The sequence below is a fragment of the Antennarius striatus genome, chromosome 19, assembly GCF_040054535.1.
Source record: "Antennarius striatus isolate MH-2024 chromosome 19, ASM4005453v1, whole genome shotgun sequence".
Lineage (NCBI taxonomy): Eukaryota > Metazoa > Chordata > Actinopteri > Lophiiformes > Antennariidae > Antennarius > Antennarius striatus.
This window is the reverse complement of record NC_090794.1, coordinates 10,925,473-11,055,000: the sequence shown is the minus strand read 5'-3', so window position 1 is coordinate 11,055,000 and position 129,528 is coordinate 10,925,473. Positions and strand designations below refer to the sequence as shown.

General features: G+C 39.8%; 7 protein-coding genes and 1 pseudogene across 10 annotated transcripts; 6 read left to right on the top strand and 2 right to left on the bottom strand.

Annotated features, from left to right (window-relative positions):
* Positions 1 to 21,040: 21,040 nt before the first annotated feature.
* tmem200a (transmembrane protein 200A) lies at positions 21,041 to 39,186 on the bottom strand. Of its 2 annotated transcripts, XM_068342350.1 has the most exons (6): positions 39,054 to 39,178; positions 36,561 to 36,771; positions 26,465 to 26,602; positions 25,996 to 26,294; positions 25,762 to 25,925; positions 21,041 to 25,172 (listed from the first exon to the last, which is right to left on the bottom strand). In XM_068342350.1, the coding sequence occupies exons 3-6, from the start codon at positions 26,593 to 26,595 to the stop codon at positions 24,072 to 24,074; spliced, it is 1,695 nt and encodes a 564-aa protein (XP_068198451.1). In that variant the 5' UTR covers positions 26,596 to 26,602; positions 36,561 to 36,771; positions 39,054 to 39,178; the 3' UTR covers positions 21,041 to 24,071. The 2 variants fall into 2 exon arrangements, with proteins under 2 accessions (XP_068198451.1, XP_068198452.1); XM_068342351.1 differs by lacking the exon at positions 36,561 to 36,771 and having other exon boundaries at positions 39,054 to 39,186.
* A 4,207-nt stretch (positions 39,187 to 43,393) lies between these two features.
* tmem244 (transmembrane protein 244) lies at positions 43,394 to 47,508 on the top strand. The gene is made up of 6 exons (XM_068343174.1): positions 43,394 to 43,513; positions 45,889 to 45,974; positions 46,072 to 46,148; positions 46,571 to 46,696; positions 46,845 to 46,889; positions 47,083 to 47,508. Exons 1-6 carry the CDS (start codon positions 43,421 to 43,423, stop codon positions 47,178 to 47,180), a joined length of 525 nt encoding a protein of 174 aa, XP_068199275.1. The 5' UTR covers positions 43,394 to 43,420; the 3' UTR covers positions 47,181 to 47,508.
* A 4,020-nt stretch (positions 47,509 to 51,528) lies between these two features.
* On the top strand, positions 51,529 to 53,387 carry LOC137613862 (inactive peptidyl-prolyl cis-trans isomerase FKBP6-like). Its single transcript, XM_068343318.1, has 7 exons — positions 51,529 to 51,619; positions 51,721 to 51,810; positions 51,910 to 52,112; positions 52,290 to 52,409; positions 52,559 to 52,756; positions 53,037 to 53,146; positions 53,315 to 53,387. The coding sequence occupies exons 1-7, from the start codon at positions 51,529 to 51,531 to the stop codon at positions 53,385 to 53,387; spliced, it is 885 nt and encodes a 294-aa protein (XP_068199419.1).
* A 3,107-nt stretch (positions 53,388 to 56,494) lies between these two features.
* arhgap18 (Rho GTPase activating protein 18) lies at positions 56,495 to 74,185 on the top strand. Of its 2 annotated transcripts, none has more exons than XM_068343208.1 (18): positions 56,495 to 56,778; positions 63,598 to 63,835; positions 64,920 to 65,058; positions 65,712 to 65,794; positions 65,965 to 66,117; positions 67,257 to 67,317; positions 68,357 to 68,472; positions 69,245 to 69,316; positions 69,426 to 69,519; positions 70,034 to 70,125; positions 70,314 to 70,394; positions 70,536 to 70,695; positions 70,804 to 70,886; positions 70,966 to 71,172; positions 71,285 to 71,419; positions 72,330 to 72,451; positions 72,576 to 72,631; positions 72,761 to 74,185. In XM_068343208.1, the coding sequence occupies exons 1-18, from the start codon at positions 56,645 to 56,647 to the stop codon at positions 72,850 to 72,852; spliced, it is 2,118 nt and encodes a 705-aa protein (XP_068199309.1). In that variant the 5' UTR covers positions 56,495 to 56,644; the 3' UTR covers positions 72,853 to 74,185. The 2 variants fall into 2 exon arrangements, with proteins under 2 accessions (XP_068199309.1, XP_068199308.1); XM_068343207.1 differs by having other exon boundaries at positions 72,327 to 72,451.
* Positions 74,186 to 75,500: 1,315 nt separating this feature from the next.
* On the top strand, positions 75,501 to 84,952 carry sel1l (SEL1L adaptor subunit of SYVN1 ubiquitin ligase). The gene is made up of 21 exons (XM_068342088.1): positions 75,501 to 76,039; positions 76,178 to 76,215; positions 76,964 to 77,147; positions 78,148 to 78,315; positions 78,787 to 78,892; positions 79,354 to 79,516; positions 79,653 to 79,706; positions 79,828 to 79,887; positions 79,979 to 80,060; positions 80,167 to 80,321; positions 80,636 to 80,692; positions 80,778 to 80,846; positions 81,030 to 81,107; positions 81,255 to 81,317; positions 81,572 to 81,659; positions 81,799 to 81,947; positions 82,075 to 82,240; positions 82,359 to 82,433; positions 82,595 to 82,767; positions 82,841 to 82,969; positions 83,088 to 84,952. Exons 1-21 carry the CDS (start codon positions 75,952 to 75,954, stop codon positions 83,358 to 83,360), a joined length of 2,418 nt encoding a protein of 805 aa, XP_068198189.1. The 5' UTR covers positions 75,501 to 75,951; the 3' UTR covers positions 83,361 to 84,952.
* A 9,145-nt stretch (positions 84,953 to 94,097) lies between these two features.
* LOC137613937 (U2 spliceosomal RNA) lies at positions 94,098 to 94,307 on the top strand (annotated as a pseudogene).
* A 570-nt stretch (positions 94,308 to 94,877) lies between these two features.
* On the top strand, positions 94,878 to 101,586 carry LOC137613451 (chromogranin-A-like). Of its 2 annotated transcripts, none has more exons than XM_068342685.1 (8): positions 94,878 to 95,130; positions 95,406 to 95,455; positions 96,204 to 96,297; positions 97,397 to 97,465; positions 97,588 to 97,662; positions 98,743 to 99,060; positions 99,639 to 100,057; positions 100,876 to 101,586. In XM_068342685.1, the coding sequence occupies exons 1-8, from the start codon at positions 95,085 to 95,087 to the stop codon at positions 100,957 to 100,959; spliced, it is 1,155 nt and encodes a 384-aa protein (XP_068198786.1). In that variant the 5' UTR covers positions 94,878 to 95,084; the 3' UTR covers positions 100,960 to 101,586. The 2 variants fall into 2 exon arrangements, with proteins under 2 accessions (XP_068198786.1, XP_068198785.1); XM_068342684.1 differs by having other exon boundaries at positions 97,588 to 97,674.
* A 1,427-nt stretch (positions 101,587 to 103,013) lies between these two features.
* Positions 103,014 to 105,756, bottom strand: ccn2a (cellular communication network factor 2a). The gene is made up of 5 exons (XM_068343032.1): positions 105,480 to 105,756; positions 105,095 to 105,311; positions 104,736 to 104,987; positions 104,431 to 104,642; positions 103,014 to 104,317 (listed from the first exon to the last, which is right to left on the bottom strand). Exons 1-5 carry the CDS (start codon positions 105,540 to 105,542, stop codon positions 104,021 to 104,023), a joined length of 1,041 nt encoding a protein of 346 aa, XP_068199133.1. The 5' UTR covers positions 105,543 to 105,756; the 3' UTR covers positions 103,014 to 104,020.
* Between the last annotated feature and the right edge of the window lie 23,772 nt (positions 105,757 to 129,528).

Genomic DNA, 129,528 nt, shown 5'->3' with positions numbered 1-129,528 from the left:
GTTCAGACGCTGACTATGCCGACATCACTGATGTTCACCTTCAATGTAAAGTAAAACAAATTTCCATAGATTCCATAGATTTTAAAGATTAAGTATCTTTGATTTTCAGAAATGTATGTAAGTGAAATTTATGAATTCATTATAAAAACAGAAATCAATGATTTACATGTATGAAACACAGTATCAGCTTTTAGTTAAATATAATTAATATACTATGTCTACGTTGTGACATCCTTGATGATTGTGAATGGTGTGCAGACCATATAGTTCAAACAACTGGATTCATAGTTTGGTCTTAAGTCATATATTTTACGGATTGTCATCAATTTTTTGATATTGGCCATAATGTGGCGAAACCTCTCATTATACAAGTTGACATATGTCGATTCAATCATTTTATTTAGTTACTAATACACAAACTAAATTTATATTTTTATTAAATAACAATACAATTCAAATGAAGGCTATCATTTTGGACAAGCACACAATGGAATATTAGTAATGAAAACTAGTTTTAAGATCATGTTTTTAAATGTATGGCTGTCCTGCAGGTATATATTTCAGACATGTCTGAAACTGACTGTGGCCTCACTCAGACTATGACTTTGGTGTGACTCATTTTTCCTCGAAACACTATTGTCAGTAAAAATGTAAACCTGAAGGCTGGAACAACAAACCACTTCAAGATCCAGATCAGTGACTGACAGAGTGCTTTTTATACAGTAGACTCTTCAGAGAATAGAGAACTCACCATTACATATGTGCTACTTGAAATGTTGCTTTTGACAGGTCTGGAAATGTCACTTCCTCACTATTGATAAAGGTGCTTCTATTTATTTTTAGAGCTTTAACCTGCTTAAATAAGCAAGAAGCAGAGGAGATAGGTGTGATTACCTGGCTTGAAAAAAGAACATTTGAAATGAGGAGACAGCAATGAGAGGAAGGTGACAGGAAGAAGAACATCAGTACACAGTATTCATTAATGCTCTGTTGCTCTTTCTCTGACAGACATCCACATCCTGAAGCCTGAAGGCAAAGCTGCCATAAAGTGAAGAATTAAATTGAATTGTAATTAGTCTGCTTGTGGTGATTTAAGATACTGACAGGTCTGAGGGTGAGGAGCAGGAAGGAGAATGAAAATGATCTCTAATATATTCATCTGTCCATGATGGATCTTTTGGTAATCTAAACCGAGAAAGAGTGATCGACAAATTAGCGTTGCAGAGAGACTAATAGTGAGACCAAAAAAAAACCCACAAAGGATGGTGGGTGGATGTGTGAGACAGAGGGAGAGAGAGTGGAAAACAGTCAGAAAAACATTTAACAATTTATTCACATTGTCACTCAGAGAGATTGAGTGAGAGATTAACAGGAAGAGTGGACAAAGGGGGAGGGAGGAAGACATGCAGAAACAGATATAAGTAATTGATTCATTAGCTTAAGTTAAAATAGAGATGGAGTGACGAGGTTGAAGAAGAATGAGGACATGACTGAAAGAGGAGACGGGGAGCAGGAGTGGCAGAGAGACCTGGTGGGTGAATAAGTGAGAGAGAAAGAAATGTGATAAAAGAGATATGAGGGAATGAGGCATGGAGGAGGGACAGAGGTGAGATTTGGAAGTCAGGAAAGTAGACCGGAGGGGAGGAGAACAGCTGCATTTTTTAGTACAGCGTATCCCATTTATACTGAAATAAAGCCACAAGAGAAGGAGGACAAGGTTGAATGTGAGGAGAGAGAGAGAGATAGATGGGGGGGGGGTATTGCGTTCACACAAATATGTACACACTAATCAGCCAATCAGAAGTGGCTGGTGGGGATTTAACTCTGACAGGAACCGATACCTCGTCAAGGTTCTCCTACTTTATTCTCCTACTTTATTTCTCCTACTTTATTCAACACAGAGTCTGACCATGACCTGGATGACAGAGAGTCTACATGCACGCACACACACACACACACACACACACACACACACACACACACACGCACACACACACACGCACACACACATGCTCAGTTCCTGACGTCAGAGGGGAAGGTGAAATTTCACAACACAGATTTCATCCTTTAATCTCCACCCCCTACATAGATACAGGTCTACTCCTGTAATCTGTGTGATTCATTACATGTGTGGCGGGGTAAACAGTAATAAGACTGCGGCTGGAAATAGATTTGAAATAGACAATATTGTCCTCAGCAGGCATGTGGATGGCCCAGCATTCAAAGTGGATCAATATGGGCTCGCAGGAATCAAAATTTGATTAAAAATGGCTTCTGATGACCCGATGCAGGATGGGAAGCATTTCCCACATCCATGACATTTATTCACTGGCTTGTTATCAGGTGGACTGTTCATATGAATTCAGAAAAGTTCACATTATGTAATTACAGGTATTGATTAATATTTCCATTTGCAATGGACCTGGATATCTAGCAGTAAAAAAAAAGTCTTTCAACAAAATATTGACATAAACTGCAATTTTTAATTTTGATTTGAATGTATAGTGCATTTAAACTTTATAGATGAAATTACTAGATGGGAATGTTTATCCCTCAAGTGGATAATCCACTGGATTATATGTGACCTCATGGCATTGATGCAGTAATCCTGTCAATTCAAATACTGCTATAAAGACACATCAAAGTAACGTAACCTTAGTGCAAAAGGTAAAGACACGTCCTCTTGTGAGATATAATAGGGTTAGGGTTAGCAATTCCACTGTGGCTCAATGTCCAATGTCTTTAAAGACTATTTCTAGAAATATGTTTTCTCAGTCGTGTGATGATCTTGTCATGGATTAAAGATGGAATATGCCGTAACACACCAAAGTATTTTATTTGCTCTTTTTCTTTGCCACATTTCATTCATTCATTTATTGTCTACCGCTTCATCCGCTGTGGCTGGTCACGAGTGGGGCTGGAGACTATTTCATCTGTAAATAATTTATACTACAGGTCAACTTGGTCAAAACTGAATGAAAAAAAACACAAAGTGGATCAAAAACATCCCGAACAAGAAAATCCTTACACATAGCTGGACCTGACTCAAGCAAATCCTATTTGTTTAGGAAAATAAACAGAATAAACGTAAACTGCTGAGCAACATATTCTACACACCCCTAGGAATTTAACCTTCAACTGACTGACTGTAAAGTGAGACTGTATTTCTGCATAGTGTCACACATTTTGTTCCTTACCATTTTGTTGAGCGAACCAACAGGCAAACATTCATTGGGGGAAAACTGCCCAGTTTCGGTCCCAAAACAACAGCATGTAAACATGCTAATGCCACTTTGTTCCAGTCAGATACCGGTATGGTGATGCTTTTCCTCCAGCTTCAAAAGTTCCAGTGAGTTTGTCTCATTTCAGTTCCTGGAGCTTTGCAGCCGCTGTCAATTACAAACAGACACACTATTCCCATCATTCCATTATTTATTCCCCTAATCCTGTAAGAAACAAACAAAACAAAAGACGCCTGTGAAAACATAGCTGAGATATGTTTTGGAAAATATGTTGACACTAATTTTTACCACGAGGCCGTAGGATTAAATATGACTTCATTTGTTGGGTTATCGGTTTTTGAGTCTGATGATATAAAGCCTGATCCTGTCAAATCACCAAGAAACCCTCTGAAAAAAGACAACATGCTGCCTCCCTCATGTTTCCCCTCTGTTATGCTTCCTCCATTCATGCATGTCGACTTGTATTAGACCCTGTGATGAAGAGTTGCTGTCACCAGGGAGTAGATGTAAGAGAAAAGACTGCTGCAGGTCCGTGTCTGTTCTGCAGCAGATGAAGGGAACACATGACACTGAATCACACCGGGGAGCTGAACCAACAGTCCAGCAGCCCAACCACGATCTTGTACTGCTGCCCAGAGACAAGTAGATGATGAGCTCCAGCAACGGCAGCAGTAATAAAGTATTTTTTCTCACACAAGCACTTTGTCGAGGTACCTGCACTGACTCTGGGAGGCAGAGGGAAAACACAATGAGGAGGTGAAGAAGAAAAGCTTTTCACATGTTTAATGCAATATTCACGAACATTAATTTGTCCCAGAGAGAGAGAGAGGGGAGGGTGGGGGAGATGAAAGTGGTGCTCATAATTGAAGACTCTTCATTACTTTGACATTTGAGTCGGCAGCACACGGACACACTTTCAGGCACCGGAGAGATTGATAGAGGAGAGAAGGAGAAGTGTGCGGACAAAAGGAGGACATATGTGAGAAAGATTAAAAGCATGGAATCAAGGGTTATCTCTTCCCCAGATGAGGCTGTTGTACTTTACTGGGGTCATTGAAACACAGACACAATGGAGGGGGAGAGCTGGGAGATGTGGGGAGCGTTCGGTGCTCAGGCGGAAGAGGTCACAATGAAAGAGAGCTGAGATAAAGGGACTGAGGAAGGAAAATGGGATTAGTTACTGCTTTTCTCAGATTCACTATCTCATTGTTTCCTCTCCTATTGGCATTCTGAGCCGTCTCCAAGCTGTAAGCTGCAATATTGGAATAAAATGCATTTTATTATGGAAGCTGTGATATGAACTTAGAGCAGAGAGGATTGTAACAAGACCTTACAGCCTGCAGACATTTGAGGTATACTGTACATGCTGACATGAGAGGAAAATGACTGTTCATATTTCAAACAGAGGAACACTTCAGAACACAAACAACATTTATCAGCTGGTGATGTGACACTTTAATTTTATTATTCTAATACAAGCAATAGACTGTAACACACACCCAAATGATTCCTGTCCATTATGTGCTTCCTCAGTGACTTTCATACAGATCAGGTCGGTGAGCTTTCAGTTATGTAGTTTGTAATTTTGTAGTGAAGAGAACAAACTGCACTAGTGGATGATTAATGTGGAACACAATCATCACAGTTGTTACCAAGGAGGTCAAAACCCTTCATCCTGTAGATTTTGAGAACTCTTACTCATAGCTGAACAATTATAGCAAATGTTTGTAGAAATTCATCAAGCAGTTGTGGAACTGTTTTACCTCATATGTATGATAAAAGGTTGTTGGTTTGATCCTGGTGACTTATTCTAAACAGCCTTTTACTGTGAACACAATGAAAATAAATCTTGATTGTTGCAGAAATATTAGGGCAAGAATTCCCCAGTGCTGACAGTATTTAAAGAAACAGCAGTTTACTTGTGAAGTGTGTGTATGTGTGTGTGTGTTTATTATCTTGTGTCTTGACTGTAACACTAAATCTTTTGCCTCTCTCATCCCTTCGGTATCTTAAAGTCATCATAGACCAGGCGGTTCTCCAAGTTATTTTCTTCTTGCTATTTTTGGAGCTGTTTTTATGAATAGTAGCTTTAGTACTAACAGTTGTCTGGCTAAGGATGAAAGTAAGTCAGATTTACTTTGAATTCCAGTCTTAACTCTTTCTAAACACATACATGCAAACACACCGAAACAAATTTACACCTGCTATGGGATTTTTTTCTTTGGAAAAATACATTCTTCGTCTCCAGTTGTTTTATGAAATATATGAAGGTTACTCCTTCATTAAAGGGATTCATTCTGCAAGAACTGTGGTGTCCCTTTGAGAGTGAAGGATTAAAAAGAGGATCACAGGGTCTCTAATCCTCTGTTTCATTTAATACTAATTTTGGAGAAGACTTACAGAAAAGGGATTTTTAGGAAAGAGATAAGAGTGGGAGACCAAGTGGAAAGGACTTTAAGTGAAAAGTAGACGCAAAAGAGAAAGACGTTCTTGGAAGGGGACTTATTGGGACACACAGTAAATATTTAAGGTAGTATATGGAACAAGTTGCATGGCAGGATGTGATTTTGTACTGACGGCTTGTGAAAGAATGTTTCTGAAAAATAATTTTCAGGAAGGTCTGAAAATGTTGTTCCATTCATACCGTAGGTGCTCTGGCCTTCTGTCGTTTTTTTTATCACACTGTTAAAAACCACTGCAGCTGTGTCGGATCCTCAGGTCCCTGAGATTACTAAGAGGGAAGGTTAGAAGGCAAGTCTCCATTTTCGATTTCTAAGTACAAAGTCGTACCAGGGACAGATTAATGAGATTTTATTGTCCAAAATTTTCTAGTCACACAAAGGTCTCTACATCATGTTGTCCTTGTTTTCAATCAACCATGTTTACTGTAAGATTGTAGCCTACAGCTCATCTATGGTTTGCCACTTCCAACTAAAAGGGAATGTCCTTTGTCTGCTGACATGGATAAGAGGCAGACAATAATTAAAAGAGCCATTAGGGGAGTGCTTTTAGAAAAATAAAACATTTCTTGGTAACCTTCAACTCAAGTGTTTGATTTCATACATAGATGTACTGTAATCATCATTTATCACAATTTTGTGGAAATAAAAACTAGCCGATAAAAATGACAACACTTGTCTTCTTTTCGTGTAAAGCAGCAAAGTACATGCACCATGATGCATTTTAGGTCATTGGCCTTATTTGATGTTTCATAGTTATTGCACAATATTTTGTTCAGCCCTAATCCTGACTTCTACAACATTACAACTAGCAGCTTCTTACTGTTTGTTTTGCCCCGTTTTTCATATCTTTTTTATTGCCTCCCGTCTTTATTCCCTAAACTTCTTCAACCCACATTTCATCCTGATGGTTAATAATACCAGTCCTGGAGAAATTCTGTATGTACTCGATACACATTAGATATTATTGAGAGACATTTTGCTCATGGGTGCCTCATGCACAATTAAAGGGTGATCGGAGTGCAGTAGTTCATTATTATCATGGAGCTAGCTTAGCGTTTGGTTATTGCTTCCCAACAAAGAGGCCAGCTGTGGCAAGGAGCACTCATCGCTCTTCTACGAAATTTTTTATTTTAATTTTAGTTTTGTAATATATAATATATAATAAATAAATAAATATATGAAGGGAAGAGAGGCTCTAAAATCCCTGTGTACGTGCCTCTCACTCCGTCTATAAAAGGCTCCAGCTACCTCATGATGCTGCAAACAATGCGCAGTTATAGCTTTAGCTTTCATACACCTTAAATTAGATTTGCAATTATTGTCATGGAAACATGATTCATTTGAACACTTCCACAGTTGTCCTGTAGTGTGATTCGTCCCATATTTTAAAATGTTTACGTGGCCTTTCAGAAGTCATTCCTTTTTATGTTGTGGTTCTCGGTTTGTGCATCTTCATATCCCAGGAGAGAGTTCCCTCCTTTTGCTCCTCCTGACGGTTCTTACATTTTACTGCTCCTAGCAGGGTTTTTTAGATCAGTTTATCCTCTACTGAATGACACGTGTAAGTATGGACTGTTTTGTGTCCTGTACAGGCATTGATGTTCCTTGGGTTGTACCAATAAAATGATTATGGATGACTTGAATGCAGATATTGTATGTATCTTTTTTTATCTGAACTTGCTGAGCTTATAGGACATACTAAAGACTGTGTACACACACACACACGCATACACACACACACACACACACACACACACACACACACACGCACACACACGCACACACACAGAGAGAGAGAGCTGGAGCAGCTTTTAGGTTCTGTGTAGGCTGCTCTCTGTATAATTCATAAATCTGACTTCAGATAAAATATGCATTATTTTACCAGTGAAAGTGGATGTGTGTCTGCATGTGTGAGCTATATATATACGTACGCATGTGTGCAAGCATGCATGAATGTTGACATACTTTAATACAATTATATTTTTTGTTGTGTTGTGTTTTTGTTGTTGTGGGGTTTTTTTGTTGTTCACAGTACTACAATTTGAAGTGTGATTCAACTGAACCTGTCCTCGAATTTGATCCATGAGAATTAACAAATGTGAGATGCATCATTTGTTGTACAGTGGATTTGTTCTGAACAGATGTCATTAGTCATTCAAGCACATGACTCACACTGATCAACATCTCTTTATAGCTGGGTATGGAGAGATTCCAAGTGTGATAAATGCACTGCACCACATGGATATATTCATGTTTTATTTACAATAAAGCAGCTTGAAATAAAAAATAGTGAGGAACAGGCTCAGATCACGATCACTTTTAGGGCCAGGGTGTGTTTATCACTCATTCTTTGTGCTGTACTCATTTGTACACACTACAACAAACATTATATAATTACTGATTTGAAGTATGATGAAGGAGAGCGTTGACACATGCTCCCTTCAAATAAGGTGTTGGCATGCTTGTCATTTCCTGTATTTATACTGGAACTGATTCAGTGAAAAATGCACGAGGCATTGTGTGTGTGTGTGTGTGTGTGTGTGTGTGTGTGTGTGTGTGTGTGTGTGTGTGTGTGTGTGTGTGTGTGTGTATGTTAGAAGTTTAAACAACCCCCTGCTGAGTTTCCTGTGTCTGGAGGCATCATCAACTTACTCAACCAATCAACAGGAAGGATCACACAACTTTCTTAAGGAGCCAATTAAATTAGTGCCGCTGAAAGGAGCGACCCGCGGGCTCTCAGTCTGTCGTCAGTCCCTCTATGTATCTTAAAATATTATTCTCTCTCTCTCTCTCTCCCTCTCCTTTCCATCTGTGGCTTCCTGGCTGTTTCTTTCTACCATTCATCCTCTTCCCCTCACGCTCCTTTGCTGACCTGTCTCGCCAGATATTTCTCTTATTTCCATTTGATTCTGCTGCTGTGTTTCTCGTCCATTCTTCCCACTTTAATTGGGCTCATCCGTCATTTATCTCCTCTAAGGCCTGTATTGACAGTTGGAAATGGAAACACACACACTCAAACAAACAAATCTTATTAAGTACTCCATTTCCTTTGTCGTTGGTAGAATGAGTTGTACATGTCAGCTTGACACAAGAGTGAGTGCAGACACCCCCCTCATACCTTCTTATCTGCTATTACAGTTCGTATCATCAAAGCTGTGATTTAAATATTGTCTCATTGTTAGTGTGATGCTCAGAAGTACAAGATGAGACCTTTGTCAAAATGAGACGAGGATTACCAAAAGCAGCTTCACTGGTCTCTGAAATAGAAAATCCCTGACAATCACGTCTCACACGTGATTGTCAGGGACCAAGACAGTGATGTTCATAACATTAGTTTGTGATCATGTGGATTTTTAAAATCACTACACCATCCTTTATCCATGGTTCAAAGGTGTCTCATCCCGGTTATTCTTAAGTGTGTCAAATGTAGAACTTCTGCGTTGTTGGTTGAATTCATCACTGACCATCATGACTTGTGTTTGTGCCTCAACACCATAAAGAGTGATGCTGCTCCGAGGATCAGACAACATGAACATCTTAGCATGTTGGAATGGAGGTACAGACCAAGCCTGTCAGATATAAATAAGATACACAAAAGTGCTATCATTAGTACCAAAAGGCAGAAGGTCCCCACTGACGAATGAATCCTGGCTTCTGTCCTAACATGCTGAAAGTGGGTTGAGAATTTGAAATAAATAACATGGATCCACATCACCACGGTGACAAATGCAAGTGTGCCAAATGATGGCAGAGACAAAGTAATAGTACGGGGAAATGACACTCAGTGAACAATAATTTGCTTTCCTTCATGGACAATTTCTGACACCCCCAACACAACATCCTCTATTCCAGGGGTATCCAGTTAAAAGTCACTGAGGTTCAGTTACTACATTTTCCTTCAAGTAAAACACCCCAACAGCACCGATTCTCAGTAGTTCTTCTGCTGCTCATTAAGTCAGTCCATCCATCCATCCATCCATCCATCCATCCATCCATCCATCCATTTTCTCATGGTGAATTTTCGTCTTCTTAGGGTAAACGAAGGAGCGCTAATCCTGGACCTGTGACAATCACCCGTTCTGTTTGTACATTCAGACTCCAGACATCCCAGAGATGAAGATCTCTGAGAGCTGGCAGTACACAATGGAATTTGTTGGAATGTTGTAAACGATACTCGCATGAATTATTGCGGTAATTGAAAGTCTCTCACTCTTTTTCTATGATGTAATGTGTGTCTTTTCTCTGTGAAGGAATGGAGAACCAGATTCCCTCAGGTCTTAACTAACCCTGTTGTTTCTGCTCCTCCAAGGAACTCCTCCATACACTAGTAGAAAAAGTAAGACGCGCTGGACAGTTTCATCCTTAAGAAACTTTTCTCTCTAGACTCCTCATTTAATCATGATCCTCTATTCCTTAATTTACATCTTTTTCTAAAAGTCATCTTATTTAGTCTATTCAATGCAGCGTTGTGGCCTCTGAGCTGTTCCACAGAATGAAGATGTTGTTTACACACAACAAGGCTAGATGGTTTCACCTTAGTAACTGATGTATAAAAGCTCATTCGCAGACACACAAATTCACTGTGGGCTCCTCTCTGTGGTTAATTAAACTGCACTTCATTTGCACTGTTCACTTCACTCTTTACACCTACCTCACACTGCTGAAATGACAGTTACAGGTAACATTACCAATTACAGGACTGTTATTTTTGTTCATGTTTTTTTTTTAAAGTTGACTGAGTAACATGTTACCTTAGCCCCATGTTGTTTTATTTTTTTATTCAGTTGTGACTGAAGTCAAAGAAGAAAGTATGTTTTTAAGAACATCTGAAATCTTAACTACATTCAAAAATCACAGATCATGATTACAATTTATGTATAACAAATTGTTCTGCAAGTAAATTGCTTTGAATTCTATATGTATGATATGTAAGGCGTAATCTGGGTATCCAGATTACAACTCATTCACATCATTATTTCAGATCATATTTAAGTGAAGTAATCATGTCTCTCCTCCTCTGGATCTGCTCTTTCTCTCTTATATTATAAATAAATTTAGCGTCATAAATCACATTCTTTTTCTGCAATGTGACTCTAGATATTTTGAACACTAATAAATGGATTGATAAAAGATTCTTGAACGAGTGACAAGACATCTGCAACAGGCTGACAGGGAAAAACTGAATACAGAGGGAGATGACAACAAAAAATGAAACAGGTGGCACAGGAAAGGCCAGACAAGGAGGGGCAGGTGGACACGATTAGACACACACTGGAGGGACACTTAAGGGTCCCAAACTAACATGAGACGGGGAATAAACGGGAGCAGAGGCAGCTGGAACAAACCAAACGCGACAACAGAATGACAGAAGACTGAAATACTGAAACAGACACGGGGGAACCAAAACAGCCACACTGAGATGTTAACAGAGATGTCTTTAGGTTGAGAGCAGCACTTAGCTTTCTGCTACGTGTCTCACTAAACACAGTACATCTGTCTGTATGTAAAACAGGCAGTATCAGTTACCGCAGCTGCAATCCTGTCTCATCTACAGGGAAGAACTTGAACATTTCATTCCAAGGACAAAATGGGAGGTAATCATGACAACTCAACAACACAAGGTATTTGCAAATCGTACATTACAGGTGTAACAAAGCAGAAAAGGATGGACACAGTTGTACAGACTGGCATACAGTGATAAAAAGGACTAATCATTATGTTTCTTTTTACAAGGAAGGACAAAGTTTTACAGAAAAAATATTTCTGAAGGTCCCCTATTATTGTAAACATGGTTACAAGTAAGGAAGATTTTCTGCAGAAACACAGTGAGGTGCAGACATGAATTTTTGTAATTGTCACATTCATTCCTAAAACATGAGTCAAAAATGTGACAGAATTATGTTTGTGCTGATTTATTGTTTTATTTCAGCAATTTAAAACCCATATTTAAAATATTGTAATCAGTATTTGACCATGATCAGTAGGGCACATGACAGTGTATGAGGGTGTGTGAAAAGGGACAGTTGTAGTGAAGAACCCATAAACACTTATCTCACAGATTTTCAGCAAACGGATTTGGTTTAAGAGGTGCTGTTTGGTTTTATTTACCTTCATTTCTCTTCCTAGCATAATTTCTAACCATGACTTGTCAGCATTAAACGAAAAATACAGCAACCAGGTTTCCAGCTGAGAATGACACACACACTGTGATGAAGTGAGTGAGACCTGTCACATAAGTTATTTCTACCATAATACACCGGCGTAACATTGCCACACTTGCTCTGCAGGGTTTATAGGTGCTGAACATATGAACCTACAGTTTAGCTCATTCACCATTTAATTATCAACAGTGAGTGGGTTATTTTTAAAGTCTCAGAGCAGAATTATTTACACGCACAAACTGTAACACACAAATAAGCACAATTGAATAAAAAATACGTTGTTTGATTCGCATCTTTGATTTGGCAAAAGTTTTACGCCGGATGCCCTTCCTGATGCAAATTATTGAACTACAACGTATGCCTGAAAAATTGTCATAAACAAAACTTTCTAATTTTTTTCTTTTTCTTTTAATTTTAATGATCAAACTAGGTTGTTTTTTTTTCAATTAATAATTTTTACCACCTAATGTTCTTGCCATTTTTACTTTAAGAGTACAGTACTGTATTCTTAAACTAATCTCAAAGATTAGTTTCAGAAATCGGTACTGTATTCCATATTTTTTCTTTGTCTTGCTGGATATTGTTCGTACAAACTACTGTAAATAAATTCACCTCTTGGAATTCAACATGCCTCTTGAATCTGCTTTGCTCTCACCCTCTCTGACACCAAATTACCACACACACACACACACACACACACACACACACACACACACACACACACACACACACACACACACACACACACACACACACACACACACACACACACACACACACACACACACACACACACCAGGTGATTCACCAGGGGGAATTGCGTCTGCACCACATTAATTTCTAAATACATTCTCTTTTTTCTTTCACCCATTGGTTGCTTTTCCAAGGAGGCTTCTTAGTTCCACCTTTATTCACTTCTTCTTGTTTATCTCCTCTCTCTTCTTCATGCCACCCTGTCGCTCCTCTGCTCATACATTTCCTGTATTTCTTCTCCTCTAGTTTTTCTCTCATGGGCACCACTGATCCCTCCTTTTTCCATGTCCCGCTCCTTTGTAGAAACATCACAGTGGAAACTGGCAGAGTCCTCCGACAGGAACCGTGAGCCAGGAGGCTGAATGTGTTAATATTAAACATCCATTTCACTGCTCAGACTAGCAGGTGGAGGGAGTTGCTAATGAGAGAAGATCCATTCCATTTATAACATTGAGATTTATAACTCCTTGTTGTTGTTCTGCTACTGTTGTTTCTCCTTTCTGGAAAATTATATCATCAATTTTAACCAACAAATTTAAAGGTTCCATTTAGACACGTTACATCTGTGAGTATCATGTCTGGAAATAAAGTGATGAGTGTCAAATGGTTACAGTGATTTAGAAATGCATGTCCATAATATTTAGGGGAGCTGTGTTTTCCCTGCTAGGGCTTTAGAGGAGCAGCCTCCCACCCCTCTCTAACAGATAATTAAAATTCATTCAGTTATCAGTATGTCTTCAGGCCCCTCCTGAATAAATGCTTGATCTTTACAATAGAATCCCTTTGCTTTCTAGCATATTTAGAATTGAAGATAGGAATCAGTTTCTTTGTACTGTACAATATGTACAATACATAATGTATTGTACATAATGTACATTGTGTAAATAATGCACAATACATAATGTACATAATGTATGTACTTGTACATTATATAAGATGCAACTACCAGCAAATGATCGAGCTTCCCATGTGGACTGTAAATGGAGGAAACTTAACTGGTTCGGTCAAAATCCACCATCATCTCAAAAACTAACAAAGTAATGAGTTAAAACTTGTTTGTTACATATTAAAATTTTAAAAAAAAATCCCATTCCCATGGAGTTTATGCACGGTACTGGTCTCTGACTCTGTTATTCCTGGTGAATGTTGAAGGTATCTGGGATGACTCCTCTTCAATGGCTTTGTGAGTATGTTGGCAGGAACTGGAGCATGTTATCCATTACAGAGCATCTCCAACAAGGTCAGACGGTGTGCAGTGAATGTGCAGGAAATGCCGGAACCTGGGTGTTTTCAGCTTCTGTGTCGATTCTTGAACATCGGTTATAATAAAGCAGCATTCTGATGACATCAGCAAACCGCTCAACTGCTCAACGACATGCACACTGCAATCTGCCCGCTAGAGTTTAACCTGGAATTCATCCCAGCAAAGAACACTGGGTGTTTGGCTGCTGAAGTCAGTTACAACAACCAGCTGTAGGAGGCTGGTTGAGAATAACAAGCACTCAGAAGAGCTTCCAAGAGACGAGATCTCAAAATCGCAGACAGCTCTGCAGCACATTCCTGCGATCACTGGGCCAACAGCTCAGCTCTTTGCATGGACAACATATGGTGTTCAAACACGTACATTTTAGAACGGCCTTTTACTGTCAGCAGTTCAAACGCCCGAGAAAGATCTTTAACGTGTAGGAAAAGGTGTTGCACTTTATAGGCACACGTGGGAATAAAAGGAGTTAGTGGGTGAGGAAATACCGACACACTCCCATTGAATGAGGTTTCAATGCATGCAGGAGATGGAATGAATCAGATACGACAAGCTGAGGGACAAACAGAGAGACTCATGGGAAATTAAGACATGGTAGAGGATTGTGGGTAGACGCCTCCAAGAGTAAAGAGTGCAGAATGTGTGCAGATTGACAGAGAGGTCACCCGACTAGTTGTATGTGTACATGTATGAATGTGTGTGTGTCTGTGTGTGTTTGTGGGATTTATCAGGCTCTTGAAACTCTGCAAACTAAAAGCTTTTTTACAACACACACACATACACACACACACACAAACACACACACACACACACACACACACACACACACACACACACACACACACACACACGTGTGTGTTTTTATTCCCTTACTACACACATACACACAAATATAGACCCACGAGGTACATTAAGTGCAGGACACGGTGGTGCTCAGTATTCACACACCCACACATACACTCACAGTTGATGTTTTAGTCAATGCAGGTAGATGTTCAGTTTCATCAATAACCTACAGCAAATGATGAATGAACGTGTGTGTGTGTGTGTGTGTGTGTGTGTGTGTGTATGTGTGTGTTTGTGTCTGACTAGCATGTATAATAGTATTTTTCTGACATCCCTTTATCACTTCTGAATGGACTTGATTCTCAGATGTAGCTGCTATAAAAAGAATCTACAAGAACATCCTTTAGTGATGCTGTCACACATTTAACTCTGTGTGCAAAGGAGATGTACTTCTCTATGAAGGATAACAAAAACATCTGCGTTGTTAATCCACCAGTTCCAGCCTTTGCAGCCTCTAAACATTTTGACTGGTTGTCACATAGTAGTTTTGAACCTTGGGGTTTAACACAAGGTCTTCTGTTCCTCACCTTAACATGTTATTGAAATAACAGAAATGCCTTAATCACAGAATATTCAAGCATCAATACGTTATTTTATACATTTATTGAAATTATTTTGTCCGAGCACCAATAACCCAAGCAGATATTCTGACTTACCTTCACATGCTGAACACTTTTCTGAAGTAGGTTAATTATATCTAGCAGAGAAGAAGAAAACACATGTGAATTAAGACAGAAATAGTATGGATTCAAGCAGCAACTCAAAACATAATCCTAAAAACTGTTATCTTGATGAATATTCATGAGTATAATATAACAATATTTATGTACGATACATAACACTGAACTGTTTGACAGCATCACATAGGAGTTACAGTTATAGTCCTCACTAAATACACACAGTAAACACAGATGCCCCTGCAATAACTATTATCATACAGTTTACCATTAACCATCTTATTTAAGATGTTGCACTGCAAAGTCTGGAACCAGCAATTACAATCAGCATTATATATGTAATCAAAATCAGGGCCAAAAACCCCCCCTGCAGAGACTGAGATATCCTCCATCTAAATCACACACCCATTGTTGTGTAATGTGTAAACAATATGTGTTGAGTGATTAACGGCTCCAGGAGCCACAATTATGATGAAATGTCAGCCTTTAGAAAACCTCTGTGGTCATATTAGTCCACACGCACAATAAACAAAAAAAGAAGAAGAAGAGATTACTACTGTTGATATATCAAAAGCCAGTCATCACAAAATATGAAGCATACTCATGCAGACGTGAAACAACCATAGTGGTAATAAGCTTTGGACATCTTTCTTTATCATGGATGCAATTAATACACAACAGAAAATGAGGTTGTTTGTGGTGTTGCTTAAATTAACTTTTTAACAGTTAACATGATTTTATTCAGTGTTCCATCAAAAAATAAATTCAAATTCAAGCCTCGTTTACATCACATTCAGAATGCAGGCTCTGGTTGTTTCACATCAAAGCCTGAGCTCTAGCCTGAACTCAACTAGTTCTCGATACGCAGATAATTAATATTAAATATTTTTACCATAGCTGTTGCTAACTGAATCAGCCTAGTCTAACATGACTCGAGTTGAGCCCATTGTGGACTGTGTTGGGTTGCAGAACCAGCCAGCTGGAGTGGACTTTGGAGGAAATGCAGACTGAGTGCTAATGCCATCAGTTAGTATTATTGTCAATGTGAAAAGGCCCTCTCTACATGACTGCTAGGGGAATCACATTCATTTCTGGATGTAGCACCCTGCATTCATTTCCGTGGGCTCTTTTTGACTTGATAATGTGGATGTCAGCCCTGGGGAAGGGGGCAGGAGCATATCTTGTCAAGTCGGCATACGCTGAGATCCAGGCAACACCGCCGCAACTGGATGCAACCAGTCTGCAGGATTTCATGATAAGTAGGTTCTGACACAAACACTGTGACGGTTTGTTTATCACATTGGTCCAGAAATCCTGCATTCTACGCAGCCAGAGGACTAGAAATTTGAAAAATTAAAAAGCCTGGGTGTGTATAATCTGTATTTAATCATTACTGGAGGCTATAGACTAGAAACTACATTAGCTGCTACAAACAAAAGCTCATCAAACTGTTGGTGCATTGTGGGTATGGAAGGCAACAGGTTATAATAAGTACTTTTGAAATTCAAACAATGGTATTGCAGGTTCTGCTTCACTGTTTTTAATGTTTTTCTTTTTATATAATCCACTGCAAGTCTGATTGTTTTGGCCTTTAACCCTCCATATGCCTCCAGTTTTGAACAACGCTTTATGTTGTCTTATTTATTCTCAATAAATAAGACAACAACTGAAGACATTTTATACATAGAGATATAGAACTGTTTCCAAATATTCTTAATGTAAATTAACAAGTTGTACAAATAAAACAGCATATAGAATTTTTTGTGTTTGAACACAAAAAAAAAACCTTGAGGAGGAAGCTGCAAAGGCCAAAATAATATTGAGAACTGGAAAGCTGTGAGTAATGTTATGGACATATTTGCATTAATCTGCTGAGTACATGTTGATCCCTCTAGACTTTTGCTTCAGCCATTGCTACAGTATGTCCTACATTATCATTACAGCATGCCTTACCCTTATCACTGCAAGCTTTCAGAACGGTTCTCTAGAGATAGGAGGGTAGCAGATACAGAATACAGGAGCCTCATGTTTAGAACAGAATACACATCAATATATTCATCCTGTACTCTTTCAGTTTCCTCCCCACTGACACAGAATGGATAAATCCAGGACAAGTACACAGACATCCTGTGATGACCTTGTCCATTGTCATCACAACTCCAAGATTACAGCTCTATTGCTGTTGCAGTTTATTTATTTATTCACTTAATGGTTGTCTGTTAGGAGCTATAATGCGTTTAAAAAGCTCAGTGTGGTTGTGTGTTTTTGTGTGTGTTTGTGTGAGCTTACATCTCAGGCAGGGGTCCAGAGCACATCTTGGGCTGCTATGGCAACTAGGCTAGCACCCCCACTGTTGCCTCATGGCAGGTGTAAAAACTCGCAGATAAGCACATGAACACACACACTCACACTGGATCTGTCGCCAAGAGGCTCCTTCGGTGACACACAGTGATGGGAGACTCACGTTTCCGCTTAATTACACGGGATTTAGTGCAAAAGGGATGAGGGAAAACTGGAAGGGGGGGGGCAGCTGGAGGGGGGGGGGGTCAGCATGACATAACGGTGGTAAAGCAAGGAAGGAAGAGGATGCCTTCAGCCACGTTTGGGAAAGGAATGACCTTTGACATTAGAGATTCCCTTCTATCTGCAACAGCGGTTTAGAAAACACTTCCTGAAAGTCTGAAATTGGCTGAGATTTCAATCAGTACAGTACAGCCTGCAGCACGGTGAGTGTCTGGAATAATAAATCCAGTTTAATAGAATAATTTACTGTTATTTATCTTACCAGGCAACAAAAATAAGTGAGCATTTCCCACTCTAGAAACCAGTATGTTACTAGATGATTACTCAATTCCATTACAATTTCAGCAGGACTCATCAAACCACGCTGTTTTTGTTATCCATCGCAACAGCGCTAATGCCGTTCTCCCTCCAGGGAACCATCCTCCTTGGATAATCTGCAAACCATTCATCTAACCCTCCAGATGTGCCGGAGTAATTAGTCTTTTTATTAACTGATTATGTCAATCAACTGCCCTCACATAACACCGGTACCGGTTACCGGTAGAAACAAGTCCTACACACCCACACACACAATGCTATTGTCGCTGGATTTTAAAATCTAAAAATATAAGCTCAAAAAAATGAAAAATAAATGTTGTTGTTACTGAGAGATAAAAACTGAATGGCTCTGACACAATCGATCCTCACCCCATCTCCTCGGACCAGACTGAGCTCATCTCCGCCTCAGGTTCTCAGAGTCATTCCTTTCTACTGATGCGGATAAAGTATGTGATCTAGATGGATTTAGTGAGCTTCATACTTGTGTATGTGCGAGCCACATTGACATATTTATTAGTGTTCCTTCTCTGCCAATGTTGAGATCATTTATTTATTTATCTGTGGAAGGGTTTCTTCTCTTCTCCTCTTCTCCCTGCGTCCTGACTGTCCAGAGGCCGTGCAGACTTCACCGGCTCTTCTCTCCTTTAGCTCTGGTTGATGTCAGCATACAACTGATTTTATTATTTTATTTACTTCACTGTTTTTGCTCTGGGAAATATAGTCTCCATACATCTGTGTATCTTTCGTAAGAACCAACAAGTCAAACCTGTCTGTATATTTTTGTTGTATGGCCAACTTATTCCAGGAAAATGTCTGTATCTGTGATGCTTGCCGTCTTTGGAATTCAGCTACGAACTATTTTTTTGGTCTCTCAAGTCATAAAGCTTGAAAACTGGACAGAAATATATTCAGTAGTGCAGTAGTGTACCTTCTAGCCCAGCCTGTAGCTCCGCTCTGGAGAGGGCAGCGTCTATCCCGTCGTATCTGAAGATCGTCTGCCTGCTTTTTCATGAAATTTCATTCAACCACAGAATATTTTAGTTGAACTATATTGACCAGAGGATGACTGGGACCAACTAGCAAATATGTGACATTTTATTCATCAAGTCATGTGATTGGTCAGCCCATGAGGATGACTTAATAAATACCTGTTTGATGGAACTTCCACACATAAACAGTTTAAAGACATTATTGACCCAGACAATGATTGTGATCTTCTGACAACGCCTTTAGATTGTTTTTTTCAAATGAAATGTCTCAAGTAACAACAATTAATATTTGGGCTGTCATAAAATTTGGGCCCAACAACACTTGCTTTAAGTGCTTCAGTTTAGTGTCATCATCCATTCATCATGTTGACCCTGATGAACACAGACATGCATTACACCCTGAACAGCTATGTCATATTGTGTTATGGGTTAAATTTATTGTTTTTATTTTGCTTTGTTTACTTTTGTTTGGGACAAAAGCATTGAAAGAATCTGGCCTCATGCGAATCAAGCAAATTTACAATGTTTTTTAGGACTACAATAGTCCCAGTACTCCACGAGCTGATGTGTGTGACACAGCCAAGACAGTAAGAAGGTCCTGTCTGTTTCTGTCACATACTGGCTTGAGACCAGATGACAGAGTGAGACGGAGCACATGGTCTCCTCTGGTCACAATGTCCCTGAGACAGTGGAAAGTCTAAATATCAAGATGGCAAACAGATCCTCTGGATTTACTTCTGTGTGCAGAGTAAAAACATTTGGAACATTTCATGCAGTTGCTTTGATAACTTAATCTTCCTTGAAGGGAAATGTGTTTAGCAAACAAAACTGTAATAACAGAGGGTTTTGTATCAAAGTGCCTTTGTGCTCTGGCAAATCTGACTCTGATGCATCTTTCAAGGAGAAGACTTGTCTTTTCATATGAACTGTCTGAAGAGTTCTAAATGTTTTTGGAGAGTGAATGAACTGAAGAGGAGACACAAGGGTAATATTTTATCCCAGTGTCTCCTGGCAACAAAAAGCTCTGACGTTACATGTAGAAAACGATCACGATGAGTCAACTGCTGGGGGGCAAAACTATAGTTTGAAAGACTTGGTCCTGGAAGTTTCTGTTCGCATCCTCAATTGGCAAGATTAAATATGGATGGATGGATGGATGGATGGGTTGATACTTTATCCTAAAGGACAGAGTGAAGGCAGGCCTCAGCGGGACGAGATAGTTTTAGTTGACTTGTAACCGGATGCGACATCAGCTCTCTCTGCTGTCTAAATATGTTTCTGCGTTCAGAAAGAGTTAGGGTTATCATCTGTGCCCTCAGTAACAGAGACAACGAGACAGCATCAACTTCTTTGAACTGCACAGTCTGTGTGTGTGTGTGTGTGTGTGTGTGCGCGCGCACACGCGCACATACACACTTGTAACTGCCCTTGGACAGAAATATGCATGTATGTGTTCATGTAAGTAAAATCTCTAGTCCTCTCGCGTGTCTGTGTGTGTGTGTGTGTGTGTGTGTGTGTGTGTGTGTTTGTATTTTTCCCACAGAACTGCAGAGCATATGATAATTTATGGTGACTCATCCAAACCTTTGCCTATTTTCTATGCAAGAATTGACGAAAGAAAGAAGGAAAGATAGAGGGCATGTTGTACAAAGCTTGTGTGTGTGTCTGTGTGTGTGTGTGCGTGTGTGTGTCTCCACATGTTCCCAAAGGGTCTTGTTGCCTCTCACTGACCCCTGAGAGACAGTGTTAATCCATGTGTAGGAATCTGCAATGGGTAAACACACTCATTAGGACAAAAAAGCTTTGAGTGAAAACTGTTTATTTTGAGAGAGGCTAAAATTGAACATTGACTCATAAACTGCTAGGAAACACTTTTAATGAAGCGCTCTGGCAAAATCCCTGCACTCTCAACGAAGGCTGTCTCTTCTAACATATATGTGCTGTTGAATTTCTGTAGCACAGAAGCTTCTAACTGCATTAATAAATGTATGAACGTATCAGACAAAGCGAACGGGACCTTCAACAGAGATAATAATCAATGTATAACTCATACATGACAGATATGTTATTTAGTTCAACGACTGATTTATTGTGAAAAAGAAAAACAGCTTGAATAAAAAGTTGTTTTGAGGACTGCGGCAGAAAAACTGCACAGCTGTCAAGTCCAATTGAAAACACATCGACATTCTTTTTTATAGTATAAAAAAAAAAACCATCCACATGTTCTTCAGTGTGCAGTATAATTAATTATTATTAAATAGAAAAAAAATTAAAGGGGAAATATAAGAAAAAGTATTGCAATTAAGAACCACAGATGTTTGTGTTGACATGTTTGACATGTAGATTCGCACCAGCATCTATCTGGACCGACGTGACATTTGCAGCTCGTCGACATGTTCATGCAATTGAGCGGCTAATTAGCGACACACTGGAGACTGGAGTCCAACGTGAGCTGAGCTCCATTCCCTGGTGGATATTTGTACAGAACCAACCTGAGTTTAGTTTCAGGACAGGGCAGGTGATCATGGTAGTTAGTTTAGGACATTAGAAGCAGACATGGGCAGGACGGTTAATCTATATTGTGGCTCAAAGGCTCAGTGTGACCACCAGCCTATGACACAGATGTTATTAATTTATTGGCTGTACTGAGAAAATGATGAAGTCACTACAATAAATATATTCTGTTGAATCATGGGCACCAAAAATATACTTTTCACTCTTTTTCTTATTAAAGAAGCACAGATCATGTGTTCTGTACTAGGCAATTTGATTTAAATTGAACACAAAATTATAACTTCCCGGATAAACATAATGGAAGATAAATGTTCCTTTGTCTGTTTGTCAGCATGATTATAGAAAAACTGCTGGTCTGAAAAATGGTGTAATCATACATGATGGTCAAAAAAGCAGTCATTAAATCCCGGCACTGATCAGAATTATGGACCAGATCCTGTAATTATCTTTAAATTTTACAGAGAGGGGATTATGTAGAGGTTTCGGCTGGTGGTTGGTCCACTGCTTCCAATGTTAAAATGAATAATGAATGCAAATATATATTTTAAAAAAAAGAATAAAAGCACACACAGGGTCTCTGGAGATACAAACTCACTTCTCTAGTGCACATACTTTAAAAAAAAACCCTGAGATTATTTCTAATGAAGAAATTAGCTACGTAATGGAGACACTGACACACGCTGTCTCTTATAGTTTCCTGTTGCGGACACAGAGACTTATTATAACTCTTGGAAAGGAAAGCAATGCTCTAACTGTGGAGCAGCAGACTGTAAATGTATTTTGAAGCCTTGCAGTTTGATTTTAACCTACTTCCGTGCTGTAGTTTAGTGATATATCTCATTTTGTCTAATTTTCAGTGTCTGTTAATATGCGACACTGCATGTTTACTATCTCAAAATAAGTTAAACATAAATTCAGTGTTTCCAGTTGGATTAATTTTTTTGCGAATCCATTTAATCATGGTTGAACGATGCTGGATGTCTATAGACTTAAAGAAATCATGTGACCTGAGGTTGCTCTCTGATTGGTTGCTTCACATTTTCTCCATGACTCTCTGTACCCTGGATTCTTGCCGGTGGTGAATTTTTTTTAAAATTTTGGGTTTTATGATGTAATGTGTTTGGACAGTTTTCAACGTTGTCTTTCATGTTCACAACCACCATTATTATAACCACAATATAGCATGGCTGTAATTCCTACGCAATTAATTGGCTCATACTCTTGAAGATGACAACTTAAATAAAAGCTGCAGAATCAAAAGACAGTAAAAATAAAAATATAACATGTAGGGCTGGGACTAAATGACGCGTCTACCTGTCTGCCTGTTACGATGCTTGAAATTACATTGCGTCTCTATGCAATTAGAGACATGGAGCATCTTTTCAGAGCGAACCGCCCTTTCTCTACGCACACAGCTGAATGCATAAATCTTGTTTCCTAATTGAACCGTGTTTTCTGGCTGAGCCATCCATCTGGGAGAAATGAACATCAGTGTTTGAGGAACATTGAGTGTTTTGTTGTTTTGGAATCTGTTTTTGATCACCATGCACATTGTGCATTTCACAATAGGAGGATCAGACACACACACACACGCCGGCACGCACGCACACACACACACACACACACACACACACGTAGCACCTTTATTACTAATTGTATAACACTAACGCCAATATCTTCTTTACTTAAAATTTAGTATAGCTTTTTTGTAATCAAGCTTTCATTTGTTCCAAATTCAGTTCTTGTTAATCTCAGTCTTCCATGCAGTGCTATGTAGAGCAAATGATTGCTAATGTTATTACAGTATTGTTATTGTCTCCTCCTATAAAGAAGTTAAACTTGTGTCACTGCCACCCAATAATAACGAATGCTTACTAAGTGTCTTTGAGTTTGACCTCGTAATACTTGAAGAAAAGCAAATATCAAAACTTTCCGTAATGAAATAGTCGGCTTCAGGTACTGTTAGAATTTTATGAGAACCATTATGAAGTGATAATGATGCAATGTGATTTATTTCGATTTATCCTTGAAGGGTTCTTTTACCAGCCATCCTCTACAGAGGTCACAGATTAGGGTCAGCTACAGAACAGCACCACTGGACCTCATAAAATAGATGTTGAGCGTCTTGATGGAAGGAGGTCTTTGACTATGTGAGATGGTCCGTTTCTATCAAACCTCCAACCAGTTGCTCAAAAAAAAAAAAGAGTCCTGGAAACCATTTTACATTTTTTCTGTGGTGCATCTCTCAAACTCATCTGTTTTCACTCATACTGTCTGTAGAGCAATTTACACACATAACACTCTTCAGCCTTTAGTCCAGGGTCATCAGAACCGAGTTTCAGAGCTGCCCCTCTTCAGTGTGCTGCTGCTGAACTCATCGTGCTCGAAGCTCAGATTATTATGTGACCTTGAGATCATCAGTAGCTTCTCCCTCTTGCTGTAGTCACGCCTGACTGAAACAGACGGCGGCACATCTAACAGACGCTCCCCTTGCTCTTCCCTGTCCTCCAGGCGCATGTAGCCTTTACTGCCCCGGTTGCCGCTGTTGCTGCGGCTGCTGTTGCTACGATCGAGGCGAGGCCAGCTGGGGTGCTTCCGCTGCTCTTGGTGAACGCTGAGCATGCTCAGTCTGCGCTCCAGGTCCAGAGATTTAGAATGGCTGCTGAGCATGTGCAGAGAGGAGTTAGAGCTGAAGTCAGTCCTCGCAGCTCCTGGGGAGAGCCAACAACCTGAGGTTGAGGAGGGAGCAGGGGAGAGGGAGGTAGAGGAGAGAGAGGAGGAGTGGGAGGAGGCAGAGTTACTCCGGTGTAAGCCCGGCGGTTTGGAGGCCTTGGCAACAGATGGTACAGGAACCACCAGAGACTCCATGGAGCTGAGGGGCTGAGACCTCTCCCCCTCTCGTTTCTCCCCTCCTCTATCCTCCTCAGTGATCGCCTCCATCTCCGGCTCATCAATAACACAATTGTTGAGTTTTATGACTGGAAGTGTAAATGCAGAGATGGAGGAGGAGACGATAGAGCGTGCATGGTGCCCGCCCTTCTCCACATCTCCATCCACTGACCACTGGTGGTGCACCAAATCTGAACGGCCCAATCCCATTCCTGGGCCACAGAAGGGGTGGTCCTTGTACAGCGGCGCCAGCAGTCCTGCAAAACTACAATCCAACTTCGCCTGTTCCTTTTGTCTGTGAAAGTCCTCATCTCCTAAAAGCACCTCCTCTTCTTCTGTAGACCCTCCTCCACTTCCAACCCTAGAGGAGAAAGCGAGCGAGTTGCCCGCCACGCGTGCGTTATCAATGCTGAAGGCATGAAGATCCCCAACTTCTCTTGAATAGGTGCTGTTTCTGTGATGGCGGTGTTTTTGCTCCCTCTGCCTGAGTCGATGGATGTCGATGACCGTGGAGTACATGTCCCTCATATGGATGATCTAGTTCAGGAAGAAAATATGGTATCAGTAGGAGCAGTGGTGTTTATGCTTGGTTTATCTGATAGTGTTTTATAATTGTGTTTATGTTGGATGTTGATAGGTTGGAGTACATCTCTGTCACATGGACCACCTGGAGGGTGGGACGAGAGAATTAAATCAAATCCGGAAAGGGAGAGAAAATATGATCAGTGGGGAAGAGATATGGATGGAAGGAGGTTGACATAAATATGATTTGCAGCGATAACGAATATTAACGCTGTGTTTGTGTGTGTGTGTGTGTGTGTGTGTGTGTGTGTGTGTGTGTGTGTGTGCGTGCGTGCATGTATCCCTTATTTTGTAGGAATAGGATAAATTTCAGAAGACCATCTCATTCTGTTGAATGGTGGTTGAATACTAACTACATATTCTATTAACTTGGGTTTTATATTTTGGGTGGAGTTCAGTTGTGAGATCCAAAATAATTTATTTAGGATTGGTTTCTTTTCATTCATTCTTTTTCTACCCTTCTAGAGTATTGCACACTGCAGAAATCCTCAAAATCCACTGGAACTCTTGGTATTAATTTCTTTTTAATGTTAAGATAATATACCTTTGTTTCTCTATCTCTGTTTTCATGAAGAATGGCGTTTGCACAGATGAAAATAAAAATCCCGATCCCCATGGTGAAGGGCCCGAACATCTTCATCCTCTCAGAGTGACGATGCTGTTCCAGGAATCGCACCAGAGCCCCTCCAGCCGGCTTGGTAAGGGTGCCTAAACGCAGAACACAAAGACACATTAGGAGTTCATAAACCACAAAGCAAGTTCAGAATAAGTGACTTACGTGGCACGTCTTGGATAGCACTGGCATTAGCCATTTCCTCATCTGTGGCGACCATCTTGGCTCCATTTCCTTCATTTGTGGCCGATGTTTTGGCTCCCCTGTTAGTCACTGCTGAAGATGCTCCTTCAACTGCAGATTTGGCCGTAGGTGTGACTCCACTGTGCGGCCAGTAGCCCAGTGTTGCCATGCCAATCCCTATGGCGAGGATCACCAGTCCCAGAAGGAGGAAAAACCCAGAGGCAGAGTAGAGGCGGAGCCTACCACGCACTACCACTACGTCAGTGCGACGTTTACGCTTTCTATATGACAAGCACAGAAAGAAAACAATGCATACACAGTTTTTGAGGAAAATATATACTGACGGTTTAAAATCATGAAAATGCATTCATAGGCAATATCAGAGATATTGTTATTTTTCATAATAGTTTTTTATATTGATGTGTGCATTTGGTGCTGCTCAGAACTTCACCTGGGCGTCGCCTCTGGGCCGAGGTTCCCAACGCCTGCAGATGTAGAGGTTATGGTTCGGTGTTGAGAACGGGCAGAGTCCTGGCGTTTTAGCTTTGCCAATCCTGTGAGCACACCTGCTGCTGCTGTCATGCTGAACCTACAGACACACAAACACAATCTGTAACGAATGACCAGACTCTGTAGTGTGTGTGTGTGTGTGCAAGAGTGTGTGTATGTGTGTGCCTGTGTGTGTGCCATTATCAAAAGTGATGTAGATTTGATTCTAAGTCTCAAGTATGAATATAATTTAAAAGATCGTGCTGAAAAAATGAAAACAATCATTTTGAGGCAGAAACGCACATTAAGTAAACAAAAAAACATTTGAATATCAGAATATCCTCAGGGCTTATGATAAATAGTGAGAATCTTGATATTAGTATAACATTGTCATAATATTGAGTACTGAACCATTTCCAGGAATCACAGCCCCATTTATTTAACTTTACCCAGCACTGTGGGGATTTTTGAAACATGGCGTGAGACAGTTTTCACCCACTTTTACAGGAAAGTTTCAAACTTTGTGTTTCCGGACGAGAAATTCTCCTCAATGATTCAGATGTAGGCCTGAATACACGTGCGCACGCACGCACGCACGCACGCACACACACACACACACACACACACACATAACAACAGGCTTCTCCGTTTGCCAGTGATGTTTTGTTTTCTTCCAACACTTCAGGACAACATGACAAGGAATGTCAATGTGTATTTGTGTTTCTTGTACAGTCACATACCCCTGCAGGATGTTTGTTTACAGTATTCTTCCTGTGTGTGTGAGAGAGTAACACAGGAAACTAGAAAACAAGAGACAGTGGAAGAAAACACACACATACTAAAAAAAATCTTGTCTTTAATCTTAGACAGTAACTGTAGTCATTTGAGTATAGATGTATACTGTCTATTCTCTTGTTTTTTACACTGGCATTGCAATTATAAAAGAAGAAACGTATTTCTTAATTTCTGATCATATTCCAGTAAATGACGCTCTCTGTGCTGACCAGCTGCTCAGATCTCTATTAATAGATATTGAAATAAAAATAAATGAAAACAACAGAAGCTTAAAGGGAGCCTTCACTTGGGTTTTAATGCTTGTTAATCTGGCTGCACTTGAACATTAGCATTGTCCTTTTTAGTGTTTTAAGGATTAAGGTAACTCCGCAACAGCGGATGTAACGGGTAGAGAAAATGAATGAATGAATGCATTTCAAATCCAGCTCTTCAAATGAAATTAGCAAAGCAACTTTGGTGCTACAGATTAAGTGTAATTTAAGGTTTTTGGTGGGTGCTGGAAAACTGGGATGAAACTATAACAATAAAGAGATGTAGTCAGGACAACCTACACTCAAGTGACTGGTCAATGAAGATGAAGCATCTCAGTTTCTTTTAACGTGTTTCACTTCATTCCACAACAGATTTAACTAAATACATGTGTTACTACTATTTTTACTAGCTGTAACACCTTCATGAATAGCATCCTTTATGAAAAAGTAAACAATAACATTTTAATATTATTCTCAACAAATCAATCTAGATTGAAAATTTTAGATCAGCAGTGTTTAACTAAATTTGCACTCCATCCAGTCGACATTTGCAAGAAAAAACCCGAAGCAAAGTCTAGCTATAGATGTATAACCACCAAGGTCAGCCTGAGGGTCAACATACAGTATAATTGAAATCCACTCCATCTTCATCTAATCGATACAGTAGTGCACTCTGTGGTAAAATAATCAGTCCTTTATTCATCCCTTTTAGGAAAATTATTTTTCACTTCACCCACACATGTACATATATGTGTTAATTACACACGGGGGTTACAGGTTACAGGCCCCTCAACACAACACACACTAGGGGCCTGTAAGCATGCAATTAATATACAGAGAGAGGACACTGAGAGGTACAAGGGAGGCTGAGTGACGGGTTGCGGACGAGGGTTGCGCCCCAATGAGCATCTTGTAGGGGCGCCTTGCTCAAGGGTGCCTAAGCAGTTGCTGGGAGGTGAGCCGACACCTCCCACTGTCAGCTCACACTCCGATGTTCTGGCAGGAGCAGGATTCGAACCCCTGATGGCTGGGCGATCCTGTCTTCAAGACGAGTGCTCTACCGCTGAGCCACTGACGCCCCAAGATAGAATTTGTTGCATACAAACTGTGAAAGAAAACCTGGAAAAGCAATTTTCTCTGTTGGATATTTTTGCAGATACTGCACTTTGGCTTTGTGGGTCAGAGGTAGCTCGTCGGCTTTCTGAAGGTTGAAGCCTTTTAACAACATCAGCTGTTATAATGATAATTTAACTTTACATGTATACTATCTCGTTATTTCATTCACTGATGGCGAATGCTTGCATTTCAGAAATATTGTGAAGAAGGTTTGAGATGACAATGTTTGGTTAGGAGTATATCTTGGCATTTTCTAAAATAGATTGAGCATGGGAACAAAAACAGACATGACTTCTGTCAATATTTCAAATTCTTCCTCCATATTTCTCCCTTTTCTTCCAATAAAAACACACTATCGGTAAATCTCTCTCTATTTCCACCATTCTCACCCTCAGACTGTTAACTCATTGATGCTCGATGTGGCCATGAATATTTTTTGCTTCTCCAAACTTCCTCGTCTTCTTCCATTTCTCAACTTCTCTCTCTCTTCCTCTGTTTGTCTTTCCCCCTCCCACTTCTCTCGGTCCTCAGATCTATTCTTATAGTCTCTAATTTTAATTTTCTTTTTTGCTTACGTTCCTCCTCCTCACTCTCATCCATGCGTTGCTTTATTAAACCTCAGAACAAACCAGTCTGCTTCAACAATCAGATTAACCTTTTTGTATTTAGAACAACTGGAATTAACACCTAAAAGCAGATGTTCTTGCGTCCTAGCCTATTTCCTCTTTCTTGTAGCTTGATGCATTTTTCATTTTGTACATTATTGGTAATACGTCTGTAAGAAAGTGCTGTACCACAGATGGCGAATCACACAAGAACAAACACAACCAGGCTTTTCTGAGGCTTTTCTCTCTCTCCCTCCCCTAATGATTCTCTTCACTCCTTGGAGTGTGTCAAACAGGAACCCACACAGTGTTTTAAAAATCAAGAGTTTCCCTCTTATGAAATAAGGAGAGATGGGCAGCAAGCAAGGGAAGAAGAGAAAGAAATGAAAATACTTGAGAAGAAAATATGAAGAAAGGTGATAAAGAAGCACTTATTTTCTGCACAACAATGATGTCAAGCAATGGTAAAAGCTTTCCCGAAGGACACAAACTGGTGATGATCAGCAGAGAGAAAGAGGAGGCCTGACAATAAAGCAGAGTGGAGTGCTCCTCTTGTCACTGATGGAGGACAAAGGCGGAAAACAAACAAAAGTGCATGTGTACTTTTAACAAGGTAGGAGTGAGAAACAAGAGGGGCAAAGACAACGAAGAGCCTTTGCCCCAACAGCCTAATGAGAAAGCACAGACACAACAAGAGCTGTCTGCTGAGGCGAACATGCTGGACCGATGCAGTGACCACATGAAACAAATCCCCACTCACACCTGAGACCCAGGCAGAATGGGGAAAAAAATCACCCAGGTGTTATTTCATTCTATTAACGGAAAGAAAAATGATTTTTTTGCTGCACGTAAATTCTTTTACCATGATAAAATGCAAATGTAACTTAACACTGATTTTTTCCAGATAAACATGGTTTATTCCACTCATTCGTAGCCTGAGTAAGCAGGTTTCTAAATGATTCTTCAATGATTCGTGAATTAGCTCCCGTCTGATCACCTTATTAATGACTGTTTTTTCTGTCCAGACTCACAGAAAGACAAGATATGGGTTGAAACGGTTTACACGTCTCCTCAGGCAGCACAGTTTTTCTGATATATGACTTCCCATGTATCAGTTCCCATCGTGATCTCCAGCAGCCACCCCCTCCCCAGCCTCTGTAATATCATTCTGCATGTGCTACGTCCTTGAGCAAAGCAGTGTCTTTCATAGCATTATAGCATGCTAATGACAAGCTACCTATCCATAGGAGATGCCACGTGATGCTCTGTCCCTATAGCAACTACATGTGCTGCCAATAAGTGACATGTTTCTATAGCAACGACCAGCTGTGTTCACACGGAAGATCATATCATTAACACTACTACAATTACCAAAGAACACTCCTTATGGATCATTATGATATATACATATCATTATTTTTGTGTCAAATATTTTTTAAAAAATATTATGGCACTTGGTTTGGAATGATTTCACTCCACGTCACTCATTTTCAGAGTGACTGGTGTGATTGTGAGTGGGAATACAGGAGGAGAGAAGCAGCAAAAGAAGCTGGAGTAGAACTGGGAGGGAACACAGAGTGACAGCAGGGTATTGGCAAGTGGGATGAAATGAGGAGAGGAGGCGGTGAATGGGAGACACCACGTTTGAAATGAGAGGGTGACAACAACACAGAATTTAGCATGACGGATGTTGGCAAAAAAAACAACAACCTTGAATTTATACATTGACATTTCCCTTGGGGTGTTACTCATATGATATTTTGTACCAAAGCTTTACAAATCTCACTAAATTCCGCAAATGAGTCAAAAAGTAACTAGAGCAAGACAGGTAGGAGGAAAAGGCAAAGAAGGAGATGTCAAGGGGGGAAGTTAAAGATGCATTAAATCAGGTCCTGAAGAAAAAAGCCTGAGGTGGAAGAAGAAGAGGGAACAGATGAGGAGCACTGACCTACAAGCTTATTCTAACAGGATGACGAAAAATGCTTGTCTCAAGGTTTTCACTGAGACATCATGGAGAAAGACATCTGGTATGGATATGGAACAGCAAGGTAAAAATGGAGAGTGGTGAGCAGAAAAAGAACCATTTATTATGTCTCCCATGATGATTACTCTGGGTCATGTGTTTTTGTTTTTGCGCTGGCATGGTAAACCGAGGCCTGATAAATTGTATTTAATTGGAGAGAGAAATGTCTCACAGCCCCAAAAGGTGGAATCGCTTCTACCTTCAAAATAAAAGCAGGTTAGAACTTCTTTAGAGTATTTTTTTGCTTTCCTAGGTAGAGTGAGAAAAATCTGAGTTTTCCCTGAAATTCAAAACTTTAAAAGGTAGTTTGTTGCTGTTTTCTGGAAGGGTTGTTGAAATCCTCCTGTGTAGGTCAAGGGAACTTTTGCATTGACCATACGTCTGATCTTGGTGCAACCACCACTTAATGATACTGCTTTTAACTTGACATACTGAAATGAGGGAACTGTGACATTTTAACGGCCAGGCTACACTTAACTACTTCATCTGGAATAAGATTTACACTTTAGTCAAGTAGAGAATTTAAGCTGAAGGAGAGGAATATGTTTGAAGAATGATTCTTTGAGATAGACATGAATTTGGTTCAACGTCTGCCAGTTATCTTTCTCAAATCTAAAATCACACTTGGTTTTGCTTGTTTCAGCCCTAAAAATACAAACTATGTGGCCTTACTTTTACATTAGCCAGTAGATAATCACTTTAACAAATGGATTCTTGGAGGAAATGCAGGTCGAGCAGAAATAGTTTTAGGAAATCCGTTTAACGTCTCTCCAAAAAACCAAAAAGCATCATCCCATAATGGAAAAAGTTCACATGACCCTTTTTACGAGGTCAGACTAAATAACTCTCTAATGCAGTCTTTATTGTTAGATGTCCCTAAAGCTTCAATAAATGCACAACATGTAGGAGTTTTCAAAACTCACCCTTCTGCAATTACATTATGCTTAAACAACTCTGACAAAAAATGTTTAATGTGGGGGATGAGGAGGAATATTAACAGGTATTACAATTATAATGGGCTGCCTTATGAAAACCCACCATGTTAAAACAGTGATATGTCAAAGAATCTTTCATGAACTATGATGCATCCCGCTCCATATAGCAGATAGAAATCTGTTGTCTTTTTCCAGATCTTAGTCAGTAATACTCCTACTCTGCTCTCAATCTACTGCACATACTGTACTCAGTAGACTTACAACATATGCTTTCTCCTCGTTGGGAGTATTTGTCGGGTTTCTTACACTGCATCATCTTCTTTATGGGTAAAAACAGGTTCTGAAGTTACCAAACATTTCTTTACTCTTTGCTTTTCCACACAGGCCAAAGGTCAGTGATGGCTGTAGCACCTGCCAGGCGATCCTGGTAAATTTACCATGTCAGAGATCCTTCTGATAGCAGCTGATCTTCTTATTTGACCCCATGTCCAGGCCCCCTGAGCCACTACACAGGATAAACTAGGGTGATGGATGTGAACCCTAACCCGCTGCCTCCCATGAGAACTACGTATTTATGTTTCAGAAGGATCTAGTTTCTGGGTTTGAGCCTCAAGGATTGTGGTGGGCATGTTTTTGTGGCTGCTGTTCAGCCTGTCTGTCTGTCTATGAAGGGATGTGGAGTCAGCAGCGGCCCAGAACAGCTGGTGTGACCACAGGAACACGCAGCTGTTGGGTGGTAAATTAATCTGTTTTAAGTTCAATCTGATAAAATCAAATTTAAAAAGTAAACAAATGACACTGTCCTTGACGCGACAGCAGATAAAAGACAGCACACTTTAGACTCCATGTTGTGCAGCAACGCTTTATTCTATGTTTGAGATAAAGATAAGTCATTTTTTTAGTATAGAGGTTCTCAAATTTGACATTTTGGAAAGTGAAAGCCTAAGGTTGTCACTAAGTGTAACAGAAAATAAGGCCCACAATCCAGGTGAATGTATTGCTGCTGTTTGGAGTGGATATGAATTGTAAATTTGTAGCTAAATTTTACTGTCGCTGTGTTAAATATAGCTTTAGTGCTGCTTTTACCCTTTAAATGAATAATTCCTAATCGTGATTCAGAGTTGCAGGGCAGACAGATGCAGACACATTTTACTGGAGGTTATTTACCAGTTGAGTGGTGAAATCTTCTGAAATAATATCCCAAAAAAATTGCTGCTTACCATTGCAGATGAGGAGATGTTACACGCAAAAATTACGTCACACAAACTGGAGATCAAACAGCATGTAATTTATTAGGCCAACATTTGTGGCTCCTTCTTGTTTCACACAGGATGTCATTTTAGCATGCGTTCCCTCATTGAAGCCCAAGATGCATTAGCATTCATTCATTTGCATAGACCTGTCCTTACACTAATCTGGTCATTCTAATCAGCCCACACAGACTGGATTATATCGTTTTACATGATGGTAGTGAAAAGAGAAATGTTTGTGATGTCATCAGATGACAGAGGTGGGCATGAAATAGTTAATTTACTGCTTAGCATTTGATGCAATGTGATAGATTTCTCATATGAGGTAGCTAATGTTATCTAGTTCTGGCATTTCATGTTATTTGTAAATAAACTGTTATGATTCAGAAAATTCCAACTCTTCTCCCCAAACAAATTGAATGCTGACTTGAGTACGATTAACAAATTAAAAGGTGGTAATTACAAGGACAATCTGACATGATATGAAGATGCCATTAGCCCTCTTCTCAGGTTGATGGTTTGTGAAACTATGCTGAGAGTATAATGAGATCACGATGTAACACTCCAGAAAGTGTGAGCTAGTATGCAGGAATGTGAGGGACATGTCAATTAAGCACTAACACTCGCACACCCACACTGTCCTGAGAAGAAGTCTTACCAGGAAAATGCTACTGTGTAGTTCCACTTTGGCTGTGCAGCACAGGAAATTGTTTGTTTTTTTTTACTTGTAGTTATTACAATTGGAAATAAATCACAGAATCATCTATAATTGGATGCGCCGCCAATAAGTTTGGTTATATCCTGAGTCTGATGAAATATTCTGTCTGAATTCATTTGAATTCATCCTAATCTCTAAAGTAACGTTTATCATTTGAGAGGATCAGAATGAGAAGAATAAGAGAAGCACAAACAGGAGTGCAGCTCCTGCTTGTGCATCACTTTCCTCCTACAGATTCTCGATCGATGGTGAGTCATCCGTCTGGAGAATATGTCACTATGTGTTTTCCCACTGACCTTTTGGCAGCATATTTTCTGATGGAACCACTCGAGTGTCAAATCCTTCGACCTCTTTATCGCCTTGTTTGTTTGTTTGTTTTTCCTCATTATTTCTATGATAAAGTGTTCTTCAGATTAAGCCTTGTGTCCTTCATGCTTCATCCATGCCACTGATTCCAGTGATCATTTTGAAGCCAGTCAATTGAATTAAGGATTACTGTAAATTGAATCATCAGATCTTCGGCATGTGTGTTTTTTAGTACAGAGTGAGCCCCCTGTTGATCCAGCAAAATGACTCATTCTGTCTTCCTGGTTTGCAGTCACCCACACTCATCTTAAAACACAATCTGTCTCCTACTGCCCCGCAGAAGTGGTACCCAGAGGGTGTGCAGGTCCTTTCTGGGGTTCATATTTATATTCTTGAGGCCAATTCCCCCCAAAATATTTCATTTTGAATTCTTAGAAATGAGGTGAAAACCAGAATAACCTCATCAGATGTGAGCATACAGGATGATTTCCTGCTATTACCCTGTGGGAATCTTTGGAGTGACAGAAGGGAGGAACTGCTGACCCAGGGGCATTTAAACAGGATTATCCAGTGAGTGGCTATGTGTGGAAGAGCTTTAGCCGATATGTCACCTGACTTCTTGATAATTTCCAGAATTAAACTGTATTTTTGTGTTAAACTTTTGGCAGCATCTCATTATGAGCCATTAGGCTCAGTAAATGAGTCTAGTATTCCAAACAACCCTCAAGGTGAGTGTTACTCCAAATTTACCAGTTTAATTTATATCACGCTAAAGACAATAAAACCAGACAAAGCATCTGTTGTTGAAGATCCACAATTAAAATGCATTTTGTTGTTTTTCCTTGGATGAGTGACCTTCACTCTGCAGAATGATGAAGGCAGTTTCACACTGGTGGGCTATATCCATTTTGGTTATATATCACCGTTTCCACCTTAAATCTGTGTGCTTTAGCAATATTTTATGACATCACAGCTGGTGGACAATAACGTCCACTCAAGCACTCAAGTCAATGTGAGGTAAATACCTTCACAGACACAATGCAGCCATTCATCTCTGGAGGAAGGAGGGAGAAGATGCTTTTTTAATCTTCAATGAAGTAATTGAAATTTTTGCTGTAGATAAAAAGTGTTATCATAGCTATGCTACTGCTTGGTTTAAGCATGTCTATCGGTAAGGTTACATAATTTGTTCTTTGTACACACAATGTACCCACATGCAATGGTGACATTCAGAGCACACAATAACTAAAGCTAATTAACTCAAACATGTTGATTATCACTTTGTTTCATTTTGGAAAAGAAAGGAAAAGGCACAATGTTCTCTTTGGCTAAAACTAGTCCACAAGAAATATCTGTATATCATCCAATATGTCATTCCTCCATCCACACGCTTTCCTGAACCCTTACCCTTTGCAGGATCTCCAGTGGGGACGGAGCAAATCCAAGCTGAAGGTTTCCAGTTCAACATTGAGGCAACAGACATGGGAAATTTACAGTCACCTATTAATCTATAATGCATGTCTTTAGATTGTGGGAGGAAGCCTGAGAGTCCAGAGGGAACCTCCATAGACTGTGTGAGAACATGTAAACTCCACACACAAAGTCGATCTCTACTCTACTGTGCCGTTCACAACAGGCAGAAAAAATACCACAATGCCAGCTGTTTCAAATATGGTATGAGCAAATAGCGTCACAGAAAATAACCCCTTACCCCTTCATTGATGACCTTTGACCCATCTTAAAAGGCATGAATATTGACTTGCTGCCAGCACAATAGATCACAAGTTCCCTCCCCCATAAATAAATCAATAAATAAAACGAACACACAAAACAACAAATGTCTTATCATAGATAATAAATCCATGTCCAATAACCAATATCAAGTACAGTAGAAATGACAAATCAGTGTAACTCTCATGCTAAACCATCTCTTTCATAAAATATTAAAGGGGGCATCATTAAATATGGATGGAAATAAAAAGATTAGACTACAGAGCTGTCGCGTCGCATTGTTTCAAAGCGAGGGGTTCAAAAGTGGGGAGCGCAGATCAGTTCTTACCTTGCTTTGCAACAAGCCGAGTTTTCACGGTCACTGTGTCATCAGGCATGAAGGGGGGGGTATGCCGTAACCTGGGGGAGAGTAAAAATCCATCTTCCACTTTGAACACTACTTCCTCTGAAATGCCATGCTGGACGGAGACGAGGGGGGCAGTCCAGCTCCAAAGCACGGTCAGGAAACAGCAGCGCAGTCTGGACTCAGAACCAAAGTCCTAAATAGTGACAGTTTAATCCCATCATTACAGTTTGATGAGAATAAAACTGTTTGCGAGCTTTCAGAGTGTAACTCAAGGACTTTTGTTGAGCGCGGAGCACGTTTTACTCCAAAGAATGAGAATGTGCGGCTCAGGACAATGAAGGCGGAGAAACGCGCTTCTGTTCCGACCCAAAGAAAATCCGTGAACGCGTTCCGATTATTTAAAGTTGAAAAACGCCAAGATTGGAATTCCTGCAGACGATTATTCCGTGTTTCATCGTAAAAGAGACTCCATAGAGCCGCTGATGTTACGTCCCTGCTGACTGCACTGCGTAAAACTGGTTTTCGCGCTTGAAAAACTTGATTTCACGTCAAAAATAGAGAAGAAAAAAAAGACACAAATACTTAAAAAAGTATCATCAGAGATTTGATACGTTTGGTTAGAAATGTGAGGGGCGAATAAAGCTCGTTTTATTCATCTCAGCCTGGCAGAGAGGAGGCAGCTGGCTTTGTACAATTCCTCCAGAGCGCTTCTTCTATACGCTTGTGGAAACGCGAGAGGCTTTCACAGAGGTGTGTGCGCACGGGTGTGTGTGTGTGTGCGTGTGTGTTCGTGTGTGTGTGTGTGTGTGTGTGTGTGTGACGGAGATTAAGAGAGAGCGGGGGAGAGAGATGAGGATGAAGCGTTTGGACGTTGTGTGTTTGTGGAGGGAAGAAAGCATCCTGCCACGCTTTTCATGCGTGTGCAGGATGGTTAAAGGCGCGCAAGAAGTCATGATGATGCTCAAAGAAAGAAGGGCATCGCTGTAGCTCAAGCAGCAGAACTGTAACTACACACAAACATATGGAATACGACTTTCCTGCAGCAATGAATGCAGCGTGGGGACGTGTGTGTAAGTGTGTGTAAGTGTCAGACAGCTGTAACAGCTACACGTCTGACTCCTTCTGCGTTATGAGACATGCAACATGTCCATGTGTCAGGAGTTACTCACATTCACAGGACCGTCTCTTCATCCTCTTTGTCTCCACAAACCACTCAAGGGATTTAAAAATGCTTATTCGGCGTACAGTGTTCTCTTTCCCAATCTGACAAAAGTTTTTCTGTGTTTTGAAATTGGCTTTCTCTATTTCTGATGTGGGATTTGTGATAATTCTCAACAGATGACTTTTTTTTTCATGCTTTTCTGATTTTTGTGAGTAATCTTGAGCCAGAAAAACAGACTTTGTGAGGAATGGCCTTGATACCTTCATCCAGCCAACCCCAAATGATTACTCCTTTGTCAAACTAGCCCACCTCTATAAGAAAGGCTGAATCATCAGGGTGACCTCAGTAAGGAGGCCATAGCTGACACAACATTACTGGGATTGTGCTACTGGCATGTTGGAAGTGGGCCAGCCCACCAGACAAGTTGCCTGAGTGGTGAATGCTCATCATTCCATCATGGTGCATATGTACCAGTATTATATAGCTGGAGGAACAGTGACGGACCACCTGAGCCCCGGACAGCCATGTGTTATGACCCAGAATCAGGAGGAACACTTGCTGCACCTCAGCCTCCAGCTGGCAGCTACTATTAGGCAGCAGAGACCATTCACTTTGTCTCACAACTGTGTCCCACAGGATGAGGTTGTAACCCTCCATGAGGAAGAGGAGAAGCGTTACTACTGCTGATGGGGGGGGGGGCATGCTAATAATGGATTGTAAAAGCTATACGTTTGAGTTTTTGGTGCGGTTTTTGTCTCTAATTAAAGGTAAGCATTAAATCAGAATGAAGAACAAAATATGAGTTCTTATTTTCAGTTTAACAAGAACAATCAGAGTGAATGTGCAGAACACGGCATTGCATTCTTAAATTTCTTGCTTGTACATACAGAACGAGGGGTGGGGAGCAAAAACGTTGCAGATGTTGGCATGCTTGTCATTTCCTGTATTTATGCTGGAACTGATTCAATGAAAAATACACTAGGCTTTCTGAACAATAAGCTTGACGAGCATGTGTGTGTGTGTGTGTGTGTGTGTGTGTGTGTGTGTGTGTGTGTGTGTGTGTGTGTGTGAGCTTGTCGATAGGCCTGAGATAAAGTTAGCGAGAGCTGAAACACCCGGAGGGTAGAGCGGTGCAGCGGAACATGTGTCATTATGGCGTGCTGCTGCCATCCTCAACCTCAAACCTGATCGTAACATGTATGACCTGAACCCCAACCTCAAGCCTCATTATAGCAACACAACACAACACAACACACACACACACACACATGCATAAACACTGAAAATATCCCCCAGGGTCCGTGAAGAATCACCACTTAGCTGTTTTCTTCCATACAGTTGTGTGGAGACATCTGGAGCCTGTAAGATCGTAAAAACACGAAACCCATGCCTGCTCTAGAACCGCTGGTTGAGACCCGTGCTGGAGTCAGATCCCCGGCGCAGTGGTCAGCCATTCGCTGTATTTACATTCCACCAGACATCAAAATGAAAACAGAGAGACGGGGCAGAGAGAACCAGAGAAGGAGGGAGATGGCGAGGTGTAGAGAGAGTGGAAAAACTAAGCCTTACATTGTTGACTGTTACAGTTCTTGTTTACAAGCCCATTTGGAATTATGGGATTTACAAAAATGCTTTGACTTCTTGTTTTATAGCCTTCTTATTGTAAGCAGCTGTGGACGGGAGTCTCCACTGAAATAATTAAAGGCAAATTCTAATAGAAACGAGAGGAATTTGGACAGCTTCTTTTCAGTTTCTTCTTCTTCTTCTCCTCCTTTCGGCTTTTCCCTTCAGGGGTCGCCACAGCGAATCAATTGCCTCCATCTAACCCTGTCGTCTGCATCCTCTTCTCTCACACCAACTACCTTCATGTCCTCTTTCACTACATCCATAAACCTCCTCTTTGGTCTTCCTCTAGGCCTCCTGCCTGGCAGTTCAAAACTCAGCATCCTTCTACCAATATATTCACTATCTCTCCTCTGGACATGTCCAAACCATCTCAGTCTGGCCTCTCTGACTTTATCTCCAAAACCTCTAACATGTGCTGTCCCTCTGATGTACTCATTCCTGATCCTATCCTTCCTGGTCACTCCCAGAGAGAACCTCAGCATCTTCATCTCTGCTACCTCCGGCTCTGTCTCCTGTCTTTTCCTCAGTGACACTGTCTCTAGACCAAACAACATCGCTGGTCTCACCACAGTTTTTTACACCTTTCCTTTCATTTTGGCTGAAACTCTTCTATCACACATCACACCTGACACTTTCCTCCACCCGTTCCATCCTGCCTGTACACGCTTCTTCACCTCTTTTCCACACTCTGCATTGCTCTGGACTGTTGACCCTAAGTACTTAAAATCCTCCACCTTCTTGATCTCTTCTCCCTGTAACCTCACTCTTCCACTTGGGCAAACAACATGGAGTTGTAGTCCATGGAGATTCCTGTCTAACCTCGTCTGTTAGCCTGTCCATCACCATAGCGAACAAGAAGGGGCTCAGAGCTGATCCCTGATGCAGTCCCACCTCCACCTTGAACTCCTCTGTCACACCTACAGCACACCTCACCACTGTCTTACAGTCCTCATACATGTCCTGCACTGCTCTAACATACTTCTCTGCCACTCCAGACTTCTTCATACAATACCACAGTTCCTCTCTGGGCACCCAGAGAGGGCAGAGTCTGAGTTCCATCAGGCTGATTATCAGGGGCCTATTTAGCCACCTTTCCCCTTTTGTTCAGCACCAGAAGATTTCCAAGTCATGCACTCCGTGTCTTGTCACGTTTCTGACCTTGTCTCCTGCCACGTGTTCCAGCTGAAAGCTTTTGTTTCCAGTGATTCTCATGTTTTTGGTCTTCATGAGTATTTCCCTGAATAGGGTGATTTTCCATTGTTACTTTGTTTGCTAGAGTTATTTCTCAGAAGATGATGCTCTGTTGGTTACTAAGGTTCTTCCCTCGAGGGTGATTTTCTGCTGCTACTTTGTTAGTCAAGCTTCTCCCTTTTAGGTGACTTTCTGTTGTACTTTGTTAGTTTAGCCCTTTCTCTAGAAAGTGATTTTCTGTTGCTACCTGTTCGCTCTTGTACTCTGCATCTGGGGTACTGGCCATACTTTTGCCTCAAGGAAAACAACAACACAAACACAATGAATGCTAATTCCAGCTCCTGCTCCTCCATCATGCTGATATGTACTGTAGGTCATTGAGACTCCCAGCTCTGACGTCATCCCTCTCCCTCCAGAATGCTTTGAGTTGATTTTCTAAGAATTTATATTAGGATCAGAAGAACAGCACAGAGAATCACCTATTTCTATTTCAGATTTCTATCACTCACATGGTGTAAACGTGCCTCTATGTAGGGCACTCTGTTGAATTGACTCTCTGAGTCCTGTTTTTCAGACCAGGTAAGAACTGCTAACAGGCATCACTCGGGTGTTTGAGTGTACAGCTCTTTCATCCTGAACGTCTTGATATTCACTGTTCCTGTTCGTCCTTCGAGGTTCATTCAGGGCTTCCTAAATCTTTGACTCTTTGAAATCCCCCTAAATTAATATTTGAGATATTTGTTTAAGTTCTCAACATTAAACGAATACAACTGAAGGCTAAACAAATTACAACAAACAGATTACATGAATAAGTTAAAAGTATATTCTACAAAGAAATAAAAAAGAGGAAGCAAAAACGTAAAGAGAACATTCAATGAAAACAATAAAACTCTCCTACTCTCCTATAACTATTCAACAATTTTTTAAAAGTGTATCTTTGAGCTTATTTATGCTCTTTTATTTATGTATACCAAGAATAGTTTTGAGTTTTTTCCTCAAAAATGTAATCTGACATTTCCATGGCAACAGTTTTGCAATGAAAACATGGCCTCATAAGAGGGTACAGTGTGTTTCCAGAATATATGAAAGCATAATGTCTTTTTCTGAACTCATTAACATACATAAAAATCAAATACTAAGTCAAAATATGTTGAAAACAGAAAAAGGATGACACACTTTGAAAACCCCAAACGGGACTAGCCAAAAGGAAGTCTTATTGAGCTTTGGAGTTGCTGGGAGGCACGTCTTAATTACCTCTACACAAAGTTTCCCCTCTTCATTCATTAACGTAGCAGTGACGTCATATTTTCTGTTCTCATTGAGCTCAGAAAATTCCTTAATTCCTTTAATATCAAATGATGAACATGTATCGTCATTACTGCAGTGATTTATTGTGTATGTAGTGACGCCATTACATACACACATGCATGTGCACACACACACACACACACACACACCTTTACCTGCTCTCCATTACTATGGTTACAATGATGCATGTTACCGTGGCAGCCAAGTCAAAGCCGCACGTGTTTCACTGCACACACACACTTGGATGACGCATGCTGTGACGTTGATGGGTTTCTTTTTGCTTTGTGCGGAGGGAGAGGAGGATGTTATCGTCATTCCTCCATACCTGTCTCTTTTCTTCATTAGCTTATCTGCAAATGAGCAGATGATGGATGAGCAGATCCTCCAAATTGGATTTATATTCAATCAAAAGGTTATAACTAAATAAAACATTACAGCAAAAGATTTATGGCACCCTTATCAGAAAGACACACACTTGAACGTTGCATCGAGCCCAGCTTATCTACTTGTGCCAGTCCACGCTCATGTTGTCATTTCTTGATCTCTTTTTAGCTCTTTACTGGAGGATGGAGTCCTCACTGCCTGTGAGGCTGTGCTCCCTCCTAGTGTTCATTATCAAAACTGTCAGACTGTTTTTCACTGCCTTACGTAAGAGATTCCTATGCACAAGCAAATAATTTAGATTAAAATCACATTTTTACTTTCTAAGCCAGCACTGAAATATTTTTTCCACATAATGTTAGAGAGTAGATAAAATTGCAAATTAAATATTTCCACATATTATTCTTGATAGTGTTTTAGTCCAAAATCGATAGATTTGTAGTTGACTATCAATTAAACAAAACAATGAAACAAAAATTAAAAACAACAACAATACAATACATTAAAAAATAGCAAATGTTTTCATTTAAAAACACTTCAACTTGAAAAAAAACATAGTTTTTTTATCTCCATCAACAAGAGTTAGAGGACACTGTATGATCGCCCTGTTTCTTTGCATGTTTTGGGGTGATTATTATTTTTATTTGATTGATTCAAATAGTGATAAAAAAAAATTCAATGCAATACATTAAAGGGTTTTCAAAAATCTTTGTGTAGAGATGGACATTGGGCTGAAGAATGAGGAAGAAACAAGGGTGATAGGAGAAGTATAAGATTATTGATTTAACAGCCAGATCTGGAATTTAGATTCTGGATTACTTATTCACTGAGAGAAAGAAAGGAGGGAAGAAGAGGTAGGAAGGATCAGGATTTAACAAAGGAAGGAGAGGAAAGCAAGACCAAGAAATGGGTGGAAAAATTAGACAAAGGTAAAGATTTTTGAAAAAGAGATAAACCCATAGTAAAATAAAGGCAATAATGTATGTCCAAATATAAATGTGTGTATTTATACTTATGTTCAGTATATGTTGTGTACCTTTATCCCTTTTGGGATTTACTCAGACTTCTTAGTAATAATCCCATTTCTCTTAATCCAGCCCTCCCTTTCCACTTCCGAACATGCTCTCTCTCACACATACAGCCTAGATTCTCTCATTCAGACCAGCAGCCATTCATGTTGTTGGACTACTGCTGTCGTTGTTGTGGATTCACACTCATAAAACGCCATGGACACTTCTCCCTCAAGACTACACCCAGTGACACCTGGGTAAGGACACTGGATGTTGTGGTGGTGTGTGAGAACAGAGAGTGAACGACTGGCTGGTCGAGGGGCGTATCAGTGTGACTGATCTGAGCTGTCAGCCCACTCATATCAAAGCTTTCATACATGTAATTGTTATCCCAGATTTAAATGTTGGTACAATCCAATATTATCTGATTACTTTATGGAATATGTGCAGTTTTGTTGTTGAAGAGAAATTATAGTTTGCGACAGTTTAACAATTAAGTGACGCTCAGTGACCTGCCATCCTCATAATTGTTGTGTAGTTGAGTAGTTTATGAGGTCTATGTTCTAATTTCATAGTAGACCTTTGTTACTGTGCTTTTTGAGTCACTCACCAAGCCTCCAGGTTGAATTCAAGATCTCTGAGCTGCATTCCAAATCACCTTTCTGAAAGGTCTAGTCTGGAGGTGACAAACAAACTGAGGTGTTGAACTGTCTCTGAAGGCATTAGCATAAGCCCAGCTACTCTCCTGAATTCAAATGCATCCGCGTCGCTGATCAGGTGACAATAAGATAAGCCACAACAATATGATGTGAGTTTTATTGCAAATATTCATATAGGTACTGTATATATTCATGTCAAAATCTTCAGGATGCAACTCATATTCTTAGAAATGTCTTCTTCTTTCATTGCTTTCTGCTTTTCAACAAGATGAAAAGCAGAAAGTGGCATGAAACCAGTCAGTGCAGTCCCTGGACCTTTGCATGTTCACTAATGACACTAATATTTTTATAATCTTCAGTATTAAATGTTACAGCTGTTTGAATTAAACCAAAATAAGTAAGTGACTTATTTAAATGTGTTTGTGAGACCATACATAGGCTTAGTGGTGCTTAAGCTAAATGCAGATGACAACTTACACAGTGTGATTTCATATTTTCTGTACAGAAATGTACTAATTAAAACTAAATGTCAAATACATGCATATTTATGCTCATGGGAATTTATTTTGCAGGGGGTTTTTTTGTCATCAGCATCCTCTGGGGGCCACAACTATCTGTTCAAGATGTTATAGCAATCCTTATTTGTTGCACTGTAATTTTAAAATATTACCAGGTCCTTATTGAAACCATTTAAGTTATGAAACAAAGTTATTAATTGAATATTATGTAACCTTGTATTATTCCAACCTCTGAAAGATGAGGATAATTGTTTACTTCATCTTATAATACATAAAATATTGTTTAGCTTTAAAGACATCCACTTGGACATAGACAGACAGACAGAGAGGCAGACACATAGATACATATATCATAGATACATAGAGATACACAGATGGATAGATAGATCTGTGTCACAGCAGAGGTTACTGTGCAATAGCACAGGTGGATCTAATAAGATCAGTCATGGCTCCATTCCATTAAGGTATAATCCAATGAACCCACATGCACAGCACCGTCACCGTCAGACCGGACTGAAACACAGCCAGTTATTCATGTAATTACTGCCACTTGTGTTTGACAACCTAAAACATGATCTGTGAGAAGTTTTTCATCTGTCCTCTGATGATGTCTTGAAGCTCATATCCTCCAAATAGTGCAATTAATCATACATGAAAGGAAGTGAACTCAGCGTGTGTCTGCCGCTGTCTGCTGCTGCCAGAGGTAGATTTCTGGGTCAGAAAAGGAAAACATGTAGAAGTGGAAGGAAAATCTTCAGTCAGCCTTGAAATAAAATGCTTCAAATAATACAAATGTCTTGTCAGCCAGCATCTTCAGATGTTGAGTTTTCTGATCAAATTAAAATCCTTGTAGTAAGGTTTATATGCAGAGACGTATTTTTTTGTCTGTCAAGAGGAGATGTTTTTCTGGTGGTTTTTCTGTCTGTGGCTTTTTTGTCTTTTCTGTCTTTTTTCTGTCTGTCTGTTACTCAAAAACTGTGAAGGAATTTAATGTTTTGGCAGAGAGAAACATTCCATTTCAGTGTTGATCCAGACTGTCATCTAGATCAAGGATTTTTTTTCGAGTAATAAAAAATTATACATGGGCATCCTCATAAGACTTACCACACACCAAAGTATAATCTGTATCTGGAGTCCATATCCAGTGATCCAGAATGTGTGAATTAATAACAAAAACTTGACTTGCTATGAGAAAAAGTATGATGCTGCACACTTTTGACTAAATCACATTCGGTATACGATAGCTGAAACTGCGCTGATTCTATTTGGTGTCTGATTTGTTGTCTCTTCAAAATCTAACCCTATGTAAATATATTGTTTTTTCAGAAAGCACATGACAGAAGAATTTTATGGGAATATAGGTCAAATATTACCCAAAATTAACAATTAAAAAAAAACACCCCACCCACAGGTATTGTAACCCAAAGGCGTGATATCAGTGTTTTTCCTCCGCAGGTTGTCCTACAGAATCTGTTGATGTGTATGGTGTGCTTCTATTCCCTGTACTACATCGTGGTCAGCGTTTGCATCGGCCTGCTCAAGTACTAACACACACAAACACACACACTTAGATTACTGCAGCCCAAGAGGACTCTCGCTGTGTGTGAACCACCTGATCACCCTCTGGTGTGTTTCCAGGGCTCATGAGATCAACAGCCTGTTGACTCCGTTTGACTACACAACACAACCATCATGGCAGAACCCCAAATACATGGGTGAGAATGCAACTGAGTATTTCTTAAGTACTGTACTTTAAACACAGCTATATATGTTTAAATGCTACTGACTACTTTTATGCAGCATAACTGTTTTGTTTCACTTGTGTGTTTTTTAATTTCATGTTAAAATTGCCATTTTTCATATGTAACATGATCAGTGAATGAAATACAAAGCAATTGTTACACGTGTAACTAAAGTGATATCAGCTCCATCTCCAGCACCAACAGGAATAAGCTTCTTACATGCTAATCCATCAGTATTAGGAATCCAATTACACAGTATATTATGGATTATCATACATTACTTATTAGGGACACTCTGCTGCACCATGATTACTTTTATATGATAATTTAAGAACCTTTCTTTTATTTAGTTACAGCACTTTTACTTGAAGTACATGTTGGGTTTTTTCTTCCAGTTGGTGTAATATCCACAGAAGTGACCTATGTCCTGGGTGGACTAGTGTTTGCCTGGATTGTGGAGGAGTGGGTTTGGGATTACGCAATAACTGTCACACTGCTGCATATCGCAATGACTGTAGCAGGTATACACTTACACTCACAAAGTGGATGAATAGAGCAGAACAGCTGATAGGATTGGAAGCCTAGTTACATAACAGACCAACATCCAATGATGTGTTTGTGCACAACCCCATGCAGGTAGTTTTCATCCCTTTTTTTCTTTTTCTGCAGTGATGTCAGACTTCCCTTCAGATGAGCACTGGTGGATAGCTTTGGGTAAGATGTCCACTTTCTCTTCACTCATCCTTTTGTATCCAGGTCACTTTTTGCAAAGAATATAAACTATTTTTCTTTATCATTGTTTATTTGGCTCAATAATGTAGAGGACAGCTCCTGTTCCCTGTTCCAATAGTTGCTCTATAAAAGATTCATCTGTGACTCTTCTTATTTATTCTTTCACTCTCTGCAGGTTCAGGTCTGGTGATGATGATATTTGGAGGACAGCTCTTGGCCTATAAACTTTTTAGAAGCAACTTTGTTTATCCGGCTGAACTGCAGAACTTCTAATGGCCTCAACAAGGAAAACTTTTTACTGGTTACTTAATGAATGTCGGTCTTGTGAAAGATCATATCGTAGAATCATGGTAACTGCAGTGTGTCCGATGAAAACATTTTTATATCATTGAGAGTTGTACAGCAAATTTGCTGATAAGCTAATAAACAGATTCATCATCCAAAAAAAGTTTGTCTATTTAAGTGTTTTTTAACGTATTGTGTACATTTTGAGTATTATTTTGTATTTTTTCTTTATGAACTGTCATGACTTCCTCCCCTCGTGCGATTTTCCCGCCGGTGTGATTGTCAACTCCTCCCCTGATTGTTCCCCCTGTGTTCCTCTACCTCATGTATGAATAGTCTGTATCTCATTTTGTTCTATTGATACTTTATCATTAAAAGTTTGTTGATTGAACTTTCCTTGATGAGTTGTCCATTTGGGTCCTATTTCCGGTGCACCACAAAACTCCACATTAATAATGAAAGCTAGTAATATTGATAACATTGTGTCCATCTACAGTTTATGTCTCACATAGCAGAGGGTCTAATGCACTAGACTGATGTAAAAAATCATTACTCGTTTAGACAACAAGGAGAAAGTGGAAGATGTGTTTTCTTTCATTACAAACAAGAAAGAAAGAGAGCCTAAAAGTGGGTGTGTGTAGCTTGGTAATGATATTATTTTGTTCTTTTCATTCATTCATTCATACATACTTGCATTATGTAGTACAGCTCAGTAGCTCAGTCCACTTGGTCTTGGGCTGGGGACAGGAGGGTCCGTTCAAAATCCGTGTGGATCAGATTGGCAGTGGAGAGGATGAACACCCATCTTGACAGTGATCTCCAGTCTCTTCTTCTTAGGGTGCCCGCCCTAATATTAAAAATTTATGCTAAAAAGAGAAGGCTATTCAGTGTTCTCACATTTGCATATATTGTTTAAAATACCAGGAGCAAGACAACAATTCATAAACAGGTAGAAAGAAGGACACAAAAGGAATCTCATGGCAACAGAAAAAAGGTTGAGGATGGCTTAAATAGTCTGCTGATTTTAACAACCCACAGATGAGGAAGTGAGACAGGATCAGGAAATGCTTCAAAACACTTAAGTTATGTATGATCCTATGCATTCTTCCTGGGATTTCCAATAAAGCTAAGACATTAAGGCCTCATATTAAGAAGGAATTATTTCTTAATTATTATTGAATTTAAATTGGGATTTGCATAAAAATAATAACTGTATTAGTTGTTAAATATCTTCATTAATATATACTTTTACCACTGTAAATAAAATCAAATTCATATAATAAATCAAAATCATTTAGTTTTCATTAAATATAGCACACACACACGCTACAAGTCGCACACATGGAAACGGGCCACCAAGAGGCGCCAACGGACACGTATTTGTTTTTATTCATTCTTTAAATTTCTTAGTAGAACATGATAGTTTTCACAGAGATTTTTTTTAGCTGAAAGAAAAAGGAAAGCAAATTACCAACTTATTTCCAAATTTCAATGAATCTTTCACATTATGAAGAATAATTATTCAGCTCTATATTGTTATTATTTTATTATTGGATGCACCTCTTTAATTTAATTTGTTTTGTTTTTTCCATTTCTTTCCATTATTATTATTATATTCTCAAAATAAGATACTGTTATTTTATTATAATCCTTTTTTTTTTTTTTTACGTTAAAGTGTTTTTTTATAATAAACTGGTGCACATGGACCCTTCTCCGACATCAGCTGAGACAGACACCTTTAGGAAAGGTTACAGAAAGAGGAAGGATGGAAATAAGCCCAGAATCACTGAGGACCTCAGAACAGCTCGTCACCGGCGGGAGTCCTGTGTCATTACTCCACCGCTGATCGCGGTAACAGTAGTCAGTGAAGCGGACACCGGGCTGACCCCAGGTCAGTCTCATTTGTTCACACCGTCACCTGAGTGTTCCCCATCCTGAGCGCCAAAAAGCAAGTGGACTGAATCTGTACCAGAGAAGATAAACTGTCTGCTTTACACCATAAAGAAACATGCCTACCGACTACATGCCAATAAACGGACTGGGACACAGTCTCCAGAGACAGACCAACAACGGGGTGAGTTCACCTGTTAGGCTAAGCTAACTAGCTACGGGTAAATGGATATGCTAACCAGCGAAGCTAATTAGCTAACTGCTAATTGCTCAGCCTGGCTATGCTAACCAGCGAAGCTAATTAGCTAACTGCTAATTGCTCAGCCTGGCTATGCTAACCAGCTAGTTTTAATATTTCATTTTACCTGACAGATCTGCAAGAAAAATATACTTCAACCAAGAAGATTAGGCATTCAAATAATTAGAAATGCATAAACATGCCTGTGATGTGCTATTCCATTTATAGTTTATAAATATTATATAAGAAATGAGTTGTTTTTTCTGTGGAAAAAATGGGGGATTCGTCTTACATTCGGGGTCTCGACATTATACCCATTCACAACGCTAGATGGCGCCAGAGATCTTTAAAGCGAAGCTGAACTTAATCCGCGCTGTCACGAAGAAGAAAATAAAAATAGCGGTAGCATGAAGAAGAAAAATAAAAAATAGCAGTAAGAGAGAATAAAGAAGAAAATAAGAGGTGTGATAACAGAAAATGGAGAAACGTAGCGACAAAATGTTATTTACATTTCAAAAACAGGAAGCCATTCATTTACAAATGTGATCGCACTTTAGTTTACATATTTAAATGTTCAGATATTAAGATGTGATACACAGTTTTTGCATGATTTGAATGAGTCAAAATAAAATGCTTTTTCTCTCGAATGTATTGTTAGAATAATTTGTTTCAGATGTACTGTGATTATTTTCTGTATAAAAATTAAATTTGGTGTTCAAAAAGTATTTTTTCAAACTTGAGACTTGAAAAAGAGGGGGTCGACTTATAATCAGGTCGTGTATTTTTGGAGGTAAACTGAACAGAAGATTTTGCCCTAAGAATACACCAAAATTCAGGAAAACAACCCCATTTTCTACAAAGTTTCTAAAAAGCGGGGTTCTACCCCCCCCCCACACCCCACGACAAGCGTTGGTCTTCGGCGCACTGCGCCGCTGTCTTGGACCCTGTCATGTGGCTTTTTGTGGCTTACTCAATTTCTTTGCACGGAGCCACAGTGGTAAGTCATACTACCTCCTAGTACAAGCCCTGGGGCTTTACACATTTTAAATTATTCATACAGTGAGGCTTATTGATGGTCATTACAATTTTCAAACAAAACCGAGGGGAAAAAATATCCCCCTTGATATTTTTGAATTCACAGAATCGCTTAAATGTTTAAGTCTTTCATTTCCATTTCAACCGCCTGAAGCAGAGGAGCAGCAGCTCTATCGTTCTTGGATGTCTGAGCTCCTCACCCTCTATCTGAGGCTAAACCCAGCCACCCTGCGGAGAAAACTCATTTCAGCCGCTTGTACTCCTGATCTTATCCTTTCGGTCATTACCTAGAGGTCATGACCTTAGGTGACAGAGACAGAGTAGTAAATGGAGAGCTTTGTCTTGTGGCTTATTTCTCTCTTTACCACCATGGACCTGTAGAGAAACAGCATCACTGTGGATACCATACCGATTTGCCTTTCTATTTCCTATTCCATTTTCCCCTTGTGATTAAGACCCTGAGCTGTTTGAACTCCTCTACTTCAGGAGGGGAGCCACTTTATATTCTGTTGTGAATTACTCCAGTGCGAGTCGTAGATCACTGTTCGACAAGGCCAGTAGGACCACATCTGCAAAAAAAGCAGAGATGGTATCCTAAAGCCACTGAACCTGAAACCCCCCGCCACTTGGCTGTGCCCAGAGACTCTTGTCTATAAAGGTTTTGAACAGAACCTGTGACAAGGGGCTTCCCTGGTGGAGTCCAACCACAACTGGAAATGAGTCTAACTTACTGCTGGCAATGCATAAAAGACATATGTGCTATAAAATACTGTATAGCAAGGAAATTGATTTGAGATTTTATGCACTTTTTTTTTTTAATTCAAGAAAGGCCATGACATAAACCAGAAGGTTCTGGGTGAGCTAGCCTGATATCGCCTTATTGCAAAATAAATTGTATTATAAAGTCATTAATCTACAGTATGTAGTGCAAAACCTTTATGTTCTTGCTTTGTGACATAATCAGAATCCATGCCAGCTAACAAAGTAACGAGTGATGTCGCTGAGGTTTTTTTTGCCATTGCATTTTGTCTACAGTGGTTTAGTTTCTTCTGTACATTTCCCTCTACTTTGAAGGAGTGATTAAAATAGATTTACGTGATTGTTGCAATAGTATAAAGCTTTTTCAACATGTCTTGTGATTTTCAGTCTTCATTTCGTGATGTCCGTGAGCATATGAGTGATGTGTCGGGAGATGGAGGGATCCTGAAACAGGTCGTCAAACCAGGAGAGGGTCCACCTGTTCCTCAGAACGGTTCAGTACTAAGTATTTACAGCTGCAGTTTTCCTCTAAAACCTCTTAACACTATTATTTCTCACATTACTTTATTTGGCCATAACTTCTCTTTATTCTCTGTCCTCCTTGAGTGCACTTCTCTGGGTTCCTGGAGCATTCTCATGAGCCTTTTGACACTAATTTGAACATCAAGTACCCACGGATGATGAACTTAGGGAGAGGTCAGTGATGTGCCTGTGAACATCTAAAGAGAGTGACTTTCAGGATAACTTTTCTCCCTAATGGAAAGGTCACTGTTTTTGAAACCATCATTTTAACAGATGTGACAGTGTATGGTTTACAAATGGGTCTGTTAACCATGAGGAAAGGGGAGTTCTCCCGTTTCCTGTTCCAGCCCCAGTATGCATATGGTGATATGGGTTGTCCTCCGCTCATCCCTCCTGCTGCTGTGGTTCTGTATGAGGTTCAGCTCCTCGACTTCTTTTACACTGGTCAAATGGAAGACTTCATCTCACTTAGTCCGGTAGGAAGGCTTCAGGGGATTGATATCTCAGTGTAATATGAACAACAGGAGTTTTAATTATAACCCACACTTTTCTCTTTAATATTTCAAATAGGCAAAGTTAAGATAGACCATGAATTTTAAGATTTCTATTTTTGTAGTTGCTTCCTTGGCGCATTCAGCCTTGTTTCTCCACAGGAGGAGCAGATTGCAGCTCCTGTGTCCACACTTCTTCAAGTTGTAAGCACCGTACGCAACCTCGGCAACCGATGCTTCAACCAGAGGCGTTATGAAGATGCCAAAAATCGCTATAAACAGGTGAAACATGAAGTGTTACATATAAAGAGAATGCCTTTTATTTTGTGTGACATTCTATTCTAGTAGTCTGTGAGGTGCTGTGTTCTCGTGTTATGCAAGTACTGTACTGTAGTTCTAAAATATGATGTAATTCCATGTCTGGCCATTAGGCAGTGAAGCTGCTGAAAAGCAGGGAGGAACAGAGCGATGCAGAGATGGAGGGCATCACTGCAGCGCTTCTTCCCCTCTATCTAAACCTGGCTCTAACTGAGCTACGTGTGGACTCCCCAAACAAAGCCCTGAAATATGGAAAAAAAGCCTTGAAGATAGAATCTACCAACACAAAGGCCCTGTTCCGCTGTGGACAGGTGAGAAAGGGCTTTTGTTTGCTTTCCGAACCCTTAGATAAAATCTTTCATCTTGAAGGTTTGAGCAGAGTCGTACCTCCGCTTTCCAAATACAAGGTAAAAAAATCTTTGTATGCAACTAAAATAAACAGTGACAGTTCAAACACCCAAAAGGACACTCTTTCAAGGCTTGATTTATCTTTTATACATATATTAGAATTATTAAAATAATTAAAGGGGGGAGCAATATATCTTAGGAAGTGAAAAATTTTAAATGTTCCATTTAACATTCACTTCTCAGGCGTATCTGGATCTGCGTGATTACAAGAGCGCCCACGACTACCTGACAGCTGCTCAAACAAAGAAACCTTTTGACAGTGACATCAACAACCTGCTGAGAAAGGTGGCAATGTAAGACCCAGCATTATATTCACATTCAACAGGCATTAAGGCGAGCAGAGACGTTACAGTTGTAGTAGTTTCAATGTAGCAAACGTTCTAACCCTGATAATGAATGGGGTGTTTTATGTGAAGGAAATCAGTCCATGGAACCACTTAAGGTGATTATTCATGTTTCAGATATTATAAAGACAACCTGGACACAGAGAAAGACATGTGCTCCAGGATGTTCAGGGACCTGAGGATCAAGTGACATAATGACTAAACAGGTCATAATTCTTGCTCATGATAAACATTATTATGTCTTGTTTTGGAGTCTTTCAGAGAGACTCAGTAATGTAATGTTTGTGTGTTACAGAGTGTAGAGTGTATTGTCTTTTTCTAGTGTTTCAAGTTCTGAACAATGTCTTCTAAGCCAAACAAGAAATTCATCTCTTCAAGAAGAATTAACTTCTCTGAAATTCTTCATAGTTTTGTTTATCAAAGGTCAGTATTTGAATTTGTGTTCTTCTGCTGTTTTACCACTGTAAATGACCTTTGATCTTAAAAAGTTGAAGGTTGAAAAAATATTTTGTGGGACAATTAAGTGGTTGCTTTTTTCAATTATGTACTTCCCACCTTCAGTTCTGTTTCTAAATGGTTTTGTGTTGAATATATGTTAGTGTGCTCTTTACCGTTCAGGTAACAATAGAATAAAAATAAATACAAGTTCAGTTTCATGCTTTTGTGCCTTGTTGAACTCTTCATTTTTTTATTTGAAAGTTACATTGACTAAGTCAAAGATAATTGCACTATTTTTTTTTGTTCAATTTTAGTTTGTATTGATCCAGTTTGAAATAAATTACTTCAGCTACACAGAAGATATTCAGTGTAAATCACACCAATCAAGCGAAGACTGATTCAAACTTTTAATACGTTTAATTTTGTGGCACAGCGTTGCAGCAGATAATGTGTTAGTGGTTTGAGATCTTACAGAATAATTGTATTTCAATTCAAAGGTGCGTTTAAAATACCACAATGTCCTTGAACTACCTCGGCTGTCATTTAATCAGTGAAGGGTAAGTATGAATAAGATAAAACTTGGCTCAAAAACTGCAAATACCAGATGTGAGTTTTTCTTTGTAATAAGAAAATAAAAATTTGTCCCACATATTTAGTTGAATGTCATTCAATGGTAGAAAATTTTGCAATTGTCAGGATCCAAATTTCAACTGTGAACAATCGTTAACCTACTACTGCTCCACACCCACCCTCATGCTCCACAACGTATTTCCATATCATATGTTGAGGATTCATTGATGCCCACGCATTGGACACTTTAGTATGGGAGGGTGGTGATCAAAAGCAGGAGCAGATGGGGGAGAGGCACTCTGATTGACCTTTGGTTAATCCTCTTTCTCACCCGAGTGTTTCAACATTGTCTCCAATGCATGGCCAGAAGGTCATGGTCTGTTTACGGCAGTTCGACTGGATGCAGACGATACAATGGTTTCCAGAATCATCTGCTACCTTCAGCTCAGGTGAGGAGTAAGAGTAGAGCGTGTGTGTGTGTGTGTGTGTGTGTGTGTGTCAAAATAAGAGGTACATACAGCATGACATTTGTAGGTGTTCTGTTAATTTTGAGATCTTTTAAGGCCTGAGATTGTGCTCCATATTTACTGCATTTGTGCACAGAGTACTGAAACAGTATTGAAAGGACACATACATGGAACCCTTGAAGCGAGCTGGGAAACCATTACCCAGAGAGAGGAATATTCATGATGATTAAGTACATCGTCATTCAAAGCTACTACTATTAAAGCCAGCTGATACTGAAAGAGAAAATGAAAACTTGTGGGTTTAAGTGAAACATGTAGAATAGGGGAATCCTGAAATCTAATGTAGCAAAAAAAAGCTGAGCAAGGTCTGTAGAAAATATGTAATTTAGTTAAATGATAACTCCACCCCAACCATAACATGAACAGTATGCATGTGGGACACCTGAAAAGGAGCAAAAATTTAGTAAAATATTGAATGCTTTAAAAGAGAGAGCTTATACTGGAGGTCTGTCTCCCTGCTCCTGCTTGTTATTTTTGTTTTTTTATAATACATGCACATTTGTTGTACTTTAGAAGTCTTTGACCCACAGATGTCTTGCATGTTGAAATGTGCAGGAAAGCAACTATTGCTTCTACACGTTGTGGAACTTTTTGACTTTCATTTATTTGTCTTGAACTGAAAATCCTTCCTAAGAGAAGTGAGGTATGCTATATTCTGGCTGTGATTTCTACCTAAACACACTCAAAAGGGTTTTAAAACATCACTCTTTGGCAATCAAGAAAAAACTTTTTGCATATTCTAAAATCTACATTACACAGCTATGGAATGGTATTTTGTTTATTTTTAAAATACCAGTTCTGGTGAAACTTTTGGGAGTAGTCTTTTGAGTCTGATAAAATATCTTTTTAAGGACATAACTGCTATCTTTTCAAACTATTCAAACTAATCCCAAATTGACCACTTCTTTGTTAAAGTAACCCTTGAAAATTGTGTCAACACTGGGAAGAGAATGACAACTACCAGAATGCCACGCTGGGGCAACATGACCAAGAATTTACCATCGGTATGCTGGAGGCAGGCAGTGAACGCTCCCCAGTCCTCAACAGAGCAACTACACCAGTTTTGTTTGCTTGTAAAATTACTCCATTGTCCAATGTACACTATTATTATTTTTAATTGCTTAATTTTCTGTCTGCAACCACATGTAACAATCTGACGAGCTGTGCCGGTCCATGAGGAGTGGGATTACTGAGAGAAGAGAAAAGAGAGAAATACACTTTATTGTCCTTCTTTGGGATGTTATCTTCTCATTTCCCATTTCTCCATTTGTGAGACTTTAGAAACTGGTAAAGGTGGTTATGCCTTTGGGGTTGTTTTCGCTTTTATCATTGCTTTTGTCAGATATTAATTAAAGTTGATCACTGCAACTTATTATGGCTCAAAAATCAAGTTATTTTTATATATGACATAAAAATTGTCACGCATCACCCACTTCTTAAGTGCATAAATCATAAGTAATCCATACGTGATATACCAACAGTTTACGTTACAATCCTGATGAATGACAGTATATTATAATCCTCCTGGACATTTTATTAAATACAGTACACGATGTGTGTTAAAAGTTACAGAAAAGTTTTAGACACGTAACGGATTTTTTGACAATGAATTAAAGCCGGAAGTCGGCCGGTTCCCCCCTGGAGCAGCAGAGGGCGCTATCACATGAAACATGCCCCGGTGTTTACAACCAATCCCCGCTCAGTCTGGTGTCTGTTGTCCCGCCCCTGACCTGCCGCTCCTTCAAACACGCCAGTCGATCAGAGGGACTTGGGTGTGAGAATGAGTTGGTCAGAGAACACTCTAACGATGGAGAGGTAGTTCGAATCATAGTTCGATGTATCAGCTATAGATAGACCACCTATCGGCTAATGAGTGGATGCGTGACTGCGAGCAAAGAAAAGGAGGCGAAACATGAGTCGGCAGCAGCACCAGTCCCAGGGAGTGGTTTTAACGGGTTACCACAGCAACGCGGAACTGTTGCCGAAAACTGGACAGCGTGCGAACGTCTGTCCGGCAGCCCTGGACTCAGAATCCACTGCTCCAAGGTGGGACATGTCAGGATGTGTGTGAGGGATTTTAGAAGAGTTCGCTTGTAACCAACTGTGTGCGTGTGTGCGTGTGTGTGTGTGTGTGTGTGTGTGTGTGTGTGTGTGTGTGTGTGTGTGAGAGAGAGAGACGGAGCAAAGGTCACCGATATTGTTTTCCTCATTATAAACTGGAGACATGTGTTGACTGTAAAGTATATCGAATCCTTCCATGCTAAAGGATGCCCAAATCAAAAGTCTGGTTAATCGATCCCAGACAGCCTGATCTTTCATATCCAGCATGGGGCTGACCTCACTCTCAGTCATAGCTTAGGTTTTTCCATTTATCCTAATCAGCATATCTGCAGGTTAACCTTGACTTTGTTTTCTTAGGCCAGATTTTGACAAGTTGCCTATCAGACCTCTGGACACAAATTTAGATCAACGATTACTGTTGTTCCAAGAAAATGCATAGGGGAAAATAATTTAGGATTCCTATCTGTAATCTACAAATCTTCTGATAATAATAATTTAGCTCACTTCATGCTACTCCTACTACGACTCCTCTTTGTATTAACGTTGTAAAATGATCATATAGGTTTTAGCAGATTTAATGGTCAAATCATTTTAAGTCACCACCTCACCAAAACCAATAGAGGTTTTTCCACAATTTTTTCCCATATTAATGATCAAACAATTACAAAATTACACTTAAATAAGGGTTACGAGTTATTACAAGGAGCTGCACACTCCTTCAGTTCAGTTGTGTTGTGTAATGTAATGTCTGTCAACTCAAACACAAAATAGCAGATCACAATATTAAAATGAGCTAAAACCTGAAAACAATGAACTTCCTGTATTCTGTAAATAAAAATTAATTGATTGGCTGAATTGATCGATAACAAAATCAAGTTTTTGCAAACTGTTGTGAAGAATCTATACTATGTACCCCATTCATCCATGTCAGCTTCTAATATTGTTCCATCATACTGAATGCAAACCAGCCGTACAATGAACGATCTTATGACACCTGTTTATTCTTGCTGACTGCTTGTGTGTAGGACTTGTTTATGCCAGTAAACAGCTGCTGTCAACAACCGTGGTGTGGTAAAGTGAACAACAAGTAGCCCAGCTGTCTGTGTGTGTCTGTGTATACATACACTACATGCATGTCTGTGTGTTTTTCCAGATGGCTTGTCCAGCTAGATAGAAAAAAACAGCATCACATTACAGCCTGCCTTTGTCTCACCTCCCACAGTTGTGTGTGTGCGTGTGTGTGTGTGTGTGTGTGTGTGCGTGTGTCTATTTTAAAGTGAAGGCTTAGTTTTGTAGTCATTGTTTCCCCTAGTCAGGAAATGAGAGACACAGACAGACAGACAGAAAGCTTCTGGCCTTCTTCCAGCAGTGGACATCCGACCTAAGGAGCCTTAGGTTACTGTCCTTTGGGAGTCGCACATCATGTAGATTGTAGTCATGCTGATGAAAAGACAAAAAGAGGTCATCTTTTGGCAGAAGGGCCGCTTGTTGCTGTTGTATTTTCCTTAGATATGGAGGAACTGCAGCTTCACCGAATCATAAGAGTTGTTGTTCCGGGTAAGAAAAGTAGCCAGTGGGCAGGAATGGTTTTAGATTAATACATACTCCACTCTGCTGCAGGAACATCCTGCTCACAATCTCTTCGGCAGACATGCACGAGCTGCCTGCTCCCCTGTACTGTCATTTGGATTTAATTACCACATTTACAGATGAGCAGGATTCACAACACTTCTATATATAAACAGAGGAGTAACCTGACACGCTGGAAAGAAGGATATAATCCAGAGAAACACACAAAAAGATGAAGACACAACCTAAAAGGAATGAGGAGGAAAGATCAACCAAGACAAACTGAACAGTGTGTCTTCATCAGAGCGGAGTCAGACAATTTATTCAACCATTCTGTCCCTGCTGAGAGGGGGAACAGAGACGGTCTGTGTTTTCAGCATAGGACAGCTGGCACCTGTTAATATGGACACACACTTTTTTGTTTTAAATTGAGAGATCCACAACAAGCTGTTTTCACACAACTAACATATTAAATGGTATAAATGAGCTGTAGAGGTCCTGGTGAACCGGCTTGAACAAATCCAGGCCAACAATTTCCCCATGTTTCCAGGCTTTATGCTATGCTAAGCTAACCATCCTATAAATATTAAGTTGTTGCTGCAAATGGTTGTGATGATACTCATGTTAGCTACATGTATGAAGTATTTTATATTTATGCAACTTTGGACGGAAGTTTTCACAGTTGAGCAGGGACTTTGTGGCGGACTGCTTCCTTCCAGACACGCTCAGGTCATGTGTGTTCCGTTCTTTCCCTTCCTCTGAACTTGACTCATTCAACCCAACAGTGCTGAACCGGCTCTTTTTTGGGGTTGTACTGTTTCACACTAGTCCTGTTAGCTCCTCACAGTGTGGGACATACATTTACACAATCTGTTCACACAAACTCACACGGCCACGCACAATCCTCCTTCATCGGTAGTTTTAAGCAGGTGATGTGTGAATAAAGTACAAACAATTAAAGGTCAGCAATGAACAAGAGAATGAGTGTGTTTGTTTTATTCACAAGGGCAGCCAGACCGACCTCTACGACTGTGTGTAAGAAGGAAATAACATACAGTATATACGATTTTCTGAATAGCTTATAATCTTGTAACTACACTAAAGACACAGAAAAAAGTCCATTACTAATGGAGGAGCTGTACATGTTGTGTGTTTGACATTCATAAATCTATTTGCGGTCGACAATAATCACTCGGAGGCTCCCGTTTAATTTTTAACTTGGTTGTAAATATGTTTTCTGCAACTACTAGTCCATAGTTACATGGAAAATGAAGCGTGAGCATGTCAACCAATGAAATGTCTCCTAGCTTCGTGAGCAATCGCAGTCTTGTGTCAGACAGATTTTGATGTTGATTAACACCAGTTAATCAGTCAATCGATTAGTTAATCAATAACATTATATATTATATGATGCAGTCCGTTCTCAAATTGAAACAGGATTAAGAAAGCCAGGCTCCTCAGACACTTCAGTTAAATGCTAAAGTTAACATGGTAGCATCACAATGGTAATGAACATGCTGCTTTTTAGCACAACACTTAATCAGTAATTAATAGTAAATGCTACCCAGCAAATAAGACATCAGCCACCCTTGAAAGAGTGTTGGACATATTGACTTTATCGGACTGCATGAGATGTTGACGAATCTATCAAATGATCTTAAGCCGTTCTTAGGGTATTTATTAGTTTGTGCACTAAATTGTAGTTCATTTAATACGCAGCACACAGTTGTTCAGAAATACAACGTCATGATGGCTTTCAGTAGGATGACCACAGTCATTAACAAAATTCATCCATTACAGGCTGTAAATGTCTGTTTTTATAGGAGTCCGTCATTATGTATTTTAAATTTCAGTCTGTTTCAGTCTATATTTAGACATTTCAGTCTCAATCTCTGGACATTATAACGTAACCATCTTAGCATAACTAAAATGGTGCAAATGTAAAATCGGTCTGAATTTATAATTGGTAACCAAGTGTCAGACCTAACTTTGTACAAGAGGTACAGTATTTTCCACACTATAAGGCGCACTGGACTATAAGGCGCACCTTCAATGAATGGCCTATTTTAAAACTTTTTTCATATATAAGCGCACTGGATTATCAGGTGGACTGTCAATTTTTGAGAAAATCGGAGGCTTCTAGGTGAGCCTTATAGTGCGAAAAATAATGTATATTTATTTTTAACAATCAATGTTATGTGTGTGTGTTTGGTAATCTGTGATTTATGGATGGCTAAAACCATCGTTCATGCTGTGACTCTGAATGAAGGCAAATGATTAACTCACGTTGTGGGATGATGTCTGAAAGCCGAACACATCTTATTACAACACTAAGACATGTCTCCGTCCTCACGACTGGTCACGATTAATGAGGTCATGAGTATAAATCAGGATAAAAGCAGCTAAGGTTGGTTTTGTGGAGAAGAAGAGGCACAGACTGCATGTTTCAGTCAGTTTTATTATATAGGAGCCACTGACAGGAAGCAGGTGGTGTTAGAGGAGGAGAAGGAAAACAGAGAAGAAAGCAGGGATTAAAACAAAGTACTAAGCAGAAAGGAAGAGACACCGTCCCCAAGGTGAGGCGTCGGAAGAGAGGAAGTACAACAAGGAGCAGAGGAAGAGTGGGATGAAAAGAGAATAGTGGAAGGAAGGAGGTTGACTGTGTATGTTTATATATATACCAGTGGTAAACAGCGTGTGTGTGTGTGTGTGTGTGTGTGTGTGTGTGTGCGTGTGTGTGTGTGTGTGTGTGGCAGCAGGTCTGCTGTGGTATGTAACTCTGTGGGGACCCTCAGAGTTATAGCTGGATTTATAATCTGAAGTTAATGAATACAGAACGACGTAGATCGACTGGATGCTGTTCAACATTAACAGTTTGTTTAGTTCCTGCCTTTCATCACTGTCACTGTTACAACCTTCACAAAAATCAACATCACTCTTTTTTACAAGTGACTGCATGATTAATAAAAAGTCACTTTTATACAGATAAACTGTTTCTTTTAGTAAAACCCCCACAATTCAGGCCTGATAGAGCTATATTATATAATCTAGTAGTACATGCAGGCCAGTACTTCACTGAAACATTGGTTAATCTATGTATGGCCAATTTATGTTGCTTTATGCTCAAAATCCACAATTGTGCTGTCATGCAAAGATACAGCACATACGTGTCCTTCTTTATATCTTTTTTGTAATATTGGAAAATAATTCCTGACTTCTGATCAGACATTTTGCTGATAGTGTTTTTGTAATATTGACAAATAGTTTATGAAGAACTTATACTTCTCAAAGTATTTCCACACTTCTTACTTTCACTTCAATGATTTATTGTTCTATCACTAACTTTACGTATAAATTCCATGAAGTAACCCTGTTAGTGATTACTAGAAGTTTTAAGGGCTTAGTTTACATGCAGAGACTCTTATCTCTGACTGTTCTGTGGGGTTGTGTGGGGTGTTGTGCATATTTGTGCATGAGAATGTAAAATAAAGAATGCGTCTTGATTTATTTTACATGGTCCTGCTGCTCCCTTACTTCAGTCACCATCTGTCTTGGTGAATGAAGAAACTCACACTGCTCCCACAAAGATTAGGAGCTAAACTTAAACAGGATGTTAACAAATAAATCCTGCATTGGTATGGTTTAAAGATGTAGTATAAAACAGCAGACTAAAGGTCTATAAAACACTGGATCACTCTGACGTTGCTGCGTTCATGCTTTGGTTTATTTACTAAGCCACCAGGAGGAGGTTTTATTCATCTTGCAGAGACTTGAAGGTTGCTCTACCCTCGCTGTAACTGCTGACACTCACAGTTTCATTTGGAACGGTGGAAAAGCTCAGCTTTTTTACCACAAACATTTGTACTTGGATAGATGGGGACAGCCTGATGGTTGCCATGTGCGTGGATAAATGAAATGATGTTGACAGCAGCCTTTAAGCTCGATCAGAATAAAACAAACTACAGACCAATTGAATCCAGCTCCATAGTCGTTCAGCTCTCATATTCCTGCAGCTAGTTTGGTTGTGATAACTCAATAGGTCCATGTGGAAGAGACGGAGACAGAAAGTGTGTCAGATAATGGAACTTCCTCTTCCTCCTGCAACAAAGGGGACATTCAGTCAATTCAAGAGAGTGAAAAATGAGCCTCATAAAAAAACAGCTTCTTTACCTCTACTAATGAGGTTTCCTAATATCACACACTTTCTGTTTGTTGGGGTTTCCTTCCGGAAAACACATGTTGAGTCTGTTTCATCTTCCATCAAAAGGAAATGTTCTTTCTAACTATTTTATTGATAACATTCTCTTTTTATTACATTTTGATTTACTAACACCTCTTTATTTTTGCTGGAACATCTATTATTGGTGTGGTGTAACGCTCAGTTCCCTGGGTGAACGCGTGTTAGCACTAGCAGCAGTAGGGTCCCCTTTTTGTGGTGCGTTGTAGTCATGTGTTTGTGATTTGTGTGCATTTTTGTGAACGGCCTTACAGAACGGATGAGTCAGAAAGATGTTAAAGGCCACCGTTGAGGCCCATGCTTTAAAGCTATAACATATGTGACGCATTACACACAGCTCTAAGCTATTAAGAAGGCCCCTGATGTCATACAACATGGGTCGACTTTTAGATGGGAAAAGAAAGCCTTTTTTGTAGCTTTTTTGGATCATGATTAGAAATATATGGCTGATATTTTGTAAATGTGAGTCAACATCTCCTACAAAGCATTGTGTAAAATCAGAGCACTGTAAAGCTAACAGGATCCACTTCCCCCCACAGACCCCCAGGAGAGCGAACCAAAAATTACTTAACATGTAGGAGTATCAGATAAATACGATCATACATACTTCCTGTTGTAACCATGAGATAACCTGCATGAGATCATCTTACTGATAGTGACTGGTAGTATTCTGGCGGTAGAGGTGGACGGTGAGGTCGCTGTGTGACAGCTGCTATTCTTAGTCCCAGCAGGGAACTCAACACACTGCTGGCTCGTAGTTAGAGTTAACTGGCTGACCTCTCTGACTCAATCACCGAATCCGATGCGAGAGGAAGCAAAGCAAAACGCCACCGAATGTTTGTGAAGTGTGTACAGTTTTTCATTATGTAAGTGATGCAAAGGTGCAAAGTGTAGGAGAAACTTGTTTTCTCGGGGCATGTCACACAAGATTTGACATGTTGGGAAAAAATGTGATCTGATGGTTTTTGTCACCACAACCTGTTTATCTGTCTGTGCAGCCGCAGAGCAAGCCAGTACACCATTCAGCAGAACCAGACTCATGCAGACAGGCATGGCCTTTCCACCACGACCACTACAAAAACCACAAGCACTGTGGCATGTTCACTACCCGACCCGAGCATCACCACATTCCCCAAGTCTCAGCCCTCCTCCAGCCCCAGGCCTGGCTCCAGCCCCAGACACAGCCCCAATTCCAGGTCCAGACTGCGGCCCACGTGTCAGCGAAGCAACTCTCAGGTAGGCTGGGGATGATGTCACATGTTACTGATAGTACCTCAGGCCTGAGATGATTCATTCATCTCGTGCTGCTGTCGGAGTCTGATTTCATTGGCATGTGAAGCAGTTTGCTCAGCTCCCTCATTCAATCACAAGCTTTTAAGTTAAGAAGGTAAATCAGCAACCGTAGAAAATGAGAACCGATGGCAAAAACTACAATGAACGCATTGAAGGAAGTGTGATTAGAAAACAACCAGGGCCAGGCAGGACCCAGGACCTTCCACACGGGATTCCAATACTTTTTTATTACATCTATCACCTTCACATTTGTGTCATCATTTGTGGACTTGAATAAATATAGTGGAACAGTTTACACTGTTTCTTCTGACACTCTCTTGATACATGTGAAGTTTCTTGTTAATTCTTTGTTTAACCATTTATGGTCTCTAAGGGTTAGGGTTAGGGTTAAGCTGTTATGCCAAAAGAAGGATGTACTTGCCTTTTTAGTTTGGTAAGTTGGTGTTTGTGGTTAAATTATCAGGTTCATATGTAAGTGTGAAGCTATCCACAGTACTGAGACGTACATTATATAAAAGTCAAACACACGTCTAGAAGCTTTGTTTGTTTTTTCCACTGTTGTCCAGGTGCTTCAGACCCTCTGTGGGTTCTCCAGATATACAAATGAACCACTGGCAACAGACTTTAATACTGTTGTAGGAACTCACGGGCAAAATATCTTCTATAAATGTCTACATTTGTTACTGTGGAACTTTACAAGCTGTTCAGTTGGCAGGTATACAGTGTGTGTGTGTGTGTGTGTGTGTGTGTGTGTGTGTGTGTGTGTGTGTGTGTGTGTGTGTGTACCGCTGATAAAAACCGTATTTGATCTCAGACTTGTTCAGACTGGTCTCGCTCCATCTGATGTTATTGCTTTCTCTGTTCAACCTACAAGCTTGTGGGAAGGATTTGTTTTTAACTTGATCAACAGCAACAAAAAATTTGAGGGAAAGATATGAAAGACAACTAGAAAGTTAAAATGACATGACATGTTCCTACATGCGTGTGTGTGTGTGTGTGTGTGTGTGTGTATATGTGTGCCTCACAGGACTCTCTGGATGAACTGGAGATGGACGACTACTGGACGGAGGTGGAGAATATCACTCGCTCGGGAGGAGGAGCAGGGAGGGGAGAAGCTGGAGGAGAAGGAGACGCACAGGAGGAGGAGCAGCAGAAAATTCCTGAGGGTAGGACACTGAGACATGGATTTCTGACTTTGGGTTGTGTGAACAGACTTTTCACATTGTGTGTTTTTTTATTGTTGACAGAGGAGGCATTACAGTCAGAATGATTAATCATAGGCTAGATTGAACATGCACACTTCATGAGGTAATGAGACACTTAATACATAAAAGAGAGACACAAATGACATAAAAATGATAAAAAATGTTGTCCTTTCTGGTGTTTTTGTTGTTTTACATCTCTTACATCTCTGGTTCAAGATGAGAATGATAACAATCCTTTAACGCCATCCCAATTTTATTTTAATTTTACTGCTCTAGAAGGATGCTGAGACGCTTTTTGTCACAGATAATACTAGCTGTTTCCATCAGAGGAAAGCTTTTGCATCCCTGTATTCTTTTTCTGTCAGTCTTATTTTTCTTGAGAGCAAAAAAACAACACTTCATGAGTAACTGTGCCCAGCCTTGTCAGTGGTTACACCCGTCCTTCTTTTCTGGCACCTGTAGAGTCCTGAGTGTATTAAGTGGGGATAAATGGAGGCCTCATCTTTCAGTAATCTGTACCAGACTCCACTGAATCATGACTGCTGATTGTTACGTACCATTTTAGGAGCTTATTTAAAAAACTAAAGGTCCATTATGTTCCCGTTCTATTTCAGAAGGTGAGCAGGAGGAGGCGTGGCTTACAGAGGCGGGGCTAGCACGACTTTTTGATGATTCACTGGCGGCTGACCTGGATCAGGTGTCTATAATCGGTCTTGTATTTAAACTGTTGACCTGAGTCATTGTTTACTTGGTACATACCTGCAGGTCACCACTGTCAGGGGAGTGTGTGATGAAGTACATATCATGCTTTGTTCTCATGTTGGAATGTATTATTGGATATAGTTTTGTTGTTTGTCATGCTGACAGGAAGAAGAAAATGTGGTATTCCTGTCAACACTGACCAGAACTCAGGCAGCTGCTATAGAACGTCGCGTGGCATCACTACAGCAGACGTTACTACGGCGACGTAACCGGCAGCATGTTCCTGATGTTAGGGATATATTCAGACCTCCTGAAAAGGTTTGGTGATGCACACAAGCACAAATATTCTGTTTTTGCAGCTTGAAAGCACAAAGTACCAGGGATTCCTTTTAAAAAAGCCTTGATTTCTCAACATTGCTAGATGTCATCTCTAGTTTTATTATTGCATCTTATATTAGTGACTGTTCTCTTCTGCTCACTCAGGATTCACTCTTTAGATCCCAAAATACTAGATCTGAGTCTGTTCCTGAGGCAGCTACAGGAGATCTGTCAGTTTTTCTGAAACGATTGGTGTCAGAATGTTTTTAGGATTCTGTTCAGTTTTCCCTCTCCCATTGGAACAAGCAGATGCTGGGCCTGCCACTAATCTCGTAATGGAGCTTGGGTTTTGGTGGAGGCCACCTGGAAGTGCATTTGTTGCCACATGCTGGTAAAAAAAATCACAAAATTTAGATGGTGGTACCCGAGGTGTTCCTGGTCCTTTATTCAAGAGTTTAAACTTGAACCACCAAAGAAATTACCAGCACAGATGTTCAGCTGGTTTGCTCCATTTGCTGGTGACTGATGTGTGGCTGAGGTGTGGCACCAATCTGTGACAAGTGTGAAGATCAAATCAGTACCTGGTTGTCTTAGATTTTTTCCAACTCATCTAAACTTCAATGAACAAGTATTTTGTTGTGTGATTTTTATTTAATGTGTACAAAATATTAAGTGTAATGTTATACAGTGGACTAGTCCTTGGTTTGTCATCACCACGTGGTGAGCAAACAGCAGAGACCACAGGAGGATTTACAGCTGCCCCTTGCTTAGTGTAGCCTTTATGCTAAGCAGCTTCACACTTGATATACTTGGTAGTCATCAGAGTGGTGTTTATGTCCTCATTGTAACTTCCAACAAGAAGTCAGAAATGGATTACTGTATTCATTTTCTCTTCCTTCCAGATAGACTGGAGTCACATTTACTACATGTATGTTTATCCTAGAACCAAGTGTACTGCTGTAGCTTCTATATGATCCAGCTGAGTAAAACACTTTCTCTTTCTTAGACGCTCAATTTTGTTCACCAATTAACAGACAAGATAATATGTTACATATAAATTGTAACTGGGGGTGGTGGGTGTCTGTGTTCATTTGTGTGTTCTTGAATTTTGTGTGTTGTGTTTCTGTATTGTGTTGTAGGGCGAGGAACCCAGTAAACTCAAAGAGGGAAGTGAAAATGGACAAAAAGATCAAACTTCAGGTAAGAAATGTGATTCTTGAAGGAGACGGCCCCCATTTCAATACATTAAATATAATATATACAGTATATACAGTATATATATGTGGTATTTTACATTTACCTGAACTGCAATTCTTCATCCACAGCAGATGAAGCAGTAGACGATGAAGGAATGAATCCTTTGAATTGTGCATTAGGAAAAACCAATGTGTTCATTCAAATATTTTACATATTTTTAATTTTTACCACCACATGTGATGTGGTACTTCATGTGGCCTTTTCACCTTTCCTATCGATACGTCGTCTGCAGTGTTTGGTCCTTCTTTTATCTCTTCAAACTTCTGAGCAGGGAAAAAAACACATTTATATGCATGGGGATGGATGTGAACATTGAGACTGCCGACAATTCAGGTCAGGTTGACATTTAGAGCCACTAATGTAAACTACTTGTAAGAAAACTCTGTCACAACTTGCCTGTTATGTAATTTTTTTTATAAATTATTGATGGGGTTGTCCTCCTATAGGAGCTAAATGATATAGGAACCAGGGTAGGTTTCTGCCCTGAAGCATTAACAGCTGAACTCTGAATGGTTTGCTTTTTGATGTTCCCTATTGGTTGAATTAACTGAGAAACCTAATGGAAATAAAACAGAATAATCAAACATAAGATGTCCTATAATTTTTTATGGTAAGTTTTAAGGAGTAGTACTTTCCTATTTGGAGTAGTAATGGCATTTAAGTGACCTCAAATGGTGATTATAGATTGAAAATTAATAAATAACGACTTATAAACAATTCAGCTTATGACCAGCCTCTTGGAACCCATTGTGTTTGTAGGTTGAGGACTACCTGTATGCGTTCTGTCAATCAAGCTTTAAAGGTAGCAGGCTTCTCTTTTGGTCTTTATGCAGTGACCAATTTATTACTGAAGCTGTAACAGCAGAAATGAAACTGAAGAGCCTGTATCAGTGCCGACAACGACATTTTACTTGCACGTTTTTGCTTTGCTGCTTGTGTGGTCATATTTTTTCATTTCTCTTTTTGCATCACATCTCAACAGAAGCAGAGACAGAACTGAATGTTGAAGTGGCATTTTCAGAGCAGGCACTCACTTACAGGGACAACTGTCCGAGGTTAAAAGTCACAAGCCCTAACTCACCTGATGACAAACTACCGGTGAGTCACACATACCTGTACACAGGCGTTATGCATTCACTCCCTCAGTAATCCTTCTTTATGAATACACTGACCCCATGTGCGACTTCTGAGTTTTTTTTGTCAGTCTACAAACTTCTCCAATACCAATGTGAAATGTGTTCTTGTTGTAATCATTAGTATGTGTTAGGTTACATTAGATGACCTATCATTTTTAGTTTGTTGTCATTTTTAACATGTTTGTCTTGTTTTGCCAAAACACACATAGCAATTTGTGAAAATGACGTATGTATTTGTTAGCCAAAAGTTTTTACGTTATGCTCTTTTATCCTGCCGAAAACTAGATGTCTCTAAGCAACTTGTTCTTAAGAGGAGCGATAAAGTGATTCTGATTCTAATTCTGATTGTTAGTTGAAAACATGGCTCCAACTTGTGCTTAAATTGCTTAAGTTGTTGTTCATTCAGATTGACTTATTTTTTCATTGTAATAAAACAGATTATAGGGTGGGTTGTATAATGAAATTTAAAGCGGTCGTTAGAATCTAAACCTATTAACAGTATACCTACTGTAGTTTGGAGTATATGTCTAGCAGTTTGACGGCTGGTTTGTTGCGCCATCTGGTGGCTGAGGATGATACAGCAGATTGTTTTCACCAGTCTGGGGTCATTAAAGATCATGTGTGACTTACTCATTCAATTCACAGTGCACTGACAACATGCATCATTTATGACTGTGCTTCCGCTGAATGTTTTCCCTGATGCTCCCCTTCTCCTCTGTGTTTATCTCCTCTAGAACTTTAAGCTGCTTCGAGATAAAACGGGTCAAACCAGAATAGGAGATCTGTCTCCTCTGGATATGAAAAAGGTAACGTACTGTTATAACATGATCCGGATGCCTCACAGTCGAACATGTAATGATTATTTATATTATTATTTTCATGTGAACATTGCCATTGTTCCAAAATATACGTCAGGTGTTAAGACTGGTGCTTGTGGAGTCGACTGCTCTGTTTGATACTGCTGGGATTGACCTTAAGCCTCATAAACCTGTCAAAGTTAAGACTAAAGGTACACACACACATACACACACACACACACACACACACAAGAATAAACATTCCATAAGCAGGGAGAGACATGAACTACTATAAAAAATTAACTTAACACCAACAAATAACACCAGTCAAAAAGGAATACTGAACGTGTAAACACTAACAGAGACACAAAAATCATTAAAAACTTTTCCCAGTAAGCAAATGCAGTAAATAAATTGTCTGACGATATTTCTGTCTTTTTAAATATTTGCATTTCAGTCAGTTTTGGCCAAGCTCAGCCACCCCTGTCAAAGATTTCAACTTGCTTCCCTGCAGATACTGTTTTCCACTTTGCAGAACAGACTGATGGAAACCCTCATTAGTCTCAGCTGGTCTTTAAAATAGTTTGATTTTTTATTTTTGTCATGTTATGGTTTACTTGCAACCCCTTAATTTATTTTCTGTATTTATTGTGTATTTTATACTGTTGGCAGGTTGGTCATAACAAAGGTGTGCTTGTCTTTGCCATGTTGTTTTTGTATCTGCAGAAAGCGGTCTGTTCGGTGTTCCTCTTGCCACTTTACTGGATCAGGACCAGCGACGGGCTCCCGGGACCAAAGTGCCATTCATACTGCAGAGGGTGAGACAATAATAATAATAACTTCAGAAAGCCAACGTGTTGAGACTTTCATCGTAGAATCACAACCTCAAACTAGATCATATTGCTCTTGCGCTGTACTGGGATTGTTATTACCAGTATTTCTAGCTTAAATAATAATTTATAATTGTTTTATTTAAGCTCGATCTCTATTTCTGTCATATTCCTAGCTTATCTGTCACATTGAGCAGGAGGGAGGATTAGACACTGAAGGACTGCTACGGATCTCTGGAGCAGCAGCTAGAGTAAAGGTCAGTGAAGGCATCACCACGCTGTAAAATCGCAAAGTCAATGACTGGAAGGCCTTCTATGAAGATCAGACTTGTTCTTGAAACATGTACAACTGTGAAACAATCTTGCCTGTGTGTTAATTTGTGTTATCTGAAATCCAGGCGCTGTGCCAGGAGCTCGAATCCTCTTTCTATGATGGGATGTTTCCATGGCAACAGTTGAAACAGCATGATGCCGCGAGCCTTTTGAAGCTGTTCATCAGGGAGTTACCCCATCCATTACTAACTGTGGAGTACCTCAATGCATTTATTGCTGTCAATAGTATGTGCACTATCTATTCATGAAGTATTCAACCCAATCACAGAGATTTACCTCCACATAAAGTCAACAAAAAAATAGCATGTAGCACTTCTGTATTTGTGTTTACAGAGTTCCCCACAAAGAAGCAACAGCTGCAGGCTTTAAACCTGCTGGTTCTTTTATTACCTGAGGTTAATCGGGACACTTTGAAGGTAGACACATTTTTAGTTTGAAAAAAAATTATAAACTCCCTGCAGTTTCTGTATAATAATTATTAGTTTGCTTCCCAAGGCGCTGGTGGAGTTTTTCCAGAGTGTGATTGACCATCAGGCCAAGAATAAAATGACCCTGAACAATGTCTCGGTTATCATGGCACCCAACATCTTCATGTTCAAGGGCTTTCGCTCTAAGGTGACAGAACAGCAGGAGCGCTGCATGGCAGCCGGCACAGCCAATATCGTCAGGCTGTTGATCAGATACCAGAATCTCCTATGGACAGTAAGGATCCAAAGAAGCCCTCAAATCACCTCTGTGAAATGAACGAGTGAACTATAATTGTTGGTGCATTGAAGCAATCAAATATCTTTTCTGTGTGTCTTGTGTCTTCCAGATTCCCAAGTTCATTGTGACCCAGGTCAGACAGCAAAACATGGAAAGTCAGCGCAAGCAAAATAAAGAGAGAGCTGTGAGAAAACTGCTCAAGAAGATTACCACCGAAAAACCGCCAGAAAAGGCTGTCACAGAGGTAGCAGTCTATATATAACAATGTAAATTCATGTAGCATTGTATATTAATGGGAGAGCAGTGCTGATAATGCTTTATTTTTATGTTACTTTTTTGTAATCCAAATATATTGCTTCTTTTTGGTTTCACTAGTTTTCTGCAGACTGACCCTGTAACACTTACATCGTCTATACAACATATTAGTAGAGCGAAAGCACAGAAATATTGTTCTAACAACTTATTGTTAGAATGTTTACTTTCAATTATTATTTATATATCCTTTCATTTCACATACATAAGAACTGGCTGTTATGTCTGGTGTCATTTTTGTCTCATTGAATTTGAACCAATTTTAATCCAAACCCTAAACAGATCTATACATAGAATAAATTCCATATAACATTTATCATCTACTTTTAGTCAGTCCTATCTATTAAAGGTTTTCGATCCTAGTGTGTTCTATGTATGTACTGCCATGGTAACAATGCAATGATTTGCTCCATTTATATAAATATAGCAATTTAGCAATTTATATAGCAATTTATAAATCTACTGGGGTTCATTTTTTTGCTATACAGCACCACAAACAATCCACTCATTGTGATCCAAGAAAATGGAAGTAAATCAACAAACTCTGCAAACAGGCTACGAACGTATATTACTGAAAGCTTACAGACGCACCTGGAGAGTTCTGCCCTCTTGTTAATATAGTGGTGAATGAATAATAGCAGCAACACTTGAACCGCAGCTAAGAGACCAGACAATGTTTGGAGTTTATTAAACAGAAGTGGAGGAATTTATCCAAGTCCACATTCTCGTTATCTGACGTCTTCATCTCCTGTTTGTGTTTATGAGCTACAACCACAATGTTTTGGTCCTCATTATGGTGTGACTGACTTCATGTTTTCTCCCTCTCTGTTTATCTCAAGCAGGACAACTCACAGGGATTTATTCGAGTCCAGGCGCCACAGTTCAGGAAAGTGTCCATGGCGGTTCAGCTTACTGAGGAGTTGCAGGCTGCTGATGTGTTGTCACGTTTCCTCAGCCAGGACAAGTAATGTGTACACTTATAGCACCTCATGCAAATACACAACCAGGATTGGTTTCAGGGATATAAGGTCTAACATCAACTTGGTCTTTTTTCTGTCTTCCCCATGTTTCCTCTTTTTGTCCTGCAGCTCAGTGACGGTGAAAAGAGAGGAGCTGTATCTCTATGAGATTGGCGGAAACATCAGTGAGTCCTGCTGAAATCTAATTTATTACAGTGTTTATGTCCAGTGCAGCAGCTAACAGGGTAAAGGATATTTAAATTACATCAAGTATCCCTCAGTGTTTATCCTCCATCTCCTTTTTATGTCCTCAGGAGAGAGATGTCTGGACGGGGAGACGTACATGAAAGACCTCATCCAGTTGAACCCTGCTGCAGAATGGGTCATTAAAGCCGTGCTGAGATAAACCTGCTGGATTGAGCCGCCGTGCTCCAATGCAAATGAATGGAACCTGGTTTTTAGTGGTCCTCCAACAACCATTTTGATTACAGTTGTTTGCATGGATTCATACAACCCATTATCCCTGAAAACTGCCAAAAACACAAGTCGTACAAAGGCAGTTTCAAAATGGCTGAAATTGTTTTGTGAAACCTGTGTGAAAAATTTGTGCAGACTTGCTTTTTTTAATTTCTTTTTTTTACATTTCCAATTTTTCCAACACTATTTCATATTTCACGTTGGAAATTTGGGCCTCAGGTATCACTAACCTAAAGTGTCAGATGGTTTTCAAAGTGAAAAAAGCACTTACATTTTGAAGCACACTGTCATGTTGTGAGAATATTTTCCTCCCAGATTGGAACAGCACTCTATCCACACTATTATAATTGTTGATATTGTGTGATGTTTAAAGTATTATGGTTGCAAACAATGATCATTTGCCACTAATCACTGTTTTATCTGGAATATTGAGCTGAAATAATTAAGTTTCAGGTGGTGAAATTTATAGAATTCCTTCAACATTTCATTGTAACCATGAATATTGGTTTGAATTTGTGCCTCATACAGTGAAAATGCTGGATGTGATAAACTGTGATATATATATGAGGGGCTCCTTATGCAACGGCCCTTAATGCTGACACTTATCATTTCATTGTCACCAAAAACTCACCAGGACATGCATTAACAATATTATTGTTTTTATGGCACATTGTTGTTTCTGTACATCACAACTCTTTAAACTATGGATGGATGTGTATGTGTAAATCCAGTGTACAAATGTGAATAAACACATTTCAACATTTTTCATAACTGTTTAATAGCTTGTGAGTAAGCTCACATGGAATTCATCAAGTCACCGACTTTTGTACCAAAGATTTGATTTTTGGGATTTTAAGTCTTGGGCTCCTTATTATTGATTTAAAAGATAAAAATGGTTTGTAAAAATGACCTTGTCTTCAAAGTTTGTCTGGCATGAGTTAAAAATGTATGAGGACACTAAAACCTTTGGCTTTGTTTTCATTTTTTTATGTGTCTGTACTCTTCACTTTGGATGGTTTGATATTCCAAATCTCCTTTTCTTGGCACATAGTTGGTTTTTTCCTGACCTTCAGCAGGTGTCTAATCTGATACTGTGTGGTTTCTCAGTTTTGAAATCCTGCGAAGGGTCAGATCCGCACTGCCTTGTATTATCTTATTTACTGTGAATGTTTATCCTCATCTAATGTCTGTCTAATGAATGTCTCTGAAATGACCACCAAATCAGCCTGTAAATAAATGTCCACTCATTGATTACCACACAATCTGCTTTGATTGCTTATGTGTGTAAAGACATGATTCTGTGAGACTAGTCTATGATTATTCTTCCAGTATGATGACTTCTCAGAGGAATTTAAATTACTTTATGGAGATATTTGATTAGGCATGCTTTTGCAAGCCATCAAACAATGGTGGTAAATCTGGCTCCTCTTTACTATCATTTATTTTATATGAGCAGATATCTCCAGTATTTTAAATACATCTGTGAGTTAGTGACCTCATTTACTGAAATGGAAAGTGTTTGTAAATTAACTAGAAAGATGGATAGATATATACTTTATTAATCCTGAAGGGAAATTGCACAAATAATGAACATCATTACATAATGAACAAACACTGGACGAACACCAGGAGAAAAAGAAACACTGACAACATAGGACATACCACAAGACATACACCACACTAACAGACACATGCAGCACTAACAGGACATATACTAAACTAAAACTAAAATATAAAAGTATAAAATTAAGTAAAATAAAATTACAAAAATGAAAAGTGCAATTGAAAATTAGCAAGAGGCTCACTTGTTTAGGGTACAGGTACATCCTTCTTACAATGTAAGGCATGTCACTACCAACTGGTGTTCATAAAGACAGTATTCATTTATTTATTTCCTGAAAAATGATATGCAGTGGTTTCAGTTTTACTCTCAAATGTCTTGACTGTGGTCTTGAAACAATTTATGGTAAATTTAATTTAATAATGATTTATTCAATTACAAATTTCTAAATGTCAGATATAGAACACCAGTTACAGCAAATTAATTATAATCAGCTATCACCCTGCCAAAGTTCCATCAAAGTGATGGCATCTTTTTTTTGTCTGCAGATTCCAGGTAAGTCCTTTTGCAGCAATGGCTCTTAGATTTGTTACAACAAACGCTGAGGTTATAACATCATTATTTTAACTTTCTTTTTAACTTTTTAACCTCTCAAAATATTGCTATGATAAAAGGCCCTGATGAAGTGACAATGATGCAAAGTGGCACATTCTTTGCATACTTTAATGCATCGATAATCTGGTTAGACACAGTTCCTTTGTTCAATATCTTTGTATTGACCTCAATTGGCTGTTATATTTATAAATGATCAGTAGTGTGAAGCTGTTCCTGCAGGTTTCTCCAAGGCAACCACCCTGTCTGTTTAAAGCGTTTGATGTCGTGGACAAACCCATCACCGACAAACATAATTGTGTACGCATCTGATTGGCTGACACATTTTTGGCCCGTGTTTATTGGCTACTGTCAACTAAACTGCGCTGTAATTGGTCGTATTGCAGGAATAGGAAGTGTCTATCAGCAGCAGGAGCTTAACGTAGCTAACTATTATATATTTAATTTGAATACAGGGTTTAAGGATTTGCACCTTGTTGCTGAACTCGGATTCTTTGAAGTTCTGAAACGGACTACGTAATCAAGTTTTAGACCGACCGAGTTGCGTGACCCGCAAAAATTACGGAATTTGTAGCAGTTCAGTGTGGCTGTGCTGCACTAGCTTGTTAGCTTCCCAAACGTCATTCCAGATAGTTACTACTCTCCTAGGTCTGCATTGGAATTTGTCAGGTTGTTTGTCGCCCATTATAGCTAAAATTAACAAAGTTACTCAACCGAAAACACTGTTCGTTTTCAACAGGGCGATGTTGAGTTAATTTATTCTACGAATCACAGTGTGACTCGTTTGCACCGGCTAACTGGATGTTTGGTGATAGATATAGCAGCCACAGCTAGCAGATTGTTAGCTTCCAAGCAATGGGGCACAAAACACACCTAAGGACGGCAACAACGTTTTATCTAATTACTGTTCTACTCACAGTCTTCGTCAGCGAAATAACTGCAGGTAAATTGGTCGGTCTTTTACTATTTGTGCTTACAGGAGTGGGTGCTCGTTTGTAAACTATTTAATGCAACCACATATATATTTGGAAAACCGGTTTGACCAGTTCATTTGATGATGTGCTCTGTCAATACGTTTCAGATGAAGGCCAACATGAGAATGACAACCCGCAGCTGAAGGTACGAAATCAGCTATTTGACATGTTTTCGAGTTAACACGGTGACCCCGAGGATGATTGACATCTTATGGATGAACAGTGGACCACTATTCGATTATGGTGTTGTTGAAATCATTGCTAGAGGCTTGATCTACTACCCAGTGTCTTTAATATGATGTCTGGTACATTCTACTAGCTTATTGAGTGTATTACTTCAGGGTGTGTTTCACATATGATGTCCTGGAAAAGTTCGAGATAAATCAGTTTTAACTGTGCTATTGTCTGAAACCCGATTTTTGCTGTGTTACCTTTTTCTTAACCAGATACATCTATTTATGTTGCTGTTTTGGAGGAAGCACTTCACAAAACCTCTATTTCAGAGTGCAAAAACTGATCCGTCTTGCATGAATAACCACAAGTTTAGAGTGTCTTAATAATGTCTTCTTTATTGGATTAGGAAATGCATAATATATTGGCTCTAAAATAACTGCAGTACATACTAATCAAAAAGTTTTTTAGTTGCTTTAGTTTCTCTAATGCAATCAAGAACAAGAGGGTGTGAATGTAAGTGTTGCAAAAGTTGGTAGGAATAAGAATTCACACTAAAACCATATTTCATGTATTCTGTGGCATCGCCATCCATATTTCAAATATTTTGTGGCATAGCCGTCCAAGGGGTTTTTACCTTTGTAGCTGTCATCCTATTTAATATTCAACAAACTTTCACATTCATCAGTTCTTTTGCAATATATATTTTTATGTCTCTGTAGTCTTACCAAGACCCAGACTCCGAAGAAGAAGAAGCACATCTTGCATCAGGAATTGTGGTTGGTGCATCTCTGACATCAGGTCAACTAGAAGAAGAGAAAAGGACATCTTCGGATGGATTAGAGGGAGAGGTGAAGGAGGACCTTCCTGAACAGCCACCTCCTTTTGAGGAGAAACCCAAGGAAGGTAAGATCGACAATCAGAACTATCAAGACTTAACACTCCAAGTAGTTAAAAAAACAAAATATAAAATATCACAGGATAACTGGTAACTTTGAGGATTCATGCGATCAGATCACATACTTCTAAAACATGTTGAATATATATAATGTTGTGAAATTTTATTTTTGAACTACTGAAAACAATCCTTTTTTATTTGGCTAATGTGTTTTGTATGTATAAAGCAGATAATGTGTTGGCATACAGTTTAACAGATGAACGACTGATTCTAGTGACTGTTTTTGTCCATCCAGAAGTGGATGGAATAGTCATTGTAACACTTATGAGAGGACAGAGTGGAAAATGTGATACTGTCATAAGAGGAGAAAGTAGGCACATTAAATTAAGTGACATTAAATTAAGTTTCATATAGGAGAGCTGACTATTTTGAGCTACTTGCAATAATCAAAAATAAGTTTCCTTTGGTTGAGTTAAGGGAGATTTCAAGTTTTTGTTTTTCATAGTGCATGAAGTGGTAGATTTTTGTAGTTTGTGTTATGTAATAAATATGTGGTAAAAGCTAAAATTATATCTTATGCAAGCTTTTCCTGGATAAGCTTGCAGCCTTTGTGGTTGACAGTCAAGCTTGACTTACTCCATCTTAAATTACATCTGTGCTTCAGAATTAAAACTATCTTATCAGTCTTATCATGTAAATTTAGCTGAATACGAGTGTTAATCTTGGTCCAAGTGTGTTGATTCTCAGCAGATATAGGTGTGGCTTCACGGTAGCGACCGATTGGAGAACATGTTAAGCCCCATGGGAAATTAGAAGTGCCTTACACCTGTGACTCCTCTTGCAGAAAGTTGCATCATTTAACTTAGGGGTGTTTTTTCCTGCTGTTGTCACAAATGCACATTTGATCTTGTACAAAAATTAATGTTTACTGATTTTTACTGAAACCCACAGGTTTTAGATGTTAATATGAAGTTGTAAACCTACTTTTTTTTTTTTAATATACTGTAGTTCCTGTGGTGAATGGAGGTACATCCCATGGAGATTCCTGCATCTTCCCATTCCGTTTCCAGGGGAACGAGTACTTGGACTGTACTACTGATGGGCGGGGTGATGGACGGCTGTGGTGTGCCACAACCTACGATTATGATGCAGAGAAGAAGTGGGGTTTCTGTGAGAGTAAGTGGTCCACATGTCAGCTTGACTGCCATATTGCTAGAAATGTTCTTATAGCTAATGTAATTAATGTAACTGTCATAAAAACACTGGGTATATTATTTTGAAGCCAGAATCCATGCATTCATCCTTTTTAAATGTTTCTTTTAATAAGTTGCATGCTGCAGTGTTGGAATTCATATTTTTAAAAACCTGAAAAGCAATGCTGATAGATCAAAGATTACTTACATGTTACTTACTAAAATTGGTTGGGTGAATACTTTTTTAAATGGTAGTTGGTATATTACCCACAATAAAACGTCATGAAGACAATCCAGACAATTGAAATATATTTTATAAAATAGCCATTTCCCAAATTCTTTTACTGAACGGTTTGCTGTGGTTTCATTTACAAAATGGCCACCGTCCCCCTCCCTCTACTCGGATCTTTCTAAACATCTGTTTGTTCTTACTGGCTCTTGTCGTCCTCCTTAGCGGAGGAGCAGGCACAGCAGAGGCTGCAAGCGGAGGAGGCGGAGGAGCAGTATCAGACTTTCCTGCGCATGCTCAATGTCACCTCCAGAAAGACCCAGAAGAAAGAGTGAGTTTATTCCAGTAGTGTTGCCTTCTTTTTGTTCTGTGATTTTGTTCTGATGGCATTTTTTTTATTTTGAATGTATTTTTTTGATAGTAAATCAGAAGATGTCAATCATTTAAATTTTTTTATGAAACTAATTCCCAATTTCACCTTACCCGAGTTGTCATATTTGAGCCAAGTAATCCGAACACACAGGAGTGCTGAAATAAACACCCCACAAGCAGAGGAAAAACCTCTTAGTCTCTGTTTTGCAATACAAGTAAAATATCACATTTTTCAAACAGGAAAACTTCCTGGATCTGATTAGAAACTTTGATATGGCTTTATTTATTTTGATTGTGTGATCCTGCTTGGGACATACTTGTGACCTTCAGAATTTATTGTACTGTTTAAGTACACACAATGTTTGTTATATGTGTCAGTCCAACCCTACTCACATGACCTTTGTTTATCCACGCTCTCAGATTATACGAAAAGCTGCTGAAAGTAGCACAGAAGGGCCACCACAAAGCCATGGAGAAGGTGGCCTATTCCATGCTGTTTGGCGACTACATGAACCAGAACATCACTCGAGCCAGAGAAATGTTTGAGAAGCTCGCCATTGAGGGGTCCCCAAAAGCTCAGGCGGTAAAGACTAAAGTTTCTAAAGTTTAAATTTTACTTTCCAAAAAGTGTTGAAACCGTACTAATATGGCATATCATTAAATATGGTGATTTTATAGTCTTTGAAAATAATTGCTTGGTTTTATCGGTTCTTCCCCAGGCTCTTGGTTTCCTTTATGCAGCAGGACTTGGAGTAAACTCAAGTCAGGCAAAGGTCTGTTTTTTCAGTCTGTATCATAGACATCATGTCTTCATTTTAATGTAATTATTATAAGACTGGACAAAAGTCTCTGACAAAAGACTGTTTGCCTCATATTGCCTACCTTCTCTACTAGGCTTTGGTTTACTATACATTCGGTGCACTGGGTGGAAACCTGGTTGCTCATATGATTCTGGTGAGTTGATTCCTTTATCAAAATAGTAGAGAAAAATCTTATTATTTTTTAAAAAAGTAGAATGAAATGATATATCTCATTGATCCATCAGGGATACAGATACTGGGGAGGTGTCGGAGTTCCTCAGAGCTGTGAGTCGGCACTAACTCACTACAGGCTTGTAGCAAATCAGGGTGAGCGTGTACTATTTTTTTCTGAATGATGCATTTATGGTGTTCTTCATAAGCAGATAATCTAATGAAGATTGTTCATCTCTCTACTCTCCCTCATCCCCTCCAGTGGCCAGCGATGTGTCCTTGACAGGGGGCACAGCAGTACAGAGGATCAGGCTACTGGATGAGGTGGAAAACCCCGGATCTACCAGCGGGATGTTGGAGGAGGATCTGATCCAGTACTACCAGTTTCTAGCTGAGAAAGGAGACATACAGGCTCAGGTAAAGTAGTCTGACAGTCTGTGCTGTGTTGGTTCAACAGGTTTTAATTCCTTCACTCAAATCCATTTCATCATAGAAAACTGCTCATAGAATTCATGTTTGACGCAAATGTATCGATCACTTTGACATTTTGAGAAAAAATATGACTGAAAGCCAACTATTAAATGATAATGGCCAAAAAGCTAATGATATAGAGGACATGTACAAGGGAAAGATATGTCCAACGGCTCGTAATTATAATGAAAACATTTTTCTGTATATGCAAATATCTCCCCATATTGCAGTGCTTTTACGTGTTCTGTTTGTGCTCATAGGTGGGATTAGGTCAGTTACATCTGCATGGAGGACGTGGAGTTGAACAGAACCATCAGGTGGCCTTTATTTTCAGATTGTCTTTTTGTGTTTTTGTGGTTATTTGCACCAGTAAACGTATTTGGTATGCTTCCTGTCCAACAGAGGGCGTATGACTACTTCACCCAGGCTGCAAACGCAGGGAACACACACGCCATGGCTCTGCTTGGCAAGGTGAATGAGATACACTTCATACCTTATCATACCTTATTGGTATTTGGAAACTGGTTCATTTGTTTTTTTTATGAGACCAGTTTAATACAGCTCTGTGTATGTAGGTCATACATTGTGAGAAAAACAGTCAACCAGTAGTTAAATGTTAGATTGTGTAGCAATGTGACTCTTTCTATTCTTCAGATGTACTCTGAAGGCAGCGATTATCTCCCTCAAGACAATGACACAGCCCTGCAGTACTTTAAGAAGGCATCTGATTTGGTAAGCATTAGAACTTAATTCACCATTTAGTGTTTGTGTCAATTGTGGTCATTGTAGTTCTTTTAGAAAAAGGGGGAAAGGTTTGTGTCGCTTAACTAACCTGTAATTCTGTTGGTTTTGTCTGTTTCTCTTTTGTTTTTAATCCAGGGTAATCCAGTAGGACAGAGTGGCCTGGGCATGGCCTATCTATATGGCAGAGGCGTTCAAGTGGTGAGAAACCTTTTTATGCATAAAGTTCCTTTTTTTGAATCATGTTTTGATAATTCAGCTCGACCTGTGCTGCTAATCTTCTAAGTTTCATGGCCAGAATAATTCTTGATAACAAGAACACTTGGAGGCAAACCAGATATTTTATAAGTCTGTTACCAAAAAAATGTAATACTCAGGAAAGTAAGTTTTAGTTTTGATGCCAAGCCATCAGTCATTCATGCAGAAATGGGTGCGGACGTTGTTTGTGTTTTCAGAACTATGAGCTTGCCCTGAAGTACTTCCAGAAGGCAGCAGAGCAGGGCTGGGTGGATGGACAGCTGCAGCTGGGCACCATGTATTACAGTGGGTGTTGAGCACTGAGTCTTAAACCTTTTTCATAAGATTTTATCTGTGTTTATTTACCCTTATCCCCTTCTCTACACATATACTTTCTCCTTCATGGGGTTCATGTTTCCTGTGTCCTTCTCCTGTTGTTCCACAGATGGCATTGGTGTGAAACGTGATTACAAGCAGGCACTGAAGTTCTTCAACCTGGCTTCTCAGTCTGGCCACATCCTGGCCTTCTATAACTTGGCCCAGATGCATGCGACGGGAACAGGAGTGATGCGCTCCTGCCACACTGCTGTGGAGGTGAGGCACCTTGGAGAGAGACTGATTGTATCCATGGTTACTGTTATTTTTTTGTACATTGAAAATTGATAAGCCTCCATATCGCTGACCTAGATTTGGGTGTCTCCATGTGCTTGTGTGGTTGCAGCTTTTCAAAAACGTCTGCGAGCGTGGTCGCTGGTCAGAGCGTCTGATGACGGCCTACAGCAGCTTCAAGGAGGGCGACACAGACGCTGCACTGGTTCAGTACCTGCTGCTGGCTGAACAGGGCTACGAGGTCGCCCAGAGTAATGTAGCCTTCGTTCTGGACCAGAGTAAGAAAGAAACATAACATTTATATCATGATCGGAAGCACAGACAGGCTGTTAAAGCGGATGAGTAACATTCTGATATTCGACTAAATCCGTTTTTGTCTCCATTTATCCTGAATAGAAGGAGTCAAAATCGTTAGTGAGAATGAGACGTACCCTCGGGCTTTGCTGCACTGGACAAGAGCTGCAGCACAAGGTGAGTCTAGACACAGTCTGCCTCTCATCTTTTTGTCTGCTAGATTGATTTTTAGAATGAATTATCAAGAGACCATTTTGAATCAGTTTGCATGAGGAAAACGCTTAAAACCAAGCCTTCTGCTGAGATTGAATTTTGACAAATGCTCTTGGCTTTCTAAGGTTACACTGTGGCAAGGATTAAACTGGGCGACTACCACTTCTATGGCTATGGGACGGATGTGGACTATGAGACCGCTGTCATCCACTATAGACTGGCGTCAGAGCAGCAGCACAGCGCCCAGGCCATGTTTAACCTGGGTTACATGCATGAGAAAGGACTCGGCATCAAACAGGTGGGCTGAGAGCGCCTCTGGTAAACACACTAGTTATTTGTCTCAAACTGATTTCTGGCTCTCTTTCATGCAGGACATTCATCTTGCCAAGCGTTTCTACGACATGGCAGCTGAAGCCAGTCCTGATGCCCAGGTCCCAGTGTTCCTGGCCCTTTGTAAGCTGGGTCTTATTTACACCCTGCAGTACCTGCAGGATCTTAACGTGAGTACTGCCTCTTAAACTCGCTGCTGTGACACCAACATTAAAGCTTTAAAAGATGGAACCGAAATTAATCATACATGTCTTACTCCTCCATTCTCTCCCATTCGGCTCTTGTCAGTTGAACGAGCTCGTTTCTCAAGTGGACCTGGACCAGCTTCTGGGCCCAGAGTGGGACCTCTACCTCATGACTGTAATCGCTCTGCTGTTAGGCACAGTCATTGCCTATAGACAGCGCCAACACCAAATCATAGTCCCCCCTCGCCCACCTGCCCCTGCCCCTGCCCCCGCTCCTGCCCCGGCGCCTCCTCCAAGACCACCCCAAGAACATTCGCAAGGGCAGGCTGAGGCACCAGGTCCAGCGCAGGAGGAAGAGGAGCAGCAGCAGCAGTAGTGAGAGGAAACCAGATGGAGTGAGGGCAGTAAAAGATGAACATGAGGCTCTGTCAGCCCCGCAGTGGAGCAGCTCACGCTCGCTAGCTGAGATCCTGCTAACATGAGCTCCTCTCCTACTCTGCCTGCTCACCTTCACACAAGCTGCTACCCTGTGCAGCGTCAACCCCCTTTCTCCATTTCAGATATGCTGGTCCTGCGCTTTAGAAATGCAGCGGAGGTATTTATGAACAAAGTATTGAGGGGATACCACAGACTTGGGACCGGCTAGTCAGAGACTTGGGGGTAAAGCACCCTGTCCCCACTGTGGAAATAACTGTGCTACTGCCACATCTAAGGCACCTGGGACTCTAACAATCATCATAGTCGGCAAATGTAGTTGGAATCTGATTTGTGTGTTCGTTTCTTTTCACTTTCCCTTTTTTTGGAGAGAATAAACCAGAGTGGACGGGCTTCAATCCTTACTTTGATGAGCATCTAGAAATAAATCCAGGCAGAAAAAATGTGAACTAGAATATTTGTATTTGCTAGCCCTGATCTGAGTGCTGTAGAGCATCTTGTTTTGGGATGTTTTAATTCGAGGCTATGTATTTTCAGGTGTCTGGATGAGCAGACGTCAGAGTCATCTTGACATTGTACTCGTTCATTATCTTTTTCTTTTTTTTTTAACATGTCAGGTCTGAATAGTTGGAATTCATGAAGAGGAAACAATTTTGTTCATTCAACAATGTTAATAGTGCAGAAATGTACTAACTGCATGTATTGTTCGGTGGTATAAAGAGATGATGCTTCTTAAGTGGCTTACTTTCTATGAAAGAAGGCAAACAGAATGAGAATCACAGGCTTTTAATCCAATTGAGAGAAAAATATCACAAAAGAAGATCCAGTGAAAGAAGGAGCGCAGTTCTTTTGTGTACACTGGTGGTATTTTTCCACCCACAGGTTTGGATTTCATTCTACAGGTTGGTTTTTGGAAAGTCGCCCAGCAGTTTCCACCCCTCACTCGTATTTGTTTGTGCAGCCTTGTGTTAGCTGAGGCAGAAACTGGAGCAGCCTTAAATATAGCAACGCCTCAAACTCTGAACTGATTCTACAGCTAAGAAGAAGTGGATGAGGTGTGTGGATGTGTGTGTGTGCGTGCGCACGCACTTACACAACTCTAGCAGTTGGGTGAATTTCCACCCACTCAACATAAGTCCAAGTTGGATTTCTGTGCTCTGCCTGCACCTTTCAGCTCAGATGAATCCCCAATCTGAAAAGTGAAGCTGCAGTGCGGCCAGACAGTATTCCTGAAACAAGATTAGAATCTTTTTTGCCACTTGCAGTTGATTTATTTCAGTTCTACAAAATGTGCTTGTTCTTGGAAGTATGAAGCACTTCTCTTCCACTAGATTTGCATGATGTCTCCAGGGATGGTAAAATGCTGTTTGTAGGACAAGAAGAATGGTTGCAGATTCACAGATTCTTTCACACATCGATACCCACACACAACTCAGAATGACTTTACAATGGAACACTGTACAAGGCTGTCGATGACTGCATTTTTACCATCATGAATAAGAGTTTGTAAAATTAATAAAGGATATATGAATATTTAAATGCCCATGTTTTCACTGTTTTCTTAGAAGGTTGTGCTTCAAAATTTTGGTATGTTGTATAAAATGTAAATAACAGTTTGTGCTGTTTTTCATCCACATTTTAATGACTTGAAATCGTTGTAAAGAGAAAACTTAAGATGTTGAAACATTTTGTTATTCAATTATTATGCATAGTTTGATGCTATCAATAAGTTGGAACATGGTCATGTTAACCTCTAGGATCCATCGTCTTAATTTTAACAATATCCTACGATTGTTGTTTCTCTGAAAAATGACTTTTTAAAGTGATCCTGAGTCCATACATCGATGTCACTACTGAATCCTGTCTGGTTTTAATGCATTTGAATCTTGGATTGATATTGTTTCTAAAGATGATGTAGTCCAGAAATATTTTTGCACTGTATGCCAGTGCAGTCTTTAACAGAGTGGTGAGCCTCACGCTATCTTAACTTCAGAACCGCAAAGCTTCTCTTGCAAATTATTTTCCAAAAAACATTGAAATTTCTCATTTTCAGCAATAATGTTGTCTGTTTTCAATTAAATATAAACTTTTACTGTTTTTAAAATAAGATAAGTCAAACAACTTTGGCACTAATATGTTTGCCATCTTGTTTTTGTGAGCTGTGATTTTGCTGACATTGAATTGTCAGACCGGCTCTCACTGACCCTACAGGTTGTCAATGAGCTGGAGGGAGGGGGGCAAAGTGACAACTCTGTAAAACAGCATGGCATTGTGCAGCCCATAGGCTGGGGTGACCCATTGAATGGCGCACAGGTACTCACTATGGAGTGGCTTTGGATTGCTGTGGCAACATATGTGCTCACGTCCTTCTCTGTCAAAGGTAAGTGCTAGAACAAGCAGGAGGTCGGAGAGCACGAGGCTTTATTTATTACATGACAGCCTCTGATATGGGGCCTTTTTAAAAACTAATGCATTGGAATTTTATAAAGACAGTAGTGGATATTTGTGCCTTTTGTAAAGGTGAAATTTAAGTGTTTTGTAGTCTATTTTTAGTGCTATTAATAGAAAAAACACCACGTCATGTATTGAAGCATTTCAAAATTTCAAGTTGAAACTTTGGATATAACTTTTAAGGCAACGACTGGTTGTGGGAGTATGAGGAGGGGATACGGCACTACAGCAAGGAGTCCCTCAATAAGGTACTGTTAACACTTGGTTTTATAACTCAACATAAGAACTTAATGTAGATGCTGGTATTATATAAATCTAGTTCTAATGTCTGAAACCATCTTTTTATTCATATTATGAATAAGTGACACTGGGAGGCCTTGATCGACAGATGTGCTAAAAATACACAGGTGGACTAAATGAAAGCAGCAGAAACAATATGGGAACAACAATGCTACTGTTAACATGAGAGGCAGGTTACCATGGGGGGGCTAACAAGCAGGCATCCTGAGTATGTGCACAACAAGCACAGCTCTATAATTTCACAGTGTTGTGGTAGAAATGTAAATTATCTTTGGTTTTATATGAGCATACGAGACACAGTTAACCAGTATGTGGAAGGAAGAACACTCTCCTGTCTTCATCAGGAGTTTCCAGAGAAAACGCGGCCGGTGAGCTTCAAACATCCTGTATTCCAGTGTCCTGACATGAGCCCGTCTCCTTCCATCCCTTCCTCAGGTCTGTCAAAGTCACCCCATCCCACCCACCCCCACACACACACCCAAGAGTTGAAAGTTGACATTCATTTCACCTCTTCCTTCTTTCTCTTTTCTATGTTTTGTTCCTTTGGTCTAGTTGAGTTTGTGAAGGCAGCAGATATCAAAGTCATCGCTGCCTTGGGAGATTCCCTAACAGTAGGAATGAAATGTTTTCTTTTCACCATTTGAGTGATATTTGACAAGTTGGCTCATTTAAATGCAATTAAAACAATGATGAGCGAATACTTGGACTATTATTCTATTTTTTCCCTTTTTTAGTTTTAGAGTTAATTCTCAAATTTCAGGCATCCAGCCTGAAATCTGGTTCATATTGTGGCTGCAAACACCTCATAATGTAGTATAGAAGTCTAAAAATCACAGAATCCAGATGTTGTTACTTTCCTCTGATGTTGTGACTACTTTTCAGACGGCCATCGGTGCCAACGCCACCACTGTCCTCGGGATCCCCATTGAGTTTCGCCACGTGTCTTGGAGGTGACAGAATGATGTGTGATGTCATAGATACACAAAAAGATAACCCTGCTATTGAATTCCTACATATATTATACAAATTACATCCATGTCTTTCATTAATATTGCTTCAAAAATACATTTAGGAATCAATAACTGACAAATAAATAATCATTCCTTGCTGATTGTTGAAGTGAATGATAATAATCTTCTTAATACCCCATCATAGATATACTGCATGACCAGTACAGCCTTAAATATACTAAGCGAGTCTGTGCAACTATTATAAAGTATTTTAATTTACCTAAAATGTAATATACTATACTGATGTAATTTGCTTAAAATATTTGTAAAGTATTTTACCTTAATTTATTACAGTAGTTGCTTAAATATAATATACTTAAATTTTAAATATTATGTACAGGACTGCAGCTGATTACACTGATTATTTATGACGACTGGAAGACAGTAATCTGTCTGTCCGTCCGTCATTTTTGTTTTACAGGTGCATTTTTCTAGATTTTATATACAAACATCTTAATGTGAAGTATAACTCAAATAAATGCAGATTGATAAAAACTCTATTACTTTGTATTGGAGCAGATATGTAAAGTTGCATACCGAGACATTTGTGCTTGAGTAAATGTACTTTGTTTACATCACACCAGTGGTTTTATACTGATGTTAGCGTGATATATTTTCTTCCTGCAGTATTGGAGGCTACGGGTCATTTCAGGATGTCATTACTTTGGCAAGTAAGATGTTTTAATCACTGACAATATTTCATTTTCCTATTAAATCATAGTCAGTGAAAGCCAACAATACAGTTCGTCACATTTTCACACTTATTTTCCATATGTGCTCTTTAGACATCATAAAGCTGTTCAACCCCAATCTGCTGGGAGCAGCTCCTGGAAAGACCATTCATGGGATGGAAGCTCACATCAGCGACACGGGATTCAACCTGGCTGTGACTGGACACAATACCTTGTGAGCTGATCAGTGTGACGTGAACAGTTTATGGGTTTCAGTACCACCAGTGACATCATTAGTGACATCAAAGTGCTTTTTTTTGCCATCTTTGACCTTCTGTTTTATTGATGAATGTTGATTAGAAAGCCATTATTTCATGCACTGTTTGTTACTTTCTAGCAATCTCCCCGGCCAGACGAGACACTTGATTGACACGCTGAGAAGTTACGAGGTGCAGTAATATCCTGTTCTGTCTGAGATTATAGTTAGCAGTCATTTATTAAAGCTCATCATTCTGAATGTGAGATAAGCTGCTGTCCTTGAATCAATTTTGGAATACATTTGCATTCTTAATTTGTTTTCTCTTCCACCAGGGTCTGAATTACGAGGAGGACTGGAAGCTTTTGACCATTCTAATGGGCATGAACGACATCTGTGATTACTGCAAAGACAAGGTCTCTTCTCTTTTGTGCTCAAACGTAAAATACGTCTCACTTCCAAGCATGTCATTAATCTCTGCAGAGTCTCCATGTTCTATCCAGGCTCTGTTCTCGGTGGATAACTTCATTCACTATATAACAGTCTCCTTGGAAATGCTTATGAATGAGGTCAGGTCAAAACAACATGCGGTGCTATCTGAATTAGCATTCCATCATTGTTAGAGCTGAACTTCACCACAGCATTTTTTCCTTCAGGTTCCCCGTATGATCATTAACATTGTCCAGATCCTGCCCATGCAGACTCTGAGGGAGGTGCAGAAGCCCACCCCAGGGTGCCTGCTGCAAAGGTCAGCTGCTCTTAAACATAAACATTTACCCCCTTCCTCCCTTTTTCTGTTCTCTGAGCTCATTTCATAGAGTCGACCATTGTAACTGACATGTATGTCTTATCCTTTTCAAGACATGTCTTTTTTTTAAATATATATATATATAAATATAAGAGGATTTATTTAAGTATGCATTTCTTCTGCATCTGATTGGTTGACTTATTTTTAATGCTTATTCTATCACCATGTTTTTTTGTCACCTTCATTAGGTCTTTCTGCTCGTGCCTGGTAGAACCAGGACACAGGTCTCCTGAACTCCGTGAGCTGGTAGAAGTCAATCTGGAGTTTCAGGTTATTGAACGTACAGGTTTTCGACAATGTGAAACAGTAATTTCAATCAGTCTGACCTGTTCTGCAGTTACATAATTCATTTGTTGATTTGATAATATGATGTACAACGTACATATGCAGACAATGTGATCTTCAGGTTTCTCCCATCGACAGAGACGACTGGAGGAGCTGCTGTACAGCGGCCGGTTCTTCAGGAATGACTTTGCTGTCATTCTTCAACCCTTTCTGAAACACGCTGACCCTCCCCGCCTCCCGGTACACGACTCACCATCCAGGAACCACAGCAAAAACATTATTACACCTCAAGAGGGCCAGGAAAAGTCACAGAAGAGAGTGTTTCATGCTCCATCAGTTAATCCACTTTCATGTTGTTGTTTTTTTTAGAACGGTAGGATCGATATGACCTTCTTCACTCACGACTGCTTCCACTTCACCATAAAGGGGCATGAGGAGCTGGCTAAAGGGCTCTGGAACAACATGGTGAACAATAAGTTAACCTTCTGAAGTTAATATCACAGAAGGTTAAAGGTCAACCATCAACCCATTGATAAATGGGTTTATTATGAAAAGTTAAAGCCTGCTCACAATTTTAGGAATTTCTTTTACAATATTCATTCAGCCCTATTTTACATGCCTCTCACTCCTGTGTGTTCTGTTCACAGTTTCAGCCAGAGGGAGGAAAAATGATTGTGAGCAGCTTCTCTGACCCCATCAGTCTCATCTGTCCGCCTGTGGTAGGATGACGCACGACTCAGGCCTTTAACCTGAACACTTTCATTCAAATCATTTTTTAAATTAGATATATTATTATGTAAAGTATATCAGATATCTTTAAGGATCAGTTTTGGTCATATTATTCGATATATTTCATTGGAATATTTCCACAGTATATGTGAATATTTTTTTTATTATCAGGCAAATGCATTCTCATTCTTTTTCTTATACTCTGGTATCATATAATACACACACACACAAACAGAAAACAGTCACAATTTGCAAGTAATTAGAATTCAACATTATGAATGAGCTCAAAGTTAGATAAAAATAAATTAGTGGTAAATATTCTTAATTTTTTAACCTAGATTTGTGCAGTTGTGAAATGAATGGAATCCAGTGGTTCTAAGAATAGTTTTAAAATATCATGATTTGGGTTTTAAATATAAAATAAAAGAGCTAGAGCATGCAAAAAAAAGATGAATCCTGAATCTTCCCTAAGAGACGGCACATGCAATGGTTATAACATCTACGTTCTCTGTCCGGCTTCTGCAGGAACATCCTTTCATCTTCACCCGACCAATAGCAGCCAAGTCAGGCCCGCCTCACCGGGTGTGTCTGTCACAGAGAGTTTTCTTCCAGCTGCTGCTCCTCCTGGGTTTGGTACATGTTGGACTCATGTAACTTTCATTTAGCTGGACTATACTGTATTTCAAGCATGTTACAGCTACATTGGCTAGCTACTGTTTCGAGGCAGTGCATCACCTGAAGAGAAGAGCTTGTGAACTTCTGTTCACTTCGATTTAGAAAGTTACAACTGGAATTGGTGAAATACATACTGCTATTATCAGATTTTCCATTTAGCTCTAAAATATTAAATCATTATTGCACCATGATTAGTGCTCTGCTGTGATCACACACTTATGCTGTAAAGGAGGATCATTACAGTAATTAGAAGAACACTGTAGGTATGTGTTAAAGAAAGACTTTTCCAAGAGTTTTTGTAACTTAGCTGCAGAGCTTTTCACAGCAAAGTATGAAGTCCTTATGCAAAGATGTTAAACTAATTTTAACTTCGCCCCAAATCTAAGTGAATATTTGTTAAATCGGTGTTATCTAATTATTTATATGATCATTGTTGCTGGACTGACGAGAATAGGGGCTGGAAAATAACTTACAGAATTCCAATTTGCATCAATCAGCAACTTAAGGTTAATTTACCTGATAGGTTGATTGAGCTTCAATCCTCAATTCCAACAACAATACAGTTTGCATTGGAAGTTATGTAGTGGGACCAGTTAATCTAGTTCAGCTCTGGAGTCTAGTATAATTTCAAGATGGACCTTTTTTTAATACCCAGTAGCCTCTGAGACTTTTGAAGCCAGGAACATTTTAGTCACATGTATCTTCATTTGATCATCCTCCACCTGCACCTGCACCATTATGAACCGTGCTCTAGATGATGCAAAGTAACCCAGCACAGCAAACAAATGTGTGTCATGCTTGCAGGGACTCATTGTTGTTTATCTGCACACATAAGTAGTTGTGGTTTATAATCATCTACTACAGATGAGCTTCCTATTCAGCTGCTTTCTGGCTGAGAGCACACAGAACAATGTCTGTTGACTCTATTTAATTAGAATGATTGTAAGGGCAGGTGGATGCTGTACCAAATACATCTCAGGTTTCTCACTACAATAAACAGAATGTTCTCTGAAAGGGTCGAGTTGAGCAGAATGGAACGGTTTTGTGAAACATGTTTCATGGTAAACATTTCTTAAAGCACATGATGAAACTAAAACCTTCCAGACAATGAATGGGTCCTTTTCCCTGTATTTTCATAGCAAAACATTTTAAAAGACTGTGAATAAGATATATTTTTTAAATTTATTACCCAGGAAATTTTCATTTTAGGATCTAAAACATTTATTTCCTGTGTGACTTGGACTTTACAGCTACATGAATTTCAATCAGTCCTTGCAGCAGCTGGATTTTATAATCTATTAATAACATTATTATTAGATTTTTTTTTTATTTTAAAAAGCCCTCTTTATGTTTAAACAAAGCTGCTGCTGCTTTATGTGAGACAATTACGGGTGACGCAAGTTTGCCTTTATTCTCTCTTTGAAGCATAATGAGCTCTTTAGGACCTCAGCGGATGGTGCAGCAGGAAATATGAAACGGCAAGTCTTCCTGTGTGTTATTTTTTATGAATGTGTCAGTAACAATAGAGAAAATCATCTCATTACTTAGGTATCAGAAGGTCAATGCAAACAGGTTTTGAATGTTTCATAGTTGGTTGTGTGAACAATATGTCCTATAAATTTAATATAAGCATAAATCAAGTAGGAACTATGTGTTTAACTCGAGGGGTTTAAAGCAATTTGGCAACACATCATTACAGTTCCCAAAACACATGCAAAAAGAAAATACAGTCCAGCCCATTAATTTTAAAAAACTTAAGATATAACATGATGATCTCATTATCTGTTTATGGGATACATTACATTTTTAATACATCATCCTGTCTTGTATTTGACTTGATTTTATTCTGTACAACAAACATAGTCATATACTGGTCTGTAAGCATTAAGCACTTTTTTTACATAAATTGGCCAAAACTATGAACCTACTATTATCATTTGTTAGGTGTTTAAAAAAATAATTATGTATTGTGTGTTATATCCTGCACAGCTTCATTTTGGATTGAATTCTGCCAATGTTAAAAAAAATAGTAGCTTCTGAATTGTCTTGGAGTACATGATGTGAAAAAGGGCCACCTGTTCCAATGAGAAAAGTAGCCACAGTAACAGTCAGGACAGCAATCATTTTCAATGAACCGTTGCCTAGCAACACCTTCAGATAGTCAACAGACTTTATCATCAAATACAGTCTGATCATACAGCTTGGTTCAACTTGGAACAAAATGTAATGGAACCAATGACACAGAATCTCTGTTTCTCCTTTCAGACTAATTGACCAGAATTAGGACACTTTGTATTAATAGATTTTGGTACATGAGTGTTTGGACAACAGTCTCTACAGAATAGACCTTACTTAGGTTGCTTATAATGGAAAATTACTTAATACTACATTCTTAAAGCAACACAACTTGATCTGTCTGGGACTGAACAACACTGCATAAATATACACAAACAACAATACAGATAATTTTATTCTGAAAGAATACAAGCTACCTAATGTGGCCAATCCATTGAAAATAAAAACGAATTTGCTGGAGTGAAAACACCAAATAGTTTCCTTTAATTCACCTGGTGAGTAAACACTGGTCTCACCCAGTAACGCCTTGTTTGCTTCAAATAAGAACGATGCTAATTTGGCATTTAACAGATTTACTGTCAATATCATCATAGCAGTAACATCAAATATACAAATATTACCCATACTGACTAGATAGATTTTGTAAAAACAAAAAGCACCAAAAATATTTCAATGCTGGAGAAAAAATATGTAAATACAAAGTTTTATATATTTTTGCTGGAGGATTATTTTTACTTACAGATTCTAAATGTATATGATATTTTATTTGACATTGTTCACTCAATTCTTGAAGTGATTGCTTTATTGAAACTTCCTTTACTCCAGAATGGTTTCCAACTGCTATTATTGTGGAATAATAGTATAAAAAAGAAATGTTTGCATTTTATTACTATTTATATATGTAGGATATGATATGTAATCCATAACGACAATGAAGAGAATGGTCATATTATACAGTATGCTGAAATAAATATATTCATAAAGGATAACCTTATGCCTACACTTTTATCTTCTCTGCTTCAGTGGCAGTGCTGCTGTATGGTAGTAATTCCACATTCTATAGCTCATTGTGTGTTTTAGTCGACATTCAGGGAACTTCTCAAATAAGGGGCTCTGTACCCCCCCAGCCTACTGCGTAAAGACAGCCTAGGAGAACTAGTGAATTGACACCTACATAATCCAGCATCATTAAAGAGTTGCAGAACGCTGTCAGTTCTACCAAGTGTCAAACAGCTATAAAAATCAAATCCATATCATTAGACAACTACAGTATGTTGTATCTAAAGCATGTCACAAGTAGTTTTCAGCAGGTCTGCCCTGATTTCAAAGATAATTTTATTAAAAACATACATTATGTCATCAAACGAACATTGAGCTCTGACGTAAGTATTCAAGTGTTAATAATTGAGCAGTCAACACATTGTTCTCAGCCTTTGGGCTAAGATCAAGCATAGTTTCCAAAAAAGAAATTTTTTTGTCCTTATCAGTTTAATATCTGGTACGTCCCCTACCCTGGGAACCATACATTAAATTGATTTTTGGAACAGGTAGATGGAATAGGGGCTTGCTCCGTCCACTCAACGCATCGACCTAGTATTGCAGTAACTCCAGGAAGGATATACCCCCACAATTAAAACAATATATACAGTATATAAAAGGTGTTGTCAGAAGCATCTGATGCTTGGTGTTCTCTCAACACTGTCAGTTATGTGTTTTGTCAAGTCATGCAGAAAAGGGCTTTTGCCTTTAAATGCAGTTTTCTATTTAAAAAGGTTTACCCCTCATTTAAACCTGAGTGTACCTGCTAAGCTTCGTAGCACTGTAACAGAAATTTTGGACTCCCGCATTTCTTGAACCTTAATTATTATTAACAGTAACTCATATTAATCTAATCACTATGAACAGTATCTCCTATGAATGAATGATTAAAAACCACAATACAGGTAGGATGAAATCAAATCAATAAATTGTGAAGTGATTTTGACATGATAAATCAGTGACTTTCACATGGGTTTAATCCCCCCCCCCATCTGATTTAAGAAGTGATTCAACCTGTACACGCCCTGGCAGCCACACAGGTATCATCAGAGGTGACATCAGGTATAGCATTAATTATTTCTCCCGAGATGACGTCACTTCCTCTTTCCTCACCATCCTATAAAAGCGGGCGCCGCTGCGGTCAGGTGTCGGTGGAGAGACTGGAGTGGACGGAGGCTGCCGGGTTCCCGATGCTGTCGGAGATTTAGCTCTCCAGAAATACCGAAAGGCGGCCAAGTTTTGCTCAGAATGCGTCCATGACGCACCGACTGTCAAAATAAGAGGTGAAACCAAAACCTTCTGGCATAAGCTTCGCTTTTTTTCGATTCCTGGAGAGCTTAATGCGCCTCGTCTCCAAAAAAAAAAAATGATCGGGAGAGGACTGTTCGTTCTGACAATGCTGTCCAACTGCGGTAAGAAGACTAAACCATGGCATGTGTTTTAATGTGAGGGTGAATTTGGGCTGATGAGAGAAGAAGAAACAACTCCTCTGGGAGACACGACTGTGGGGATTCAGCACCAAGGACAGCGACTGGCGCGTCTCGGATTGCGACCAGAGATGGAGTGAACTGAACGCTGATCACATTTAAGTCGATGTGTCGTAGTGACATTGGGAATAACACAAAGTTTAAGACCAACATGCAAATATAATGATGAGATGATTCATGATTTTCTGCTTTTCTTGCAGTTCTGTCATTGCCACTGATCACAGGTCAGCTGGAGAATGAAGACGTAAAGGTAAAAGAAATGTTGTTAATGAAGTATTCGAATCACGGGAAATAACAACTTTATACAGTAACTTGCTTCATTTATAAATTACCTTGTTTGGAGTTCATAATCAGATACATTACACACATTGACAAAATAAATCGTAGTTAGAATGAATCCCCTCTTTAAAATAATTTAACTAAATGTAAGCATTAATTGGAAATCAAAGAACTTAAATCTGGCTTCTTTCACTACAACCTCCTTTAAATCAATAGATACCAATCAGAGGGCAATGGAAAGCCTTGGCCTCCATGATTTGGTCTCTTTGTAACCATTTCACATCTTCATTGAGAGACAGAGTGAGAATCCACCCCAAGAAAGGGCCTTTAAAGATATGAATTTAAAAGAAAAGGTTTGATGCTTGTGAAACCGGACTGAGAAAATGTTTAAAAGATGTGAATCAGAGAAGAAAAACAGCCAATGAAAGATGATCTGGCATGTGGGATTGCATGACATTGAAAGCACCAGGGAGTTCTGATGACTCTGATGTCTCATCATCACATCTGTGATGAGCTGTTTTTCATCTATAGAGCTCTGCAGATTTATTCCCATACAGCATTCATCAATGGAGCGCTGATTTATTACCAGTCTGTCTGGTGTGGAAGCAGAATTTACATTCATACCCTCTGATTCATGACAATTGTATTTTTCAACAGTTACAAATGCTTTTATGATAGCAACGATTTGAGTCTTTTCTGCGCACCTTCTTTGTCTGCAGTTGACGAAATGCATTGTGGAGGCATTGACAGAGGTAATATCAAGGCCCCACCCTTTACCTGTCAGTCAGGAGTGTCTGGTCAAGCTGAAGACAGGTAAGTCCTGCGCACAGGAGAACTGCATTATAATCAAAATATCTAAATTACTTGTGACATTTTGAACACTGTTCAGTATTTTTCACAAGAATGTTTATATACATCAGTCATAACATGAAATGATGCCTTGTTCTACTTAGAAATTTGGGTCATTTTTATTTTGTTTGTTTCCATGGTTCCAAGTTGGACTTGAGCTTATTCTGGTAGATGTTTTATTTTTCTGGAGCAGCTCTTCAATATGGATTTTTTTTTTTAACCAAATGCGGTATACACAACAACCACATCACATACTGAAGTGTATTTTATTACTTAAAAAGCTTTGTCAATGTGTTTTTTGGTTTCCATGGTTACAAGTCAAATTAAGGCTCATTCTCTGAATGAGATTTGTTTCATCTCAAACCCTCCTTTGTATTGGTAGGATTCACCAAAGCATTTAAAGAAAGAAACCAGTCCTCCCCCCACTGGAGCCACAATGGAACCAACACTCTGTAATTTTATCTACAGTCACATACCCACCTCATAAGGTTAATGGATTGATGCAATGGCTGCTGGGTAAAAACCATAGACAGTCACCACCACTCAGGGGAGACTATTCAGTTACATTGCCTTGTGTTACCTTTATTCTGTCCTTGTTGGGAAAAATCAATCAAGTATTACTCGCTGAGTGTTTGTTACTGTGGAAGAGGAAGCTGTGCACCCTCACAGGATGGAGAGAAGAGGAGTAAGCCACGGAATGAAAAATGAAAAAAAAGAGTGGTATCTGAGCACAGCGCTGTACAGTAGCTGTCTTTTCTGTGCTGAGTATGGATGCACTGCCATTTGTGGGTCAGCAGAAAGCCCAGCGTTTACTGCTGCTGTAATTCACTGCGGGCCAAATGATTAATTGTGCTCTTACTTTGAAAGCAGTAAATTTCAGGGCAATTAACTGTGATGATCTGCTGAAGCAAATCTCTTAGCGCTGTGAAAATGCGAAGAGAAAACACATGCATATGTTTTGCCTCCTGCTGGATTCCATTATTTTTTCATTTCTTTCTTCTTCTCAGCCGCTCATTCTCATGCAGTTTGCTGTACAGTATTAATATGTGTGTCTTGTCTGCAGATGACAGGATTGTTTCTATCCTTCATCATCAGAACTTTCTGAAGGAGCTGCAGGAGATTGCTCTTCAGGGTGAGTCACACATCTCACATGCTGTGGATGTCTGTTTGGTGTCGAAAATTCTGGTCTGCATTGATATGAAAACAGGATAGATGATGTAGAATGAGAGCATGAATATTTTTTTAACACTGTAGGTCATAAAGAGAGAGCTCAGCTGCAGATCGATGCTGGTATACCTGACCCAACAACATCGACTCTTCAGACTGCAGGTAATCTTCCTGGTGAGTTCTGCAGCATTAAGATGTTTATCATTCAATGGATTCACTTCTATTTTGAATAAGAAATAATCAATATTTTTAAAGCACCATCTGTGATGTGATGCATCACATCTGTTATTTATCACTTCACACTGTGAGGTAAGTAGGGTTGACAAACACGCTGAGGTGATTTTCAACTGTTGATACCATCTGAGAACCTTCTACCCAACCTTTTTAAAGCCAGAGTCCCTTTAGGACACAGAGTGGGAGGAGCATTGATGCAGGAGTAATGACAAGAACAATTCTATTAAATACTTTTCATTTGTCTGAAGAATTCCCTCTGGATGCTTGAGCTTCATCCCACTGCCAAATAGGTGAACTGGTGGCTCTGAATTACATGTAGATGTTAATGTGAGATTGATTGATCGTCAATCTTTGAGGGGCGGGGCTAGTGATATGCCCCACCTCTAAACCAGTAAGAGTTGAAGCCCCTGGAATTCCTGAATAACTGAATAATGGTGCATTCACTAAACTTGAGCTACTGTAAATTATATTTCAACCTGAAAAACCAGACAAAGGTAGTGCAAGCCAAACAATATTTGGCATGTTCGAATATGGCATATTGATCGACAATTATAGTATAATTTCATGCAATGATCGGTCAATTGTTTATTTTAAATATATATTTTCATTCATTTGTTCGTTTATTCGTTCATTCATTCATTCATTCGTTCATTCATTCATTTGTTCGTTCATTTCACCTTACCTCTTCCTCTGCTTTTGTGGCTCACGGAGGTTGCTGGAGCCTATCCCAGCGGACTTACTGTCGAGGGGCAGGAAGACATTGCCAGCGCATTGTAGAACGGCACGGCATATTTAAGAATTACATAAAGTACAATTTATTTTTTTGTTATATAAAAGCTAACAAACTGGAAAACACCAGTCAAGGAAAAACACTGAAATCTGACACAACACAAAGTGAGAACATTAATAAACTGCATGCTTTTTTGTAAGCACTTTTTTTTCTTTTTCCTTTGGAGGAAAATCAATATCTTTTAGTATATTAAATTCCTACCCCTCCTTTTTTTGCAGATCGATCCATGGTGGAGGCTTTGGGAGGCCCCGGTGAAAGATCCATCCTGTCTCAGAAAAGTATGACAAGATATGGAAATGGAGGCGGAGAGAAGGATGACAGTCTGGGAGATGAAGCCTCACAAGAGGCCGCTGACAATGCTGAAGAGGAGGAAGTGAAGAGGGAGGATGACAAGAAGACAAGAGGTCACATCTTTGAGTCTGGGCATGAGTCACATGAGAGCAAGGCAGAAAAGAGTGAGGAAGATGAGGAAGAGAATGAAAAGAAGAGAGGGACGTCAAAGAGTTCAGAGGAAAACATGACCAAGGATAACAAAGGTAAGTAGAGAAGTTATCTGAAAAATATTCAGATTAAACGTTATTTTTAATTAGAGAAATTCATTAATGCATATTAAAGTAAGGAATAAAGTTGGCTGAAAGGCAGAGTAAGCAAAACACTGTGCCTCGTACTAAAACCACGAGGTTGAGTGATTGATGGAGGTGCTTCAATCTACATGATGAATTTGAGCCGCCTCTCTGGGGATCAGAGCCAACATGGCTGGCAAGGTGACAGCACGCTAAAAGAAATGTCCTAGAGCTTGTGTGCATGGTCACAGCAGGAAGTATCCACCATTATGTCCATCCTTACACCAAGATTGCAATTAAGATACCCCAAAGAAGCTTTTTCTGTTGAAATGACTTCCACACATAAAATGATAAATAGCACAGATAGAACTATTATACAAATGGGGGTTTCAGCCAAGTCATCTGATTGCCATGCTGTTATTTCCTAAAATGCAAACCACGCAGTACGTGGACCGAGGCTGCCAGCTGGCACCAAATGTTTAATAAGAAGAAGTAAAGTCTGACTGATGGTGAAAGCTTTTCTTTTCATTCTTTATTTTTCATATCTCCAGATGCTGGATCTGGTGAAAAGAGTGATGCACCAAGACACAAGTCCAAGAAGAAGTTTAAAGAAGACAACAAAGTGGAGACAGACAAAAGATCTGCACTTGTCTTGCATAACCAACATGAGAAACCAGATGAAAAGGAAGGAAAGGGGGATGAAAAAAAGAGAGGGAGTAGGGAGAGCTTAGTGCACTGGGCCAAGAGGGGGAAGGCACTGAAGAAAGGAGATGAAAAGGAGGCACAACAGTTCAATAGCCAGGAGGAAGTGCCACATCATTCAAAAGAGGTATCAGAGGAAGAGGAGGAGAAGATGAAAAGGAACATGCACAAGAGTCCAGAGGAGAAGGAGCTGCAGACAATAGCTAGAAGAGGACCTGAGGAGAGGAGGGGGTTGGAGGAGGAGGGGAGCGCCAGCCGGAGGTCAGAGGTGTGCCGTCTTTTCCTTTACTTTCCCAACAAGTTGGTCACCTGATGATAATATGATGGTTCAACATTTTTGGAAATTAGTCGACGTTCTTTCTTGTTTTGAGTTGTGCAGTGATTCAAATTATCTCAGAAACAAGAAATACCGTACATTAATTTATTGGCAGAAAAAAATAAAAAAGATTTTATGTTAGCAAGTTTTAGCAGTGCTGGAGATGGGATTTAGGACACAAAGCTGATATTTTGCCTTTTTTCCTCATCCTATGCTAAGCTAAGCTAAACTAAGCCACTAAAAATGTGTAAGTGGTGATTTTAATCTTCCTGTAAGTCAGAGCAACTTTAGAAGCTTTATTGTCATTAATTAAATTTCAAGGCTGCAGTGGAGGATCATTCCTGAGCTGATATGACTGAGCTCACTGTGAGGAGTGCTAATCACTATACCACTATATGGTTAACTTATTACATATATACTTTTATGTTATATATTATTAATTTAAAGCCTACAAGGCCAATCTTTAGAGTTCTTTTGTTTGATGGCTCAAAACCGAATCCATCAGTCAGGCTTCTGTTGTACTATAAAAGATGATGAAACTGTTTGAATTTAACAAACATCCTCAAAGAAGCAGCTGCTGCTTGGCTGTTTGTTCACATTAAGCTCTTTAGACAATAATGGCTTAAAGATGATTCTGGATTTGATTTGTCCCTGTTTACAGTGTAAACAGTGCATGGAAGCAAATTGTGTCCAGATAGTTTTGGAGCTGTTGCACACATTTACCATGTGTCACTGTTTGCAATCATGTTGTCTTCTCATTACATCTGCAGGAGCCGGAGATAGAAAGCCTCGCAACCATTGAGTCAGAGCTGGAAAACGTTGCCCAGAGACTCCACAATCTGCGGCAAGGATGAGAGCAAGCTTGGCGAAGCGATGACACCGTAACCTCCTCTACTTCCTTGTCCTCCTCCGCTTTACCAGCTGCCTGGTTTCCACGGATAGACCCTGTGAATATGTGACAAGATTACATCTTTCGCTATATTTCTGGAGGGTGCCCCCATGCATCACGCTGCTGCAGCTTCCCTCATTACATTCTTTCCTTCAGACATTCTCATACAGAAGATACATCCATGCGTTCTAAAACAAAGTTTGGTGAAACACGCAGAAGTTAAAATACAGCAACGGTCCTGAAGCAAAAATATGTCTGTTCTTTGTTTTCTCTGACAATCAATTCTCTCTTTCTGCAAATGTATCTCGTCCTCTCTTCAGATTTATTTAACATTGATTATTGATTTATGAGAAAGGTCTAGGTAGATCCAGGTATACACCCACCAGCAAAGTGAGGCTGTGCAGTAACGGCATGTATACATGTACAAAACTCACTCTGGGATGCTTACCTTAAAGGGATGTAGATGCTTACTTAGTATAGGTACAGTCAAGCCAAGGCAATAAAAGAACATTTTTAGAAAGTTGAAAGCTAGATTGTAATTCTAAACTGTTCGGAAATTCTGTAAGAAAACCAATAAATTGATTTAACTTAATCTGGAAATTGTTGTTTTGGTAAATTCTTTCAATGCCTCTTAAATCCATTGTATGACAGTCTTGTATTCCATGTGTGTGATACATGAAAGTGTTAAAGATATGTGACTTAGAAACAGAGTGAAGAGTCATTCAGTACACACATAACTGAACACATGAATTTAAAGTTCTAACTAGTTAGCCAAATGCTAGCTGACTTCAACAGTTTGTGAGGAACTTTCAGTGCGTAGCTCTGATCCAGGTCGTTACCACACACTGCTATCCATAGCCTGAATGAACTCCCCCTCAGAGATAACCACACCCATATCTGAGTGGACAATCAAATATGACGCAGGATAGGTCAATTTAGTCTATCAGTAACCCCGGAGATGATGTAAGGTTCACAATTTAAAGTTCTGAAGTATGTGAATAACAGATAATAGTCATGTTATAGTCTCATAATCAGAGCTTTATGAAAGAGAAACCATGAGGTTGTCTGACCAACCATTACAGCTATAAATCAGATGGATGGATTAAAGCCTGCAAAGGTCTCTATTTGTTAATGTTTAGGTATCTGGATGCTGACACAAACTACATGTATATGAAAGCTTTGGAGCGAAGGGGGCACCAGATGGCAGCACGAGACCACCTTTGTCCAAATGGTAGGTATGGAATAGCAACACAGTCACATTATTCCTTTCATATTCTTTGGACCATGTATATGTGTGTGTATATATATATATATATATATATATATATATATATATATATATATATACATACATACACACATACATACATACATACTGTATATATACTGTATATATATATATATATATATATATATATATATATTATTTTATTTTTCCATTTTGTCTTATGTAACTGACAGACTGAAAGTCATAATATCATCTGTCAGCAAAGCCACTAATTCTGCAAATTCCTGTTTTTGTGGTTTTTGACTAAATCTATTTTTCAGATATCTTCTTTGTGGAAGAAACCATTACAGTAAATAATGTTACATAAGTGGGAAGTGGTACAACAAACCAACACATACAGTGGAATATAATGAATGAAAACAGAAGGGTTCTTATGTTGTTTCTACTGGGGAACAAAACTTCCAACAGTCACCTCTCTGCTACTGGACAGCTGTAGATCATAGAAGCAGCTTTCTCATAAGGAAAGGCCTGCACAACTAATTTAATGCTGAATTACATTAAAATTTAGTCTCTTCAGCTGCAGGCTGTCTTTATCGGCTCTAAGAATGTGATATTAGTGTTCATAATGAATTCATATCTACCCAGTCTGAGATGTCGGAACATCAAATGAAGATCTAGTTATGCAGAGAACATTTGAGTCTGTGTGTAATTTGAGTTCATTTGAGTTTTAGATGTCCGAGGAGGTTGTTTTTTTTATCACTCTGGAAAACAGAAAACTCAGAGAACTGAAGTTTGTATAAAAAATATATCATTTTATTTTCCAGCTACAAAGTGAAACATGTAACATTTTTGTCACACTTCTCAATAAAATAGTAAAAAATACTGTTGACAAAAAATACACTATTGATACATTTCAAAGCACAGAACAAATTTGGCTTTTAAATTAACTTATACTGTACAAATATATACACAATTTACACATCAACAATAAAAAGGAATGAAGTTAAATTCTTCCAGTCTTTTCTTCTATTTTTGTACAAAATAGACACTTTGTTCCTATAGATACTTGGTTTCTTCCTTCTGACCTGAATCAGTAAAAGTCAACTTTTTTTTTTCTCAGTGCTGTGGTAAAGCCCATTCTGTTGCGTATCTCACCCTCAACACTGCTCACTGCTCGCGTCTCGCTTTCTCATCCACATGTTGGGCAGAAACTCTGACCTTTCCTCTACTCTGAGCAGAGTTAAGTGTAGACACAGAGACAAGGCTGACATTCAGGTCTGCACTAACAGACACGAACACACACACACACACTCACACACAAGAACACATTCAGACCTGTTTGGACAGGGGAACACTGGCCTGCTGTGGTCTAGCGTGCTCCATCTACAGCTGCTTAGTTCGCAGGTCTGGTCTGGGATTGGAGGGTGGGGGAGACATTATTAGACACCTCAGTAGAGAGGAGGTCATGGTTTAGATAAGGTATAGAAATGCGTACATTAAATTGGACGGGTCTGTAAAAGGTATTTCAACGGCAATGGGCGGACACCTGCCAGACAGTTTGTCAAAAATAGAAGTTATAGTGCAGAAATCAGTTGGAGCTGCTACGCAACCCTCTGTCTGAGTCTATGTGGCTGACGAACACCAGCCGTACAAAACACGCAGACACTTGAACAAGTGTCTGGACTTCTTTTACAATGACAAATTAACAAAATAAAACATAAACATATATACTGAGCTGCAAAATGAGATGGAGTTCTGTTTGTTTTCAAGTCATAAGCTGCGCTCCTCCTACTGTGGCTCACGCCATGTCTCCCATCATCTTCTTGTAATACATGGACTCGAAGATGTCGTTTTCTCCGGGGCAGTTGTGGTGGCAGGCGCAGGACTTAATGAACATCATGTGCTTCTTCATCACCTGCCCGTCGGGGCATTTGAACTCCATGGGCAGAGTGGTGGTTCTGTGGGGGGTGCAGCAGCGGCCGTCGAGACAGACGCCACAGAACTTTGGCCTGTAGGACTTGGTGGTGGTGCAGCCAGAAATCTCAAACTTCATGGGCTTGGAGACTCTGGGAGTACGGATGCACTTTTTCCCTTTCTGTAGAAATAAAATGTAAAAAAAGAATAATGTTATTAAGGAACGTTTGGTTATTCAACTGCTGATTTTGTACTTTTGCAGTCCTAAAAGTTTCACTTGAATTAAAAACTCACCCGAATGCTCTGCTCCAGCTGGGACTCGCATGGACGAACCATACACAACCGAGTCTGTTTCTCCAAGCGGCATTCGCGATTGTCATTGGTGACCCTGGTGGAGATCCCGAGGCCACAGGTCTTTGAGCATGCACTCCATTCAGTAGTCTGAACCAGGCAATTCTCCCTCATCATTGAGAGATCGGGGCCGTAGGTTTCCTCCTCTCTGTAGGCTGTAAGCACAGTAGGAATGGATTAGATGAAATCCTCATTGTGGAAAGAAACCGTCTTACATTTATAGGACACAGAGAAGGAATCTAACTTACCGGCTAAAGCAGAGCCCATGAAGCTGTGTCTGTAGGGAGAGTCACACTCCCACTCCTCGCAGCACTTCCCTGGCACCTTGACCCGTCTTGGCATGGGACAGTCTGGGCTGGGCAGCCGGATGTCCATGGAGCACAGAGGGACACATCCCACGGCTCCATCCAAACAGGTACACTGGTACTTGCAGCTGCTCTGGAAGGTCTCTCCGCTCTTGTACACCATTCCTCCGAACACACAGGTGGCTCCGTCTCGGGCTGTTGGGGAAACAACAAGTTAAATATGAAGATTTGGTTCCTTAATTGAGGATGTTTGAGTCAGTTTTCAGCAATGGAGAAAGTGCAAATTTTTTCCAGCGGCTCACCTGTGCACACTCCGATACGTCTGTTGATGGGGGCTCCAAAGTCACAGTAAAGACCTTTGTGTGGGTCACAGAGATCTTTTTCAGTGCAGAGCTCTCCCATCTGTTTGGCGCACACCCTGCAGCATCCGCAGCCATCCAGCACCAGGCTCACTCCTGGGGGGCACTGAGGGGGTGTCGCAGGACATGAACACTGGTTGCTGCACTCCTGAGCTGCAGCCTAAAGGGGAGACACACACAAAGGCAAATGCTTGGTTAGATATCATCTACAAAAAATGTGTAATAGTCATATTTAACCACACAAAATACATAAATCTGAAGTTTTGACAGTTAAGTTTAAATTCTTAAAGCCACATAGAAAATAAGTTTCAGTGTGTTTCTCACTCACCATATATGAGAGCAGGACGCACAGGAAAGGCATCAAAATCATTTTCTTCATTCCAGCAGACATCTTTTCTTCCTGGTAGAAATAGATTCTGGTTCTTCCTTAAGTCTTGTTGAGAAAGTCTTCCTTTAGTCTCTGAGTTTGAGCTGGAGAAACTGTTTCTGATCAAGTTGATCTCTTGTCTCGTCTCGTAGCGTTTCTCCGCTGCTCCGGTCAAAATCTCTGTGGTCTGGGTGAAAGCTAGAGTTTAGCTTCAGTAGTGGAGCTGATCTGAGTTCTGACTGGAGACGTGAGCTCCCTTTATACTCGCTGGCCCTCGAAACACGTCACTGGGAGCTGAATGGAGAGCCAGCCCTGGACAAACATGGACATACTTGGCATTCTTTCCTCGCTTCCTGACCCCCACTCCAGACATCCCACATTCCTGCTGTCTGAAGGCAAGGCTCTGCTGCTCAGCCAAACAACACTGACGCTCTCAGAGCGACTTTCATTTGGAAGAGGAGGTTAAGTCTGGTTAGAGGCCTGGGACCCCACACTGGGAATTCCTAAAGACTGACTTAACAAACAGACAGCCGGTACCTATAAATATTATTTTCAAAGAACAGAGAAAAAAAATTAGCCCTTTTCAAAAGGAAAAACTCAAAGAGGCCTACGTGCAAGAAGAACGGTTAAATAACAGCAAGTGGAAACTCATAAAAATGCACCAACATGCAACGATTATACACTACTTGATGTGTAACCGGCGGGAAGATTTTAAACCCACAATAACATTCCTAGGCTTTGGCTTCAAAGGTGCACACACAGGCTGCACTTAAGTAAATTAACACTAGCTGTTTGGGGAAGGAAATTATTTCATTCATTATCTGGTTATCTATCAAAGTGCTCCTGCACAAATACTTGGCTGCAGCAGCAGACTTCTGTAGCATCTGGGACCCTGCAGAGGAATTCTTCTGCACTGACATCAGCGGCTAAACTGAAGCTTTGAGCACCACCCCAAAAAAAACCCCATCAGGACTACATTATAATTGCCTTATGAATAAAGCTGTTTGATCACAAATACTTCCTGCTGTGTGATAAACAGGGTGCATACATATTGATTGTATTCCCCTGTGATTGAAAATATGTACACCAGAGGCACTTATTTTAAAGAACCAGGTGGGAAAAGTATTTGAGTAAAAAAGCAACTGTGATAAAATAAGCAATATATAGAAATCCAAAGTTGTTTAAATCAATCCATCTGATGAAAAAACATCTTGGATGAGAAGTGAAACTTTCTTAAAGTCCAGTGGATTGATTTAAACAAGTTTGGATAACCATGACCTGGATGGATGAGAACCTATACGCACACAAATATATAGAAATTAATGAGAAGATATGTTATATGGTTTGACAAAATAAGTTCCAGATGAATGTCCCCCCTCCCCCCTCACCATCAGGAACAGGTCTTAAGGGGACAAAGGCTTCTCAGTTAATGTCACTTCCTGAAAATGGATTTTTGTAGGTTGAGCATTAGGCTACTTTTCCTGCTTAGTGAAAAGAGGATTTTGTCCAAAACAAAGGCTGGGGGTTTATTTCGCATTTTTCAGGAGGTTTTGACTCTGTTGGGTCTCAGTCAGGAAAAAAAAATTTTGAGATTAAAAATCCTGAGACAGCTTCGGTTCACGAAGCCCATAAAAGCATTAAGATCAAACATTATAGGAACAAAGGCTGCATGTTCTCTGGTTTCTCACCTGTCTAATGAGGTTTAGTCTGTGATGAACTTAAAATGGCCAGGTGTGGACCTACCCCAGCTAGGATTATTTTACTACATGAAACCCCAGAGAGGAGGATTACAGGAAAGTGGCTAGACGGAGGTTTGTGTGTTCTCTCTCTCTCTCTCTCTCTCTCTCTCTCTCTCCCCCTTTTTTTAAAAAAAAAAAGAGATCACACACGAGGTCAGACTCTTATGAAAGGCGGCCCTGCTCTTTCTCCAGCCAGCGAATCGGAAATGAAAAGCTCCCAGAGAAAACCTGGAGCTGAAGGAATGTGAGAGAGAAGCCAGCAGACAGGGCCGTTACTACAGAGGAAGCTTCCCCATATAAGGACGTCTGCTCTTTTCCTAATATGGATATGTTCTCTCTCTGTGCTGGGTCAGTACAGTAGTGAGTCCAGAGACCGTCTGAGCAGGAAAAAAAATACATGTGAATGAATATCTCTGTGTGTGTGTGTGTTTGTGTGTGTGTGTGTGTGTGTGTGTGTGTGTGTGTGTGTGTGTGTGTGTGTGTGTGTGTGTGTGTGTGTGTGTGTGTGTGTGTGTGTGTGTGTGTGTGTGTGTGTGTGTGTGTGCGCCCCTGGGTCCAAAGTTTAACTACATGATATCTAAAGGAAACAGCTGGTGGGTCAACACACGGTCCTCTGATGATGCTACAGAACAACAACACCAGGAGATGACTGACAGATTTATTTCGTATGCAGAATCATTGTCATTCTGTCAGCTTTTATATATATGTATATACACACACACACATATATATATATAATGGTTGTCAAGATGATTTTATTGTCATCATTTAGTTGATTCAACTCAGCTGAATGTTTCATTTGTCCCAGATAAAAATCTATCCTGACTGAGGGATAAAATCCTGAAGATTGTCATTGCAGGAAACAGTGACAGCGGACTCTATTGTTTGCCTTTGAGTACCACATTGCAGAGTTAACAGAAAGTTAAATGAGTTTAATTAACTGTAAAAGAGAACATTTCTCTGGATGTTGTTGTGACGCTGCTGTCAGACTGAATGTTCCTTGGGTTCAGTCTTTCAGCATCAGGGTTTCCTGTGCTGGATATCAGTGGGCTGACTGGTGACATGCTCACTGTTCTGCATCCCTGGATGTGTGGATAAGCTGCCTGCAGAGGCCAAAGGAAACAGACGTCTCTGTGTGTGGTAGGCCCAGATATATCAAGGCTAAATATAGTCCGAGGTATTTTTCTAAGAGTTGCTGTGAGTTAAAATCGGTAATGGAACTATGGTGGTGATATAACGTCAGGGGAGCGTGCTGAGCTTTGTTCTCATTGGCAACGGCGCTGTTAAATATACAGCATGCAAAATGTCTGCCTGAACTTCCTCAAGTTCTATGTTGGTCTACTAATACTACCTTAGTTATCGTGTACACACGGTCAGGAATTAAAAACTTGATAAATAAAAGCCAATAAACGCATTATAAAATAAAGGCCCCCTCAATTCCCTCATTAAAATGACATTTAGTTCAATTGAAATCTTAAAAAAGCAAGCAACGAAACATGTGCACAACTTAATTTGTGTGACAGTAATAGTAGCAAGCAGATATTCACATATCCAGCAGATATGGAGAAAAATGAACTTTTATTTGGTGATGGGTTAGTGCTCCTTTGGGTGTAATGTTGGTCTCTTCTTTTTTCTGCTTTGGCCAAAATCAACCAGTGAGGAAACATCTATTTCTTTTTTGTTAAATGCTTCAATATGCTCATCTTGTCTCTCACCTTGTGTGTCATTTGGTGCTGCACAGGGATGAAATTGGCAAACATTTTCCATATTAATTTGAAAAACTTTTATTAACAAATTAAAAGCTGAAACAATGTGGAAGATATGATACATTCAACGATAACGTCACACAGATATATTCTTTTTTTTTCTCTCCATCACGTGATGGGGTGATGCTCCCAGATTAACTCTAAACTCATTTTCAGGCTCTATGACTCATGTAGTGATTCCAGGTCAAGGCCTGCTCCTAGTCTGGATTTACACACATGCCTTCTGCTACTTATAGCATCAATAGTTCACTACTGTGTGACATCATACGGCTACATAGCTCTGTCAGCTGTGAAGCTTCCACCTTTAGGATCTGTTGGGATGACAGTTTGACCAGGCAACATTTTTATACGTCCACATCGGGCCCTGGTGACAACACCGTTCCCGTTTAGTCTCACCCTCAGGTGCAAAAAGTGGATATTATTCCCAGTTTTCATCAACACCTTGTGTGTATAAGAGCAATCCAGAGGTTGATGATGTCACAGAGGAGGCCTTTGTGTCCTGTGGGACATTTTGTAGCTGTTTCCATGATTCCCGCACACTGCTGGTATTCAGCGTAGCTGACATGCAGTCATATATTCCCAGCACCTTTGGAGGCAAATAAGAGGATAAACATCTCAACAAAAAAGGTCACCTAGTAGCAACAAACAAGAGTTTGGTTTGAATTCTTTACCTTTTACAACAGCTTGGAAACGTATGAGGATTATTTTTTATATGTACCGTATAGGTATATGTAACTGTACAGTGTTTTTCCCCAACTACATTTGAGCTTTAGCTGTGTTATCTTCACTCAGCTGTCCTTTTAACTAAATTCCATTAGTGGTAGCTGGCAGGCTATTTGAGGAATGTTCTCTGGCGCTAGCCTTCAAACCAACCATCATATACCACTGTGCAAACCGAACATGAAACCAAGATCTCAAAATGATTTTCCTGCCCTTATATTTCTACCTCTTTCAACTCTTGGGTTGCCAGGAGAAAGTCGGCGAGGATGGAAAAAAAACAGACCGCAAACAAGAGAGAATTAATAAATTAATTTATTGTCATTTTGGGTGTTTTCGTCGACTTCTAAGTGAAGCGGAAAAGTATGCTCATATTTTTTGGATTAACATTTCACGCTTTGTTCCAGAGGAATGCAGAACAAGGGAGACATCTCTGCCAAAACAGTAAAAATAGTGCATAACATTCCAGTCATCTGCAATATTTGTGAGCAAGCAGTCTAATAAAGACGTGCTGGTCGAGAAAACGGCTGCGTTATTTTACAATTTGAAGCCTGCCTGCAGAAACACTCATGAAGAAATGTTTTAGCGGATGGAATGGTGATCTATTGACAGTGAAAAGGGAACAGGTCAATTACTGAAAAATGAAAGACTTGGAAACCGATGGAAACTTTTTGAAGTCTGCCTATGAAGAGACAAGCAGTGGAAACTAATAATGGATTTGGAGCCGGGGATGATTTGTTGAGATTTAACAATGGGGTTTGTGGGCAGATGAACTGTCAAGATGGAAACTGTGTCTATTTAAAGCCTAGAGTGGTGGAAAATGTTCAGACTGGAAACATGCATGAGACCCAATCTTTTTCAGGCACAGCCTGCACAAATAGCTGGGTTTATGATTACTTGGGGTAATGGGCCGAGGTATAATATATTGACAGTTTGATGCCAGACAAGCATAGTTGGAAGGTAGATCACACTTTTTAGTCAAATTTTCATATAAATCATTTAGTTTGAGTCCTCGAAGAGAATGCATTCGCCAGTCCGCGTTAACAAGAGAGAAGATATTCCCTTCATGCGCCATGGAAAAAAATCCTTTTTGAATGGCTGGAGCTCACAGGTGGAAATCGGCAGATATAACAAGTGAGGTTGATGGGTGGCAAAAACACAGAGAGTGTGTGGAGGGTGCCTTTTGAAAACCTGTGTCCTGGAAAGTGTTTAGACTAGAGACACTGATGAGAATTTAAGCTGTAACTCTTTCAACAAACAACCAAAGCTCATCTCAGCTGCAGATTTACTGCCACACACATGGATATGGAAGTTAGGTGGTCTTTACTTAAACAAAGCCCCATGTAGGTCCTGGTTGGCCTCTGATCTGTTGCGGTGACCTTTAAGTAAGAGGTTGGGGTTTCTAATCTTAGACATTATGTCACGTTTAGTTCTCGCTGAGTGGAGGTCACAGTGAGCCAAAATGGTCAAATGGACCTGACTCTAATCCACCTCTACGCCATCATGAAGCTAAAGCCAGCAAAATCTCATTCAAATTCTGAACCCTAAAGGTCATGCAGCAGCTATGACCCCTAAACTGGTCTGACCTTCGCAGGTGATGATTCCAAATATAGCTGAGGCCCTGCCACACATGGTGCTGCAACATCAGTGGAGGAATTTATCTGAGGCACATCAGTCAAGGTCTGTTCTTTTATGGGAATAGTTCAAATACACTTATTTCCCTTTTCCCTGAAGGCAGCGAGAAGAATGCCATGACTCCCTCGACTGCCTGTGAGGAATGGAGCCAGAGACAGTTTAGTATGAGAACAGAAAGTAGAAGGAAACATTGAGAAAAAGTTATATATTATATTTTCATTTAGTAGCCTAGCAGTGTCTATACTTGACCTGTCATAACAGCTGATCTTAATATCACCATATGATGGTTGCTCAACAGCATTCAGGTCACATAATCAATATCCACAGATACTTATTGACATTCAAGTGCATCAAAAGTCATGAACATGGAAATCCTTCCAATTCCAGGCTTCCCTCGTATATGAAGGAAACCCAGCATCACTAAAAGATGTGAGAGGCTCCACCAAAATATAAAAAAGAAGCATAGTGAGAGGACAAAGGCACTTCAGGAGCCAATCAGATTTCAGTGTTGTTCTGGCTCCACCCATGATGCACACAATACGTCATTGTACCGAAACAAAAACACACAGGTGTTAACGGGCTTGTTGGAAAGACCATTGCTGTAACATTTGTCATTTGACTAAGAATATTTTCACAGTCACGGTGAGAAAGAAGACTAAGTGCAAAGGATTTCGGGGAATTGATTCACGGCTCTGTTTTGACTAAGCAAGAAGCTAACAATGACATGTCAGGATTTCATCTGGCTGGCTGTTGGATGGTCAGAAGCAGGGCTGTGATCAGTTGGGACCAACTCTGAAATGGGGCACACAACACAAAAAATGTTTCAGATTTAGTGCTAGCTGTGTTCCCTTTTAGTATTTATGCTAAGTCTCCTTGCTCCAGTTCAGTACTTAATGGACACACTAAGAAATCTGTATGTTGCAGTGGAAGAAAAACGGGGGCATGAAGTTTATGTTCAAAGTGTCCCAATCCAATCCAAGGCCTTCTAGCTTTGGTAAATACTAAAGCTTTTAGAGATTCTGTTACATTCATGCCGTAAGTGCATTTGCCAAAAATAACTAGCAATAAGTGCATTTAATCTACATAGGAGGCTCTGACAACAGGTTTTATAGTATAAGTGAACTTGATACGGGTGGATGTACAGTACGGAGCCCCTGATGCCGATTCAGGTTATTTCAATGTAACTTTATCATTCAGTTACAACATGACAAAGAACTCTGGCAGGTTTTCAGTCTTCTCAAATTTACTCATCTTATAGTTTACTGAGCCAGAACCACATCCTGTCTTTTTTTACTATTTGATTACAAAACCCATGTTTTTGAGCTGTTTGACTTGAAGTCTTGTGGCTCACACAGAGTAGGCTGTGAATGTAAATACATATTCTGAGGCCACCGCTTCCCTGCAGGAATGTCAGCTTTCCCCTATTAGCTTGGCACACGACTGCATACCTCAACTAATTAGCTTCCTGTAAAAGCCTTGAATAAAAACATCAGCTTTAATCACACGCTGCTGCTTTGTCTCATTCGCTGCCAAGGTAAATGTTACTTCAAGCAGGGGAAAAAAAGGGACATTTTGCTTTTGTGGGTTTCTGCTTCCCTGACAGGTGTTGCGATCTGTGATGTGCAGCGATCCAGGTCAAAACTTCACCTTAGCATTCCTCCACATCAAATAAATCCACACTGTTTATCTGTCATTAAACATTTTAAAGGCTTTCATTTAAATTCATGTGCTTATTTTTTTCTCTCTCTCATTCGGAGGTTGCCTGAGATGTCAAACTGCTCTTTAAATTGTGTGTGTTTTATGTCTGTTATACTGGATGGTTATTTACTGGCTGTCAGTGGGAGAGCTGTGCTCACATACAGTTTCATTTAAAGTGGAGTGGCTTCGTGTACACTTTGTTTGTTTTCTGTCAGAAAGCGAGTTCTCACCCCAGAACCTGTCCACTGCTTCTTTATTATTCAGCCACTGCTTGCCAGTAACACAAAATCTAAATTAACTGGACCTCAAAAAAACATCCCAGCTGTTACTATACCTCCTCATCTTGACAGAGGCCGTTATTAAAATGTCTCAATAGAGATCTTCATGTTTCTTTCAAATAGTCATACCTATGATAAGTTGATATTTCATATCATTGTTATATTTATGGATACTACAGGAATGTTTCATTCAATTGTCATTCAATTTGACTATCAGCTCTGTTTTGGTCTCATCCAGAATATTTGACTTCTTTAGCTTCATGTTCACCAGTTAGCACCCTACTGATTTGCCCCGCTGTAGGGCAGATGGATAAAAGTGGGCGTATTAAGGTTGTATTGTGGAAAATAAAGAAGCAAGAACGATAAAAGTAGAAATAGTTAAACTACAGGCCACAATAACAGAACACTGATTTAATGGACACAATCAGACCTAGCTGCAGAGGAACGAAATCGTTTCTTTCTCCTTCATTTCACATCGTCACAATAACATGATTGTTATGAAAAAAGCAATAAGTACTGAGCATGCCTGTGTGCTGCTTATTCTCGATATGTAATAAAAATAGTGGTAGTGCTTTATGACTTTAACAACTGTACGACTGATGGCATGAATTCATAAACTCCAAAGCCTTTTCTGTATGGTTTAAACATAAAACCAGCCCACAGGTTTGGCTACATGTACTGGCACCAACATGAGTGCAAAAAAAAAAAAAAAGAAGTAGGGAAGTGTGCAATGAGTCCCCTTTAAGCCAGCCGGACCCCTTGAAAAACCATTGTCTGTGTGGTGTCTGCAAACTAAAGAACATTTAAAGTCAACAGTCGATCAGAAGATGATGATGTTGCTGAACGCTGCAGAAGGGAGGGCTGCTTTCAGATGACTAATCAGAATGAACAAAAGGAGAACGATTAATACAGGGAGGACTGCTCCTTTATACACGGCTGTGAAAATATTACCGTTCAAGGGCTTTCCCCTTTCCCAGACTGTCGATGTAAACACAAATGTGTTCCTAACTCAATAAAGGATTGAAAAACAATATTGCTAGCTGCTGATTCACAAGATGTTAAAGGATAATTATTCTTTTTATGACTGATAGTTTTGGTGAACTAATATCTTTGAGAAATCGCTTTTTGTACATGTTTGAAATTATACTTGTGATACAAGAACAGCCAGGACCGGACTCCCATCTGCTCTAATTGTTTCCAGATATGCCGTTTCTGCAGAGTAGCTAACAGGACCCCTCCCTGTCTGTCTGTGTCTGGAACGAAAGGCCTCTCCCCATCTGTGTGTGAGCTGCAAGGTCAGACGGCAGCCGACACCCTTGCCCATGTCTGTCTGTCTGTGTCCTTCTGTCTGTTTGACCTCTTTCTGATGATCTGTGTGTCTGATAGTGAGAAACCGGCCTGCCGTTGTTCATTTTCACTATCCATCGGCAAAAGTATTTCTAACAGTTTTTGGTTTTCTGTAAATCCAAAGAGCAACGACTGCTGCTTTTTCTGAAGCTAATCACATCCAAGAGAGACATTTTCATTCATTCAATGATTCAGCAAAGAAAAAGATGAAGAAGTTTATCTGTACAAGACACGTGCTGGAAAAATGGATAGAATAAGTTCAGGCAGAGTGTGAATGGAAAAAAAATATCTGACATTAGTGCGATTTCTCAACAGTGTCAGAGGAATAAATAAAAAATTGGACTGTACCCTGTTTTGACAAAGCATTCATTATTTCGCAGCATACCTGCCTACTCCAAACTGACAGTGGAAATTATTCCCATCACCTTCACGACAATATGGAATATTCCCCAGCTGTAACAGAGGAAGGTGGATTCCTCAGCAAAGTGAGGAGGAAGTGATGACGCAGGTAGAAGTCAAACTGGCGGACAAGTCAAGTTTCACACGTTTTGTCTAAACCAGCACAGGCAGGAAGAGATGTCTTCCATCAGGTTTAAAGTTGTGTGGTGGTAAATCAGTGGTGAATAAACCAGCTAAACATTTTTAAGTGATTGTAATTGTTTTCTTTCCTTAAAATGTATCTTTACACCTTAAGGCAGCATTATCTTAGCATTGCAAGACTAGATAATAAGTCCAGATACACTCAAAATCATAACTTACCAATTGAAAACGTCACAAATGTACCTCTGGGCAGAGACAATCTGCTGGAGTTGTATACCTTTATTAACCTTCCACACATGTTTCCAGGAAAATATCAAACCTGACCATACATTCAAATAATTTTTTCTAAACTTGTATTTTCCCAGTTTCCAGTGTGTAATAAATGCAGCATTAAGCAGAAAAGCTCACAGGTGAGGTGATGTGTTTAAGTTTTACTCATGTTGGATTAAGTCATGTTTGCCAATTTCCTTCCTCAATTTCTGGAACAGCGACCGAAAGACATGCACCATCACCTTCAATCAAATTACAGATTTTTCATGGTTCAAAAAGTTTGCGTAATGTAAATACATAACCAAAAACAACATATAAGAAAGATTCGGTCATCTAACCACATTTTAATGGGGAACTCTAATGTAAAACAGCTAAGCAGAGGCTTTAAAATCTAATGTAGCAATCGGGCGAAAGCAGAAATCTCGATCCAGTCAATGTGCAACACAGCCCCATGTTGCAATGTCTGCTCAAGGATTATTATTGTCAGATTTATAACTCCTAATCCAGTAAAAAAGTGCTATCATTCATTGGGTGTTATCCCAAATATGTGTGATGCTCATCCACTGAGTTTGCTGCCATCTTTCCAGCTGTATCCCGTCCCGCTCGGTTTATCTAGTCTGTCAGCAGCAGAGGAGGAGGAGGAGGCCATGACGCAAGAACACACTATGATTTGCGCAACCGTCAAAGCAGTCACAGTAAACTCGGACAATTCATGTAATGCATTTTTTAGATGTGATCAAACAATGATCACTTATTTGTAGAATGCATTACAAGATATTCATCAGTGAATTTTTTACATCAACATTCCTTCCTGTTTGTCAAACCATTGATCTTTCTGGAGAAACAGACAAACTTCAGGCACAAAACCCAAATGTTCTGACCAGACATTTGTTACTCACTCCTCATATTTTTGTAAAATGATCAAACAAGTTTTAAAAGCTTGACTGAAGCATTTCTGAGGGACACTTTTACAATTCTGACTGCTCTAGTATCAAATGTGGAGGCCCCAGTGGAAAACAGAGCTAAAGCAGAACCTGCTGTGCTATAAAATGGCAAAGAAAGAACAGCCACGGTCCCTTGTGACATCTCACTTTCAATACAATGATTGAAAGTTGCGACGGTTACATAACTACAAAGTGTCATGCGATGCTATGTGAATATGAAGCCTTGTCCCACTGAGGAGAACATTTGCAGGGCACGTCTGACAGGTAGGTGTTCTGTCAAAGCATGTCAATGTGCAGCCTGTTCCAGGGGCCCGTTCGTCACTCTCTCTGGTCCTGACACATTTTCCCTCTTACCCTTTGTAAGTTCATTTGACTTCATTATCCCTGCAGTTTCCAAATTGCTTTCCTCATAAATCCTAATTTCATTTTGACATCTTTTCTTTTCATCCACCAATGCTGTTTTCCTTTCATCTGTCCATCTGTCTGGTGGCAAATGTCTCCAATCAAACTTCACTGATCTTTATTTTCGTACAAGGCATATTTTCAGTGTTCTTGCAAATCTTATACCTTAGTTTGCACTTTGATTTTCACTAAGCATGTATAAACTGAAGGTGGTACTTTTTCGCTGGGACTTTTGACTGCAACCTTTTGTGGTTAGCTGGATTCTGCTTTACCTTTGCTTCTCACGGTAACTGTACACTGGTATGTGACTGCCTTGCTTTTGGACATGTGGTTTAGCGTGCCTGGCAGGGCGGCAGGCAGCCCTTTTTGGCTCGGTGTGTTTATGCAGGTGTGGGACATTCAGGACACACCGCCCTGCAGAGTGTTTTGGAGGGGCTTTTCAGAGCAGCCTACCCTGCAGTATTAGAAGGGGCCGCCTACATGTGGCATTTAGTGGGACAACCCAGAAAAGGCATTTCCTCAGGTTACTGGAAATGGAGCAGTAAACGGTTTGAAAGTCAAACATATCAGAGTGAAAATTTTTTATAATGACAGGTGAAAGATGTTCAGAGGTGCGTTGTGTGATAGCATCATGAATAAAGAGAAATCTTTATTATAAGCTACAATGCAGGAAGATTGACTTGAAGTCTGCAAACCAGACAACAATACTGTACGAATAAAGTTCATCTAAAGGAAATGGAACCTCACCATTTCAGTCAAATGATGTAAGAAATGGCACCAGGAAGCAATTGTAATAATGAGAGGGGGTACGATTTTAATGATGTCCCATGTGGAATCATTCAACTGCAGGAAATTTTGAATATGCAAATAAAAACAAGTGAAACAGATAAACAGATAAAACAGTTCATGTCGCTGTTCGGTTTAGAAATTCCCCAGACTTCAGAATCACTTGAGGCTGGTTTCAAACAGTCAAAACACAAAATAAGAAACGGTTTTGATCTGTATATCAAATTTCCAAATAAATGAATGTCTGGAGGGACAATTTTATATAACTTACCAAATCAGTTTCAGTTTATTTTTTATCTTAATGCATAATTAAGTACATGGCTGCTTTAAAGAGCCCGACATTACCCAGCATTACCTGGCAGAGAGAGTTAATTGATGCAAAGCAAACTAGGATCATTATTTCCAGATGGTATTTGTCTCAGCGAATTGAACTGAGCGTACAGTTGTTTAGATCACAAGGATATATTAAGTCTCATTTCTGTCCCAAAATGAAAAAGATATTTTTCTAATCCAAATCCAGTATTTTTTTCAGGTAAAGCAAGAGGAAAAAGAGTGTGTACTCCTGCAGTGGTCCAACAGGCCTTAAAGTCAAATCCCCCAGTTAAGTTTAATAAAAGTCTGTACAGTAGTTTTAGAAAAGCCAAGACAGCGCTTCATGGTAGGGACTCGACAACCTCCAGAAAAGCATCGGGTACTTTTCTGGAGGTTGTTGTCCAGCAGACATTGTTTCTGCTGGTCGTCATGGTGAAGATGCCGTGATGTAGTCCTCATCCTGATACTTCTCAACCACCTCTCCTGATCCTTTAATCAGCTATCAAAGACAATCTGTGATTCATCAATACAGCAGCAGTAATTTAAAAAAAAGTTTGATGCTAAAGTAGCTCTGCTCTTTGCATGTGACACTGATGACACAATTCAAAAGTAATAAATTGCTCTAACCAGTCAATGGTCTGAACAATCAAACAAAGAGACACCAATAGTAGTTAAATTATGACCTCCTCTGAGAGAGTGACCCGGCTGTTCAGGGTGAAACAGGGCTGATGCGACTAAAGAACAGCGGCCATTAGTTTCCGTAACAACAAGCCAATTGTGTGTTGATATTTCATCGTCAGGAAGGCTAAGACAGAGGAAATACCTCGCCTTGCTTGGCTCACTCCATTCTCCAAAATTTTTCCAGGATAATATATTTGTCTGTTTTGTTTTCCAGACAACTGTAACAAAGAGCAAAAAGGGGTAGGAGTTAGGAGGAAAGGGGCCTGAGGTGTGTGACCAGTCAGCACGTAGTGTGCTGTAAACAAGGGTGTTAAATTATTGCGGATAATTGCAGATTACTGGTTAGATAAGTGGATCAACTAAGTGAATGTGGGGAAAGTCCAGAAATGGAAAAACAACAGAGTCAAGTTCAAGGTTTTGTCTTGTTGTTGCTGAATGTTCAGGAAACTCAAAATGTTCAAGTCTTCAAGAAATCTGGAATTTCCATCAGACACAGGCATTAAAATTCCAGAGAAAATCCTGCATTGATTGAATGTGAATTAAAAACCAGGCCTGCTGGCAACAGAAAGCACAGTTTGGTCCAATAGGCATCTATCTGTTACCCTTCAAATTAACAACCTACACTGGCGATGGATGGATTTACGCAGGCTCAAAGTCGGTAATTATTTAACCCTCCAGTATGTTCCCTTTTAAAGCTTGTGAACTTTGGCACCGGCTTAAAATGAGCACATACTCAATGAGCCATACTGTTGCTCCGTGGGTACAAAAACAGATGCACGCTTAGCGCACACCTTAAAACACAGCGTGCACACACAGCACACTGCACTTCTACATCGGAGTAAACTAGGTTGAGAAATTTGAAAGAAAACAAACAGGATTCCAGAGCAGTGCAGTGTGGTGTGAGGCTGCTGGACCGAAGCACAAAGAGAGGCCTGTTTGCGGTGTACAGGAGCATTCCAGCCAACAGAACAGGCTCTGGGACACTGTTGACCTAAGCTACTTTAGAATGTTTGTGCAATAGCTTTTGACCACTTGATTAAAAATATCGTTTGATGCTTGAGCAGCTATGTCCCAGCGAGGGGCAGTTCAGACTGGTCTGAGCTAAGCGGCATGTTGCCGCATGAAGGGAGGGATCTAATGAGCCGTTTGCCTGGAACAGTGAGCCACAGTTAGAATAACCTTCCGTGCTGTCTGGTTACTTGATTTTGGAGTTATATAATAGCAATTATGCTGAAAGACAAGTGTCATGTTGAACAAAGGGCCTACTTTTTTGGATTCGGCTGATATGCGACTCGTCTGTTAGAGACATGGCTCTGGGGATGGGAATGTTAGTCTGCTAGCTGGGCCATCACTTTGGTTCGTTCTGAAATCACCCAGTAATCATTTTAATGGCTGTCATTACATTTGGTACAAACCAGATCACATATCCAAATAATTTTGTCCACCCCCCCTGGCTTTTCTGAGGTATGTGTCACATTTGTGGATTAAATTTCTCAACAATGGTGTTCTTTGAAATCAAGTGCAGACATTCACAACACTGCCTGGAAGAATGTTCCCAACAACTGAGGGACAAATCTGTTCATTGGACGGATTTACACCTCCACATCTTGTGCAGAAACAGTGAGCTTGGATATTTTTCAAACATTTTTGGTTTTCAGGAGTCTAAAGCCAAATGACTCCATTTGGGATTTCCAAACAGAATCACCTCAGCAGAAAAATAAATAGCTAAAAAATAGAGAGTAATAATGGAAAATTTGATCATTGAACAAATAGATTGCTTGATTAGTTGCCAAAGACTTCCAGACTTTTCTCATCTAAGCTGGAATACATTTTTCATAATGTTTTTCATTACACAAGGAGTCCAGTTCCAATATGTGCGGACACTATGTTTAGACAAGTGTTCTAATGGGAGGATTGAGATTTTGTATTCCTGACTGGCCAAAGAAAATGTAGAGCAAGAAAGTGAATGCGACCTCCTCTCCTTAAGCTAATACCATAGAAATGTCCTTGAGCAAATTTTTTAATGTTCAAATTGCTTTGGTGGACCAACACTAGGAGGCTGTGGGCGCACTGGGTAGCTGCCAGGTTTGGATGTGTGTAACTTTGTACGTGTGAAGCAGGGTGTTGATGAAAGAGTGTGTGTGCTAGGTAAATATTCCCAGGATAACTTAAGACGAAAAGCAAAAGTCTATCCTGACACCTAAAAGCAAGCGTCTGATGTGGTACTAGATTTGTACTTTGAGCCGGTTACCGAACAGAAACGTGGGGATGGAGTTAGTTTATCCAAGCTTTTTTTAGTTTGTTGTCTGTCCTTGGTGGAGAAGATGCCGCCTCTACAGAAGAAATACAAAATAGAACACCGAAACAAAATTAAAAACTGATTCACTTAATCCTGTTGGTAAAGTTTGCCACTGCTCTCATAAAGGTAATTCAAAATAATCTTCATCAAGTGAAAGTCATTTTTCCTCATTTACAGTAATACCTTTCTTCTACTCATGAAAAAGATTTAGTTAATATATGCCAGCTAATATCATCTCATCAGTCAGTGTTTATGTCTATACTGAGTCATCTCCTTTGCTCTGATCAACATTCAGCTGATCTCAGAGCTAAAATTAACTTCATGTCTCATCTTATCTCTTTTCTTCCTATTTTTTCTTATTCTCCTCACATCTAATCTCATTTTTAGTTGCCCAAGAACATTTCACATCTCATTCAGTTTTACCTTTTCTCATCCTCTGTGCTGAGGTTTGCTTGTTTGTACGCATTCTCATCTCACCACATCTAATCCAACCACATCTTGCTTAACCCTAACCCTAACGGTAGCCCTTCTTAGTCAGTCCGTGTATGTATTCTTATCTCTTTTCATTAAGTTAATTTATATATACTCATCTGTTCCTTTTTCATCATATTTTACCTTCACTCAGATCATTTATTATCTGTGATGTGAGATCTTCATCTTGTCTTCATCAGCTGTACTGAACCCATCTACATCTTGACAGATGGAAATAAATGTCAGACAGCGAAATGGAAACAAGCTGTCTGAGAATCCCACTGGTGTGAAAACATGACGAACGTATCACTGCGATGTGAGTACACCGAGGGCCTCCCTGCTCGCTCCCTCAGTCTTTCCCTCTCGTCAGCTCTCGTACCTTCTTACCTTCCTCTCCTCCCGTCTTCCTGTCTACCTCATAGACGTGAGGCTATTCATATATACATATGTTTATGACAGCAGGCTGTGTTTGCTGAGCAGCTTTCACCCAACCCCCGCTACGGCCCCGCTCATCAACCCCTCTTAACCTTTGACCACAACAGCCCCAACTGTCCACTCAAACACACCCAAGCACACACACACACACACACACACACACACACACACACACACACACACACACACACACACACACACACACACACACACACACACACACACACACACACACACACACACACACACACACACACACACACACACACTCTTCACACATCTTGTTCTGTTAGCTTTGTCCATCTCTGACGTCAACGACTTTTCAATGCAGCAGATTAACAGGTATAATTCACTTGGGGTCAGGATCTGTCAATACCTGGCACGCATTCCTTCTTATGTGGTGTTGTCCAGTAAGTTGGTCACTTTGAGATGTACAAAAGTAATTTATATTAGCATCTGCTTTCATTTATTCATTCATCTTCCGAACCGCTTTATCCGCCGTAGTGGGTCGCGGGAAGCCTATCCCAGATGTCTCAGGGTGTGAGGCAGGGGAAACTCTGGGCGCGATGCCAGTCCACCACGAACCAAGATTAATGCAACAAATTCTTTTCTTCTTTCTAATCTGTCACAATTTTGTGGAATTGATTGCATAAATGCCAATACAGCTAATACTTTTTTATTATAACACCATCACCAGAGTGACACTGATCTTATTTGCATGCTTCCAGGTTATGGAAATCGTAGAAGCTGGAATCTGGGGCCACTGGATGTCTGGTTGTGAAGACAAATAATTATCAAACTGGCAACATCACACCCAGAACCGACACATGGCTGGAGTATTAGGGGAAAATTAAGAAGAACTTCTCCAATCACAACATTCTGGTGTGCTTCACAAATGTAACACCAACATTAATACCTTGAATCAAGTAGAACTGATAATGATGTTAATGACTCACATGATTCCACATTAGGCAAACAAACCTCTTGTGTCTTCATTGACACTGTCAATGTGTTCGTGACCTAAGTAGAGTTTAAATATCTGAATTTCCACCAGTCTGTCAGAATGAAAGATGCTCTTGGATTAAAGGTAGAATGTCTTCAAATCCTGAACAAACGTCAAGTTGCTTCAAATCCAAACATCAACTAGAACCAATGCAGTCATAGACTGCAACATCCCACAACACCCCTGAATTCAAAATTTTACCCTGACCTACTTGCATAGGTTCAATGACCAAAGCTAGTGCTCTGACCTACTGTCATTGATCAAACCAGTAGTTTTGATCTATGGTCTTACTCACACTGCCCTTCTCCTTTGTCTTTCTATCTTATGTCCCTGAGCGTACAAAGGCTAAAATTTGACCTTGACCTAGTTTTTTCAAGGTTAATGTCATCATCTCATTTTCATCCCCTTTGCCGTCTGAGTAATGTGCTTTTTGTTTCATCTTTCTATCTGCAACAATGGCGAAGATATTTGGTGGACAAACGGACGAACAAACAGATGGAAAAACACACAAACACTGACAATTACAATACATCACCGCTTTGAAGCGGGATTTAACTTTCACTTGTGGTTTGTTTCAGAGACCAAATCCAGCAAGTCATCAAATTGATTTCTGTGTCATTGGTTAGCTGACTCACACAACTGGTGTGGGTCAGAAGTAAACTATTTTGAGTCATGAACAAAAGGGCAAAATCCTGGATACAAGCAGTCCCAATGAGTTTCCTCCATGCAGTGGCTGGGTTACCCTTAGAGATGATGAGGACCTCAGTCACCAGGGAGGAACTCGGGGTAGAGCCGCTGCTCCTCCACCTCCAGTGGAGCCAGCTGGGGTGGCTCGGGCATCTGTTCAAGATGCCTCCTAGACACATCCCTGGGGAGGTGTTCCGAGCATGTCCTATCAGGAAGAGACCTCACCATGTCTGCAGCAGCTGCTGGGGCTGTACTGGCCCATGACTGTCTGTTACCACCCATGTAACCATATTACTGGTGGTCCCACTACTACTGGGACCACCAGTATCCCCGTTAACATCTCCACAGGGGGGTGTGGAGGTATCACCACCAAATGATCTGTCTGTATTTTTCGGCACTTTGTTGCATCAGCTTCAAGTTACTGTTTTTTTCTCCCTCAGCCCCCCACCTTTTAACATGATTTTGTTTTGATGTGTTGTGTCTGCTTGACCACAGAAAACAGGAGGGGGTCTGACTGACTACCAGACCAGCCAATTCTATTAAAGCTGCAGGAAAAACTGCACACTGCAAGCAGCTATTGCCATGGAGGAACAACAAACATAGAAATGATGGAGATTTGGTTCCCGAATTACCTAAAATATGTCATGCGGATGTGGAAGCCATTCGGCTTCCTCTGCTGGTATGTTTTTCCTGCTTCACCAAGATTCTCCAAGTGAAACTGTAGTAGTTCAACAGGAACTTCTGACCAAAGCCAAATTCTTCCAATCCCACCATGACAAACAGCCACAATTTATTACCCACTATTACAGAAACCAAAAATTAAATACCTGCCAGTGTTCAATCCCAGGCTCTAATTCCTATGGTCTCACCATGGTGAGGCCCCAGAGCTAAAACCCCTAGAACTGCACAACAATAACAGCTGAAGCTCTGCATGCCCTTTGCTGCTAGCGTTTGTGTATGTGTGTGTGTGTGTGTGTGTGTGTGTGTGTGTGTGTGAGTGTGTGTGCGTGTGGTCTGACCAGTGCCCACATCCTTCCACAGCAACAACATGGCCACCTACGAGACACACATCTCTTCCTTAGTAACCTCCACTCTTCCCTCCCTCCTCATACCTCCATCCTTCATTCATCATTCTTCCCGGCAGTGAGATGACTGGAGGTTGTGACGTCTTATGCGCTGCATAAGGTCACTGTAGTTTGTTAGGCACACATGTTTTCACCAGGTTACGTCCCTCTATGCAAACAGTCTCCTACACATATAGGACTTTGATTTGAGGTTAGCAAACCAAGATGGTATTTAACTTGTTCACACATAAGAAGCGTCTCCTTTACGATTGCCTTTGTTACACACGTGTAAATCACAGGAAGGAAATGTTAACACAACTAACCCATCAGTATCAGCTAAAATATCACTTCATTTCAACATCAGCATCAAACAAATACTTTTGACTCTCGAGCCCAGAGTCATGACAACATAGTGATCTCTCAGCGACGCAGAGATGAACCCTTTATGGTGAAGAGCTGGAGAAACAAGTTGATGAAGCACGAGATGATGCAGTTACACGATAGCAGATACAGTGAGGGTGTCTCAAATTGGAAAAATCAAACAACAACAGGTAATGAAGTCATGTGGTTTGTAGTCAAAGCAGCAACACTTTCACAGTCTTCTTGATATTTGAACAGAAATAAAATTCATAGCTATAGATAGACAGATTCCACAACACTTACACACTTTATTACCATTGTACTGCAGTCTTCATTCATACATTAAACAGGAAAAGATGAAGAGCAGCTCCAACTTGATCCTCCGTGTCTGACTGAAAGGCTGAAGGTTGACGTGTTTTCATATCATCTTATTGTGCAGAAAATGGGTGGATGAAAGCAGTTCAGCACCAAGATGAAGGAAAAAACAAAAAGATGTGTAGAAAGAGGCTTAAAAGCTGAGGAAAACTACAGCAGGGTGATAGCTGCAAGTTTAGTATGGAAATGATTGATTATTGATGGTGGATCAAACAAACTGATTTAGGTAGATGTCACATAGGATTGGGGTTAGATGTAAAGGGATTATGCTCTTATTCCCACTAAGAAAGAAATTAAATATTGGTTCATTTTGCAAATACAGTATATGAAATAGCATATAGAAACACAACAAAACCTGACTGAAGGTGTCACAAACCAACATTACGGCTATGGTTTTAAAAGATTACCTACGTTGTTGATTATGATGGATGAATTTACCAGCAGCTTCCACCAGCAACATTCTCACTGCAGGCTTACATTTGAGTTTCTGTCAAAATTCCAAAGACAGCATCTCCACTGACTTGATGTTAGTTATTTGTTTTGCGATGCAGAAGAAATAAACAGCTCTGCACAGGTGTACTGTGGGTAAACGTGGAATTTCAACTTTAATACTGCAGGTGAGTGAGGTGGTTTCCTCTCGCTGCAGAGCCTCCTGTCACATACCTGAGAGCTACTTCCTCTGCATAAAAACATCAATATTTACCAGAATACATTAGAAGCCTCTAAATCTAAAACCCCCTTACCCACTAGTATGTTTTTCTGTTCTAATGCCAGTTGTCATCCCACCAGTTCCAGCTCTACCACATCTTTATTTATGACTTTTTCTCCTTAAATATTCCCTTTCAGAGAGAGTGCACCTCAAGGATGACATTTTAACGGCAAACACACTGCATTCCTCCTGCTGAACTGAAGCTTGACTCCAAAGTAAAGTTTACATTCCTGAGCTGCAGGGGCTCTGGACTGGACATTGAGGATTGCCACTCAGGGATCACACCTACAGAAAAGGATGCTCAGCTATAGGTGAGTTTCAAAAATGTTGAAAACACCAGATAATTTTTCACTTTTAACTTGAACCATTCAACAAATCTGTGAATGTGCTGGTACTTTGGTGGCGATTGGGATATCTTGTCGCACGTGAGCACTGTGGCTTTTTAGTTGTTGTTAAAATGCAAAATGTGCCAAATCAACACAGATGCAATGTCTGTATTAATCTCTATAATCTCAGGGTTCATCATTGTCTGTTGCATTTTAAATCTCAGCAAATCTAGATATTGGGGGTGGCAGTAGCTCAGTGGTGGAGCGGGTCGTCCAATGATTGCAGGATCATTGCCACTGCCAGCTCACACCTCAAAGTATGAGCTGGCAGTGAGAGGCGTCAGTTCACCTCCCGAGCACTGCCGAGGTGCCCCTGAGCAAGGCGCCGTCACCCCCACAAGCTGTTCATTTGGGGGCGCACCTGATCAGACCTGCCCGCCGCTCTGATTGCATGCTTACAGGCCCCCTTGTGTGTGGCTTTGTCTGTTGCAGGGGCCTGTACACACAATATATATGCATGTTTATAATTAATATATGAGTGGAAAACAATCATTTCTCCAAAGCGATTAATTAAGTACATTTCCTCCTCTTCTCCTCTTCTATTGTCCTCTTCTACATGTATTCCATGTATTAAGCATTCATTCGGGATATGTTGTATTTACCTTCTGTCACATTTCAATTTTAATTAAGAAGAATACATGTTGAATCGACAGCTTCCATCAATACATTGTCCTAAAAGAGGGCTGACACCCTGCAGGCCTGAACTACCTCTAAAAATAGTGAGGGTGTCAGTAGCCATAGATACAGTAATGTTATACAGAGAGGAGGAGATGTCAGGTCTTATTAAGTTTAGTGAAGCCCTATTTTTATTCCACCTATATATAACAATATTATACTAATAACACATTTATCTCTGCTTGAGTGTACGACTATTAAAAATAAGGTATCAGTTTTGTGGGTCACATGAGGTTTATAGTCAGCAGGCCAGTACTGCCCCCTGCCGGCAGACTGTGTTGTTGTTGTTTTTTACCAAATGTAGCCCTGACCTTTCAGTGAGGATGAATTGTGAGATAGTGCGCATAGCTATCCACGTCAGCCTATGACTGCGATGCTACTGCAATTTAGAAATTTAGAATATAGAATTTCATTGTATTCACACATTTAAGTTATTTAAGTTCTTCCACTATGTCTTCATTTCTTATGCTTATATCCCTAAACTGTGTTTGATTATCTGTGGCAAAAAAACAGAAAATTGGTTTTATAATTATTATTTTATTTAGCTGTCTAATGTGTTTTTTCCTTTAGGAATTACCTTCATAGTTACAACATACTTAGTAGAGCTATTTTCAGATCACTCAAGGAAAGTACAACCAATAGCTACCACTTCTGTCCTCATGACTCTTTTTTCAGCTGTGACATTTTGGTTTGGAGGAAAGTACAGCTCAGATCTTAACAGCACCCTTTTAATTACTCCATGCAACTACACCAAAATACTTCCTGTCCTACTGCTGCCCACCTCAGCCCCTTTCTGCTCCGTGGTGATGTATTCCCTACACTGTGTCCAAATCCTTCCCATCTCTCACTCTGCCAAGGAAAGTTTTGCCTTCTGCGTCATAACAGCCTGTTAACTTCCACATCCTGGTCCAACTCCATCACCGTGTGTTCTAACACACACCAGCTAACTCCTGTCTGCCCCATGACCTCATCCTCTCAGGTTGCCTAAGACTAGTTTCTTTCAGTTTACGAGTAAACATGATGACATATGAAATTTTTTTTTAGATTGATGTAACCAAAGCTGTACTGCAGATGTTTGTCATAGGTCCTCCTTTATTTTTTTGTTTGTTTCCATATTTAAATGTATTTTTGTCGTATAAAATACAGATTTTCATTTTGAAATGTGTTCATATCTGACTCAGCTGCAACAATTTGATGTGGTGTTCTTAAAAATACAGTATTGTACTAGTCTGAGAACTGTAGTCTATAAAACACGCGTGACCTAATGAATCAGTAGGTGGGATTACTGATAAATAACAGAACAAGTAATTATATTAATATTTTAGAACATCTTTACATTTGAGTCACCTACATATTGGAGCAAAGAAGGACCTTAAAGCAGACTAAAGCTGAATTTACAACTGGAGAGCACTGAGAGTTCATACCTCACTGGACTTAAAAGTTTGACTCACAATATGCCTCCATCCATCCATCCATCTTCCACCCATTACCCGCGGTCAGGTGGGATAATATGACTCATCCATCGTAAAAAGCTGTCCACGTCATTTGAAATCACATTTACCATTATTAGTTCGATAGTTGCTTAACTATAAAAGTATTTCACTAATCCTGATTAGTTTTCTCAGCAGGTTTTGAGGAAGCATCCAATTTGACAACAACCACAACAGTTTCTGCTACAGTCTGATCTCAGTTGCTGGTTAATAACTATTATCATAAGCAGGGCTTTGAACCAGAATTTTTTTTGCCAATTGGTTCTTTCCGAACAGAAACAGTATTATAATGTTTCCAGTTTAAGTTCCACCAAAGAATGGACGTTCCTGAACCAGTTTAGAACAATAAAATACAGTTCCCGAACCGGTTTATAATGTTCCTTGTAAATATAAGTAGGTATGGGGGTTTAGGATTTCTAAATTGGCAACTAAGCCAATTAGTTTACATACTGTAGATATGTCCCTACCCTAAACAGAAGTTGGAGCAGCTTATTGATGCAACAAAGTTTGATAGTTTTTAAGTTTCAAAACTTCAAAGTATCAAATTTTCAAAGTTTCAAAGCAGGGTCCGGGGAGCTCCACATTGAGTGAATGACAGGAAGTGAAACATGAGGTCAGATATATTTTTCAAGAACGAAAAATACCCGTTATTAACCGGTTACTATTATTTTGAGTTTTGGTTTTGTTTTTGTTCCTGGCAAAATACAAAAAGTTTCCCCTTTTTCCTTTTCTTTCCTTGAACCCCTTCAAAACCCTGATCATAAGTGAGTCCTTTATATTTTCTGGATCATAAGACTTGAACCAAAATCAGACTCCGGTGTGTGGTGAACCTTATAATGAGAAGTTATTATGGAATTTTTGCCTGATTATTGCAGACTTTATCATCCCTATCATTCAATGATTTTCTTCACTAAATGTAATCTAACACCATTAATAACTTC

Excerpts from the sequence above, each read along its gene's own strand:
- sel1l (XM_068342088.1), top strand. The coding sequence starts at position 75,952 with ATGGGGCACAAAACACACCTAAGGACGGCAACAACGTTTTATCTAATT. Across the intron at positions 78,893-79,353 it reads AGAAAGACCCAGAAGAAAGA|ATTATACGAAAAGCTGCTGA; the intron begins GTGAGTTTATTC and ends CCACGCTCTCAG. Across the intron at positions 80,322-80,635 it reads AAGGAGACATACAGGCTCAG|GTGGGATTAGGTCAGTTACA; the intron begins GTAAAGTAGTCT and ends TTGTGCTCATAG.
- LOC137613451 (XM_068342684.1), top strand. The coding sequence starts at position 95,085 with ATGATCGGGAGAGGACTGTTCGTTCTGACAATGCTGTCCAACTGCG. Across the intron at positions 95,456-96,203 it reads TGGAGAATGAAGACGTAAAG|TTGACGAAATGCATTGTGGA; the intron begins GTAAAAGAAATG and ends CTTTGTCTGCAG. Across the intron at positions 100,058-100,875 it reads GCGCCAGCCGGAGGTCAGAG|GAGCCGGAGATAGAAAGCCT; the intron begins GTGTGCCGTCTT and ends TTACATCTGCAG.
- tmem200a (XM_068342351.1), bottom strand. The coding sequence starts at position 26,595 with ATGACAGCAGCAGCAGGTGTGCTCACAGGATTGGCAAAGCTAAAACGC. Across the intron at positions 25,926-25,995 it reads TGCTATCCAAGACGTGCCAC|GCACCCTTACCAAGCCGGCT; the intron begins GTAAGTCACTTA and ends TTCTGCGTTTAG. Across the intron at positions 25,173-25,761 it reads ACAGAGATAGAGAAACAAAG|ATCATCCATATGAGGGACAT; the intron begins GTATATTATCTT and ends TTCCTGAACTAG.
- LOC137613862 (XM_068343318.1), top strand. The coding sequence starts at position 51,529 with ATGAGTGATGTGTCGGGAGATGGAGGGATCCTGAAACAGGTCGTCAAA. Across the intron at positions 51,811-51,909 it reads GATGATGAACTTAGGGAGAG|ATGTGACAGTGTATGGTTTA; the intron begins GTCAGTGATGTG and ends TCATTTTAACAG. Across the intron at positions 52,113-52,289 it reads ACTTCATCTCACTTAGTCCG|GAGGAGCAGATTGCAGCTCC; the intron begins GTAGGAAGGCTT and ends GTTTCTCCACAG.
- arhgap18 (XM_068343207.1), top strand. The coding sequence starts at position 56,645 with ATGAGTCGGCAGCAGCACCAGTCCCAGGGAGTGGTTTTAACGGGTTAC. Across the intron at positions 65,059-65,711 it reads GCAGCAGAAAATTCCTGAGG|AAGGTGAGCAGGAGGAGGCG; the intron begins GTAGGACACTGA and ends GTTCTATTTCAG. Across the intron at positions 65,795-65,964 it reads TGGCGGCTGACCTGGATCAG|GAAGAAGAAAATGTGGTATT; the intron begins GTGTCTATAATC and ends TCATGCTGACAG.
- ccn2a (XM_068343032.1), bottom strand. The coding sequence starts at position 105,542 with ATGTCTGCTGGAATGAAGAAAATGATTTTGATGCCTTTCCTGTGCGTC. Across the intron at positions 105,312-105,479 it reads GCGTCCTGCTCTCATATATG|GCTGCAGCTCAGGAGTGCAG; the intron begins GTGAGTGAGAAA and ends TCTCCCCTTTAG. Across the intron at positions 104,988-105,094 it reads ACGTATCGGAGTGTGCACAG|CCCGAGACGGAGCCACCTGT; the intron begins GTGAGCCGCTGG and ends TTTCCCCAACAG.
- tmem244 (XM_068343174.1), top strand. The coding sequence starts at position 43,421 with ATGTTGTTGGACTACTGCTGTCGTTGTTGTGGATTCACACTCATAAAA. Across the intron at positions 46,149-46,570 it reads GCAGAACCCCAAATACATGG|TTGGTGTAATATCCACAGAA; the intron begins GTGAGAATGCAA and ends TTTTTCTTCCAG. Across the intron at positions 46,697-46,844 it reads TATCGCAATGACTGTAGCAG|TGATGTCAGACTTCCCTTCA; the intron begins GTATACACTTAC and ends CTTTTTCTGCAG.